We start from the raw sequence: 101,995 nt of genomic DNA on the forward strand, positions 1-101,995 counted from the left end.
GCATCCTAGCATTGCCCTCTCAAGGACTGAGGCACAAGGCAAAAGAGACCTCCCAGTMAGAAGCATCAGCCACCAGTCTGGCGGTTGCCTCACAGGGCCTGACGTAGAAGGCACCTCGCAAGGAAATGGAGCTGCCGGGCACCCGGCTAAGCCCTAAATGGCACTGCTGCGCAAGKGACCTCCAACGCTAAGAGAGCAGCCAGGGGCTGAGCACTGCCCTGTCACGCACTGCTGCACAACTCACCTCACAACCAAGGATAGCACACAAGTGTCTGGCACTGCTCTCCGAGGYATGCGGGTATAGGGCACCTCACAAGGCAAACTCTCAGCCACGGCCCTAGCAATGGCGCAGCAGGGCATCAGGGAGAAGGCCCCACCGAAGTACGAGGAGCAGTCAGCATGCTAGCAGTGCACTCTCAGGGACTGAGGCAGAAGGGACCGCACAGTTCTAGATATCAGCCATAAGCCTTGCAATTACCTTGCAGGGCCTCACACAGAAGGYACCTCACGAGGAAAAGGAGCAGTTAGGCACCGGGGTATGCCCTAAATGGCACTGCTACAGAACCATCCTCAAAGGCACAAAGAGCAGGCAGGGGCCTAGCAGTGCCCTACCAGGCACTGCAGCACAACTCACCTCACAACCAAGGACAGCACCCGAGGGCCTGGCACTGCTCTCCGAGGCATGCAGGCATAGGGCACCTCACAAGGCAAACTCTCAGCCATGGCCGTAGCAGTGGCGCAGCAGGGCATCAGGCAGAAGGCCCCCCCCCGAAGCACGAGGAGTAGTCAGCATCCTAGCATTGCTCTCTCAGGGACTGAGGCACGAGGCAAAAGGGACCTCCCAATCAGAAGCATCAGCCAGCAGCCTCGCAGTAGTCTCTCAGGGTCTCTTGCAAAAGGCACCTGACAACCATGAGGGGCAGGTACCCAGTTGTGCCCTAAATGGCACTGCTACAGAAGGGACGTTGCACTCTCAGGGACTGAAGCAGAAGGGACCGCACAGTTCTGGATATCAGCCACCAGCCTTGCAATTGCCTCGCTGGGCCCTCATGCAGAAGGCACTTCACAAGGTAAAGGAGCTGCTAGGCACCCGGCTAAGCCCTAAATGGCACTGCTGCACAAGGGACCTCCAACGCACCAAGAGTAGCTAGGGACCGAGCACTGCTCTGTCAGGCACTGCTGCACGACTCACTTCACAACCACTGACAGCACCAAAGAGCATGGCCCTGCTCGCTAAGGCATGCAGGCATAGGGCACCTCACAAGCCAAACTCTCAGCCATGGCCCTAGCAATGGCACCTCAGGGCGTTCAGGCAGAAGGTCCCTGCGAAGCATGAGGAGCAGTCAGCATCCTAATAGCGCTCTCAGGGATGGAGGCAGATGAGACCTCACAACCGCAAGGATCAGCCACCAGCCTTGCAGGTGCCTCGCAGAGCCTCATGCAGAAGGTGCTGTATAAGGAAAACGAGCTCCTAGGCACCCAGCTGTGCCCTAAATGGCACAGCTGCACTAGTGCCCTCCAAATCACAAAGAGCAGCAGGGGCCTAGCACTGCCCTGTSAGGCACTGTTGTCCAACTCACTTCACAACCACGGACAGCTCCCAAGGGAGTGGCACTGCCCAAATCGAGACATAGTGAGCAGGCTATGCAGCCTTACCACGGAAAGCTGTCTCGAATCCTGCTGAAGCCACTATCAAATGCTACGCCAACCCTCTCCCCCCACAGACAGACACACTTCCATTGGAATGTATTTGTGGTGGTGTCAGAATATAAAGTGGATGGGGGCGTAGGACTCGCAGTCAGCTTGAGCATTACACCAGACAGCCTTGGGTGGAAAGTCCAGTTGTGCGCCTCGGAAATTCTCAATGTCAGCTAGATTAGGACTCGAGAGAGTTTTGTGCAGTAGTTCCATGTGTCCACCTTTCGGGACAGTAAGTCTCGAGGTCAGCTTGGGTTGGACTCGAAGCAGGCTTGTGCAGTGTGTCCAGATATTCTTGTCTCTGTGTCTCGCTATCCGCAAGTGGAGCCCTCTCTGCTATGCCAACGTGTCCAGTTCRGTATGTCAGCGAGGTTAGGTCTCGAGGCCGTTTTGGGTGGTAGTTCCATGTGTCCACCATTCGGGGGAGGGGTGGGGGTAATTCTCGAGGTCACCTTGGGTTGGAGTCAAAACTGCTTTCTGTGTTAGGTCCAGAAGATCTTGTCAGCAGGGGTCGGTATGGGCTTGTGGAGGAGTTGGGAGAGCCCACTCTGGTATGGCCACGTGTCCACCTCACTTTATATGTTTGTCGGCTTGTGCAGGACTCGAGATAGCCTTGGCTGGTAGGACAGTATTTCCGCCTCGGTATGTCTCGTTGTCAGCGAGAGACTGGACGCTGACCTGGAGGACAGGTGCCAATATTGCCGCAAACGTCCTTTTCGGGTCGAGAATCAATGTCAGATTTGGGTGTTAGGAGGGGTGGGATTTCAGAATCGGTGTCGGCTTGAGCATGATTCAAGAGGTGGACAAAAGGAACTAGCACCCGAAAACTCTCTCGAGTGCTTACCTAGGTGACATCAAGACATACCGAGGAGGACATCTGTACTTACCATGCAAGGCTGTCTCCAATCATGCTGAAGCCGACACTTAGTCTGACCCCACCCCCGACCCCCATTTTCGACATCCATTCTTGACCCAAAAAGGACCTTCACGCCAACATCGGCACCTGTCCTCCAGGTCATGATCAAATCTCTCGCCGATAATGAGACATACCAAGGTGGACACATGGAACTACTACCCAGTGCTTCCTCATGTCCTACAAAAGTCGACATCGAGACATACCGAGATAATCGCTTGCCTTCCAGCCATGGCATTTTTGAGTCCTACGCAAGCTGAGAATGTTACATACTGAGTTGCATACATGGACATACTGGTGAAGGCTGTCTCGAGTCCTCCACAAGTCCACACAGAGACACACAGACATCAATGTGTGGACGTACGCTCTGACATGTTTTGCATGCATTTTTCATGCTCTTTCACATTCTTTCATGCTTTGCACACTGACACATTTTGCATGCATTTTCATGCTCTTTCACACTTTGCACGCTACTTCATACTTTGCACTGACATGTTTTGCATTTTCATGCTTTCACACTTTTTGCACGTTTCACACTTCGCATGCTCTGATACATTTCGCATGCATTTGCATGGTATAACACTTTATACACCCTTTCACACTTTGTATGCTCTGACACATTTTGCACACATTTTCATGCTCCTCACTTGGCATGCTCTTTGACACTGTGCACGCTTTCGCACTTTGCATGCTCTTGACATGTCCGTCACACTTTTACACTTTGCACACTTTCATATTTTGCATGCATTTTTATACTCTTTCACACTTGGCATGCTCTTTTGCACTTTGTATGCTCTTTCACGCTTTGCACGCCCTTTCACACTTGCCACACTCTGACATGTTTTGCATGCATTTGCACGCTCCTTCACACTTTGAATGCTCTGACCCATTTTGCATGCATTTTCACGCACATTCACGTTTTGCATGCTCTTTCACTCTTTCATACTTTGCATGCTTTTTCACACTTTGCATACTCTGACACATTTTGCACTAATTTTCACACTGACGCATCTTGCACACTCCTTCACACTTTGCACATTGTTTCATATTTTGCATGGATTTGTATGCTTTTTCACACTTTGCATGCTCTGATATGTTTTGCATGCATTTTCACGCTCTTTCACACTTGGCACGCTCTTTCACACTTAGCACACTGACATGTTTTGCATGGATTTTCACGCTCCTTCACACTGACACGTTTTGGATGAGCTCTCACGCTTTGTATGCTCKGACACATTTTGCACACATTTTCATCCTCTGGCATGTTTTGCATGCTCTTTCACAATTTTTATGCTGACACATTTTTCATGCTTTTTCACGGTTTTCATACTAATCACTTTTCGCACACATTTTCATGCTCTGACATGTTTTTTCACAATTTTCATCCTCTGACCCGTTTTGTACAGATTTTCACACACTGACATGTTTTTCATGCTCTGACACATTTTTCAGTTTTCATGCTCTGACATGTTTTGCACACATTTTTGTGCTCTCACACTTTTTCACTGTTTTTTCACAATTCTTCCTCCCCAGGAATAATTATTCCCCAGGGGAAGGACTTGGCATTTCTCCTTGGTGAATTTCATGAGATTCCTCTCTGGTTAGTTCTCCAACCTGTTGAGGTCCCTCTGAATAGCAGCATAAGCATCTGCTGCATCAGGCACTCCTTGCAGTTTAGTATCGTTTTGCAAATAATACAATCAAATGCTTTTCACTATTATAGAGTCATCATGAGATATAACCAAATCCTATGTAACTTAAAACTTGTCTCACAAGTGGTGTCATAGGTTTTTGAGGATTTTCTCTTACTTTTACTGAATTTTGGGGGGAATTTAAATCTTTTCATAGAATAAGTACTTCTCAGTTTTCAAAACTGAACTTTCAATGGTTTTCACCACAAAATAATTTTCAAAAATCTGCTTTAAAAGCATTACAATGAAAGTTCCTGATAGGGGCAGGGAGAGAGAAGATCTGATCTGATGAAGGTGTATTACTGTGTATCAACACACACAAATTTGCCAATCAAAATTCCATTTAGGCATAGCCACCAATTCTTTTCCCCCTAACAGGCTTGCATAAAGTTACTTATCATAAAACACAGGAAAAAAACAAGTACTGGTGTCTTCCCACATACCACTGGAGTCACAGTGAACAAAAACGTCTCACCATCCTTCTCCTGCAGAGCAGAAGTATGTATTTACTACTTCTTCATGCACATTGCTGAGTTCCAGAATATTCACCAGTCAAAACATACAAAATATTTCATATTTCCTGGAACCGCAGAACAAGAAAAGTACTTGACTAATAAAAAAGTTGCTTTAGTAAGTTATATTTCAGATGTCTTTCTTTACACAATAGAAAGATAAGAATTTAAAAATATGGTTAAACAGCTGAAATAAAATTATGTGAATTCATGCTGCTCAGACAGGTCTGTTGTCTCTGCTAAAAAGCAAATCTGTTGACATTGAATATCTTAACACAGCAATCAGCTCCACAACTTGCAAGCTGCAACCACTTGCTATTGTTCTCATCAGAATATCCAGCTCTGCCCTCCTGATGTCTCCAGCATAGACTTTTCACAGCAAGAGCATGACTTTGGCTGGAATAAAAACAAATCCATACATAACAAAACATCAAACAGGTGTGTAAACACGATCACTTATATAATACTCACCTTTCAACATTACTGACACAGAAAATCTGACTTGTGACAACCAGTAGGTATTAAATTCCTAAAATAAGTAGGGTAATTAACACTAAAACCACTTATCTTCCTGCTAATCARTAATTTAAATAGCTAGTGATTTCAAGTTTTACTGTATTAAGTTGCAGGTCTAGTTTCTCAGTTACTGAGATATAACAACTAGATTTCTGGCTTTTAGCCAGAGATTTTTCATCATTTGATGTCTCCTTCAAATTCCCTTCAAGCACATACAGGCAAAAGTTACCATTACCTTTCATTTCTGGTACTACCAATGTGAGGATTTAAGGCAAGCGTCTATGAAAACTGTTCTAAATGAAATATCCAAAATTCCTCTAGGAGAGTTTCTCTAGCTGCCTGCACAGCACCACTGCATTTAACTTGTCATTCATTCCCTTGGTTTTTGCTAGAAGCTGCTGGATGTCCAGATTTGCTGTTATCCAGTTCAAAATGCTTACTGGGCAGTCCTCATTTATTTACTGATGTATTTAGACAGTGACATTTTCACTCACTGATTTTTTACAATTTTTTACAGCTAAAGATAAAACTTTTTTCTTTTGAACAAGAACAACAACAAAGTTCTTTAATCCCCAAAAGGGAGTAACCTGTGAAAACATTTACATAGGATGAAGTATCTTAGGATTTCCCCCCCCAACAAGTCTTCTGTTTTTTTTCTTAGGGAGTGTAAATAACCAATATTTTTATTTCCACGTTTTGCTTAAAGGCAATCATTAAGACTTTCAGGGTTGACCTTTTCCAAAAAGGATGACAAATTATTAATATACAAATAAAACCTGCAAATCATTTTATATTGTAAAACACAATTCCAGAATTATCAGTCTCAAGATGGTGGTTTCCCTGCTTCTAACACCCTTCAAAAGAAATACCTGTTATTCATCTCAACACAGTTGGTCCAATCAGCTAATGCCGGCTCCTGGCCACTCTGCTTCCATGTGTGCAATTTAATCTTCCCACACTCTAAGCCTATTGCAATGATGTATCTGTCAAGAGAGCAACTGCAATAGTTGAAAAGGTCAACGCAAGTAATTTTAGTAAAGTAAGCTAGAAAGAACTAGTGATCAAAACATTTGTATTGCACCTTGCCTTCAAATCAACATTCACTTTGTCACCAAGAAGTACACTGCAATAGGAGTATAGGAAAGAAAAAAGGAGAGTAAACTCAATTAAAGGACGGTCAAAATATTTGACAAGTAAATTTTAAGAGCTACTTAGGCCAAAAAAGCTGACTAAAGTGGAAAAAATACTAATTTCTAACACAGAACTGCATTATGAAAAGACAGTAATACCTTCCATCAGGAGTAAGCACGTGGCTGATACTAACTGCCATAACAGAATCTCCAGCATCCAGCACTGTTGAACAAGGCTTGATTGAAGCCAACATATTCCATTCTGTAGTCCCAGATAAGTCACACTGGCCCCAAATAATAACCTAGTAGAAAAAGAATAACCTAGAAATTTTCACTTGAATCTTTTTGTAAGTGCACTTAATGAAAATGTCAGGAACAACTTAACTAAAACACTCCCAGAGCACAGAACAAAGCTGCTGACCCCTAAATGAGCCCCGAACTTCTCCCTACGGAAGTTCAGTTCTTTAAAAAGTCTGCCTCAGTATATTAAAGATACTGAGGAACACACACAGATTCCATTACAAAATCTAAAAAAAAAAAAAAAAAAGAAAAAAAAACCCTAAGAGACCCCTAAGAATTATGGGACATGTTTGTCATAAGAAGGGAGGGAGTCTACTTGATAGATCACAGTCTCGCACATACATATTCAAGCACTTTACATAGGAAAGTTTCATTGAGTTTTATGAAAATATACACAGTAGGCTTTTTATGTATTTACAGAACCTGTGCCCATGAGAACACAGCATCTGCTAATCTAAAATACATTTAAAAACAATTCTTACTTATTCTAGGCTTTGTTAATTACCTTTGTTAATTACCTTTTTGTCCCGACTGCCAGTAATAAAATACTTGCTATCTGGTGTCCAATCACAAGACCAAATGATTCGATTGTGAACAGCTGTATTTTTGTCAGTGTATGCACAGCAAGAGAAAACTGGCCCTGGAATAAAACATGTATAGGAAGACCCTTGCTTCAATCTCTTCACATACATTTACATATAGTACTCTATGTACCGACTGTAGGAATAGTCCAGCATTATTACAATAATCTTTAAAGAAGTTGGGAATACTTAGCAATGCACAATATTTTTTCAACGCTTACCACATGCTCATAATTATTACTTATTCAAGAACAAACCACTCAGCCTTTACAGCACTGAAACTATGGCAACAGTTTGTTCTTTTACATATACRTGTTTCAAAAGACACAAATGTCAAGCATAGGACATTAAGATTCTACTAAAGCTTTTAATAACGCTACTGGCTTCAAAAGCTTTAGTATAGTGCAACTTTTACTATACTTACATGTATCCCCACAGAACTCCACAAAATTTCCTATTTACTGTTTAAGTTTTCCAGTAAGGCTTTAAGAGCTCAAATCATAATGATCTAATCCTAAAGATTAAACTGTTCCTAAAGAAACAGACTACTGTTTCAATATGCACACAAACTGGCAATATATCTGATTAGCAGATCAACAGATGGGAATGATTTTCCTMGTCAGAAAAAGCTGTCATTTTTGACTGTGGACTTCGAATAACCATTTCTTGGGAAGCCTATACACACAGCTTTGCTTTATATTACTAATGATGCTCTTTGTAGACAGAAAGGTTATTGATGGGCAGATGAAACGAAGATTTATATATTTACTTTGTATCAGAACTCATACTCCTTAACTTGAAACATGATCTGCTGTTTGGTGTTTAACTACTGTGGACAATATACTAGAGTTTTTTTAGAACAGCAGTCAATCATGGATCTATGAAGGTGTGGTCCTGTAATCACAGTATGGTTGAGGTTGGAAGGGACCTTTGGAGATCATCTCATCCAACCTCCCCACTCAAGCAGGGAATAGAAGTCTTAAGGAAAACACTATCAAGCTTAGTAACCTTTTAGCAATCCTGTAGTATTTATAGTGCTATTAAACAATTGGTGCAATGATGATAATTTTCAACATAAGCATCTGTTTTAGCAATTCATTAAAGTGTTCAACAGCAACTCCTTCTTGATTTTACAAGGCTGAAAATTGTAATGAGAAAGTCAGCTGAGCCTTTACTATCTGCTCTTTTTCCGGACAGAGCCAGTCCTGGTCAAATCAACCACTTGTGAAGGATTAAAAAGCTATGCCAAAGATGCAGACTAATCCTCACAGAAGGCTCAAAGTGTCCGTGCCCTGTGAACAGAGAAACAGCAGCTCTATGCAGGACACCACACTAATAATGCAACTTCTCACTTGGTCAGAACACCAAGGTTTGTTTGGCTGAGTATCAGTTTAAAGTACAGACACTACACTCTGACATATATATTTGATTTCAGTAAATCTGAAACAGAATCATGAGCAGAAGAGTTTAATGACAAATGGAAGACTTCATTATATCCCCCATGTAAACAGTATTGAATACATGATTATCAACTTTTCTACTTTTTAATTCACTTTGTGGCTTTTCTATATGCCTTCATTGCACTTAAAGTCACAGGAACCTTAAGTATTATTTTTCTTGAAACATTTAACATTTTAAGGGAAACCATCCCTTAGATATTTTACCAATTCTCTCACAAATATTTTGAGGTCAAAAATACTGAAAAAGTCTAGAAGTCTTCAAATATGCATATCCATTTCACATATCCTACCTGACTCTGATGAGTCTTGTTTCTTCCACAGTGACCAATTTCTGTCTCTAGAAACAGCTAGTAAAAGTTTGTCATTAGGAGAAAATGCCAGCTGAGTAACAGTCAGATTGTGAAAAGACAAACTCTGCAGTTTCTTCCAAGAAGTAGTGCTCCACAAAATAATTGCTGCATGTTCTTTTTTGGAAGCCTGTATTGATGGAACAGTACTAGTGAGAATTAAAGAAAGCAAATTCCCAAAAAATCAAAAGTTCCAACAAGGCATTAAGGGCCTTGTGTGTGTGTTTGTTGTTTTAAAGTTTGCAGTGAAGTTAAGAGTGAGCTTTCCTTTGGGAAGTTTCAAGTTTGTTTCACACATTTTTAATAGCCTCCTATTAATACTGACAATATATCAGTAAGAAAAATGTTTTTTTTTTTTTTATCAATGTTTGTTAGACTTTACAATATAAAATTTTTCTTCCTAATATCTCCAAGTGAATTATATACCCTTTAGGAATACTAAGCTTTGTGTGTTCACTCTCACCTTTGCAAGGCAACTGTCATTTATACAAAATCTTTCATGTTAACTTCAAAACAGAATTCAGCCCGAACTGAATCCTGACTCCTGCTTTATCAATCCTAGGAATCTGACAGCACTTTTCACTAGATGGTGCTGGAATCTTCTCTTACCTTACATGCTGAGGCAATTATAGTGTTTGAATTATTGCAGGCAACACAAAAAACTTCATATCCATGTCCATATCTAAAATAAATTTAACATATCACAGTCATTTTTCTGATACTTATCGTGACTTTTACATTAGTTTCAACCCCTTCACAGAAATGAATTTTTCAGCACTGCTATTGCATAACATGCCAAATAATTCCTAATAATGTTTTGCAGTCAACTTAAACATCTTAAACAACTTAAACATTCTTTAGCATATGGAAACTGTCTACAGAGCAATCTCTCCAGCCTATTCAGGAGTCCTAAAGCATCAACACTGCAAAATCAACAGCAACAGCTCACAAAGCACACTAAGGCAGTATTTAAGATATTCTTAGTTCCTGTAGTTTTAACACCATCAGTAATAAAAATGAAGCCACATACTTGAGGATCACGAAAGAAATACACTACACTCAGCTAAAGGATGCTTGTTCTATGAAATACTGAGAAAACACTGCTGAACTAGAGGACAAGATTCAAGTCAGAAGAGGAAGACAACACTGTAACTTCCAGCTTCTTCCAGAAACACATTCATAATCTCTCTTTACACAAGCTCTGATGGAATTCATGTATTCCAACTGAGATTCAACTTATAAGCAGAAGCACCACACAGACTAACATAAATGACAACTACATAAAATAGATTAACGTAGAAGAAAATTGGAGATGCAGTCTGGAAACAGTGGGAAATTATCAAGCTAAAAGGAACAAACCAACACTCTGGGGAAAGGAAGAAGAGACCCAAMAATTAAATAACAGTAGGGAAGAAAAAGACTGATTTATAGACAAATATTTAATTTTCTGCTCTATGAAAAGCCGTAAGAATTCTAGGATRAAATTTACACCATGGAACTCACATTTCTAGAAAAGTATAGGAATGTTTAAGAAATATCCAAATCCCTATGAACTAAGTTGAATGACCTATAGATGATCTCAGCCTAATTCGGTTAGGCTTTTTTATCTTTCTGTTTTCTTTTCTAGTTCTTTCTTGAACAAAAAGACTGGACAAAAGACCCTGTTTCTAGTCTCATCAAATGCTGATATATCATAATCAGTTTATTTCTACTCATGACCATATACTCATAGATTATATACTATTTCTGTACGAGGAAAAATAAAATAGGCAGCTTGGAAAACATGACATGAGTAACAACATTTATCCATAAAAAACACAACTGGCATGGAAAGGGGTGGATGGGAAATCAAAACTTCCACTGTCTCCTCTCATACAAGAAATTAGCTTGATGGAAGGGATTCTTCACACAGGAGACAGTACACTTGCTAAATTCTTTGTAACAGGGTATCGAGGGAGTTCCAATTTCCAATAGTACATGATAGAGAAAAACAGTGAGTGTGGTTAAAACAAGCCAAAATTCATACCATGAATATACTGGGAAAACATTCAAGGGAACAGTGACAAATACTTTCCCTTTTCTCAAGCTCTCCTCCGGGTGTCTGCTTACACCCAGACTATTCTTCAGGCACAGTATAAATGCAGTCCCCCCCACTACCACAAATTATGCAGTGGAGTCTCCTGCACTGAAGGTAATTGCAAGGTTCAGCAACCCCAGTGTGCAAGGAGTGAGTCTCAGCCTAGGAAAACCATCATCTTAATCATGGTGTCTCCCTAGTCATTCACTGGTTTTGCAGTTGTTTATTTTTCCTTGGATGTTGATTAAGTAACAGAGGTCAGGCTTGTACATAAGCCTGCATAAACAGCATCTCCTATTGCCATTATCTTTATTGGAGACACTGCATTGGGCTAGATGGGCTCTTGGTCTGACCTAACATAAGTCCTGTTTCTGTCAATGTGGAAAAGATGGCATATTAGGTTTCATTTTCATTTAAAGAGAAAGATTGTATTTTAATGACTATTTAGCAAAAGCAAAGCTGTGCGCAGAAGCTGAAAATGACACAACAATTGGAGTCAGGACCTCTGGAAATCCTCAAGTCCAACCTCCCTGCTCAGACAGGTTCTGCTAGAGCAGGTTGCTCAGGACCATATACAGTTGGATTTTGAGGTCTCCAAAGACGGAGACCTCACAGCCTCTTTGGGCAACTTCTTCCAGTATTCAACCAACCTCACAGCGAGGAAGTGTTTTCTTATGCTCAAATGGAATTTCCTGTGTTTTCAGTTAGTATCCATTGCCTCTTGCCCTGTTGCAGGGCACCACTAAGAGGAGTATGGACCAGTCCTCTTTACCTCTCCCCCATCAGATACTGTGTAAACACTGGCAAGCTTCACCCGGGGCTCTCTCTTCTACAGGACAGTCAGCTCTCAGCCTCTCCTCATGAAAGAGCTGCTCCAACTCCTTAATCATCTTTGTGGCCCTTAACCCTAAGCCCTAACCCAACTCCAATCCTAACCTGTAACCCTAACCCCAAACTCTAACCTTAAACTCTAATCCCTGAACTCTGACCCTAACTCTAAACCAAAGCCATAAACCCTAACCCAAAACCCTAATGTAGTCCTCAGGCACCTCTCCTGATCGCCATGACCTTTCAAAGGCGATTGAAAGTGGCCTTGCAAAAAGTCAGCCAGCTCCCTCAGTACTTGCGGGTCTGTCACATCAGGGCCCACGGACTTGTTTGTGTSCAGTTTGCTTAAACCAAATCCTTCTCCACCAATGCAAAGTCCTCCTTTCTCCAGACCTTCTCCTTGATCTCCCTGGGTTTCCTGAGGGCTGATCTTACCAGTAGAGTTTGCTTCAAAGAAGGCATTCAGTATCCTTGTCTTTTCTGTATCCTTTGTCACCAGGATCCCCAGCTTCATTCAGCAGTGGTCCCACATATCCCCTATCTTCCCTGCATCTCTCTTTTGTTACTGATGAATTTAGAGACGCCTTTCTTGTTGTCCTTGAGATAAACCATACTCTCACAAAATGGTCATTTTTACTTTAAAGTTGCAAGATTCTATAAAAATTTCAGTGAGTTCTTTATACTAAAATCTGTTCAACCAAATAGTTATCAAAACCCAACACTAATCATTCACAATTTGGTCTTGACTTGGAGCTGGGAATACACAAATGTCAATGATAAACAAACTACTTTTAGCAAGCCAGTTCCTTGCACTGCTCTCTTGTTCCCATGGCAACATGAAATCTACATTATGTGATTTCATGCTACTACTTTCAAGATTATCCTCAGCAAAAAAAATCTGTAAATCCATGAATGCTTTATGTCTTGTTGTCTTTGCACAGAACCCTGATCATAAGCCATTTTTCTAAAAACAGAGGAAAAGTTGGTCAGATTATTCACCTGAAGGCCATCATAAAATACAATTATTTTAATGAATGAAGAATATAAAAGCTTATAGGCAATACTCCTGAAGCAAAATATCCAAGATAAATGTCTCTCTAGCCTTTTCACTAGCCTTTCAGAAACATCAAAAGACAAAGGGAAAAAATATTTTTGGTCTTGGCTTTTTTCACTGCTTAAAGGTTCCACCACCGAGCTACTTATGTAAGTGGATGCATTGGTAGCCATAGCATGAACTGGAAAATCATTTAACAGTAAGAGTTTGAAATTACAAGATGTTCAGATATGGTCCAATTCCCACTAGCTTGCCTCCTATGAAGCACTTCTGAGCACATAAAAGCAAAAGAGCTTAAAAAGTACTCAAAGAAGATTAACTGCACAGTTGAACAGAAAGATGAGCTCCCTCAAATGAAAACTACTTGCAAACTGTTTTTCCAAATGTTTCATTCCCTCCTCTCCAAAAGAAGTCATAAAAGATGGTAATATATAAAGGTGGAYGAAATCATCAGCAAAGGTTTGACATTCTTCTTGTTTCTGGCTGATGCCATTGTTTTGGGAAATTCAGATAAATGAACTCTCGTGAGCTTGAAAAAATCTGTGTGCGCACTATAGAATCAAGATCAGGAATGAGAACACTGCTCAACAGATTTAAGTGTTCACTTAAATATTCATGAAAGTGTACTTCATGTTCAATAGCCATGAGACAGCTGCATTTAAAAGGCCTGCTCCCTTTCTCCCTTCCAGTTCCTCTCAAGTCCATGGTACTGGCTTTTGCAGTCACGTTAAGTGGTTCAAAGAACTGATCTGATACTACTGAGGTTCTTAGGAAATACATTGGTTACAACCTTAACCTGTAAATTGTTGCGAAGTGAATACTTAAGGTGAATCTCACATAAAAAGGAACAAAACACACAGAATTCTAAAATGCTGTAACCTCATTATTGCCATGACCAGGTAATTCTATCATTTTTGTGATCTGTAACCCACTCTGTCAGCATACCATACTCAAACAGAATCTGTAACCATCTTACTCAATATTCATTACCTTGCCTCTACCACCAGACACATTGTATTTCAGTTCCTGCTTTTATCTATTTCATCTTACAGCTCTGTTCAGTTTTAGGAGAAAGTTCCTTATGAGATGCTTCAGCCTTTACTAGTAGCATTACTTCCATACTAGAAAGACTTGACCTGCAAGTCCGTACTATGAAGAGGAAAGAAGAAGGTCTCTCTGCATGAGGAGTTTTCTGCAATACAGGCAAAGTGTTAAGCAGACACACACAGACTGTAGCATGGAAAAAAAGGCCTATCATATTCCAGAGTACAACCGAATCCATGAAAGTATATAGTAATTCCTTAGAACAGACTTGAAAAGTTACTAATCTCTTGGAACAAGGAAGGAAAAGCAGGGATCTATGCCCTTAACAAACCTTCAAAAAATAATCAGAGCAGAAAAATGCTGGAACATACATATTTCATTGTTACAGCAAGAACCAGTGAGACAGATTATCAACAGAAATCAGTCCTAACTGCTATTTTCTGTAGTGTTTCCTATTTTCATAGATTATTTATTTTACAAGCAATGTGCTGCAAACAAGTTCAAATCAGTTAATAAAACAGAAAGAGTTACAAGACCAGATGTAGCATGTTGTAATAGCTTTCTGGAAACTTTGTAAATTAAAAAAAGAAAAATATAACTTACAGCTTTTGAATTTCAGGCCACAAGGTATTCTGCAGCAAGTGATCCTCTGGGGGAGGTTCTAAAAGACATATGTACAACATGTTCAAATTCGGGGCTAAATAGTCTAAAATCAGCAAAATTCTCTCCAAATTTATATTGACTGAATATCAATTGCTCTTTCATATAATAAAAATGAATCTGATACCTGTAAGGATCAAAGGTTGAAAGTGAATTTCAGGATACTGATTAGAAATGGTATTATATGTTTCTTCATCCTCAGCTGGTTGAACAGCCATATCACCTAATCAAACGAAGGACTTCATTAGCCAGATAGAAAATACTTGATAGGAGGAAAAGCATGATCAACTATTATCCAAGTAAAAACTACCTATTAGTTTCAAATTTTTTTTTCCTTTTATATTTTAAAACACTTAAGGTAAAAAAATCCCAAAAACAATGTATGAACTTCCAAACTTAAGTGACATTCTGCAAATAACAGGTCAAACTTGTTGAAGTTTGCAAATGTAGATAAATTTATGCAAAACTGTCACGTGCTCAGCCATTAACTTTAGACCAAGGTACAAAAATAACTAAAATAACTCAGTTAATTTTTAAGTTAAAATTCAGCTTTATCCTTTGTTTTGAAAGTATTCTTTAAGAAAAAGATACAGAGTTGGGGAAAAGTTACTGTCAAACAGAATCTACCTTTTAGTCAAATGTGTATTTTGAATAAAGCTGTAAGTAAAGAAAAAACAGAAAACAAAAAGTACAGAGAATTCAGCAGAACAGAAAGACTGTCTTCTCATCCATACTGCCTTCTCTTCTCTTGAAAAGAATTAGCAACATTTATTTAACTTAAGACCATTATCTGTGACCATAATTGACCATGAAAGTGTCTCCACAAAGTTAGAAAGGAGTTCTACAGGGCCCCATGTGTGAGGATGGAAGGGCCAACTACTGGATGGACTGTCTACCTAGTTCAAGGAGGTATCCATAGCATACGTGCCTGTGCATGTGTTGGTGTGCACATGGGTGTCTGCACCAGCAGCTGGAGTGGGGCTGCGAGTCTCAGGAGCTCGTATATCCAGATTATAGCAACTGAGGAGACCAGGGGCCCAGGGATCAGCTACTGAATAGACTGCATCTAAACCCAACTGCTGGAAGATCCACATTGTATACACATACGATTTCCTACCAACAGACCTTCAGCCTGATCAGTCAGAGAAGGGAATGAGACAAGGCCACTGGTGCAGTTTATGTGAGTGCTGAATGTTTCTGCCTGTATTGACCCATATGGCTGTCTGTGGATATATGTATATACGTATTGCATACATGTGTTTGTGTGTATGCCTACTAGGAATAAATGCTCAGCTTCACTACTGGCTGGATCTAGAGAAATGCAGCTGCAGCAGCCTCATCTCTATTATGCTAGCGGATTTAGCAATCCCTAACAAAGAATATTATTTAAAGTCTTGTCCTTCAGCACAAACAGAAACACCTAATATGCACATTTTGGAGAGAGATGGGGAGACAGAAGGAACTGCCAAAGTTCAGTCAAGAAACCAACATTTTGGGGCTTGAAGCAAGAACAACTTTCCTCTCTGAGTAAACAGAATTGGATTGAGCACCGTTTATCCTCCCCAAAGGTAATACACTAATTGCAGACCAAGTCTGCCTTCATCAAAAGCTATAGGAAGGAACAGGAACAAGTAGCCAACAGTTTACAGTGTTGACCTGCCAATGATGCAAGAGCCAATTACAAACCGATCAAATGACAGGTTACTTAAGAGATCCAGATAATTTCAGTGAAAGCCAAAAAATCCTCTGTGTTGTAGGTGTAAAATGAAGATAGCCATTAAAGACAACTTGTTGGGTCTGGTATTTCAATTCCAACAAATACTCTAGGCTCTCCCTAATAGGAGGGCAATCTAGCAACGTAACTGATCAAAAAAATGAAATAGTATCACCACACAAACACATACAGTATATATATAAATACTACAGAATTTTTTAAAAAGCTACTAAAACCTCTGAATTTACACTAGCTGAAAGCTAAGTCGGTCATCCATAGATACAGAAAAGCAGAAATGCTTCAGCATATCCACCACTAGTAAGTACAGATACTCAGAAAGAGGTGGAGAAAATGATGTGATTCAAGCATGAGGAAACACTGAAGGTGTTCCAACATATTAGGACTGTAACTTGAAGATAGTGGATATCTTAGCAGCAGAACTGTTCTGATTTTGCCAGTACCAGCAGATCATTTGTGCTTTCAATTTTTTCTTTTTAATGTCATATTCAGGTGCAATCAGACAATAAACATTTCGCACAAATTGGTTTCTAGATTATAAACTTGTGGTCAAGTGTACAATGACAGACCTAACAAAAAGACTTATGGTAAAACAACTATTTTAAAAAGTTCCCAGATGAAGCATCATCACCACTATTTCTTACCACCCATACCTTCAAAGACAGCTTTATTGGACAAACCCAAAGCTGGCACAGTTGCACCTTCTGGAAGGTCAGATGATTGCTGGATTAAAAAATAAAGATAAAAAGCAGTTAGGTATGAATTGTTGTGTAGAACTAGACTACAAATGGCATAATTCATGGAATCTCCATTATAGAGAAGGACTTTGGTAGRAAAAAAGGGAGGGAAGGAGCACTCTGGAAATCTCCCGACATGTCCAGAACATACCCCAGAGAAAACACATCAACCATACTCTTCCAGAAAAAGCCTTTTTAAGGCCTCAATTCTTCAAATCAAGAGTAGTTTCTTTACTGTAAAGCATGTATCCTCATTCCTACCACAATTGTGGCTTTCCACCACAATTGTTTTTTTTTATTCTGATGATTACTTAAGTGCACTGCAGTTTTTAGCACAACTGGCAAATAGTCTGCTCTGAGGTGAAATAAGAAGGATGCATTTTGAAAAGGGGAGAGAAAGTGAGAGTCTGTGCCCACTCTTCCAAAGACAATCCAGTACATAACAGGCATATGTTTGGAGCAGCACAGAGGAAAGATCTACAAACTATTTCCACAAAGGGACTATGGAAAAGACAAAAAATTAGAAGGGGGGCTGGTTGTGCAGAGATGGAAAAGGTTAGATCTAATAGCTATAACATCTCATTCTCAGAGTACCCGAAAAGTTCAAAAACTGCATTACTGAACTGGATTAATAATTTAGATGACAGCTTAAAATTGTCTGTTATTTAAATGCTCATAATTTCATGACAAAATGTATGACACACACATACCAGTCTAAGACCTCTAAAACAAAAACATCTATTTGTTATGAGCCACTGTATAATACAAGTCTATGCATCTGAACTGAATATAATCCTATTCAGTCCTTCTGGAATATAAAATAGTCTTTTTGATTTAAAATACGTTTTTGAGAAAGATGTTTGAGATAAATTATAGAAAAGTTTACATACTTAAAATGGAAAAAAAAAGCATTTACATCCGATAATTTCAACAAAACTATTTAACAGCAGCTGTATCATTAGTGCTTGTAAAGCCTTCCTTTTCAAACAAAGCCACTGTAAAATACTTTGGGATACAGAACAAAAAAATAGCTCTGGAGAGCTAAAAAACTACTTTTTTTAACATAAAAAGTATAATGATATCTGCCAGTATTATAAAAGCATGTTATTTGCACAGTGCCATTAATGCAAATGCTTACAAAGAGTCATGAAATTGAAGCAATAAATAGTAATAAATACATCTTCTTGCTATCAAAAATGAATAGCTCTTCAATTGTTAAATGAAGTGGAACAGCTAATCCTTGTCTGAGAAACTGCACAGAAAACATTGCTTTTGAGCCAGAAAAGCAAAGAATATGCAAGGCACTGTGCCCAGGTAACTATCCTGAAAGACTGCTCTATAAAAAAAGAGAGAAAGGCCGAATTAGACTCTGAAGTGAATGYGAAGCAAACAAAGAATAGTACTTCCGCAGTCTTATTTTTTCACAGAGTAGGAAAGCATACTTATCTACAGTAGCTATAGCTCTAAGAACTGGGACATAAAGGCTTTACAAGGAAATTTATATTGCCAACAGGAAACAAAGTATGAGCAAAGTACATGCTTATAAATATTTATACACAAAAATTAACAGTGCTAAAAGCTTAGTTATTTCAAACCATATAATTAAAAATAACATAACTACACAACAATAATTACATATAGGCAAGACTATTACAACCCTAAAACTAAGGAGAAGCTCATTCCCAGGCTTTGTTTGCTTTCAAATCATTGACTGTGTATGGCAGCTGATTTCTTACAACTTACCAAGATGCTTCGCAATCTCAGAGACCAGGTTTTGTTTTATTTCAAATACAACCTGTTTTATACGATGACACCATAAAAATACACACGAAACAAGACACATGGAAGCTAATAGCAGGGAAAGAAAAAATGAAGTGAAGGTTTCAGAAGTATTAAAGAATTTTCATAGAATTTAATGCAATCTGAAGTTCTCTAAAGTATAAATTTTATTGATGTGGAAGAGGACTGTCTTCATTTAGCATTTTTTTGAAACTTACATGATAGTGTAACATCCTCACTGGAATACCAGTGATACTGCTGAAATTTTCTACAAAATTCTTGGGAGCACGAAAGACTCTAAGCACTTTTTCATCTGCTGCAGATACAAACTGAAACCGGCCAAYCATTGCCAGACAACGTATATCATACCCATGTACTTGAGGCCTTGCAATTTCATGCCAGGTTACCTAAAAAAACAAAGCACAATTCTTAACTAGAGAGGCAGCAAGATTTTGAGAAACAAAACAAAAAAAAGTCATATTTACTTGCTGACTGCATGAACACAAAGTTAATAGCAACCTTCTACTGATGTTCATAAAACTGATGTATACTCACATGTATCAGTTTAATCCCCCTCTTTCACTAAACAATTAATGTTATTATTAAAGATAATCTAGGCAGGGACACAGGTTAAGGTATGTGCTTACTTTTGCTACATGGGCAAATTTTTACTCACTAGGGTTTCTTCATGTTAGACAGTAAGAAACAGGACACAAGTTACTCAAGGAAAAGGAAGATTGTATGCTTTCAAAACAGTAGCTCTGGAAAACTTAAGAGGGTAGTAGTAATTACCTCCATTTTCCAATTGTCTTTCAAGTATGAAAGCACTGTTGTCAGTAATTTTACAGATTCGTGCTTCCCCTCTTTCCCCACTCTTTACATGAGTGATCTTAGCAGAACCATTCTACAGAAACTTTGCAAAAACTGATAGTAATAATACAGAATCCTACAGGAAAACCATTTGAAAAACCTGATGCCTTTAGAAGTGTTTTCTTTCAAATATTACCTTTTTTCTAGTTCCTGAAATATTCATATTCACACTTCAAGTATTAACACAAGAAAATCATAACTAACAATTGACCAAACATTTAATAGACAAGTTTGCTTTATGAACATACTAAGCAAAGAGTACTTGCAAAAAAATACGAGGTTATTTAAATTGCTTTTCTAAAAATCTACTTTGTTCTACACGTGAACAAAATGGCTTCTTCAGGAAAGCTTGCTTTCCAGAAGCATCCTTTTATGAAAAGTTTATTTTTATGAACTGCAACCCTGTCTAACATGCTCTAGGTGACCCTGCTGAGCAGGGAGGTTGGACTAGATGATCTCCAGAGGTCCCTTCCAACCTTACTGATTCTATGATTCTATGATTTGTTACTACTCATCCACGATACCTTCGTTAGAAAAAAACATGGTGTGCATTTTCGACTTAATGGCTAGCAGAATCTTGTTCAGGTTACTTCAGTATTAGATAGCCTAGAAAGTTGCAGTTAGGTTGGAATTTATGTTGTAGTAGGTATTATACAAACATAAGGAAAGGCATTATCTTCACTACTACTAGCCAATACCACGCTAATAAACTTTAWTAATTTTGTATATCAACATTTTGCATAGAACGTGAATGGGATATTTGAGAGACACTATGAAATCTCATGTTTTCACAAGTGCTTGATTTTTTTCCAATAGAAAAGAACACAAAAAAGCAATAAACTCTTCTTACACTTATTGCATGTGTCTTTGTACACTTTATAGCATAACAGCAACACACAAGCAAACAACAACAAAAAAAAAAGCAGAAAGAGGTAGAGTTGCGTAAGTTGTGTGATGAGCTTCTTCCAGAAAAGTCAGCATGCAAGTTTGTGTGACAGATTGAAGCCAGTTGTTACCCCGTATTTCTGATATGTGTACCTAGCATAATATCAGAACTGGGATTTTAAGAAGGATAATTATTTGCATTTAATTCTTCATTCTCTTTTTAAAGATAAAAGACTGAGCAAGTTACTGTATTACTAGCTCTTCATAAACATCTGAATTGTCCTTTGTATCTCGTTAAGACAAACATCAGGTGTCATCCATTGTAATGCTAACCTCAGTAGGGTAAAGTAAGGTATTTTAAAAGCTTATGTTATCTAAGTTCATTTAGAGCAGAACTAATCATCTGAGGCACAAACTCTGAACATGCAGGAACACACCCCTCTAAATCATCCAGCTCCACCTAAACACTTCACCTCATCCCATCTACAGGATATTACAGCTTTCTCCCTGGAAGGAAAGCAAAAGCACGTTTTGATACTTCTTGGATTTTATGCATGGCCAAAYGACTACTCTTTATCAAAATGGAAAAGGGAAGTCCAACAGCTCAGTTCACATCAAACTTTGATATGAAAACTGCCATGACACTGTTAAATCAACTGATTATTAAAAAGTTCTAGACGTAGTAGGAAAGTTGTATAAATAGATCACATAAACCTCAGTTCCTTAGGAAAATAAGCAAAAAATATAGTAAACTATACTATATAACGAGAACTGGTACTTCAGTAGGTTACCTGGTATTGATATCTGTTTGGGGCACTGCTACGTAATAGCTTTGTCCTGAATTTAGTCTCCATATGTTATATACAACATACTATCTTTTCCATAGAGCTATCGCACCATCCAGATTGGAGATTAGGGAAAGAGGCAGGGAAGGAAATTGGAGATGCYCTTCCTACAACACAATGTGAAACTCAGCACTTGAGCTGGGATTGCCACCACCTCAATGTGGCCTGGAAGAAGGAAATCCAGAAACTGATGCCAGATTCACACTCCCAGAAACATGAGACATCTTGTGCTAGCTTACAGTACAGAAGCTTTGCTGAGAGATTTATAACAGCCACCCTTTATCTCCCCCAACTAATAGCACAGTTTGGACAGTGCCTCACGTAACTCCAATCAGTTTAGTTTCTGCTGGTTCCTGAATGGAACGACTACTTTTCTGCCAGAAAAAAAAAGTGTATCCATTGATTAGTAAAATGCATGAACAACTGGGAATTGAACCTTTCACATTCCTGAACAGGGTCTCCCACATCAAAACTTAGTGAGACTAAAAGTTTTGTTCTGGAACACATGAAATTGTTTCGGGAATACCTGTTCCTGAAAAGCTGCATGCACAAGTAAGGTCTAGTGCACCGATGCAGTTCTGTTAAAACAGTCACATTCATAACCAAAATAGTACAAAAAGACAGTGAAACTCTGCTTTAATCAGGCATGTGGAAAGAAAACAGAGAGCACAGCTAACAGAGGCAGCGAACAGACACAGCAGTTTGTGCAGCACTGCCTCGGCTCTGCCTAGAACTTTTGGAGTCCTTGTTGGACATTGTGGTCTGCTGACCCCTGTGGAACAAGAGGACTAGAGGGTGACTCTGCTAATGGTCTTAGTAGTGCCCACTTTCACAAACATGGTTATGACTCGCCACAAAGCACATTCACCTGTAGCTGTTGGAACTGCTAAATCAACTGTGTCGGAAGCTTTGACCCAGCCAAATCCTCTTACAGCAGATGCAGCCCTACAGGTCTCAGGCTGCAGGGAATGCTTGGGGCCTCTCCAGTAGGCCTGGACTGAGAGTCAGCTCTCCTGCAAGAGGTGTGCTGCTGTTGATGATTTGTGTCAAGTCAAGGAGTTGCAGGATGAAGTCAGCAGACTGCAAAGCATCCAACAAAGTGAGCAGGAGATAGGGCATTTCTGGAGACCGTACTGCTTCAGGAGTCCCAATCCCCTGCAGCAGGGGAGTTGCTGGAAGGCTCTGTGCAGAGTGAAATTGTACAGCACAGCACTGGAGAAGAAAGCTGGAAACTAGTTGCTTCTTGTACAAGAAGTAGTAAGGCCCTTAATCCTCCTGTAGACTTGTACTCACAGTCGAACAACTAATTTAGTGCCCTCCAGGATGAGGAGGACCTGGACCTGACTTCAAGGGAAGCAGCTGGGCTGGCAGACCCTGTGCCATGCATAAACACTTGGAAGTGCTGTGGGTGACTCCATGCTGTGGGGGACAGAGGCACCTATCTCCTGACCTGACATCTTGTCTAGAGAGGTTTGCTGCCTGCCAGGGGTGCAGACATGAAATGTCACTGAAAGGCTGCCAAGGCTTGTCTGCACATCAGACTACTAACCCTCTGCTGCTCTTTCATGTGGGTGCTAACGATATGGAGAGCAAACTGGAAACAATCAAACAGGACTTCAGAGCTCTGGGCATGGTGGTCAAGGGTCTGGGAGCCCCGTTGAACTTCTCCTTGGTCCTGCTGATGGGACGAGGATAGACAAATCATCCAAACCAACAACTGACTGTGCCACTGGTGTTGGCAACAGCATTTTGGTTTCTATGATCATGAGACATTGTTTGAACATCAGCAACTGCTGGGGAGAGATGCGATCCCCTTCACTAAGAGGGGCATGCATGTCTCTGCCAACAGGTTGGCCAGCCTGGTAAAGATGGCTTCTAAACTAGGTAGTATAGGGGAAGGGGAGAGTTATAGAGAGAAGGTAGTCACTAAAACACAGCTCAAGTTGGGGGGCTTCCAGCCATGCGCATGCAGCTGGGGATGTGCATTTGGGACATGGCTATGAGGGACCCCATTACACCCTTACCGGGAAACCTGCAGGCACGACCACCTCTCTGAAAAGCCGGTAYACCAATGCATGCAGCATGGGTAACAAACAGGAGGAACTGGAGATCTGCGTGCAGTTGCAGGGCCATGATCTCATTGCAATCACAGAGACGTTGTGGGACAGCACACATGGTTGGAATGCTGTTATGGATGGATTTTGTTTAGGAAAGACAGGCCAGGAAGGCAAGGTGGTGGAGTTGCTCTTTATGTGAGAGAGCAGCTGGAATGCATCGAGCTCTGCCTAGGTGGGGAGAAGGAGGCGGCAGTCGAGAGCTTATGAGTGAAGATCAAAGGGTGGGCTAACATGGGAGACACTGTTGTGGGTGTCTACTACAGGCCACCTGACAAGGAAGAGGATGTCAATGAGGCCTTCTACAGACAGCTGGAAGTAGCCTCATGATCACGGGCCCGGTTCCCATGGGGGACTTCAACCACCCTGATATCTGCTGGAAGAACAACACAGCTAGGCACAAACAGTCCAGAAGGCTCCTGCAGTGGGTTGATGATAACTTCTTGTCACAAATGGTGGAGGAGCCTACGAGGAAGGGTGTCCTGCTGGAACTTGTCCTAACCAACAAAGGAGGACTCATTGGAGATACGAAGGTTTGGGGCAGCCTTGGCYGCAATGACCTTGAGATGGTGGAGTTCAGGATCCTGTGTGGAGGAAGCAAGGCAATAAGCAGGACTGCAACCCTGGACTTCAGGAGAGTGGACTTTGGCCTCTTCAGAAACCTACCTGGAGGATTCCCATGGGTTAAGGCCATAGAAGGAAGAAGGGTGCAAGAGAGCTGGCTAGTATTCAAGCATCACTTCTTCCAAGCTCACGAGTGTTGCATGCCAAGGAGAAAGAGTTCAGCAGAGGGGGCAGGAGACCTGCATGGATGAGCACRGAGCTCTTGGCAAAACTCCAACAGAAGAGGCAAGTACACAGAATGTGGAAGAGGGGACAGGTTACTTGGGAGAATTATAGGAATGCTGTCAGAGTATGTAGAGATGTGTCGAGGAAGGCTATGGCCCATTTGGAATTGAGTCTGGCAAGGGATGTTAAGGACAACAGGAAGGGCTTCTTCAAATACATCAGTAGCAAGAGGAGGACTGGAGAAAATGTGGGCCCACTACAGAGAAGGCAGAATTACTGAATGCCTCCTTTGCTTCAGTCTTTACTGCTAAGGGCAGTCCTCAGGAATCCCAGAGCCAAGGAGACAAGGGAGAAAGTCTGGAGAAAGGACGACTTTCCTTTGGTTGAGGAGGAGAGGATTAGAGATCTTCTGGGCAAGCCTGACATCCACAAATCTGTGGGCCTGGATGGGATGCACCCATGGGTACTGAGGGAGCTGGCAGATGTTGTTGCCAGGCTGCTGTCCATCATCTTTGAAAGGTCCTGGAGAACGGGAGAGGTGCCTGAGGACTGGGAGAAAGCCAAGGTCACTCCAGCCTTCAAAAGGGGCAAGGAGGACAACCCAGGCAATGATAGGCCAGTCAGCCTCAGCTCCCTCCCTGGAAAGGTGATGGAACAGCTCATTCTGGATGTCATCTCCAAGCATATGGAGAAAAAGAAGCTGATCAGGAGGAGTCAGCGTGCATTTGCCAAAGGGAAATCCTGCTTAACCAATCTGATAGCCTTCTATGATGGAATGACTGGCTGGGTAGATGAGGGGTGGGTTAGACCTCAGGAAGTGTGAGTTAGACAAGTGGACTGTGAGATGGCTTGAGAACTGGCTGAAAGGCAGAGCTCAGAGGATTGTCATTAGTGGCACAGAGTCTAGCTGGAGACTTGTGGCTAGCGGAGTCCCCCAGGACTCAGTACTTATTCATCAGTGACCTGGATGAAGGGACAGAGTGCCTCCTCAGCAAGTTTGCTGATGATGCCAAGCTGGGAGGAGTGGCTGACACACCTGAGGGCTGTGCTGCCATTCACAGAGACCTGGACAGTCTGGAGAGCTGGTTGGTGAGGAACCTCATGAGGTTCAACAAGGGCAAGTGCAGAGTCCTGCACTTAGGGAGAAATAACCCCATGTGCCAGTACAGGCTGGGGGCTGACCTGCTGGAAAGCAGCTCTGCAGAGGACCTGGGAATGCTGGTGGATGACAAATTGATTATGAGCCAGCAATGTGCCCTTGTGTCCAGGAAGGCCAATGGTATCCTGGGCGCATTAGGAAGAGTGTTGCCAGCAGGTCAAGGGAGGTGATCCTGCCCCTTTACTCAGCCCTGGTGAGGTCTCATCTGGAGGACTGTGTCCAGTTCTGGGCTGCCCAGTACAAGAGAGACATGGAGTTACTGGAGAGAGTCCAGTGTAGGGCTATGAAGATGATCAAAGGACTGGAGTATCTGCCCTATGAGGAAAGGCTGCGAGAGCTGGGCCTCTTCAGCCTGGGGAAGAGAAGACTGAGGGGGGATCTTATCAATCTGTACAAGTACCTGAAGGGAGGGTGTCAAGAGGATGGGGCTAAACTCTTTTCAGTTGTCCCATGCGACAGGACAAGAGGAAACATGTAAAAACTGAACCACAGGAAGTTCCACCTGAATGAGAGGAAGAACTTCTTTCGTATGAGAGCGACAGAGCACTGGAACAGGTTGCCCAGAGAGGTTGTGGAGTCTCCTTCTCTGGAGATATTCAAAGCCTGCCTTGATGCAACCCTGCCTACCATGCTCTAGGTGACCATTCTTGAGCAGGGAGGTTGGACTAGATGATCTCCAGAGGTCCCTTCTAACCTTACCGATTCTTTCTGTGAAAGAAGAGTATCTTTGTGATTACCTACAGTAGTGCTTAAGAAATCATTGAACAAGGAGAATAGGTGGTTATTAAAACCAGCCATGTGTTCTTTCTGAATTACTGCAGTGTTTGGTTTTTAAGAGCCTGAGAGAATACTAACTGAGTAATCCAGAGGTGAATATAAGCTTAAACAGTCATGCCACATGATTGCTAAAACTCTGCTCATAGTATTCTGCATGTGAAAACAGCAAATATTGAATGACCAAACCAAATATTTATGTATACAATTCTGAACAGATCACAGCTTGGGAAATTTAAAATATGAGTAATATTCAGATATTTTTTTTCCAAACACAAACAGGTAAAGCTTTTCTTACCAAGCTTGCAAAAGTCTTTAAACGTACCTCTGTTTCGTGTTTTGTTTTCCAGGGAGCGAAGAGTCTAGTAGTTTGATCAGAACCAACACTTATAATAAATTCTCCTTCTGGATCCCACTTTACATCTTCTACACTGTTAAAATGTCCTGAAATCACCACCTCTGGAGTCCATTCTTTCTACAAAAATTTAAAAAAAAAATCACCAAAGAAGAATGAAGTCTTCAATTGAGTGACTGGTGTGTTCTAACCAAAATAGAAGTGACAAAGTCCTTATTAGGAAAACAAACAAACAAACAAAAAAAAGGCATTTGAAAACAGCATATTATTAGAAGCCACAGTGGCTAAATGGACACAAGTACTTCTAGAAGTTGATTTATTGCTCAAACCAAGAAGAAACTTGTGTTATTGTTTCATCTGCCATTTCTGAACAAAGCACAACCACAAGGGATTCCGGTCTACTCCGCTGACTGTGGGAACCATAAAGCCAACAGGCTTTAGAGTCTTGGAGATTCCAGCCTCCCTTCTAGGCAGGGGTGAGACTCCAGCAGAATATTACATTCAGAGAAGGTCCATTTCTACCATTTATTTTAAACTGACATGCTATACTTGATATTTGCTATGACCTTTACAACTTATCTCTAGTGACAGGTAAGTGTACTATTTCTTAAGTACAAATAAAAATAACCCCTTACCTTATCAACTGTAGCCTGTTTCCAAAGGTGTAGCGCTCCATGAAAAGCATGTGCAACGATCATTGAACCATCTGGGCTGAATTGGCAGTCAAAAAATCCAAGTGTGTTGCCACCTACTTCACCTATCCGCACCTGAGTTAATGACSAGAAGTAGATTTCGCTTCAAGGGCATTAAAATGCCCTTGCATTCTTATAAACTTATCATAATATCATAAAATGAAAGTTCACCTATAGACAAGAGTTTGTAACACACCAAAAATGTTTGAGGAATATCATAACTGCAAAGTTAAGCACCAAAATAAATGAAAAATAAATGAACACCTGAATTAAAGCCACATGCCCCTTTAATAGGGTCTCCTTTCATAAACATTTCAGAAAGGGATCTTCCTCAATCAACCAGGAGTAAGAAAGCACCAACAGTAGAGGAGATCAGAACTCAACTCATCTACACATCAGTCCAGCCTGTTTTGATGCAACAGTTTCTCATTATCTGTTGCTACCTATTGCTGTTGAACACATCGGCTGCAAGACTTACTTTAAGCTTACAAGACTCACTATCCTATTTCCTCTTCCCTCCTCCTCTATGAACCCCATGGTTCATATGGCTCTGCATTTTCCAGACACCTTCTGATACATATTTTAGCCTTTGTGCCTCACTTGAGCATGTCTGCATGTATGTATGTGTCCGTGTGCACATAMACCTCGCCATCCCCACATAGTTTCTTTAATGCTTTTCTAAGCTTTTGATTATATTAAAAGATTGTTAAAGTTGCACTTTCAAGGTTTAGAACATGATTTCTTTCACATTACAACAATTCTCCCAGTTTTGTACAAATGTTTTTAAGTTCACAATGAATTTAATCTGTACCTTAACTAGTTCACACTGCCTTTCTGTGTATGTCCAGCTAGTTATCATCATTTCCAAATAAGTCTCATCCACATCTGGAGTATTATTTGCCATGTTAGAAGCAGAATTCTAGTCCCACCTCTGAGCAATGAAATGATACTGTGAAGTTTCCCTGTTCATCACATTGAAATGGAAGAGAGCAGAGAATGGGACATCCTCCTTGCCTACTTCCTCCCAATATTGATTTAAAAAGAAAATGAAGGACAGATTATAGAATGTATTATTCCCCTTTCTTCTCCTGCAGYCTTCCAGCATCAGTCTCCTTCCTCAAAGGAAAAAGAATTATTGCAGTTAACATGTCTGATCTGAACTGTTTGTTGAGATCTAATCAATACAAAAGGACTATAAAAGGATGTTACAAACCTGCAACAAGTCTTACAGCACAACTGATTTTAGAGGCTTATAAAATTAATCTCAACTAGGTTGTTGGGTACCAACTGTCTGGGTACAGCAAGTGGCATCTCTAACAATGTACTGACCTTAAGGAAATGATTCCCAATTCTAGTAGAAAGGCCTGACAACTTTTCAGCAGAACAAGGGGAAAAAAATAATGAACTACTCTATTTCTCTTTTCCTGAAAGGATGATTTGATTTTTTTTTTTGTGATAGGAAAAAATCATAAACAATGACTGGCATAACCTAACACAAAATTTCTGCAGAATGTGGAAAAGCAAATCCACTAAAAAGCATTAGATAAATGTGACTGCACTACTTATTTGTTTAGGACGATCTATAGTGTAACACTATTCTAAATATAGTGAAATGTGAGTATTCGGCACAAATGGGAGAAAAATCTAATGATATAGCCTCAAAGAAGTTACTATGAATAAAACAAGGCTCTGCATTGTGCGTCAGCTGCTCTGTCATAACTGTTTGAGTACATGTTCCCCTAATAAGAAACCAATTTAGGGTGTTTTCTTCCTCTTCTTACTAGAATGCACACTGTGTTACTATGTGGCACCTGACTTGCTTGTCTATGAATGACATTTGAGCACAAATCTTATCAGCAACCCCTCAATACGGTAATAAGCAAGTTAAAAAGTAATAAAAATTATACTGCATTACAACGTCATCTTTTTGACAACTACAGTTCTACTTGCAACACAATGTCAAAATGAAATTTTTTGCTGGAAAATATTTTTGCCTCTCTCCCAGCATTTGATGAAGTATTCACTCCAATACATACATGATGCTGGAAAAAAAATACCAAAATACTATGTATTATGAGAAAGACTGACACTTGCCTGTTCTGTCCAGACTCCAGATTCCTCATCAGGTGCCCAGAGGATCACAGTTTTGTCCATTGATGCAGACAGTAGTCTCATTGGTTGTTGCATACTGCCATCTACAGCACAAGGGAGAAGATTATCCTACAACCTATAAGAATGCTTTCTAAAAGAATTTAGTTATACTGAAATCCAAACGTACCCCCCCCCCAAAAAAAAAAAAGAATTGTTCACTACTAGAGATTTAAACTGCAGCAGTTAAGTGCCAGATTAAATAAGTGCTGTGTTTTTACAAGGCATTTATTAGAAGGTATCATATTTTTCAATCATAATTTACCAAAGAAAATATAAAACATACACATAAAGACAATCACATTCTACTATTTAATTCTCTCCAAATTGATACTGAAAAAAAATTTAAATTTGGAGGAAAAGCTAGAGCTTCACACAGAGACTTGCACAGCAGTTTTCATTTGCTTCCTTGATTAAGATCTCTGTATTGAATATTTACCATAAGGTTACCATTTTAAAATAAAATAATCTCTATGCCAATATTCATTGTTCTTCAAATTAAATGTCAGATTTGATAATGGACTTCAACAGACTCTAGCACCTTGCAGTACGTACAGCAGTAAGTACTGCTCTCTGAAGTCCACTGCAGTGTTCCAGGCAATAGCCCAACACTGTTAGAACAGGAAGAGGGAGCTGGTTCATCAGCAAAGCAGGAAATTCCATGAAGAACTGCTGAGAAACCTTCCTTGGAGAATGGAAACACTGGTAKGCGTCTCCTGAGGCAATTATCTTACACTAGTACACGATCTCCTATCTTCATTGAGAAGCAGCAAGCAATGCTCTGAGTACACCTCTCTGATCAGTTTGCCTCTACTGAAGAGCAACAACTATTTTGGGAACTCAAGTTTGGACAGGCTATAGAACAGAAGCAGCTGCATAAATGCATGTATGTAGAACCAYGATAAGAGACACCTAGAAACTTCATGGTCTAACAGGACAGGGCTTTTTGGGTTACAGTGTAGGACTTGCATGCTTTTATTTTGTCTAACTCTTGCTTTAAAAGGAAAAATCTTTTGTTGGTGCTTTTAAATAGAAAGTAAGAGAACAGATAATTAAGCCAACATTTCTCAAGCAAGTCCATACCTTTCTTTACCATTTTTTTTACCATATTTTGCCATTCTTACTGCACTATACTGCTTAAATACTGCACATACACTAGTAAAACTGTGCTTTGTACTGACGAAGTCACCTGACACCAGTAACCCTTTGTCAATACAAATACATCAGATACTTATTTGTATTGCCTTCTGATACTACAAGCATGTCAAATCAAGAATCTCATTCCTCTAGGACTTGGGCAGACATGCACAAACAAATCAGTACTGCAAACAGTGCTGTTAGAATTTAAGGATTTAAGAAGACTAGATTTATGAAGACTAGAGCAAGATGCAGAATAAAAGAATCTGTAAAAAATTTCCAATAAAAGTCTAAGTTAATGTTTTAAAACTACATGTTAGCTAGCCAAAATCAATAATTAAGTAATCTCTGGCACATTGTATTAATACATCCAAGAATGAAGACGAAACTTCTGAATGTTACTATTTGCTCCTTTCTAGTTCAAGAAAAACAAGAGTGCTTTTGAGTTAATACTTACCTTCCAAGAAATAGACATTTCAAATAAATTTACAAAGACAAAATACTAGCACTATTAATACATACTGAACAAATTTGAATTTTATTCCATAAAAACATTGATTATAAAGGCTCAGTTACTGTATTTCATTCATAAAAGAAAACATGACAAAGACACAGTATCACGCAACACACAACCACAGAGAGATTCTCTGTTAGCAAGATGTGCTATTGTGGCACATGCAGCCAAAACATCAGTTTACTTAGAAAACAATTTGCAGAATTCTAACATTTTCATAGTCCTCAGTGACAAGTGAACAATGCATATATGATGTAAAGACTACTCAATGTATACAACCCCTAATACAACTGTTGTTTGGCATCTTTTTTACCTTTGAAAAATGAAGGTTGCCAGTGAACTGCATACACCCAGTTTTCATGACCAGCCAACACAGACTCCAAGGTAACTGCATATGTTTTAACAGTATCTACCACAAATTGGAGAGAAGAACAATTGTTTCTAAAAGTCAGATATGAAAAAAGACCATATCATTTCTGATATCTTTAGAGATACAATCAGCTTCTTTCATCATCCACCAATAGCCCATTAAAACTGAACAGCTCTTTGAAAACCTACTTGGATGCTGGCCTTGCATACCATATTGACAGCAACATGTCATCCTATTGCCTCGGAGTAGTACTAGAGAATTCCTGGAGAACTCTCAAGTAATTTTGAAATAAACACTCAAATTGCTTCTACCCACTCTTAAGCATACTTTTGCCTCCAAATGACTGTAAAAACAAGCATTAAGATACTTCAAACAACGAATCTGGATTTGCAGTAAGCAGCATGAGCACTTTTTACACATACAAAAAAAGTATATAATGTTCTGTTACCTACATTGCCAAATAACTCATCTCATGTCAGCTTTACAAGCCTTTAATGTTACAGTGCCTAAGCAGTATGTTAAATAATGACTCAGTAAGTCTACACATACTCATCCATTCTCTCATCTTTTTAAGGGTTAAGTAATACTAGTACTTCTTACTGCACTGAATTTGAAACAAAAATTAAAGGTATGTTAAACTGGAACAGAACTGTTTAACAGTTTACTTCCCACAGATAAACATATCTCAGAACAGTGTACTCACAGTTGGAATACATATAAAAACACATGAAGATACTACTCTGCTTTACTGTTTTTCATAGCACACCTTTAACTTCACATAGCCACTGCTTTAAATCCACTAAATTTTTTAATGAATGTATAAAAATAAGRCAGTCAAGTTGGTCTTAGCTTCTTCTAATACAAGAAAAATAAAACAAGCTAGATGGTAAGCACCTTGCCCTCAAAACACTAACACATACACTAGAAAGAATCTGTACAAGAGTATTTTACAGCTGTTACCTACTTTTAGCAGTAAAAACATTTCCTTTCAGTCTTATGGAATCATCTTCAGTTTCTGGAAATTGCTTCAATTTTGTACACACTTTCCAAATTCTTATCAAACAATCCTGAGCACAGCTTGCTAAGAAGAGATCGTCATCTATTTAGATTAAAGAAAAAAAAAATAGAGAGACATACTTTCACATATTTTTCATTGGAATCATTGCCATGATTAACTTACTATCTTTCTAAACACTCACTACAGCATTATCCTGATTTTCCACATTATATACAGCATCATAAACATTGCTGTTTTTATTTCAACATCAACTCATTCCCCCATTTCAAACTCTTAACTAATTTAGAACATACCGACTATGGACACTTCCCTGCTCTTAAGGCATGACGCTGCCTTATGGTAAATACCATACATTTGCTTCCCTATTATTTATGGCTCTGACACCYACAATGAGCTACTTAATACTTTTTAAGAACTCCTTTACTCCCTTTCATTCATCAGGATGGTTGCTCCCTCTAATTTTATTTTCTTTTTGCCATTACAAGAAATATTTGATTAGCTAACATCTGTTAAACTATTCCTATAAAAAAAGGACAGGGAGAAGATTATTCCCCTCTATTTCCCACTTCCTTCGAAAAAGGAGTCAGCTCTTTCTCACTCAACTACAGATATAAGCACAAGGACAAGTTGCTAAAAATCTTGTTTGTTTTCATCTACGTACCAGCCAAGTGAACACACCTGACGCAGGCAAACACAAGATATGAGTGTTTTGTATCAGTCTTACTGTAGTCATAATTCCTGTAACTAAAAATTAATTGCCATATAGGTTCAATAATTCTTATATTTTTAGTAGGACACAAAGTTTCACCTTTATTTTTAATAATCGGCTTGTCTTAGTTTGGAATTACCATAGACTTTATATCACGATCTCAGAAAAAAGATCCACAGCCCAAACTGCTTAAAAGCTATAGTACGTCAAAAAAATCAATTGGACGAATAAAACAGTATTATCATAAAACCATTATTCCACTTTATTCATCTTTCATACTGACCACAGACTGCCCACTCAATGCTTCTTATCCAATCTTCATGGCCAGGGAGTATTAGTGTTTTCTGAAACTGAACAAAAACTCCTGTTACATCACAGAAATACACTTAATTACCATATGCATATGGCCTTGCACAATTAGCTTTGGAGTTGCAAGTATTCTGTATTTACAGCTCCTATTATCTAGAACAGGAAATGTAAGATGTGAATTAAGATTATAATTTACTAATAGATGTTAAATAGGCCTTTCTGGCATTGTCACCATTGTGTAAAGGTGTGTCACATTATGGCACTTCCCATATGAGATTGGGAAAGCATGAGAATTAAAAGCGCTCACTCTGAAAAGACTTGAAAATTTTAAGTTAATCAGGCTTTCAGTGGTACTCAAAAAATAATGTAATATAGGCATGACATGGTAAATTTATGTATTACAGAGATGTGAAGTGGATGCAACTGCAGATTACGTAAAAAWGAATACAAGTAAGATCAGGTATAAAAAGAATAAAGTCTTCTAAATATTTTCAATTATCAATTTGTAATACAATACTATTAATAGATATTACTTACGTAGGTAGCTATCTTTTCTACATTTCCTAAGTTTAAAGACTAAAACTTTTGTAAGAAAGATACACATCAATAATTTTATCTGCAGATGAAAGTCTCTATGAACACAGGCTCAGGAACACACGAATGCAATCATGGTTAATATTTCCTTTTAAGAACTTTCAATAATTACAAATTTTATGAATAAAAATATACTATCTTGCCATTCTATTTTAATTCAAGTAAGGTAGCCATGTTTATTGCTTACTTGGCACTTTAAACATTTCTATTTTCCTTTGTCCATAGAAAGCTGTACTCTCATGTCATTTTCTATCTCCTAACTTCTGCTTTAGTTTGAGTAAACACTTGTTGGCATAAAATGCCTGAAATAGTCATTAGAGTTAGAATGTTAGTGTTAATATACATGAATAGCTGTCACATTATTTCTTGTATTATCTTCTGCTAAATCCCTTACCTAGGCCTATTAAGAGCTAAGACTAAATGGTAGACCTTGCCATCGGCACAACACCAGAACGTAGTTCTCTTCCCCTATCTGTACGCAAAGCAAAGCAACATAGTAAGAGAGAACAAAACCCACAGCAACAAGAAAGGCGTTCTCAAAACTTCTGTCTTCAACTCACGGGAATCTCGTCAGTAAGTGATTCACCCAGTTTTACAGCTAACTAAACACATTCAAAAATTTATACTTCTTTCTTTCTTCTACACCTTCCCGAGTAATCCCCAAGATCATCTTCTCCCATCAAGCAATGTTCCTCTGCTTTTCCCTGTTTCACACTTGCAGTTCTGATGTTACAGAACCATCTATGGTTGACCAGATGTATGACCAGAATGGTTTAACAGAATTTTTCAGATCAGAAAGTTTTGGTCTTGATTAAGAATCTATGTTTTATAGTTCATATAAGTTTTATTTGGCTAGTGACTTCTGCACTCACTGGCACTCTTGGATATGGGATTCCAGAAGAGATTTTTATTTTACATAGCCAACTGATTTTGCATATATAAGAGCAGGAACTGCCAAAGAAGCAAGTTCAAACAATGAACTAAAGGACTCTTTAAGACTTCTTGCTTCCTATAACATATTAAAAAGATATAAAATCGTTAAATTTCTAACTATTCACATCTCCAACAGTAGCTTGGAATATGCATTTATTCATTCATTTATATCAATTTGATATATTTTATGCCCTGCATTTTACATTCACTATGGGTGGTTTGCAATTTTATTCCCAACTGAAAAATTAAATTGAGGCTGAATTTGTGCTAACCTTCTTGTCTTCTATGATCCCTTTTATGATAAACAGTGTGCTTATCTCCCAAAATGGCACTTTAGCAGGATCTAACACACATCTAATAATTCTCATTCCTACATTTAATTTGAAAGTTTTTTTTTTTTTTTAAAAAAAAACTAGCTGCACCTTCTCTCAAAGAGGAAAATTAAGGAAAGTACGTATTTCTATTTTCTTTGAGTACTTTGAGGATACTAATTCCCCCTAGGGGTTCTAAGTCATTTCCTGAATAGGCTTTTATGCATTACTTAATACTAGGTCAAGCATGCAGTTGTCTATTGTGTTAAAGTACAAGCATTCACTCAAAATTTTCAAAAGATGGTTTAAAAAAAAATTTGTCCACCAAAACTGAGAAAGCAGTAGTGTCACTGTTACAGCCCTTTACCTTTTAGGGTTTTCATATTGTTGTTGCTCTTTTCCTTAATCTCTCTCCCTCTAAATATCGCACATTTAGTTTCCTTGGATGTATTCTGTTTTAAACTTCCATCAATTTAAAGCTTCTTACAGACACAAATGGTTAAACAAGTTTTTAGTATTGCCTAGATTCTATTTATAAGTATTTTCCTCTAGAACCCTCCTCATTTTATAGATTTTGCTTCTATATTCTCAGCCATCCCCTTCTCTATTTCAGTTTTTCCCTTGGTCCTTACTGAATACATGAGGATGTTAGATGTTACAGTAGTATTTAGTCAGTAGTATCTAGTAGTTGTATTTAACAAAAACTCATGGTTTCACCACCTACATTACAGCCTTTCCCCTGCCTCTTTTAATTAATTTCTTAACATTTGTTTAGCAACATTCTTGTATATTGTCTTTTAAGCAAAGAATAAAGGTGTTACAGAGGAAGCAGAACTAATGAAGCCTGGTTTTCTGAAGACATGTCCAGCACACTCAGCACAACTAACTCTACCTAYATGTTCTCTGAGTACATGTCCTTCGGGACCAGGCTGGCAGTATCGATTGGCAAACTGGCAACTATCACAAAAAGTAACAGAAGTCCAAGTCTTTTAATTTTCTTCGCTGTTGGACACTAGAGGGGATCTCTCTCCTCTATCTGTTGATAATCTTCACTGAATTAGGAGGAGTCTGAATTACCTTTAAGTTTCTGACTCCAATTTCCAATTTTGCTGAAATTTCACCAGATTATCCAGAGGAGGTACACTCAATCACACACACTAAAATCTTCACACAAATCATGTTCAACACAGAGCTCTTTTGTTTTAAGATCTTTTTTGATATTCTGCTTATCTCTGATCTCCCTTCATAGGCCTTTAATATCTCAAGCTAGAAGAGATATAATAGTTTTTGAAAGATTCTTCCCTAGGCATCATTATAAATCAATATCCTCTTTCAGTAATTCAGAAAAGCAAAGAGATTGTTTTCTCTCTACTGCTAATGCTTTAAGGGATCTCTGGGTAGATTTGAAAGATTTGAAGTCTGTCCACTCAATTTCAAAACCAAACAGCTTTTATGAATACATATATTTCAACCATAAAATTCATGAGTTTACCCAATAAGCAGGCTGAGCCAGCTAATGAAAAGAACCTGATGTCCCATCTTTCCTCAGAGTATAACAACGCCTTTTGCGTTTCCTTTGAATATTTCTTTATGAACCTTTACTCTGCATTTTGAGTTCATATGATTGTTTTTAGGACATTAACTATAGGAAGAGATTCCCAAGAGTCACAATCAACTAGAGGGAGCTACAGATCCTTACCAGTCAGGGAAGGATGCTGAACTTCAGGTTAATCACTCTTCTATAAACAAGTTCAAACGAAAAATGACAGGATAATACTAATACTTCCATCAAATACCTCCAAAAATAGAACTACAGAAGCCACAAAAGGTGTCAGCAGATCTGAAAGAACCTGAATAAAGAAGAGAACCTCCCCTCAGTAGCTAGGAAGGAATTTATGTCAGAAGGCTTACAGGATATTTTCATTTTGTTAATAGCTGCCATACACCCTACAGGGCATTTTCTATACATAATCAAATTTGGGCTCTTCCTTTTGATGTCTGTAGAATTTATTTAATTAACAGCAATGGTCTGGAAAAATCAAGATAGATATCAAGCAGAAATTCCACCATATGATACAGCCAATAGAGAAACAATCCACACACACACACACAAAAATTAAAAACAAAAAAAATTTTATATTAAAAAATCCCCACARAACTATGAAAGGACTCCAAATCCTCTGCCTGCTAAATAGCTGGTGAGAACACTTCCTAAAATTGACAATGTGAAAAAAAATGGAGAAGAAAAAAATCCTCACCTCTTCTATTAGCAAAGTCTCCTCCCTCCAAAAAGACAGCAGTACAAAACTTGCTGTAGAATATGGAGCTTATTTATTCCAGTTACCTTCCTTCATCCATCTGTGGAGGGATGAATCATTTGTGTTTAAGACTGGCTAAGCATGTTGGCATATTCAAAAAGCTGGCCAACAACTGCCAAAGTAAGTTATATATCTCTGAACACCTTGGTAGTCAAAACCATGTGTTAACTTCTTAATCTGAGCAATACAAGAAAACAAGTTCTGTATTTTAAATAAGGTAGRTGACCTGTGCAATCCTTGAGACAAAAGTCTTCCTTTAGCTCATGAGCTCAATAAGGCTCACGAGTGGCACTCTCATTCTCGGAAGACGTCACTAAACCAATTCAATTTATGCGCTACAAAAAGCTAAGAAAGTGACCCTTCTTTCCTGCTTAGTGGCCAAGACATCACTGAACATAGCAGATAAAGGGTGAAGTATTTATTTTATTTTTTTGAAAAAAAAAATCTGTTATATATAACAGCCTGAACACGCAAAATAATCTGTAAGAGCCTTTTGTTTTTCCCCAAAAGTAGAAAGGAGTATCTGTTATTCTGCCTTTAAGGGATGAAAAGAGAAGGGGATGAAGAGATTCAGAAAGTAAGTTCCCTATACACATCAGTTTCAGTGAGTTTCAATGGTTGGTTGAAGGTTTTTTACTTGTTTGTTTGTTTTAGTTTTCTTAAAGGGACTGACAGCAAGGGGGGGGGTGGGAAGGACACTTTTCACATGTTTTGGCTGACAATTATTCAATAATTCCTTTTAGAATCTAACAAAGCTTCTGAATAGAAGATTCAGGAGAGGACAGAATTTCTTTGCAGTGCTGCAAAGGAACATTTAACCGTATGAAAAACTAAACATTGTCAACTTCCAAATAATGTATAAAAAAAAAAATCTTGATTTTATTGAGAACTTACAGACTGAAAATATCATCGTTTCTATTTGAAGCACTTAATGAATAGATACGCATTAAAGAAAGAAAGGCATCGTTATTTCATGTCAGTGAGAATAGAAAGACAAGCTATCTTCACAAGAAAAAGAATGTAACAACTTTTACACGCTGATCCCAACTTTAGCATTCCATACATAATTACCTAGGAAAAGAATAGARCATTTGAACAAGAGCAGTTATAAGTGATGGCTACCTACAGAATGGTAACAGTTACCAGAAAACCTCAAAATATCAGCAGCAGCACACATGAAAAGAAATGAAGCAAAAGTCTCTTGTTCAGAACAGTGCAAAGTTCAAAAGCTATGATTACCTGACCATCCTGGTGTACAAACAAACTTATTTTGCAGTCGTCACCACCACAAGCCAATATTGGTACTGGAAAGGAAAAAATCTTCATTGCTACAGTTACAAAAATCTAATATTCTGTGACATTAAGGATTATAGAAATAAGGCAAACATAGTAATACAAAAATAAAAGATACAGATTACTTAAAGGGTGGCATGATACTAAGGCAGACATCTAATATTGTGCAAAATAAATGCGCAATTCAAGAATGCGAGACTCAAAATAAGAGTTATTTTGCCATGTTTGTAATATAATCTACAAATATTTAGGATGCTAATAGGAAGTTTTCTTACAGTCCACACACCTCCAGAAAATTCAGCATTAGAAACTTCTGTTTATTTACATTTATTTCACAGATTATTTCACGGATATCAACATTTAACTTGCTCTAAATATGAAAGAAGCAAGTAGTAAAACAAAATAACTCAAAACTAATATGAATCAAGTCCTTAATCAAGTGAAATAGATACATGGAGGGAGTACAATACAGCAAATAAAAAGCAAGACAGACTATGACCTATCACATACAAGGAAAAGAGAGCAGTTAACAGTGTTGTATGCCTACTCAAATATTAAAATAGCATCTTACTTCTACAATTTATTTAGGAAGTAAGCAAAAGACCCAAGTTCATTGAATCAAACTAGTCACTAACAGCTGAAGGAAAAAAACAAGAGAAGTTCTATTGTGACTTCTCAAGCAGTATATTACTAGCAAAAATGGACTTTCATATAGTTTTTGCATAAATACTCTAAATGATTATATTTGGATTTGATCAAGATAAGAGTCCTGAATAGGAACAGAAACATGAGCTGGAAACTGTGGACCACTCCTAATGGAGACAATATCATCTACAAAGCTTTTTCAAGTTTGCTTTCTTTTTCACCTGTTGCTACTCAGTTCTGAGGAGACAAATCTTATTTGTCACAGGCCAACCACAATTAACCATGAGGTAGCAAGAATCACAGGATATGACAAGAAAGCTGATGAAGATCTGCAAAATGGGAAATCCTATTTTCCTCATTTTAGAAGCAGAGTTGCCGCAAACATTGCAGAGGAAGAAAAAAAAAAGCATCAGGAAGCTTTCTCTTCAAGACTCAGAAAACAACTGTAAAGGAACTACTTAATTAAGAGGGAGTCAGTATGATGCTAAAGTTATACTGCAGCTGCAAAACATTGTTCAGGTTTTTTGAGCACTTTGTGGCTTTCCATCTTTGATTTCTTCATAAAAACAGTTCTCAAAAAAAAAAAAAAAAAAAAGGAAGATTCTGAGGGACAATCAAAGCTATGAAAAAGTTAAAATACTGGGCATCGTGAATTTCAGTGTATTCTGGAAGTTAACACACCAATTACATGTGAATCAATTTACAACATGAGCTTTAAATTTCTTTGCTTGGAAAAATCAGAAGTTACTGTAAATGCTTCTATATCAGTGGGAAGCTTACAACTTTCAGAAAATTAGTTCTGCATTTTTGACTACTTCTGCTTAGTTCTGACTTCAGAACTGCAGATTTTCCTCAGAGAAGCTTCTTTAAACTTTAATACAGTTGTCAGCATAGCCTTCATAAAAAGATTTCAGAGAGATTTCAGAGAAAAGTTACTACAGATCTTTTCCCCTGAGGTCCTTTAATCATTCAAACTGCCATTAGAGATGAACGTTTCTGACAAAATGATCAGCAACAAGATTTTTAATAACAATTTTCAGCTGCTGCATTTAGATTTAGAATTGTTCACCTGAACAAAAGCAGTTCAACAACACTGTTGTCAACTAGTTAGGTTGTCATGTCATGGTCAACTACATTATGTTTAAGGGAAAACACAGAGTATGATCATGCCCTATTAAAAGCTTCCCTATGGACTTCTAGAAGATGTATTTATGGTTTGAAACCTAAACTGTTTCTTGACAATCTTAGCAGCACAGATCATTCACACTGGAATTAGCATTCAAAATATAAGTGTATGGTGTATTTTTTTTTTWWAAAAAAAGATTTGTTAGTTTTCCCTTAGAAAACCTAAATAAGTAATTTCCCATTTGAAAAGAAATCCAGTTAAAGAACTCTTTTTCAGGCTATAAGCATTGTGTTATTTTGGATAAATAATTTAAGTTAGCAGGGGAAAGAGACTGTAACAAAGGATTAACTGCTTTAAATACAAGTTTAAGCAACACTAGGTTTTGAGGATTCTTGGAGTGAGGAGGGATTCTCAGCAAAGCAAAGCATTCGTTATTCCACTGTCTAAAGAAATTCAAGCCTTCTGTGCAACGCAGTTTTKGAAGCATCTAGTTTTAAGAATTAACTTAGGTATCAGATTTTTTTTGATCCGCAAAATGAATGAATAATCACTTCTCTTTCACCAACAATATGATTTCAATGTTTAATACTCTAGAGCACTGCTTCAACTTAAGTGAGACTTTCTTATATGTAAAGTATCACAAATGAAGGAATAATCTACTGCTTCACAGTGTGAATTTTATACTTATTTTTGTACTAGCAGTATAGGTAATTCACTTCAAATAAAAATTTGAACTGGAGACGATAAGATTTTAATTTACCCTCTAGCCTTTTAACTTCATCTCAACAACCACTTACTAGTGTATTTAGAGTAAAAATAGAGAAAAGGGGTTTAAAGGTATTTACTGGTAAATAACATCGCTTTTGGTATCAGACATGCTCTGGAAGTATCATTTCCAAACAGAAAAATGCATTTTGTTCACTGATATAGTTCTTACGAGAGAAGAAAGCTATCACAAGTCAAAGAATAAAGTAAGCTTCTATGCAACTGTATTGGAGGTATACACTCAAAGCACATACCACTGTGGAATTCTGAAGTGAACATGTGCAAAGAAACCTTTGTACTTTCTCCTCTTGGGAGCCAAATACTCCTCCATCAAGATGCAGGGCTCTAACGATATTTAAAAACAAACCAAACTGAACATACGCATCTGCCTTGTACGGTTTTATTAAAGGATAACATTTAGTTTGAAAAAAAGTTTCTAGATGTCTGTAACAGAAAAATGTCTGTGGCAGGCTACAAAAGCAGCTTGACTATGGAAAAGGTCTGAACATATGCATTAATAGAAAACTATACAAACCATACTGAACAGTCAGGTTGAACTTGTTCATCAATTCACCTTTTTGATATTTATTTAGGACTGAACAGTTGGTCAGTGCTGCTCTTCAGTCTGCAAATTTTGATGCAAGCATATAAACTTTTTCCTGCATCTTGCCATTCAATTCAAATGGCAGGAACAAACAGCAGTACCACAAGTGAGTGTGTGAAAGTAACAGACTCATTCTATCCCATTTGTTTACAGCTCCATTATGCCCTCTATCTTACAGTACAACTAAAGAACTCCATTTGAGCATTGTTTTGAAAAGAGCATAATCAGTGATTATTCCAACTGCTAAGAACATGGTCAACTGAAATCTTTAATTATAAGCAGCAGCTTAGAATGATTCCTTGAAATTAAAAATCAAAACAAAAAGTCACAAGGTTTTGGAGCTGGTCAAATGAAAACACTATTACAATGTTTATAAACACATTTGAGGGATTTTAAAGGTTTTATTTTTCCTGAGTTTCTATTCAAGATCTGCAGCTGTACTTACCACTGCTGCCAGGCAAGAAGGATAAGCAAACATCCATAACAAATCCATTTCCAAATTGCAAAATTTGAATGCATGTAACTGAAAAACGAGAACATAGTGTTGATCTCATTTATCGTGTAAGTATTACAGTTATGCTGTCATCTCCTGCATTATGTTGTTAAAATCTCCTACTCAATTTTATTTTAAAGAGCTTTAATACTTCTGTAGTTTTCAGGAGCCATTGATTTTTAGAGGAAAAATAACCTCAACATAAAGTTACCTTTTGTGGACCCATGGAAATCCATCCAAAGTTAGCCAAGTTGTAAGATAAGTCACTACTCGCCACCTAATATTAAGGTTACTATAATGAAACTGTACAACCTATCAGAAGCAATTAATATTGCAAATTACAAAAAAGATATCAGCCTTCCTCCAAATGCCCCCAAGATTCTGCAAGTGGTTGAACTGGTAAGCCATTAAGATCAGAGTAATGGCCAAGATAGCAAAATACCCTTCTTACAGAAATAGAATTAAAAATCTCAGGATTAAAAATGTCCTATCACACAACAGCAAGATAAAAGGGAAAGCCAGGACTTGAGGGTGTTCTTTCAGAGCACAGGGGAATGTTTTGTAGAACATGGGGCTAAAGGCTAGCAAGTCCAACCTATTTCTGCAATGTAGCCAAGGCAACGGAAAATCCTCAAATACAGTAGCTAATGCAGAAACTAGTTTGAGAGATGCTGTCAGTACAATTCAACTAAAAAATAAGTTTGCATCTAGATTATCCATATATTCTGTATGTATTTCAAAGAGCTGTTCTTCTTTATGTACATACACAAGGTGTAAGTCAATGGAAGTCATCATCTCACACTTCATTGCACTCAATTCAGTATTAACCAAACGGTGACTAATTTCACCTCGCATTTCTAAGGCCAATATTATGATTTTACTAAGTAATTTTACTTCAGACACACAGAGCTGTACCTTGCCCAATACTCCAGGGAAAATTAAGGTCTAAATTATCAGATTTTCAAAACACATTAAAAAGAATCTATCATCAGTAAGTTCAGCCAACATATTACTGAGGAAAAATCAGGGTTTATTTGACCCACAGCTATTAAACTAGCATAACCCCACACCTACAAAGCGTAATGCAGTTGCTTGATGGATCAAAGTTTAAAGAGAAACCAGTACAGTTGCTTTAGAGGATGTCAATCTTCAGTCAGGTAGAAGTACTTCAATACATATGCATTCATAATTTTTTTTAGGTAGGTATTAACCCAGTATGCTGTCCCTAACATTAACAAGTTTTACCTTCTGAACCTTGCCGAGACCAGATTCTCACAGTAGAGTCGGAAGCTGTAGAAGCTACTAGCAGATTTAAGTCAGATTCATGAGACTGGTACACTGCATCGACAGCGCAAACAGCTTCAGTATGGCCTTTGAGAGGAATGCTTTTCACAAGCTGAATACATCAGAAAAAGTTATACAAGTTAACAAAACTCAGTTCCAGCAAATTATCCAGGAGAATTTTTAAGAAACTTCCTTGTTTTAAAATAATAATGAAAACAAACTGTAAGTTCTTGACTGCAGAGCCTCTGTGAAGTCTATGCTTAAGCTACAACATATTCCAAGAGAAATACAGGGGAGGGATACAGCAGCAATGAATATTAACTTGAAAAGATTTTGTTCAAAGTTGAACAGAATTAAATGTTCCTGTATACTCCATACAAACCTCACAATCTCTTGAAAAAAGCCTTGCAAGCCTACAGATGTCACAACAACAACATAGGTGGAAATAGTACAGAACTTAGGAAGAGCTGCTGTCTTTCCATTTCCTCCTTCTCCTGCCCCTCATCTGAAAGGGCACCTCATAAAAGTTTGGAGAACCTTAGTGAAGGTGATGTGCAGCACAGAATACAGTGGAATAAACAACAACTACAGCACTCTGCGTAACGTATGTCCTCTGCAAATTAAAGCATCTTTTTACACCTCCAAAATACTTGAAAAACAAAAACCTCAAATCTGGACTTAAGTATCTACCTTATCAATGAATACAGGTGAGTCACCTTGTAATTTGTTCTTCATACACATAAATAGCAAAATGAAAAGTTTGTATTTCTGCAACTAGATAAAGTCTAGCATTTGTGCCAAAGTTTGGCACAAATATCATTGACATTTTTTTCAAACAATAGTCTTGTAGTCCACAGGAACAATTTTTGATTGAAACAGTATACAACTTTACCTTTGCACTAATCTAGAACCATTGTTAAAATATACACATTTACTCATATTCTTTTTCGAAGATTGCCATTAGACTATGCAGCACATCAGGGGAAAAAACAGAGGTTAAAGAAATCTCTAGATCTATTATTTTAAATAAATAAATAATCACAACAGATGGAAATCAGCCAGGAGTTTTTTTCGGGGGAGGGAGGGTTGTGTTCCCCCATCAAACAAGCCTAAGAACCATTAGCCTAGGTGCACCTCACCCTAGTACATTACTACTCTTTCAAAATGCCAAGATACGAAATGCCTTGAAGTATAAAATGGTTTTCCTATAGAGCTATTCGCAAGCCAGTTGCTAGTAAGTTAGATTTCAAAAGTTATGTAACAAATTAGACAAAATACCAAGCTTTCTTTTCTACTTAAAGTAGCTTTTCTTCTAAACTTCAGCTTATTCTGAAGGCTCATACTATGCCATACTTCATCTTTTCCATTATATTTTTTAAGCCATTACTAATAGATTAGCAAATCTCCTTACTTCTCTCCATTTCTCCTCACAAAATTCAATTGTTGCACACTTTTTAATTTCTTATTAAATACACACACCCTAACTTGTATATTTTTTCTAGTAAGAGTATCTATATATCAGTATTACATTTTTATGTGAATTGACCAGAAATCACTACAAATGGATATAAAGAAATCAGAAAGACATGCATAGGAAATTTCAACAAAAAAAACTCCCAGCATAAAGAACAAGGCATTAAAAAATAAAATAAAGAAGGCATTAGATGAAAAAACAAATCTCTAGACTCTAGAACAGAGAAGTAGGATCTTTGAGACATGCCAGACAAATCCCCACAATGACAGGTTAGCTAATTTCTTAATGGAGGGTTGATTTGAAAAAGATAGATGTGGATGAGAAGCAGCAACAATTAGAATTAAATATGGCATGATAAAGTACCAACATTCTGTTTGCAAAGAAATTTAAATTAGAAGTGATATATATGAGGTACAGTAATCAACAATGCAGAAATATGAGTGAAAAATACAAATAAAACAAATAATTTCACCTAACAGATAGCTTGGGGCACTTGAAAAACTAGAAAAAAAAAATCAGGTCTAAAACGATAATATTTCTGCATACCTGATTATTCCATGTTCCCATTCTGTTCCATTCCCAAAGAATAAGTTGCTTATCAGATCCACCAGAAATTAACTCTGTTTCAGTAGCTAAAAAAAGAAGAAAAAAAAATTTGTATTTAAGCCTTGTGAACTCTTACGTTGTATCAGCAGACAAAAAACATAAGCAGTTATATTGGTTACTCTCAAAGAGTATCATGTACATCACCTTTAAATGAAGTTTTCAACAAAGTAAAGTAGAGATAATATGAAAATATCATTTATTTCCACATTTATTATGAAAATAATATAATTTAAGACAATACTATGAGAAAAGCAAGAGAAATGCTTAGTTTCATATGAATATGTTAAAGAATATATCCTTTCAAACAGACTCTCAAAACCAAGAATATAATTTGATATTTTACTCTTTTCTTTGGTCTTTTTGCAGGATAGGAAGAAAAATGAAGAGAATGTAATCTAATCCAATAGTATTCAAAACCTCACAAGAAAATATAATTCCCAATAGTTCTCAAAAATATTTTTAATCCATTTTAAGACAAAATAACAAAAGCTCATGAGAGAAGAAAACATTTTAGTGCAATCATTTGAAAATTGTCATTAAAGAGGGCTCTTTTCCTCAGTTCCCCCTACACACATACACACACATAAAAAAATGCAAGCTATAAGCAGATTACACTAACTGTCCAATAAATACTCTTAATTCTCCTTGTCAGAGTGTTGTTGCGTAAGGGAAAGAATAAGTGCTTTTGAAAAACATGCACCAAGCTACCTTAGAAGCATAACTGCTATCAAGCAAAAGCCTCATAAGACTTCTATAAACATTTTTATTTCAGAGGTTTTTTTTCCCTGGACATGACCTCTGTGCAACTCACAGCTTTATAAGCCATAATTTCTTAAGAGGCATTACAAATCAATTCACAGTATCAAAACACTCCGAACTCTTCTTAAGAGCCTAGAGGCTGTACAAATATCATTGAATAAAGTCATGGTTCAAACACTGGTTTGTCAAATTCCCTACAGGCACAAAACACTGCCTCCCAGAGCTGACATAAACTGAAGATGCAGGAGCAGAGAGTTTGACAGGATCAACTCATTTAAAACAAAGCCCACCTGAGTTCAATATGTTCAATTCCTGCGGAGCCATTTATTAAAATCTCTACCGYGAAAATGAACTCAAGACTTAAACTATCAAGAGCTTGAAACGTTACAGCTGCCTCTGTTTTAAGCTCCCTAGACTCTGCTACTGAATCCATCCGCCTATCCTAGCAACGCCGAGTGTCCGGGGGAAACAGCCCCGACGCCTTCCCGGCCTGCCGTGACGGGCACAGATGCCGCCGCGGTTCGCCCCTACCTGGAGGGAGTCCCGAGCAAAGACTGCTGGGAGTCCCGAGCAAAGAGCGAGCCAGGCCGCAGCGCGCTACTCACCGCCGTCCCGCTGGCGGACCCAGCGCACGCAGTTTACCCTGTCCGTGTGGCCGCGGAAGGCGGCGACCACCCGCCTCGCCTGCGGGAGAATAAGAAAGGACTGAGAATGAGGCCTCGCAGCTTGTGGACAAAGGCACCATCCTGGCCACCCCAGACAGCCACGCCCCTCACCACCCCGCACGGCGGCCACTCACCGCCGGTTTGTATAGGATGACATCGCAGCAGCTGCCGAAGGCCAGGACACCTCTCTGCCCCCACGACACAACCCCGCCACCCGCCCGGTTGGCGCAACAGGCAACATGACACACTTCTACGGGCGCCGCCATTTTCTCCCCGCCTCGTGTGCTACCGCCGTTGACCTCATACGGTTTCCATAACAACCTCTCTCACTGTACGTACAACGTCTGAGAAAGAGCGCGGGCCGGAAGGGGTGGGGCTATGGAGATTCGTAGGAGGAGCGAAGACCCTGCCGGGGGCGGGACAGGCTCGAGGGGGCAGGGATTGTGACGCGAGTGGCGGACTCACCCCAGACTCGCGGGGCTGTTCCGGCTTCCCGCCCCGCACCGGACTGCGTGCCTTAAGCTGAGGGGGAAGTGCGCTCTCTACCTGCGCGGCAGTGTCCGAGTTGCGAAAGAGCAGGGGAAACATGCTCTGCCCTTGCAAAATATAGATGTGTCATTTTTTTAAATAAAAGCAATGTGTTTGATATAATGTCATAATCACCATACTCTTGTGTCACAAGAACTGATTGTATGTGTTCAAAGTCATAGACTTGGCACCCCAAAAACAGCAGATGAGGTTAAAACAGCAGACACAAAATTTTAAAAGGGGAAGTTATATTTATTTGGTGGATTTTTCATCTTTATTTTTAATACAAAAGCCACTGTACAATGGGAACATTAAAAACCGGGCCATTTATTTTTGGTTGGTTGGTTTTAAATAAAAGCCTAGATTCTCACCTAATTAGATAAATCCAAAAGCTGTAGCTGTCTGAACACCATCAGGTTGCCCAGAAAGATTGTGGAGTCTCCATTCTTAGAGATACTCAAAAGTCATCTGAACGGTGTCCTGGGCAACTGTTCTAAGTGACTGTGCTTGAGCAAGGGGGTTGGACTAGATGATCTCCAGAGGTCCTTTCCAACCTCAACCGTTTTGTGATTCTGTGAAATGGAAAAAAATTTGGCTGCACTGTAGCACCCTATAAATATGTACAGCTTCGACTAGGTTTGAAAGTTTTCATTCTATAAATGCATGATCAATATTATAAGAAACAAACTACGTGATATTAAGAAGAATGCAGGTGCAAAGAGGTGGAAAGTAGAGTCACATACCAGATCCAAAGTAATACAAAGCATCATCTGTCAGCCAGAGTAGCCAGATATTTTTTGTATAACAGTAGATTTCACATATGCTAGAAAAGACTTAGACTGAGCATGTGAGATCATATCTATGCCGTTATTACCATTTCTGACTTTTTTGTTGGCAGATTACTTAACAGCTTGCTCTGTCTTCATCTGCTTTTTCCCCCTTAAAACTATTTCAGATTTTTTGATTAATTTATCTTTCCTGCAGTATTTCACATTTGGGATTTTGATATCACTTCCTGCTACTCATACAAATTTGAAAGTTCCAGGTCTGTTAGTCCTTGGAGACAGCTGTTAACTTCTTTTCCATAGACTGAAYCTGTCACATGTGAAGCCTCCTGCTGATAAAGAATCATTTTAAAATTAAGTCACTGGGTACGGACTGCATTTAATAATATAGTTTATATTTAATATTATAGTTTATTATGATGTCCTAGAATAGCTGCCATAGAAATCACTGGATTTTGCAGCTGAGCAATGGCCAGAGGCAGTGGGGTGACCTGAGTATGTTTGAGTGTATCTGTTTTTTCAAAACAAAAGATGTGATCATAACAGATTGCAGAATTGCATCCATTACAGTTTTATTTCTTGATTTATTAATATATTTATTGCCTTTCCCTGCCCAAGAAATTGAAACAAAACTATATTTTACTGATCAAAATGTCTGTAATGTTGTTCTAACTTAATTGGATAGTAATTGACCTAAAATGATATCATTAGGGAATTACAGTACATGGGTGTATTAAATAGGCCTGTGCTATAGATTGTTCCAGTCATTTGGTTTCACAGACTCAAAAACTCTGTCAGTTCCCAAAGGCCTGATACCTACAAGCTACTACCCCATGAGCTGTGTAGAGCAGATACCAGGCTAAAGTATAAAGCAGGCACTGACTGAAATCATGTCCGTATGTTTAATCTTTTCCAAGATGGATTTGGCTGAGGGATTCCTCTGCAATGTGACAGATTTACTTTTCTGATAGATGCCCTGCCAGCAGCAGGGTAAATATCCTGTAAAGGTGAAGGCACTGAGTCCTGGCTTGTATCAGAGAATTTTGGAGGTGCACATTATTCCTGAGAGTGCAAGGGCACTAAGGGGCAATGCTGCAAGGTTTTGCAGGGCTGCTCCTAGTGGTCTGAGGCTGCTGCCATGTGGTGGTGGTAGTCTCCCAGACAGCCTGACGGAGCGTGCTGTGCGGGGCCGCTAGCACCAGGTAATCCTGAGTTGTTACACCCTAGCTACAACTCTCTGGTACTGCCCCCTCAAATGCCTTCCAACACCAAGACAGTGGCGTAATTCAATAGGGAATATGGACTTGAAAGTGCAATTGAGGATACTGTAAAACAAACATGAAGGTATGGCCAAAAAACACTTAAAGTTGTGATCATATTAGGATGTTAGGACAGATAAGCCTAGATAAGCCCTATTTCTTACATACTTCCCATAAGTACTGTTCTGACCAAGTCCTTGTTCATACAAGTTGCTGGACCTTAGGTCTAATCCAAGAAAGTTGGGGCGGAGGTTGTTTTGTTTTGTTTTTTGTGACTTTATATTAAAGGATCTTCTCCCATATTTAATAAAATGGAAAACTGAAATGTCTATAGAATAGTATATGAGAAACTTAAAATATCAGAAAATTATAGCAGAACTAATACACCTTTTAGGCATTCTAAAGAAGTAATCCTGGTGGTCAGTGATGTTACAAGATTTGAAAAAAAATCCAGGACTAGTAGCTCTTAAATGGGCCCAAAAGACAGTTCAACAACTAAACATGAAGTCACCAACTGCCAATCTTCATATCTAGTGTCACTACTGTCTTTGCTGTTTTCATTATCCTTCCCAGGAAATGACCGTTTCATTTTTCAATAATGCATGTAAAAATCTTTCCATCTTTGTGTAGCCTTTGAGGCAAAAGAAGCAACAGAGCATCAGAAAAGGTTATGATAGTGGCTAAACAGACTTCAGAGATGACTTTATAGCCTTGTTTACATTTTTAATGTGTCACAAATTAGATCTGCCAATGGGGCTACATTGATAAATTCCCATAACGGAGATACTACGTATACTGGCAAAAGATTTCTCTGGCTTACTATTCATCAGTAAGATATTGGAGTAAGTTCTTACTAGCAAAATAATCATTTCAGTGGTAAATTCTGTATACAAGTCAGCTTTTTTTACAGGCAGAGATGTCTTAGTGCTCTCTATTCAACAGAGTTATGTCTGCAAGAGACATAGCTCAAGAAGATAGATCAAGGAAATAAAACACCTGTGAAAAACTGAGCAATAGTGTTTGATATAGATATTTATATAATTTTCTCTAAACAATGATGTAAAAACAGAGTAGTGTTGCAAATATGTTTTCACTTCTTGCAGCGCCTATTCCTACCTATTACACAGCATATTTAGTTTTATCTTTCTTTTCTTGTTTTCTAAGGAAAATAGACAGTTGGACATATATTGTCTATATTGCTTATTGAATGCATATTGAGAAGAAATCTGATGTTTGATACATTAAATCAAAGTTCTATGCTTTCTTTAATCAGGTAGGGTGTTGCTGGTATAAAGGAGTATGTATTAACRGAAACACAGGTCATTCTGCATGATGCTATAAAAAGTAGTAATGATATCATAGGTTAAGTTTAAAGTTTAATTATATACAATTTAATTCTATTTAAAAGAGCTGATAAAAAATTGTCAAACTAGCAGAGCTATGTACTTAAAMGTTAGGGATCTTCTTGTGCATGCAGCTGTTGGATTTATCCTCTATTTGTCTCCCTTGTATACATACCTTATGCAAGGGTATCATTAATGAAGTTACCTTGTACTTGAAGTTACCACTTGTTATTTTTGCCTAGGATGCTTGCCTTCCATAGCAACATGGATGAATAGTGCCTAGTACATGAGACAACTATTCAATATTTCTATTTCTCCTCATCAGTTATGTTGTGGCTCTAAGCCTAATTTGCTGTAAGTTATTCTTAGCCAGCACAGAAGTATTCTTTTCCTCAGAGGCTTGTGTATGTGTGTGTTTATGTGTGTGTTAGAGAGAGAGAGAGAGATTTTCACTACCACAGTGCTTGAGTGTCACAGAAATATGAATTCTATTTTTCTTCATAATATCACTGCTAGGCAAAGAGGTATTGTTATATTCCTTTTCTAGGTGACAATTTCTTCTTAGGAAGATAATTCATCAGTACCATAGTTTTAAATGCTTCAGTGAAGTAACCAATGTGAAATATAGAGAATGATATTCAGAAGAGGTGCTAAACACCACAGCACACCCACAGCACCTGTTAACTTTGACTGTGACTGTTCAATACTTTTGGAAATCAAATTCCACAGCTGGAACTGTTCTGACAAGCTCTACAGGGCCAGGGTTTGACCTGAAGGCTTAGAGCAGTAGCACTGGAAAAATAAATAATACACAGCAGTGACCAAAAAAAAAAAAAAAAAAAAAAAAAAAAAAAAGGAGCTTAAATGATGTGCCAGCTTTACAGAAGATACTCATACAACAGCTAGGAACAACTCCATTCCCTTAGAGCATAGTATGCTTGAGAGCATTTATACTCTCAAGTATAAATCCAGCCTTTCCCTCTTTGGCAAATTCATGGTCTGCTCCTGTAGGAATATCATGCATGAGGAATACTAACTCTTGGGCTTGCTTACTTTTCTCCTTCCAAGGATTTCTTTCCCTTGAGCCTACCTGTACCAGATTTACAACAGAAAGGAACCATCAAGGGCAAATGTTATTTCTAAAATTACTGACTGGGTCCATTAAAATTCAGCATCAGATTTCATTTTCCTGGCACTAACTCTTTACTACCATTAACTGGAAAATACCACTATTTTCACAGAATCACAGAATGGAAGGTAAGGTTGGAAGGGATCTCTGGAGATCTTCTAGTCCCCTAACCCCTCAAGCAGGGTCACCTAGARCATGTCAGACAGGGTTGCATCCAGGCAGGCTTTGAATATCTCCAGAGAAGGAGACTCCACAACCTCTCTGGGCAACCTGTTCCAGTACTCCGTCACTCTCACAGGAAAGAAATTCTTCCTCACACTTCCCGTGGTTCAGTTTTTGCCTGTTTCCTCTTGTCCTGTCGCATGGGACAACTGAAAAGAGTTTAGGCCCATCCCCTTGACACCCTCCCTTCAGGTACTTGTACAGATTGATAAGATCCCCCCTCAGTCTTCTCTTCCCCAGGCTGAAGAGGCCCAGCTCTCACAGCTGTTCCTCATAGGGCAGATACTCCAGCCCTCTGATCACTTTCGTAGCCCTACACTGGACTCTCTCCAGTAGCTCCATGTCTCTCTTGTACTGGGCAGCCCAGAACTGGACGCAGTCCTCCAGATGAGGCCTCACCAGGGCTGAGTAAAGGGGCAGGATCACCTCCCTCGAACTGCTGGCAACACTCTTCCTAATGCACCCCAGAATACCATTGGCCTTCCTGGACACAAGAGCACATTGCTGGCTCATAATCAATTTGTCATCCACCAGCATTCCCAGGTCCTCTGCAGAGCTGCTTTCCAGCAGGTCAGCCCCCAGCCTGTACTGGCACATGGGGTTATTTCTCCCTAAGTGCAGGACTCTGCACTTGCCCTTGTTGAACCTCATGAGGTTCCTCACCAACCAGCTCTCCAGACTGTCCAGGTCTCTGTGAATGGCAGCACAGCCCTCAGGTGTGTCAGCCACTCCTCCCAGCTTGGCATCATCAGCAAACTTGCTGAGGAGGCACTCTGTCCCTTCATCCAGGTCACTGATGAATAAGTACTGAGTCCTGGGGGACTCCGCTAGCCACAAGTCTCCAGCTAGACTCTGTGCCACTAATGACAATCCTCTGAGCTCTGCCTTTCAGCCAGTTCTCAAGCCATCTCACAGTCCACTTGTCTAACTCACACTTCCTGAGGTCTAACCCACCCCTCATCTACCCAGCCAGTCATTCCATCATAGAAGGCTATCAGATTGGTTAAGCAGGATTTCCCTTTGGCAAATGCACGCTGACTCCTCCTGATCAGCTTCTTTTTCTCCATATGCTTGGAGATGACATCCAGAATGAGCTGTTCCATCACCTTTCCAGGGAGGGAGCTGAGGCTGACTGGCCTATCATTGCCTGGGTTGTCCTCCTTGCCCCTTTTGAAGGCTGGAGTGACCTTGGCTTTCTYCCAGTCCTCAGGCACCTCTCCCGTTCTCCAGGACCTTTCAAAGATGATGGASAGCRGCCTGGCAACAACATCTGCCAGCTCCYTCAGTACCCATGGGTGCATCCCATCCAGGCCCACRGATTTGTGGATGTCAGGCTTGCCCAGAAGATCTCTAATCCTCTCCTCCTCAACCAAAGGAAAGTCGTCCTTTCTCCAGACTTTCTCCCTTGTCTCCTTGGCTCTGGGATTCCTGAGTACTGCCCTTAGCAGTAAAGACTGAAGCAAAGGAGGCATTCAGTAACTCTGCCTTCTCTGTATCCTTTGTCACCTGGGCCTCTGCCCCATTCAGTAGTGGGCCCACATTTTCTCCAGTCCTCCTCTTGCTACTGATGTATTTGAAGAAGCCCTTCCTGTTGTCCTTAACATCCCTTGCCAGACTCAATTCCAAATGGGCCATAGCCTTCCTCATTGCATCTCTACATACTCTGACAGCATTCCTATAATTCTCCCAAATAAGATGCAATACTTCTTTTTAAAACAAATATGCCTTTGAGCCATCAAGTGTTATCAACTGCACAAAAGATGAAATCTGCAGCTCACATTCCACCAGGCAAACTCACAGATGCATAAATTAAAATTAAATTCCTTATATTTTTAATTTTGCATATTTCAATTTAATATATTAAGATATCATTATTTCCTTCACTCTCTGAGCTCTTTAGCTACACCTTCACAGTTTTACGTCTCTTATTTTTTGAGTACAGAGATGGAGTTTCACAACTTTTCTATACCTTGATTAAGACTTTGCCTGTATCAGTGCATGACAAACACTCTCTGTCCTCTAAATCTTATTGAGTTTGGTCATGTGCAGCACTTTCTTTATGAAGTCAGTGACAAATTAGTGATCAATAGCTTTCTTAAACCAAACTGTCTGTGTTGCTTAACACTCTAATATCTCATGGTGCTAGCATTAATTAGGTCTTCCTTTTCCAGATACCCTCCAGCTCCTACCAGTTCTCATATACAAGCTGATTTCTCTTTTTGCTATCCTGAGAGGCCAACATTTTTAATGGTGAAAAATTCTTCATATTACTTTTACCACCTTTTACCTGTTCCTGAAATCCCTAATTCTAAACCTTAGTTCTCAAGCGGTCCATATCAAGGGCCAGCTGTCTGTCCTGCACATCCTGATTTTCTCTGTAGAAACCAAAGCACAGTGAAAGATAATGCATTTCTTACTTYCACTTTTGCCGCAGCCCATTCTTGGCAAGTACGGGAAGGAACACACACACATCAATGTGATGCAAGWTCAATCCAACTTTATTCCTTTGTCTATCCAGCTTATATACCTTTTCCAGCAAGCTCATGCGTCCACGCGCCTCGCAAAGCATTTCTGTTGGTTGTCTAGCATTGTSCACGYGCATCTGCTCRGTTGAATGGCTTGTTGCTTACTTCAGCTCTTTATAATCCTGCAAGATAGCCAAGGCCCCAACACCTCCCCCTCTTTTTTCAAAAACAGAGTCAGCTATCCTCTGCATGGACTGCTGCAGACACTGCAATATACAAGATAGACATACAAGTAACATCAGAACAAYCAATCCCATAAGCATAAATTGATGAACGAGAGAAGCAAACCAAGAGCTTAAACCTAGCGATTTTAACCAACTTTCCAAGCCYCAACTCTCCTCCTTCAGTTTACTCATCCCATCTTTTAGGTCCTTTATWCTCTTATGGATCAATTCTGAATGATCAGACAAATTCATACAACACATTCCCGCAAATTCTTCGCACTCATGCCCATGTGCTAATAATAAAAATCTATAGCTGCTCTATTTTGCAATACTGCATGATTTACGCTGGCTAYGTCTTGAGATAATTGATCTAGAATGTCGGAAGTCATGTTAAGTTCATTTTTCGTCCAACAAGCTAACTGCTTCAATGCTGTCATTGCAAGCGCAGCTGTAGCCCCGGGGAAAACCATGCTCATTCTCAGGTCACTCCAAAATTTTGGGTCTCCCACCTCGCTACAGTCTAATTGGTGCAATTCTCTTTTCTTCTCCCGGCTCCTTTGACTATCCACCCACTGTACCACTGTCGACACGTTTGGGTGAAATAATGTTAATTTCCCCAAATAGCACGATCCCCCTTTCGGTCCTGCTGGTACTCCGTTCCATGCCCTATCTCCACAGATCAAAAAGATTCCGGGYGGCAATCGCCGCGCTGGCTTATCAGTTAGATTGCATTTGGAGTATGTTTGTCCCATTACTTTGTCTGACTTCAATCCCGACTCGACAGACGCCCATGTTTTACTGGGCATGTCAAGTTTTGTATTTAGGGGCTCAAATTGCACCCATCCTCCGTTTCTTGTGCCATTTGTGGCATTTACGCAACCTAATAAATCTAATTCTTCTGGGGGTGACCGCAATGTGTAGTTTAGTTGTTTTATAATCTCACATTGCCACCCACCATCTCTTTGTGCATCAGTCAAACCCGGAGTTTTCAACGTCTGGTTCACCGTAGTAAAGTTTAGACATGTTTCATTTCCAATAAACCCTTGAAATTCCCCCGGTTGCCACACGGGCACTCCCACTAAACAAACAAGTTCGAAATGGATCTCCTGGTCTCTGCAGGCTCAAGCAAAATGATTTCTGACCTATTGTATTAGCTACGGTTACCTATATGTTTTCTCTCCCATTGATATTCGTTAATGACCACACATGAATCAYGCCAGTTAATCCCAACCACCAAACCCACTGTGCCTTCATGTTTCTTTAGGCAACACTTCTGGGTTTGCTTCAGCACCCTGTAATGTATTTGTTGTTTCGGCTTTCTCCTTTGTCAGCCACGGCCGCACCCACTTGGCTGGTATCCACGTAGTTCTATCCCCTGCAACGATACAAGCATATCCCCTTCCCCAGGTTACTAATTCCCTGGGACCTTCCCATTGTTGCATCTGCGGATTGAAAACCCCCACCGGAACCTGTTTTCCCGAAAAATCAGCGGTATTTTCAGAAAAATGTGCAAAAATGTGTATTTTGTCATCTGTACGGGGGTTCRGCCAATTTAAGACATAACATGCTTTACAGGTTACATCRTAGGGGCTGAACTCCCCCTCCCTTTTCAAAACAGCCAAAAGGCGTTTTAAGTCCTGATGATGTCGTTCGATTATTGCTTGTCCGCCTGAATTGTACGGTATCCCGGTGATGTGGGCTATATCCCACTGTTGGAAAAATCTTTGGCATGCTACACTTTTATAACCGGGTGCATTATCTGTTTTGACCGTACTCGGTCGCCCTAATACGGCAATGGCCTGCGCCCAATGATGAATCGCGGCCTTAGAACTGGTTGAAGTGGCYGGGGTTGCCCAAATGGCTTTAGAGCATGTGTMTACTGTGACATGCAGAAACTTCAGCCGCCCGAAAGGCGAAAATTCGGTTACATCTGTCTGCCAAACCTGTCTGGGTTGAAGGCCTCGTGGGTTAACTCCCTCTGCCTGAAGGGGTACTAATTTTGCACAATCAGGACAAGCAGCAATGGTAGCCCTCGCTGTAGACCGGGGTAGCTTAAACTCCCTTTGTAGTGCACGTGCAGACTGATGAAAAAACTTGTGCGATTCCGCAGCCCTTTTTTCTAAAGAGGGGTTTGCCTCACAAACCGCCAATACTGCCCCATCGATAATAGCATTGCCCTCTGTTATTGGACCTGGTAGTGTGGTGTGACTTCGAATGTGCGTGCACCAGAATCGGTGTCTACGCTGCTGCACTAGATTCCACAGTTGGATGAAATATCCCTGCAGGGCCTCGTTTGTTATTTGGCCAATAATGGACCTCGAAATGCGCGTGACAACTCCCACGACATACATTGAGTCTGCCACRATGTTGATTTCCTGCTCGTCAAATTCCACAGATGCCCAGATCACCGCTTTCAATTCTAATAATTGTGCTGAGGCTTGTTCCTGTCTTATCTGGGTTTCCCACTGCTCTTTCTTCCTTATCGCATACCCGTATTTCGCCATTTTGCTACTAGCATCTGTAAAGACAGTCACTGCTCCTTTCAAAGGCTCCTGACTAATCAGGGTTCTTTCCTCCATTACCAGGGCTGTGTTAAACAGTGGATGTTTTGGATAATGATTATCCACAGGTATTCCTACTGTTGATAGTGCAAACACTACACTCTCTTGACACCATTCTTCTATTAGTTCTAAGGACTTCACTGGTAACACAATCCTATCCGGTTCCCTGCCTGCTATGGTGCGAAGACGCTTCCTGGCCTTAAGTAAGATAGTTCCTATAGCTTCAAACCTTTGTGTAATGGTGTTTCTCAGATGGTTTGCTAAAAATACCCATTCTAGAATCTGTAAGTGACCCTGATCATTCACCTGYGCTATAACAGCTGCGACCTCCCTATGCTTGTTGTAAATGACTATACTCACTGGCAAATTTTCTTGATACCGATAAGCYGCAGTGCTGGCTATCTTGTGTTCTATCCTCTTTATGGCCTTTTTCACTTCCGGAGTCACTAACCTCTCTTCTGTCGGCTCTATCGCACCTTTTAAGAGGCCAAATAGGGGTTGCATGTCCTCATTGGTAACACCACAGAAATTCCGAATCCACTGGATATCCCCTACTAATTTTTGCACGGAATTCACCGTTTTGATGTCGGCTATCTTTTCCTCTATCCCTTTTATTTATTTTTATATTTATTTATATATTATTATTATAAATTATAAATATATTTATAATCACAATTATAATATTATAATTATAAATATATTTTTATATATAATWATTATTATTATTATTATTATTGTTACTTATCTATTGGTTCCCATGTTGGTCCGTCCACTCTTTATATAACTGGCATGGCCATAGGAGTGAACAGAAACTCTCCCTCCAACTTAGCATTCTCTATAAGGCCCTTGTAACGCGTAACAGGGTTAAAATTCGGGTCATGAGGTGGCACTGCCTCATCTTTGCCTTCCTTCCCCGCAGAGCCGAACAGTTCCCTCTCCTTGCCATGCACCACCGATTGCAACCATGACAACATCCCGTCCGGATTGATCCCTTTTGTCCCGCGACCTGCCCCACAACCGACCGCCAAACCYGACTCAAATTTGTCGATCTGTCTCTCAATCTTCTCGACCCCTTCTACAATTAAGTTATGGGCAGCCTTATACGCTGCCTTTATGTCCCTTCGTCCCGATCCCTGATCGAGGTGTTTCATCTGGTCCAATAAGGCAGTCATCTTGTCRGCTTGGCCGCGGAGCTCTTGACAAATCTCTCTCAGCTGCTCTTGGTCCGCTGGCTCATCATCCGGCAGCRGGACCTTTACTGGATCAATGTCCATATTCRCCGGGGGAACGGTACACGCCAGACGGTCCTCCCCTTCCCAGGGTGGTAAATCATTGTCTATTCCCCCTCAAGCCTCCTTTTCGGCTATGGACACAGGACAGGCATGCAGGGGACACTTGCAATCATCATCGTCAGGCACCTCCTCGAACTGAGGTCCCGAGCCACTCACAGCTGTCCATTCTGAGTCTCCCGAGCCCTCCTGCTCCTTGCTAGTACTTTGTACGGCGCTGCGAATGGCAGCAGCAACAGCTGCTTCCCCGTGCAACTGTTCCAGCATCAGTCGGACCGGTCGGCAAATCTTTGCTAACGACCGCGCCTCCTTAGATCCCACTTGCACGCTCTCCCACCGTTCCTTTCTGACTCGTTCCCATACTTCCAGCTTGTATACTTGCGGAGCTTCCGCTATAAGCCCCTTTCTTCAGCACCACAGTAACAAATTAGTTAAGTCTGATTTCGTTATCTGTGTGTCCATTTTCTGAGCCAACTTCAACAGGCTCTCTAGTGTTGCTTGTTCTATCGCTGATGCAGTGAATCCCATCCTGCTTCCCTGACTCACCGGTCAGCCGTGGCCACAATCCGCCTTTCTTCGGGCGCCCAGCTACGGTCGCTGGCTATGCAGGATCCTTGCCCGCTTACGGCTCCACTCCTACCCCAGTTGGTCTCTGAGGATCACGTCGGGGTCACCAGATGCCGCAGCCCATTCTTGGCAAGTACGGGAAGGAACACACACACATCAATGTGATGCAAGTTCAATCCAACTTTATTCCTTTGTCTATCCAGCTTATATATCTTTTCCAGCAAGCTCATGCGTCCACGCGCCTCGCAAAACATTTCTATTGGTTGTCTAGCATTGTCCACGCCCATCTGCTCAGTTGAACGGCTTGTTGCTTACTTCAGCTCTTTATAATCCTGCAAGATAGCCAAGGTCCTGACACACCTTCCTCCATTGCATCAATTCTATCTTGATATGGAGTCAGGAATACACATTCAAACCCACAAACTAGAAAATGTTCTGAAGTCTGATAACAAAAGTGCAGCTTAAGATGGCGGGTTTTGCACTAAATGTGAGAGCATACTGTTCTCTTCTGTCAGTTCTGCTTTAGAAAGCTGTTACCTCTAGCTGCAGTACAGAGAGGACTGGTACATTTATTTATTTCTTAAATTGCTACAAAGAGTTTTGCCTTATTTTTTTTGCTCAGTCCCCTAAACCCCTAAAGCTAACATAACAATCAGACCAACATACACATTTATAAATAAGGAATCTCCTTATCTGTCAAAAATGTTATTTTCCTGTCTGTTTTCTTGTTTGACAGCCACATAATAAGATACAGATTTTCAGATCTCACATCTTTTATCAACAGATGTTATGATATTCCTACATCTAAAAAGCTAGAGGTAAATAACAGAATTCATTCAAGGCAAACAGTAGTTATGATCTTTATTAAAACAGAACATCATGCATTTGTTTCTTTTCTCCTTTCATTGACAGCTGTTATAAATAAAGACTATACACTGTAATTGGGCCAAATTTGTATTCAGTGGTCCAAGTATTTAAGCACCACTCTCAGAATGGTACTGCAGGACCAGTATATCTCAATGTTTATATAGCTCCTCATACATGACACAAATTTGCAGAAGCACACCTATCTCTCAAAGTATATCTATCCTTTCAATATCATTTGTTTTCAGGTACTCATTGATTTCTGTAATTCTACCTTATTTAGGTATATCTGTGACACCCATGTCCTCTTCTATTTCTAAGCATTGTAATCAGCTTGAACTTGAACAAGGCACTTCAGCTTGTGCCTTGCCACAAAAAGGCAAGTGAAAGATGCAGTTCTCACCTTCACTATCTGGAAACTTTTTTTTTCCCTAATATTTTCCCTAACATTTTGATCTCACTCCTGAGTCCGGCAAATATTTTCATACTTAATGTTAGCATCTCTAATAAAAACTATTGTATTTAGGTGACCCTGCTGAGCAGGAAGGTTGGACTAGATGATCTCCAGAGGTCCCTTCCAACCTTACTGATATGATACTGATAATTTTTAACGTACTTAAGAGATCTAAGGTACTTAGGCTTTTGTTTCATCTATGTTTGAATATAATTTGGTTTAAAATAAACTTGGTTTGTTTAGCTGAGCAGTATTTATATAGGACTAGAAGAAGGTAATAAAGATGTGTAAATGTGTGGTATTCTGATCCCTGCGTCTGATGATGCTTAATACGGCCACAACATAAGCTATATTGTGTACACTGTGGATGGTACCAGCTGGATAACCTTCAGTATGGCTTTTGCCACATTATACTTAGGTTATAACTTTGGTAATGGAAAGAAATTAACTCCATTTAATCTCTAAAGTAGGAGTTAAATCTTTTTTTTTGTTTAAATGTATAAATTCCAGGAATTCCCATCTTGTACTCCCAAGAGCCCTCAATTCAGCTAGCTATATAAAAAGCAAATCACTCAGTGCTTTGTGAGACATCCTAGACACTTTGTCCAGAACTGCTTTATAGTACAATCTCTACTGGCTGTATTTGGCCCAGCAATGAYAGATTGGTCAAAGCAGTATACAGTAGTTTTCTTAAAACATCACGTGTGGATCTCCTTATTTCTTCTTGTTAATGAGAAGAAATTCTACTGGTAGATTACTTTTTGGTGTACTATAAAGGCATACATGTTCTCTGCTAATGAAGTAGCTTTGTTTGTCTTTCCCCAAATTCCTGATTTTCTTCCAAAGTCTTCAGTTGAGGCAAGGATTTTCAAACCATTTCAACAAATTTTAATGAAAAAGACTATGAGTCACCCTCTCACCCACTCACAGTAATTGTTACCATTTTCTCCTGTTATTTCAGATAACCTTATTTCTAAGGATAGCAGATACATTATTTATTTGGAAAATATTACTTAGGAAAAGTTTTCTTCTCAAACTCCTATTTTGCAGTTTATCAGTGGGACCAGGTATGTGTATCCGTGCTATGTGATACTTGATGGGAATGGTCTGTGTTGCAACTTTTGTATCTGTACCACCTGCTATTTGGTGAGAATAGTCTAGTGCTGTAACTTTTTAGTGCCTAGAACAATACCGCTGTGTTAAGCGGGATACAAATAAGTAACTAACAAGGYCTTGGAAATCTGTGAGAAAGAACAGCGGTTGGTCACATACAATCACCATGAGAAGCAGTCAACATGAAGGACAGAGGCTGAACAGTAGTGAAATAGCGACCCCCAAAGTCAAATGTGGCCCCTGAAATAAGTCTGCATGCGTGCGCAGTATCATAGCCCGGTTATGCAACCGGGGCAGAGTTGGGCGAGATTCCCTGCACTTGTTGGCCCCAGGTGCCGGGACTCCCGCCTACCGCAAGTAATCATAAAAGACGGAGTTTTCCAAAGGAGGGAGAGGCTGCTACACAACAGAGGACCACGTTGCCTCCTCGGGGACGCCCGAAAAGATTGTGCCTGCTGACTCTCTCTCTCACCGTGCAGACGATCGGGACAAGCATTGAGGTGGTCCTTCTCGAGATTACCATCGGGTCGGTCTGTTTGTAAGTATCTACTAATAAACTGCTTGCTACTGAAGAGTGTTTGTGTGTGTGTGACAGAGTTTGTGCTGGCTTGCCAAACYKGATGTTTGGCCCCCGGGAATCTAACTAGAACAATATGAATGACTGATCCCATGTCCAGCTTACAGCATGTAAGCCACATTTGATATTCTGAGGTCACTACTTTGAAGTACAACACCAGCCATAGGAGGGATTGGATGACACAGAGAAATCTGAGTTAATATCAGGGAAAATTCTCTAATAAGAAACTTGGTCATCTGTAAACAATTAAACAAGGTTTTCCCCAAGTAGGGGTAAGGGAGAGGAAAGAACTATCAGTAGATCGAAACATTGAAAATGAGGTTGGATGTTACAGCCTGTAGAGGTAAAGATACTGTAGTGAAGAAGATTATGAGCAAAACAGCTTCAGAGTCCCTTTTGATGTCTTCTGTCTATGGAAAAGTAATTAGGTATGTGCATAATTACAGAGCAAATGGCATGCATAATGTTTTCCCTAGTCAGATTYGTTTTTCTGTTCTGCTTTGGTTTTAATACTAACACAAAATACTTTTTTTCTGAATATAAATACAGATATATACTAGGTTAAGGTTCTGAACCATGCCTGTGATTCATCTGGTAATTTCTATTAGTATCAAGGAGAAATATAGCATTTTTATTTGTGTGTGCAAATGGAACAAATGATACCCCGAGTACTGATAGTCATGCTTCCTTGCTTGTGTGAAATTTAGAACTGTAAATTAGCAATTGAAACAAGTGCACCCACATGAAGGATAATATTAAACAAATTGAGCTTTAAGTTCTAACCTTTCTACCAATAATTCCTGTCTGAAGGCTTTGAAGACTGACACTAAAAAGGCTGTAAAGCTTAGAAACTGAAAACATAATTTCACTGGTATTAGCATGATAATTAAGAGCCTGTTTTACACATAACTTTAATTTGAAAGTTAATAATCAACTTTTATTATAATTGCTTAATTTTATCAAGCCTATGACATGAAAGTAAATTAATGGCAAATTGATTTCTGCCATCTGCTACTATTAACACCGGGAAAATCAGAGGAACTTCAAACACCATACCTTTATTCTTTTTTAATATTATTACCTAAAATGAATTTCCCATTACTTTTGTTAGATTTGTCTTGTTGCATCTTTGTATAAAACAGTACAATGCACTTCCCAGATCTTTCTCAGATAAAGATAAAGCAGCCTAACAGGTTCTGTAGGGACCCAGGAGAAGTCTTTTCCAGTCTTGCTGGACTCTTGTTACCAGTGCTGTCATCAAATACTACTACTTCTTACAGATAACTCTGAGCAGAAGCAAGCAAACTAGCAAGTCTGTAGCACAATTACTGCCCACAAAATAGAAAATAAACTGAATTTTCAAAATGCTATGCACTCCAAACTTTGTGGAATATTTTGGGTGCAGCTATGAGGAGAGACAGAGAGACTCTCAGTACAAGCATTCAGTCCTCTATAAAATGGAGAGAACTGGAAACTAAGATCACATGTATTCAAGCTTATCATTATCTCTTATTGTTAATGAAGGTCTTATACATCCTAGCCTAAGAAAATTGTCGAATATTAGCATCCCTTAGTTTTATAATGCTTAGCCTTTTTTGTTGTTGTTTTCTTTAAATTTACAATGCAAATTATTAGGCAATTTAAATATAGCACTTATCACTCTAATATTTGTCTATGAAAAGTATGTAGTTGGAAATTGTTTCCTTTCCTTAATAGCAAGGCTTTATATATAAAGAATATAATTAATTTCTGGTAAAAAATAGTACAATGAGAATGAGTTACAGCAATAAAGCAATGAAGGTATTTTAAAGTGCTAATGTTTATTTGCTTTTACAAAATAATTTGAAAAAGCTGGACGAAGTCCAGAATATTTCAAAGGCAAGAACCATTTTATGTCTAAATCTAGTGCCTGTTATTGTTACGTCTGTCACACAATGGGTATGCTTAATTTAAAAACTCAAACTATATTGCATATAGCAAACACATTCTTCCCTGTAATCTAATAAAGGTCAAGAACAGATTGTGCTCACTTGGTTGAGAAGTGGCAGTTTTAAAATATTCCCATTGCACATAATGAAAGTTGTTCAGGTAACATTAGCACAAGGGTAAAATGGAACTACCGTGTTCTGTTTCTTCAGATTTTGAGAACAAGATTTAAAATAATGTGAGCAACCTATCAAAGTAGGTGTTGCTTCTCATTTTATGAAACAATATGCAGAACAACAACGCTTGTGCTGTTTTCTTCGTACTGTCTTTGGTTGGTTTTCAGATTATTTTAGAGAGCAGCAAGAAAACTGAACAAGAATTAGGCCCTGGAATGAATTAGCCCAAATGAAAAAGCACAGTAACAGCAGATCTACCAAGTGGAGAACAATCAAGTTGCACAAAAGCAGAGCTCAGTGTCCTGCAGCCAGCAATAAGCGAGGTACTGACTATGATCAACCTTTAGTGCTTTGTGTGATGCTTGCAGAATGGGCTTTGGCAATTTCTTGTTCTAAGCCTTCCTTCCAAAATTCCTGTCCTCATTTCTTAACATTTTTTGCTTTATCCAGAATTACTTTGAACAGCAAAAATAAATAAAATGAAGATATCTAAAAATAACGAAATGAAAAAGTAGAAGTTGAAAATAAAATAACATAAAGCATGAGAAATGTACCTCTTGGATCATATCAATGTAACACAATGCAGTACTAGCGAAATTTCTCTACACATAATTTCATTCCTGTAAATTGAGTAAAACTAATATAACAAAGCCTCAGTCCTTCTGGGGCTTTTAGATGACTATTTTTTTGACTTATTGCATTGTAAATAAAAGTGCTATTTTAATTACATTGTCTTCAAAAGGGACAGAATAGCTCCATTTACTTTCCAAAGTTGGATTTATATCAGCCCAGAAATAGCTGCTCCAAAAGACTATGTTTTTTATTTCATACTTTGCAAATGGTAGGTGTCCCTACAAAGGATGGTTTTCAAGTCTTCTATGGGAGAATTGCCTGTGATTCCCCCATACACTATGTTCTAACCATCTTCACTTTTTTTTACATTCTTAGGATCCTAGAACAAAGTGAAGTAGCCAATAAACTGTGACTATTTTAGTGGTTGAGGAGAAGTCAATTTCCCACATACTTCCAGTAGCAGATCGAGTAATCATAATGGTAGTGATCTCCAAAAGCAAATCTCCAAAAGCAACAAAAGAGTTGAGGAATTCTCATTCTTTTGCATCCTGAATGGGCTTCTGTTTGAGCCCCTAAGACAAGAAAAAACAGCTTTTTTGACTGGGCAATAAATAATACAGTAAAATTTAACTGCCCCTGCAAAGGGCATGCCAAAGGTGATGCACAGGTGCAGCAAACACCCAGTCAGGAGAACTTTTTCGTCTGGGCCACTAATGTGCCTGGTGGCATGAAGGGGAAATTAGTGCTGGAGGTTAGGGCTAGGGTTAGGGTTAGGGTTAGGGTTAGGAGATGGAGGAAGTTAGTAAATTAATAATTTAAGTTAGTAAAATAATACAGTATTACTGTATTATTATTTCTGGAGGCAGAAGCAAGGCCATTTCTCCAACCAACCTCTAAGACTCCAGAAACATTATAAAGACATCAACTTTTTGAAGGCATCAACAAGACTTGTGAGTTTTCTTGCTGATAGAACCCCCCCAAACACACACACGTGCACTCACACTCAACCTCCATCTCCTCCCCTGCCAATTGCTAACTCTTTTCCACCTGTTTTCTTTCTCATCAGTAGTCCCAGTGCCAGGTTCCTAAGTACAGTAGTTGGTTCTCTGCCTCACATCAAAACCAGGACTCAAAAATTCCTCTTCAGCTGCTGAATTCCTGCTTGAGATGCTCTGCTCTGTTCATTAGCCACCTTTTGGCCTGGTCTTACACCTCAGACATGTTGGCTCTTCTGACCATGGTATGAATAGGCTGGCATTTATAGGATGGAATAGAGATGAGATTTCCCTTAAACTTGTATATCTGCACTTTTATTCTCTCAGTAACTCTCTTTAAATGTAATAATAAAATACATGGTTTGAAAAAGTTTCTGGGCACCCTCTGTAGTGTGTACATTTACTCAAGCCCATTGYGTCTTGCTAATTACAAAGTTTTTGTAATTTTGTAATTACAAAATCTGTCTACTGTGTGAGCACAGACATTTAACACATATGCCATCCTCAAAGGAGATATATAAATGCCTTTGATTTATGCTGTAGTGACAACTGAAGGGGGGTTAAGTGGGTTGTAGTGTTGTTAAAAGAAAAATAATAACAACATTAGAAATTGATTAATATAATTCAAAAAAAATGTAGCTCACAAAACTCCAGTGCCAAAATTAAGGTTTTCTCTTTATCAGAAATAACATTAACATCCTATTTCATTTTCAGGTAGTATTTAGATAGCTTCTGAGCATGGCTGTTAAATTAAGACTGGTTTATCAATTATCACTTTCACAAAATAATAATTTTAAGTCCATTTTCCTTGGAACATCTCTCAGACCAGGTTGGGGAGAAGCTTCAGTGAAGGACTGGAAATTTCTCTCCCTCTCCCTCTCCCTCTCCCTCCTTTTTACATTTAAAGAAATGGATACTGTTGTACTTGGATAGAAAAATTAAAACCCTATTCATCAGCTAGATTTCCCTATTGTGGCCTCCTCATCTGACTTTACTACAAACCAAAAAAGATAGGATAATCTATAATTACTTTTCCCCTTAGCATTATTCAGTAACCCCTTCCAGTTTTCCCTGCTGCTCATGAGCACCACATTATACTATGTGATATATCACTACATTTCTCTTCTATACTCTCATGTACATGACAGGACGGAAAACTAGTTTCAGATGCTATGGTCAAAATTTCAGGCAGAAAAATCTTGCCTTCTAAAAGAGTTCTCAGGTTTATGTTTGCCATCAAGCACTGGAAAAAGGAACCCAGAAGGTAACCCATGTTTTTCCCTTTGTCTTTCTCTTATGACTCTATGTGTTACCAAATTAAGGAATCTTTTTATTAACTCTTTAACAGATAATCTTGTGTTTCCTATCTTAGTGGTGACTTCTCTGTGAAATTTCAGAGACAGAGAATCCAGGCATGCCTGCCGCAGCCCATTCTTGGCAAGTACGGGAAGGAACACACACACATCAATGTGATGCAAGTTCAATCCACTTTATTATTCTGCCTATCTAGCTTATATAACCTTTCCAGCAAGCTCATGCRTCCACGYRCCTCRYAAAGCATTTYTATTGRTTGTCTAGCATTGTCCACGCGCATCTGCTCAGTTTCGAATAGGCTGCTGTGTTGACTCCCTTCCCAGGTGCACATACTTCTGCTTATCTTGGTTTCTCACTCTTCTTGCCTTCAAGGACTTCTTCGGTAACCTTGAACAGCCTGTTGCTTATTTCAGCTCTTCATACTCCTGTAAAATACACAGGGCCCCGACACAGGGCCCGAACACATGCCTTTGTAATAACTACAACAATTTAAACTAGGTAAGTATGTGAGGAAAGGTGAATCATTACAGTATTGCCAGACTGTAAAGGCAAAAACCTGCTTGTATGTGAGGAAAGGTGAATCATGATAGTATAGTTAGACTGTAAAGGCAAAACCCTGCTTTTAATAGAAGATACAGATTTGCTGTGTTTGATTTCCCTGCCAAGATTAGAATGTTTCCATCCCAGAGTGGGGACAGTAGCAGCTGTGCATATACTGTACAGCTGCACAATCTGTGTGATGTTTGTGTGTGAGCTATGGGTTTTCCCTCTCGCATACACATAGTGTGTAATAAAAACTGAAGGGACAAGATTCAGAGACTGAGATTTTTACAGAATCTCTTTGGTGTGAAATTCTACAGGGACAGTATTTGCAAATGGTTTTAGAAGTGGGCAGAAATTATTAAGAGATTCTGCTTATCTATTTTGCATCTTTGGCATGAAAATACATTCTCTATCTTTCACTAAAATATGTAGTAAAAAACATGAAAAACGTAAGATGCTTGCAGCCCCTTTGATATACTTGAACCACAACAGCGTCTGAGTTTGTATAACTGGCTTTCCTGACCTCTACAATCAACACAAAAAAGCCAAAGAAAAAGAAAAATACATTACTTTCCTAAGTCTATCTGTACTGAGAATTTAAACGCTTGTTCTCTTGGACCACAAAACAGGCTTACCATTGACTTTAACACAGGAAATAAGGAAAAGACATACCTGATATTGAAGTAAGCCTGCAAAGTCTTGTTAAATTAGTGGTCATATAAAGAAACACAGATTCATTTCCTTGCTGGTGATCTTATGAATAAAGGATTATCTGCTTAACCAGTATTTTTGAAAGGTTATGGCTTTCACAGTTATGAAGGCCATCAAAGGCAAACTTGTCATTTATATTTACTGATTCTGATATCTAATTATGATGCTGTGACACTCAGTTGCAAATTCTTCAGGGAATACAAATACGAATTGCTAGAGAAATTTTAAAAACATAAGACCAACTGGAATGGGCAAAGGAGCCAGATTTTTCTAGAGGTTATACTAGTATGAATTCAAAATCAGAAGCAGAACTGTTTCTGTTAAACACGTTGTTTAACAAATGTGCTGTGAACACCAGAATTCATGAGGCCTGCTTGCTTTCAGTGATCTATATGAAGTTTTGCCTGAATTTACAGGAAATTCTGTGATCTCCCATTGAAGTGCAGTCGACAGAGGCACAGACGGAAGAATAGACTTCCTGGTATCTAACAGTGTATGAACTCTAGRTGAAGCTTTCCTGAAGCTGTGGCCCTTATACAACATCTAATAGACTGATGTCAGATAGGGTGTCCCTCTAGGGTATCTCTACATTGGCAAGCTATGCAGAGTAAAAGGACTGGGTCTGTAGAGAAAAATAGTCACAGTCTGTGCTATTTGCGTGTCAGACATCTTTGCCTGACCTTGCCTGGTTCAAAGGACTATATGCTCATATGTGATTTGAAGTGCATTAAGGACATTCCTGGTCCCGTCTCCTGGACATCATTCCCAATTTCACCTGAAAAGAATCCATTTCATACACATTGAGACCACTCCATGACATGAAGCTACACACACTGAGAACACGAAATTGGGAATTTTGCTTCAAAAGCGCAATGAAAATTCTACATATAAATATATAGTGTCTTTCCCTTCTTACTTGCTTACTTAAAACTTACTGCAAAGTTGTATCTTTGAAACATCCATCTTCCTTTCAACTTAAAATATACTGACAGGTTGAAATATACTGACAGGCACAGAGTCTCTGGATGTGATTGAGGTTCAAAAGTTGTTGGAGGGAAAATGAAACACACACAAAGCATAATTACATATCCTAAATATGTACTGGGAACATTGGAGTTACATTAGTTTTCCTGTCGCACAAATGCATACAAAAGTTAACTCCCTGGGCGAGGATGTCAACTTATTTAATTGTGCGCTGACCTGAAAGTAATGCAGTGTTTTACCCAAGTCAGGGGCTTGGACCATTGTGTTTACAAAGTGAAAACTCACTTAACTGATTTGATCTGACAAAAACTCCTGATTAAAAAGATTTTATTGGGGATAGTAATTTATTATGCATACCCACAGTTTCGCAGCTGTGAGTATGCATACCCAGAGCTTCCCATTCTCAATATCCTGCTGTGACAGATATTAGTTATTATGCAGTAAAACTCATGGCTGGGACCACATTTGCATTACTGAATAAGTTAGAGTATTACTTACGAGAAAGAAATCACATGGCTGTGGTCAGTCCAAAACTCAGGCTAATGCAGCAGGTAAGTGTTACAGGACACGTCTTACTGTTTAGAAAGAGATGCATTGTCTTTTTTCTGCCACAGTTAATCAGACATACACTGACGTCTATAAAATACAATATAACAGAGGCCTCAAGAGGAATTTTATATTAATAGGTAAGTACTTGCTAACAAGAGCAAGCTTTAGTAGATATTATTTATAAAATGTTACAGTAGTGACTTTTTAGTTTTCTTCTTCACTGCATGGTGTCCACAGCACCACTAGAACATGTCTGCATCACAGAGTTTTAACAGCTGGTGCCTGGTGCACTTCCTGACCCACTGCTGCTCTGACCAAATCTGACCAATCAGGTACTACCCAGTCAGGTAGGAGCAAATAACATTTGAGATGCAGTCTACAGACCCAAACACAGTAAGGTATAGATCCAAACTCCTTGAAAAGCAATTAAATCAATGGGAAGTTACATATCTAGCAAAGTACCAAGAGCCTCAATATTTTATCAAATAGGGGTCTAAATGCTTGAACTACAGCGACTCTGCTCTATTGCAAAGCTACTGTAGAATGTCAAGGGTCTAGTCACTTCAAATAGGATGACCAAGCAACTCAAGGTTACTAAAAGGAGCAGTCCTTCTCCCTTTCCTCCTCTTTCCTTCAGTCAGTGGTGTGCTTTCTTCTTGCTTTAACTGCAATGGTCCCAAGCCTTCCTCTGGTTAGCACTAACTCTGGTGGTTATGTGGCCCTTCAAGGAGCCAGTTGAGCTCATGCAAGTGACAGAAAACTAACCCACAAAAAAAGTGAACACTTTTTCAGAAACAGCAAACTGTGAAGTCATCTCAGTCATCTCATCTGATTGCACCTTCAGTCTTGCCACAAGTAGCACAAACAAACATTAGTAGTTCTTGCAAAAATTATGTTCAGTTTCACAGACAGCAATATATAGTAGGCAGAACTCTGCCTTTGTTTACTTTTGCAAGACTGTATGCAGGTGCAAGAAAGTAGTCTGGCTCAAAATTTCTACAGTTCCTTTGTGCTAATTAAAGCCAGCTTTTCCTTGCACCAGTTCTAAGATGCTGCCTGAATTTTCAAATGCTTTTGAAGACAGTTGCAATTCACTGCTTAAAATGAAGGATCAATAGCTTATTATTTAAGCTGTAGCTGTTGCCAACTATTTAACCTTGTTGAGACATCTCATTTCCTAATTCTCCTTTGCTAATAAAACTATAAAAATCTTAAAATGACCTTGTGTCAACTTCATGGTGAAAAATCACAGTACAGTAAAGCTACATTACTAATAATAGTGTTGACCTTTTATTCTTATCATCTAAATGTTAACATCTGACTAAAATTGCAGTTATGCAATCTAGGCACAAAGTGTAGTCAAATTAATATATATACTTAAATAAATCAAGGGAAAAAAAAGGAAATACAATGAGGATCACTGCATGGACACAGACAGGGCAAGCTAAACCCCATTTGTGGCAGGCCTGAGAAAAAATTGTTTTATCGTGTTGATTCTTAGCTTGTTATAGCATTTTTGTTATCAGAATAGACTTTTTTACTTGGACAAAGAGTGACTAAGCAGGGGTGATTTATTCACATTAACAATCAGTCACTACTTATTAGCATATGATCAGAGAAGGTTTATAACCCTATGGAACTGTGAACAGAGCTGAAGAAATTAATAGGACAAGAAATAGTGACGAGTTTGCCTTTGAAATTTATTTTTAAAAAGTAAGCCAGATAAGAAGGTTATAAGTAACTAAGAACCTAGACTGACTAGTGGATATTCCTATTGAAGGAATGAGTGTATTAAGACTAAAATTGCAATGTCTTTTAAGTCACATTAAATCTCAGACTACATTGCAAATCGAGAGGAAAGGCCCTTACACACAGTCTATGAAACAGTCTTCATCTCTTAATAGCCTGGAGATGGCAGTCTAGTTACCCAGGCATCCAAAAGTAATAGATGAGATTTTGTAAAATGCAGTCCAGTCCAACAAAATTTAACTATCTGTTCGTTGTGCCATTTCATCTGACTGTATTAGGGTGGGAACTACCTGATAAAACGCTGTAAAAGCTATAAGSAGTAATTTCTTTTTTAGACCATGGCTCTACTACAGTCTCACTTTAGTTTTTAACACAATCAGGGCCCTCTGGACCAGAAATCCATCTTCTCCCATCTCTCAGTCCAGCAGCTCTTTTGTTGCCACTGCTTTTCATTCAGTTGCACCCATGTGAAACCTTAGCTTCTCTAAAGAAAAAGCTGTACAGATCTCTACAGAGAAAACCTTACTGTCTTCAGACAGTCATCATAATTTTTTTTGTTTTGATACAAAATCATTCCTGAATGCACATAAACAGGTAGTGTTTAAAATTTTGGTATAGAATTTGTCCTTTGGGAAAGCTTGCTGGTTTTGGCATAACAACTTTGTTTTGAAATACTTACTTTCTTGGTACTTCTCTCTACTATTGGACTAGATTAAGTCCAAGTGAGTTCTTATCTTCCTTCTGATGTAACCAGGCAAGTCTCACATCCATTGCAACTGGAGCAATGGCTCTACATTTCAAAAGAAATGAAGCTAGCTTCCCCTCCTAGCTCTTACAACTGATAACTTTCGTAGCCTCTTCAAAAGTTTCTAACATCCAGAAGTAGGATCAGATTGAAAGTTTAATTCCCTCTTTATCACTAATTCTGGCAATAGATTGCTAAAGAAAACAATGGTTCACTCAGCACTTCTTGGCAGGAAATTCTGGCTTTAACTGAGGGCTATGCAAACTCTTGGAGGTCATAAACTACATGCCACTTTCAGCATGCCTTCACAGGCAGCCTCACTGTTTCTTACACTTATGAGAAAAAAAAGTGGTGGTGGCTCTGTTCATGCAGGCACAGTAGCAGAGATTCAAAAACACTAGGGGATGGCCTTATCCATTCCACAGACATGGTAAATAAACAGAAAATAATAGTTGAGAGTTTTCATATGAGTGCTAGAGCTTTAGTGTGGCCTAGTTTGATTTCAGTATGTCAGGATAACAGAGAATCTGTATGTTCATTCTTCAGATTTCAGAGCACCTACTGTAAACTTGAACTGACTGAATGGCCTGTCTGGCCAAAGACTGAAAACAATACAGCTCACAGATTCTGCTGAAAGGGATCTCTTCCATCTTTCTACTCACCCTTCTTAGGATGAGTCATTGACCTTAGTAAATTAATTTAAGATAGCTGTAGGCCTCTTTAATTTACACTTAGCTTCCTATAATCCAAAAGGATTGTTTCAGAAGACAAAAATATCTGATGTACTTACCCAGCCATCCCTTTATTTTTCCAGGACTGACCTCAATACTACTGGGGACAAAAAGATGCTGTGCTGTTTTTTGCTAAATGCCTGTATCCTATCCTACCCCATCCTCTCCTGAAGTATAAAATTTCCCTTGAGGCTCTTTACTGACTTCAAGGCTCCTTATGGCAATGGAGCACTGCAAAGGAATCACAGCTGAATAGAGAATCAAAATTTAAAGGACATCAGACTGATACTGAACTGTACTGTTTACTGAAAATTTGGCCAAAAGGCAGACAAAAACCTGCTAATTATAGTGATATTACAACCAAGAAGGCAGTTTTTATCCCATGCCTGGAAGATCAACTATGTTCTAGTTTCCAAGCAAGGGCAAAGTTTCACAGCAAAAGTCTTCAGCTGAAAACATTAGCCAGTAATGATCTCTCACTTCATTCAAGCTGGGTCCAATACAAATATTGCAGTATTTGTAGTATATGCTACAAAAAGTGGGAGACACTTTTTAAAGTGGGAGACAAAGTGACTTGTTTCTTTAATTAAAATTTTGATTTGCAGGTCTTCCACCAGTTCCCAAATTCCAATCTGAAAACATATGCCTGCAGACATCGTAATTTAGACCCAGATATATTAAAGATAAACTCAAACTGCTTGGTTTTCTTTGGCTACCTCAAAGCTGTAGAAAGTCACATTGTCCTCTCTATTCATTACATCCAAAACTCCCTTTTGGTTTCAAAAATCACTATCCAAATGCTGAAAACATGATTATTAGATTATTAGAAACATGATTGTTAGAACCTTGATCTCCAAACATAGAACTCTGTTGACCTAAAAACATTTTCTATGATCTCTGAAAACAAACGATTCCTCTGTTCTACCTGCCAGCTGTCTAAGGCTATGTATACCTTAGCAAATTGTGTGGTGCAGTCAGAATGAATCCATGGATGGAAAACAGTTGGTGTTGATGATCCAACATTGGCATTAGACATGCTTCAGCTTTCGCCTGTTCACCTGGACTGAATGTTCTGTAGTGGTAAAGCACATTTAGAATCGAGAACTCAGTCCCAAAGCACACTGTTTGGTTTAATTTTATCAAATCAGATTTTTGTTCATACACTCTGAGACCATTCTGTGATGCAATCTACAGCACAATAAGTGAGAAAAATCAGCAGAATCACTTCAAAAGAACACTTCTGATCTGAATGAGATCATTAATGTCAACACATCTTCAGTGAGCCTACATCTGTCTGGGCTTAGCCAGCTAGAGGTAGATTTTAAGGATAACATCAAAAAATGAGCAAATTCTGATGCACTCAAGTCAGAGGGCTGATGTAACTACAGTGTGTCTACATTGTATCTACAAYGTGTCACTGATGTGAGCACATGCATCAGCACTTCCAGCTAGCAGAATAATCACCTTGGATGAAAACTGGCTTTAAATTTCAGATGTCTTTTTTTAAAAAAGTTAATTTACTTGTCACAAGGATATGAAAAAAGATGGAATCAGTCAGTCAAACATTACTAGCATGAGTTGTACCAAGCAATACCAACCAAACTGGTGATTAAAACCTGTTTCAGGGTGGAGTTCAGCCCGTGAAAATGAAATCTTTTTAAAAAAATCTAAACATAAAGCCTAGGAAAAAAATATCCGTTTTGTTGTTCTGTGACTATCCTGAAATGCACACATGAAATATAAAATCATGGGAATGATGTTGCATTTGAGACTTTGCCTGTTAAAGACAGATGTTCCCCAGGCATTTATTTTTGCATTTGTAACCCAGTTCGGGAAATGGCATGCARAGAAGAAACCCTTCAAAAAGCCTCATGAATGGCTATATGAACAGAATATACTTACTGTATATGGAAACTAATATGTTTTATTGTAAACATTCAGCAAGTACTGCAAGCAAGGCAGAAACGTGAAACAACACAAGTCCTTCTGGCTTCTACATTTTTTTAAGTAGTGGCATTACCAGAGGCTTATGGAAAACTTTTAAGAGGCTTGGCAGTTTGTCAATAATGAAGAAATTCGTTTTGCTGCTGTTATTCTCCTCCAACGCTATCACACTATACAAAGATGACTTACGGCCTTTTGATGGAACTGGAAAGAGAAATGGGATTCTTCTGAGCTTAGGATAAAGGCCAAGTGAGAATTCCAGAGACAGCAGAGGTATAGCACATCCTACAAAAACACATGAAACGGGTATTTCTTCTGTTTTTGAAGACTGGGAACAGCTGAGAGAAATATGATACAGAGGCTTCTGAGTTATTGAATTAAATCCTGAACCCCAAACTTCCTAAATTTGCATGTAAACTTTATACAGAAAAGATTTCAGCTGCTGCTGAAATGTAAGACAATATATATCTCTAGAAGAAACTCAAATCTATCTCAAAGCTCTGCAGTTAAAACTACTCTGAACAAAGGTTATGCCATCCTTCTTCTTTATAATGTCATATATAGCCATATGTGATACCCATCTTTCTAAAGTACAGGCACTAAGTGATCATTAATTAAGGTTGGCTGTGTTTGTGTATTTTTATTTGGTTGAATTATAGACTGTATACATGATGATCATGACCTTAAAGATGATTAAAATATTTCATCGGCAAAACCCTTCACAGTGGAAGGATTCAGCATATACATCAAAAGAGATAACAATTGCCATGAGGATTACTGAAGTTTATGCAAGAGTTTTTCTGCTGTTCATGCTGTACTGTCAGATACAGGATACCATATTAAAAGAGAGAATCATAAAAAACAATCCCAGTATTTCTTCTAAGAAATAATTTATTTTGTTGGTAAGAAATAATAAAATGCAGACATGACTGCTACAAAGCAATATGAAGTGTGCCAATAAAAAAATTCTCATGATTGTGACAGTAGACTGTAACCTGTAATTTGGAGAATAAAGGTTTTATATATCTCATAAGAAATTAGCTCCTATTTTAACGGAGAAAATAGTTAAAGATTTTGATGAAACACACCATTTTTGTGGCTTCTGATATTTCTCATAATCGGAATGAAATATTCAGCATAGTCATGTTTATATAGATTTACAAGGGGAATATTCTAGTAGGTATTTGAATAAATTCAAGAATGTAATGAAATTGCAATAAGTGCATTTAAAAGATGTAAAATATGTATTCCAGTCAAGTGATTTAATTATATCAGGTTATCAGTATGTGAAATTGCTAACGTTAAATTTTTAAACCTTTTTTTTCTAAGGAGTTAATAAGAAAAAAATTTTTGCTTCCATCTGACTGTAATCACAAACTCCATAATACATCAAAGTATGTTACTGATAAAATAACTCTTGATTTTGAAAGTTATGTACCAAAATTTCTAATCACTTTCTTCTATGCCAAAAAGACCAGGAATTTCAAGATGTATTTCATTTTCAACAGAATATGCAAATATACTGAGATTTATTCACCAAAAATGGTTGTCTGTGTTCAATGCAATTGAAAGGAACCTTTTCCAGCTACTATTAATCACTTTTATAGGTTAGATGAGAACTTCTCAAATACAATTTTTAAATTGTTTAAAGATGATGAAGGTGTGGATGATGGCAAAGCACTTTTGGTAATAGAATACTACTTGTATTTCTTTTATAATTTGCTGAAATTCTTTTTACAGTATGATCTTAGAATAATTTCATCTTGTATTGTTGGTATTTCTGAAATGATTCTTTCTTTGCAGAGAGCATTATGACAAAGAATTGATGACAAATTCTTTTGTCATAATGGTAGCTTTTATCTAAAACACACATCACAACAAAGTATAGGACATAGAAAGGCATTAATTAAGTAGAACACCTTGGCTATCAAATACCTGACTCCACATTTTTGTATTTTATATTTTTCAGCCACCTTCTGTGGAAGAAGAATGATTTTCAAAGTATTGTAAGTATGACTGAAGCACTGAAATGTGACAAAGGGTTGGAAATATTTTGTTTCATGAGTAAGATAAAGTATTGAGAGATTAAGTGTAGAAATATATGTATGAGGGATCTGTGAATATACCCCTAAAGCCTACAGAATTCCCTCTTAAAACATCCTCCGATTTTTTAAATGTAATTAATCTTTTTCCTGCATCCAAAGGTGATCACATCATTCCAATTGCTCTTGAAAACGTCAGAGTTTGTTATACCTCACATGGCCATTCTACCCACATCTTCAAAGACCTGCTATGATGAGCTACTATTGCATTCTTGTGAATCACAGTATTTTTTTGATATTGGCCTTTTGGACTTTGTGAAGGGAAGCAGAAGTGACACATAGAAAGGACATATGGACTCTTTCAGTGCCTCACTGCTAAACTCAGAGATCCCAGTGGTCTGATTCGTAGGTTACCTAATCGCAGGTCTGAATCATGATGGTTACCTAATGAGATGTTACTTGGGAGGTGAGGATGAGAACTTTCTTAGTGGAGTTAAGGAGTTAGCAGCTTACTACTAGTATCTCATTGAAGATCATACATTTTCAGACACAGGACAGAGAATGGCTGCACTCAAGACTTCATTTATCCAACACAATGGGTAGTCTTCCACAGCAGTATCACCTAGCATGGGTCTTCCAAAGTGTAACTACTGTTTTCTGCACATATTTTCCACAGAAAAGTCACTGTTTTCTCTCAGCTCAATGGAACTACTCTCCTAGCAGTTCATCACAAAAAATCAGGGAGTAAGTATTCTTCTTCCTTGTTCTGGAGTGCTAAGGTGTGCTCATCCCACACCTCAGCCACAGAAATGGGATTTTGTTATGAAAGACTGTTCTCAAATACTGAAAAAAAGGAAAAGAATATAGGTTGACAAATAATTCTGCAGCTGTTGGTCTCAGTTTCCAGTTCTCTACCATTTCCCCTACATCACAACAGCTGCTATATAGATCTTGTGGCAGGTTTCCAAAATCCTCAACAGAAGCTGTTTTACCCCATGAGAAAATTTGAATTTCATTATTATCTCAATTTTCAGCAGAAAACAGCAGCAGCTCCTAGGGGATGTATAGGAATTTTTTATTAGAGACTTTAACCCACAGTTTCCTAAAACCTGAGGAGGCTTTTTAGAATCACCTAGAATTTGCCACTTAGAGAGCTGTACTGAGGTCAGTGCAACTGTAACAGCATAATGCAGAGCAGTGAGGACAACAGGTAAAAGTTAAGCTAAAACTGTTCAACTGTGACCTAAACATTGTTTTNTTTTTTTTTTTTTCTTTTCTTTTCTTCATACATGATGGAAGGTATCCCTTCAGACTACTCAAATCTATAGTAGAATAGTAGAATCTGGACTCTAGGATCCAAAAGCTGCATCTTTTCCTATTCTTAGATAGAGCTCACTGAACTGACTTCAGTCTGACCAGTCTGAATCATACATTTTTTTCCTAACAAACTTCTGTGTGTATGTGTATGTAAGCAACTGAAATTGTTACAGATATCAATGGTAAAAAACCTGAGAAGCAGGTTGCCCTAACAGGCACAAGCAGTTGCTTCTGATGATTCAGGTTAAGAGGTTGCTCTCTCTAGCTGCTCTATGCTATCTGATGTTACTGCCTGTTTTGTCATTGTAGCTGTTCACTTTGTTCTTCCTTAATGAGTTATACAAAAAGAAAAACAACCTTCATTTAACAAATCCAGATTCAGGAGTTATTAAAAAAAAAAAAAAAAGCCAAATAGGCAGAACTTAGCATCAATAAACTTACATCAGGTTCAAAAGCAGATGGATACAGGCCAACAACAACTAAAACAGAATGGAGAACTATTGAAATTATCCTTGCTGAGCACTTCCTGCAGGGAAGCTTAGCTTCACATATCTCAGCTGTATCATTATGGAACAAGAGCCGTTTGTCTCATGGGTGATAACTGATTTCTTATCAGCTTATTTTTCTTACTGCTTTGAATGGTTATGCTATCTATTTAATTAATCAGCAGTATCAGTCACCTGGGCAAGGGAGAATGATATGTAATTGAAAGTAATGCCCTGACTTGGAGAGTCCTGTTAGATCTTATCAATGTGCTATTGGAAGCCTGTTACAGGAAGATTGTTTATTTCTGTAAAATGAGAATGGTGGCAATATGAAACAAAAGAAAATTAGCAGAAAGGACTTTAAGGAAAAGATCCAATATTCTGAAGAACAGTGCTTAAAAAGATCATGTTATGAGAAACACTCAAATGCTGAGTGCACTGAACTGCCATACATATGGTATATTTTAATGATCCATCCACAAGATGAATAAGGAAGGAAAAGGATTTTTTTAAAGTCCACGATTAAAAGAGCAAGTTTCTTTCACTGAAACAATTTTTCCCCCCTACTCATGAAGTTAAATAATAAGATTTTGAGATATGGAGACGTTACCATTGATACCAGCTCTCTATTAAGACAACAGCAATGGAATGTTGCTGAAGGAGTTAATTCACTGATTATTGTTTTTTTTTTTTTTGTATCTAGGAATAGACAAAAAGGACGTAATGATGGAGCTAATTTCTAACATGCTTGGAAATATCTAGTCCAAACAAATAACAAAAGCACAAAACAGCACTGTCACCATATCTTTCAGTTAAAAAGTCTCTAACTTGAACATGCCAGTTGCAAGGCAGCACAATATATGAGAAAATACACTCTCATGAGAACAAATCACAGGCCAATTAGGGATTTATATATTTAAAGCAATACTTCTGAATCTCTAATCACAACCTGCAACCAGCCTCCGTAGAGCACAAAGCGCTACAGTAAAATACTCTGCTTAATGAAGTATATCTGTTTCACACTCTAAATGGATTACAAAACTAGTTACAACTAGATTGTTGCAGTAGTCTAGCTTTGAGATGCATAGGCATTATGTGGAAATTTGCAGGAGAGGATCGCTGTAAACATTTGATCTGTCTCCAGTTTAATTCAGTACATATGTCAGCAGGTATGACACAAGAAAGTTAGACCTTGCTCGTGAAGGAAAAGGGCAGAAGGAAAAGGGAGTGGAGAAGATAATCCTGGACAAAAAACTAGAGGACAGTCATGTTGTGTTTGAAGATAGTTTTGAAAACAGAATGGGGTTCCAAAAAACCATGGAATCTAGGTCTAATTTCAGTACTTTTCCCAGTGTTTCAAGCTTGAGGAAAACAGGAAGAAACAGATACAAYTTGCACAGGTAAAGGTCTAATCTAGGGAACTAAGGATCAAATAAAGAGACCTGCTATGAACCTAGATATAGTTTGTAGGAAGGCTGGCTAGCAGCCAGCATAAAGTGAAAATGACATAGATCTCTAAAGAATGAAAACATTGAACAATTTAAAAAACAACATTGAATAGGTAGACTTAGCTTTGTAAGTGGGACATAGAACTGGGCCATTCATTGATTCCTCTTGTTGACAGAAAGTATTTTGAAGAAACATCATGCTCTGAGTCAGGAGCTGATAGGTGATTATGGAGAACTGAAGAAGACATTATGCCACTACTACAATGGAGAGGAAACTTTAAAAATAACATTTTCATGATTCAAAATAAGTTTTTTCTTGTGCTTACGTGTATAAGAAGCATGTTTTCTTAGGACATTTTACTATCATTCTATTTCTTCCAACATATTCAGTTGCCTCTTTGGAGAAGCAGATCTCTTCCACACACAGAGAATCCATTCCTGATGTCTTTCTATCCTTTGATGCTTCTTGAATCAAAGCTTCTTTCCACTCTCAAAGCATATTTACCCATCAGGTTTGCTTCCTGCATTTTTCTTCCCTAGGCATCTAGCTTGAATTCCATAGATCCAACTTTCCTCGGGCTATTGTTAAAGCTTTGTCATTTAGCCAGCTATGTGTGGTTGTCCCACTGCATGACTCTCTATTTTTGATTTAATAATTGTAATGTATCTTCTAATTTTCTTTTCCAGTTCTCTTCTATTCCACATATTCTTTCAGGTGACAGTTACAACAAGTCTCCTAGCTCTTCTGCTGTATGTTTTCCTTTGTTCCAAGTGCCTATTCAACGGAATTTATATATTAGCCTATTCGAAAAGTCGCTATTGGCTTCTCTTTCAGGGCATCAATCTAAACTAAAGCTTTTTTTCCCCAACACATCAACATTTTCTTCTTCTATCTCACATAACTCATCCAAGAGCAGAAGTAGTTGCTACTATTATCCAACCTACTTCCAGTTAGAACAGAATATTTAGTTTTCTCTGTAGTACATAGCAGTGTTCTTAGAAGCACTGCAAGAATAGGGGAGAATGAAGAGCAACAGGAGGAGGCAGGAATATTAAGGGGCCTGTTATTCAAAGAAAGTATTTTAAAAGTTTCAGGAAACAAATCTGCTTCACAACAGCTGTATTCTCATTCCTCTCACCTCCAAAATCTACCAGCAGGTTAACAATATCCTGTTTTGAAGATAGATTTATCTATATACCCATTTATCATTATATTATTTCATGAAAAGTAGTTAACCACTGGCTATAAGTAACACTTTCTCATGGAAGTGATGTCATTGAAGTCAAGAGTCTATTTGCATAAGAGTAGGCAGCATTTAATAACAAAAGAGGTAGCCAAAATTCACTGATATTTAGTCCTGTGAAGGACCAGTATCAAATCAGTAGCTGAACTTATGATGATTTACTTGACATTTAAAATTAATTATGGCATAACTAATGAGAGTGCCTATACATGGGAGCAGTATAATTGCTCTCATGAATGGGCAAGAGAGATCAATAAAATCAGAACTGAAGGTCAGATCTGAGAGCTGGCATAAAATCTTATTCACGCATTCAGACTCAGCAATCATATCTGGTGCATTTAAGTGGTAAATACACATTTTTTTGCCCCCTGAGCAGAGTATATTTAAGGTAAACTGAGAAACAGACATTCTCATTGTATTAAAATTGTTGAAAATGTGCCAAGAAGTAACCGTTAATTCACTAAAATATCACTCAGATCAGTAACATTGTGATTTATGAAGTTAAAAACATCACACAGTATGTCAACATTTGCACAAATACTTAGTCAGTCGTGGGCCCTTTTGAAATCTGGCACAGAAGACGAAGGACTACCTCATGTCCTATATGAGACAGCAAGAAGATGTTGGTAGACTGATTTATATTTGCTTTGAGGTGGGCAGAGTGAGCAAAGAACCTTGGCCTTTTCAGGATGTCGGGTAGGCCGCATCTCAGAGCTGCAGAGACGGAAGTAAGTTTCCACCAGGAAAAAGGGTGGTGCAAACTGTTTCCCCTCTGGAATCAGGAGGATGTGAGATATTGTGAGTCAGAGTTCCCATGATGATACAGTTACATTTCTCCTTCACACGGGTCCAATTGCTTGGTGAAAAGCCAATGTTCTGTTTTTTTAGAGAGAATGCTGTAAAACCATTTGTTTAACCAGTGTTTAAAGGGTATTCTTCCATTTAGCAACATTATACAAACAATAGTCTGCTATTAAATTATTACTTTTACTATTGCTATTACTATTTCCTTGACAGCTAAAAATCCCTTAAATTCTATTCAGCCTTCTTTCATCACCATTATCTGTCTCAGCTGTGATCTCTCAGCTGTTTCACAATGTTACAATTATGAAATTTTATTAAATGTTATTGATGTTATTGATAGTCTCTCTCTCTCTTTTTTTTTTTTTTTTTTTTTATTTAGTTTCTCACTGCATTAATAGTAATAACCATCAGCATGAAAGAAAGCCTGAAGCATTGAAGCATCTTTGGGCTTTACTATAATACATATGCATATTAAGGAGCAATCTCCTGTACACACACTATCTTTGTATATATATAATATATCTAGAATATTCTTCCACAATATTTAAAACTATATTTTAGATATGAATGATCTCTAACTGCCTCTTACCTAGCTATTAGGTAACTTATTATTAGGTAACTTCTCTTAATTAGAATATCATAACAGATTTGCCTAAGTGGAGGAACGTACTGCACAGCAGCTTAAAAGTCCTCTCTGTACAGTCGAGTAGCTAGACTGATGTAGCTAGACTGATGSTTGATGCAGTGGATGGTTAGAAAAAGGTATAATCCAAAATGACCAGCTTCTACTTGGGCAGCTTCCTAATAATTCAAAATATTATCAAATGGAAAAATATGAGCTATCACCTAAATATTAACAAAACACACCGAGTAGGGGACCAAGAACCCAGGCTTCTACATCTGACTTGACTACAGATTTTTTGTCTAAGTTAATTAATTCTTTATGGCCCTGTACGCATCTATACACTAGAGACAGAAACAAGTAAATAGTTATTTTTTAAGATAAAAATCTTGCTTTTAGAGACTTAACAAATGTCTTGGAAGTTAGTCCCAAATCACTAGTCCTTTTGGCTTTCCCTGTAAGAAATGCCAAAAAGAATGTAATGTTCATTCTCTCCTAGAAATCTGATGCCTTTGAGAAGGAAGGGAAGAGAAAGGCACCAGCCAAATAAAGGCATTCACTGTAGAACTGCAAATTAGTCTGCACAGTGTTTTATACTTCACCTGTCCTCTTTGTCTCCTTTTCAGTGACTGCATTCTTGGTGATTGCATGAATTTATGAGACTATTTATTTTATTTTCACATTTTAACTGTGCAGGCTATTTTCACATTTTAATTGCAGCTTAAGAAATTCATTTGAAATGGATGGCAATTTTTTTTTTTTTGGTAAACAAGATGTGTGTTTCTCTCATAGCATTAGAAAAAAATGTATTATTTTGGCAGAATCAGAACAGAAAGATAACGGAACAAAAAAAGCTGAACAGTGTAAAGAATGGAATACTATCAAGTGGAGTTTAACTGCAAAGTATGGGATATAGCATCAATAATTAGTATTTGTGAATCTTAAAATTTACATAAATTATCTCATTTTTTACAGTAAATAAATATCTTTTTATAACTTGACAATAATTATAAATACATGTAGTACACCTGCTTTTAAAAAGTTGGGACAAATATTTAGAACTTGAGTTATGTTTTTATTAATAAAAAGTTAGAGCTAGAAAGTTGTACCTGGAAGAGAGTGAATACTGAAGCCATCCATCATTATGGACATAAAGGCCATAATATTTGTCTTCAAAAGTAATTTTCCTCCAGTTCTCTACTTCAAAATGTAGAAGTACAGTTCATTTACTAATAGTGATGAATCTGCTGGTTATCTAGAATAACTGGTATCTGACAGTGGCACGAGTGGAAAAGCCTGAGCAACAGGTCCTCAAGTTGTATTTTTGCACCAGCTGATATTTCAGTTATGCTGGAAAAACTTAATTCTATATAAAGAGTGAAAAAGAGTAGAACACTAGTCCTAACACAGATATTTCATCAGTAAGCTTTTGGTCATTGCAGACTGCAATATTGGATGGTAGGATCCATAAAACTGTATTTTAAATAATAAAAGAATAATTAGAATGATATTATTAAAATTATGTCAAAATAGAATCTACTCTCTTGAATCATTTAAATTCCCTTGAGATAAATGTTCCTCAAATAGAAAATAATTAGAAAAGAATGCAGGTTAGACACATTATCTGACCAAAGAAACTAAGTTAAGAAGTTTTAAAATTTTTAGGAAGATTTAATAAGGAAGGCAAGCTTAGGAGATATAGGTCTATTTTTCATGATGAAAAGATATGTTTCTTTAACAAAACCATTCCAAGAAATTCAACTGAGTATGTAATTCAGCAGAGTACAAGAAATTCAGTATTCACTAGAACACAAGAAAACAGTAGAGTACAAGAAATTCAAGAAAGTCTGGCTAAACATTTTCYGGTAAAAGATATGCTGGGGGAAAAAAAAAGAAAGAAAGAAGTGATATTCACTGTATTAGTTTGTATCAATCATTTGTTTATTTGTTAGGCTACCAGTAAACAAAGCTAATGCTCTATATAGTCTTTCCTAAGATATCACATGCATCTATGCCATATTATTCACACATGATTAGATGCTGCGGCACAAAGAAATTCCAGATTTGATGGAACCTGCTAGCTCAGGTTTCCCTTACCACAATTCTCATATAGGTCCTGAATTTCAGATAAAGAGGCATCTTCAGGAAACATGGGCTTTGTAAGTCTGTACCAGATCCTGTGAYTTATCCAATGCTTCTGTATTTTGTTGAACTAAGCTAATCATGATTCACATTCATATGATGTCTGGGACTTTATCCTTGTAGTAGAGTCCTGAAATCTTGTATGAATCTCAGATTTAGTGATTCACAGTTTTCTCCAAGTATTTAAGTCTTAGGATAGAAATAATGACAGCTGAAGGTTACTTTCTCTCTGTTATACTGGAGCAACAATCTTGTTGCTTGGCAAAATACGTTAGAGAAATTGCTCTAAAACGGAAGCTTTGTCCTGCTTAGTCTGTCTGTCTTGCATGTCTGTGTTTCAATGCTGTGGAACAGAGGACACTCAGCTATTTTTATTTGCCAGCAGGGTTATATTTTAAAGGTATCTCTGAGAACACAGAATTCTTCCATGAAAATAAAATTAAAACCTGCAGAATGCCTTTTCATATTGTATGGCTTAAGATGAATTGGTTAGCACTTAACAGCTGTGTGGTTTAGTAAAGTATGAAGAGTTTATAAATGTCCTTGTTGGATCACATTGATTTTTTTGGATGTAGAAGAAAAATAACTRAACTGCACGAATTAGCTCAAAGAATTGAGCTATTAACAATAAGACAATGATCTCAGACAAAAATCTGAAAGGGATGGAGCAAATTTAGCCCTTTTATCATTAATCATAGTTTCCTGTATTGTCCTGTACCAAGGCTGAAATCAATACCATCTAACCTTCTCAGCTAACAAACTCTTCTAGGTTTCCCTTCTATTACCAGTTCCAAAGCTCTGACTATCATTCACTGGAAAAGCATAAAATTGCACACAGCAGCATATCTCAACCAGAAATTGTTAAAATACCTACTCAGCTAAACCTTCTTGAGAAGTATAAAGTCATGCACAACAATCATGCCATTTCCCACTTTTGTCCCAGAATGCTCTCAAAGGTTGGGATCTATAAAAATTAAAAGATAGAGAATTCAAAATTCACATCAATTCTTTTGCCTGCCTCACAAAAATAATCCAGAAAAGGGAATACTAGCTATGGCTGAATCATTTTTCCATGCATTTCTCTGGATCAGAGGAAAAATTCTTAAACTCTCACTTCTCCAGAGAAGCTGCAGCTGATTCTTCTGGAGCAGAACTGCTGAAAGAGGACCAGAGGAAGCTATTGTTTCCTCTGTTGAGAACAGACCTATCTCCATTCTGCCAGAGTCATCACTGATCTTTGAGTAGGTGAGTCTGTATTTCTGAAAATCAGAGGCATAACTGATATTCCTCACTAAAAGGTGAAGTCAGTTTCTGTAACTTATGGCATACTTGGTGTTTAGCACTTTTTAGGGTGAGCAGCTGAACTGCATAATCAGCAGAGATTAGGGAAAATTTTGTTGTTGTTTTTCTCCTCAACATACATACATCTCATTAGAAAGGAAATAAAACATAGAAAAAACCAAGTATATATGAATGAAATGCATCTCATTATCAGCCAAAAAGTAGGCAAAAGTAGAGTCACAAAGACTGTAAATATTCTAAGATTCAGTAGATATATGTTCCCTGTGCTTAATTTCTTCCAAAATTCATATCACTTTAGCCTGACAAAAACCAAGAGATTTGGTAGTGCTGAACAGAGAGTAGCCTGATAAATAAGGTAGTCAATAAAACACAACTCGGGTTGGGTGGCCTCCAATGGGTGCATGCAGCTGGGGATGTGCATGTGGGACATGGCTATTTACACCCTTCCTGGGAAACCTGCAGGCATGACTACCTCTCTGAAATGCCTGTACACAATGCACACAGCATGGGGAATAAACAGGAGGAACTGGAGATCTAGGTGCAGTTGTAAGGCAATGATCTCACAGCAATCACAGAGACGTGGTGCGACAGCACACGTGGTTGGAATGCTGTTATGGATGGCTATGTGCTTTTTAGGAAAGACAGGCCAGGAAGGCAAGGTGGTGGAGTTGCTCTTTATGTGAGAGAACAACAGGAATGCATCGAGCTCTGCCTAGGCGGGGAGGAGGAGGCAGTTGAGAGCTTATGGGTGAAGATCAAAGGGTGGGCTAACTTGGGAGACACGGTTGTGGGTGTCTACTACAGGCTGCCTGACCAGGAAGTCGATGAGGCCTTACACAGACAGCTGGAAGTAGCCTCATGATCACAGGCCCTGGTTCCCATGGGGGACTTCAACCACCCTGATATCTGCTGGAAGAACAACACAGCTAGGCACAAACAGTCCAGAAGGCTCTTGCAGTGCATGTATCTGCACCAGGTGATACTTGATGGGAATGGTCCGTGTTGTAACTTTTTATATCTGTACTACCTGATACTTGGTGAGAATGGTCTGGTGGTGTAACTTTTTGGTGCCTAGAACAATACCGCCATGTTAAACGGAATACAAATAAGTAACTAACAAGGTCTTGGAAATCTGTGAGAAAGAACAGCGGTTGGTCACATACAGATTCACATACAGATGAGAAGCAGTCAACATGAAGGTCAGAAGTTGAAGAGTAATGAAATAGCAACCCCCAAAGTCAAATGTGGCCCCCGAAGTAAGTCTGCACGCGTGTGCAGTATCACAGCCTGGTCATGCAGCCGGGGCRGAGCTGGGCTAGACTCCCTGCACTTGTTGGCCCCAGGTGCCRGGACTCCCGCCTACCGCAAGTAATCATAAATGCCGGAGTTTTTCCAAAGGAGAGGGAGGCTGCTACACAACAGAGGACCACGTTGCCTCCTCGGGGACAGCTGAAAAGATTGCGCCTGCTGACGCTCTCTCATCATGCAGATGATCGGGAAAAGCATTGAGGTGGTCCTTCTCGAGATTACCATCAGGTCGGTCTGTTTGTAAGTATCTACTAATAAACTGCTTGCTACTGAACAGTGTTTGTGTGTGTGTGTGTGACAGAGTTTGTGCTGGCTTGCCAAACCAGATGTTTGGCCCCCAGGAATATAACTAGAACAAGTGCATTGATGATAACTTCTTGACACAGGTGGTGGAGGAGCCTATGAGGAAGGGTGTCCTGCTGGACCTTGTCCTAACCAACAAAGAAGGACTGGTTAGAGATGTGAAGGTTCGGGGCAGCCTTGGCTGCAATGACCTTGAGATGGTGGAATTCAGGATCCTGTGTGGAGGAAGCAAGGCAATAAGCAGGATTGCAACCCTGGACTTCAGGAGAGTGGACTTTGGCTTCTTCAGAGACCTACTTGTAGGGATCTCATGGGTTAAGGCCATAGAAGGAAGAAGGGTGCAAGAGAGCTGGCTAGAATTCTAGCATCACTTCCTCCAAGCTCAAGAGAGGTGCATCCCAAGAAGTTCAGCAAAGGGTGCAGGAGACCTGCATGGATGAGCACGGAGCTCTTGGCAAAACTCCAACAGAAGAGGCAAGTACACAGAATGTGGAAGAGGGGACAGGCTACTTGCCTATAAGAATGCTGTCAGAGTATGTAGAGATGTGTCGAGGAAGGCTATGGCCCATTTGGAATTGAGTCTGGCAAGGGATGTTAAGGACAACAGGAAGGGCTTCTTCAAATACATCAGTAGCAAGAGGAGGACTGGAGAAAATGTGGGCCCACTACTGAATGGGGCAGAGGCCCAGGTGACGAAGGATACAGAGAAGGCAGAGTTACTGAATGCCTTCTTTGCTTCAGTCTTTACTGCTAAGGGCAGTCCTCAGGAATCCCAGAGCCAAGGAGACAAGGGAGAAAGTCTGGAGAAAGGACGACTTTCCTTTGGTTGAGGAGGAGAGGATTAGAGATCTTCTGGGCAAGCCTGACATCCACAAATCCGTGGGCCTGGATGGGATGCACCCATGGGTACTGAGGGAGCTGGCRRATGTTGTTGCCAGGCYGCTSTCCATCATCTTTGAAAGGTCCTGGAGAACGGGAGAGGTGCCTGAGGACTGGAAGWAAGCCAAGGTCACTCCAGCCTTCAAAAGGGGCAAGGAGGACAACCCAGACAACGATAGGCCAGTCAGCCTCAGCTCCCTCCCTGGAAAGGTGATGGAACAGCTCATTCTGGATGTCATCTCCAAGCATATGGAGAAAAAGAAGCTGATCAGGARGAGTCAGCGTGCATTTGCCAAAGGGAAATCCTGCTTAACCAATCTGATAGCCTTCTATGATGGAATGACTGGCTAGGTAGATGAGGGGAGAGCAGTGGACGCTGTCTACCTTGACTTCAGAAAGGCTTTTGACACTCTCTCCCATAACATCCTCCTAGATAAGCTCAGGAAGTGTGGGTTAGAYGAGTGGGCAGTGAGGTGGATGGAGAACTGGCTGAAAGGCAGAGCTCAGAGGGTTGTCATTAGTGGCGCAGAGTCTAGCTGGAGACCTGTGGCTAGTGGAGTCCCCCAGGACTCAGTACTTATTCATCAGTGACCTGGATGAAGGGACAGAGTGCCTCCTCAGCAAGTTTGCTGATGATACCAAGCTGGGAGGAGTGGCTGAYACACCTGAGGGCTGTGCTGCCATTCACAGAGACCTGGACAGGCTGGAGAGTTGGGTGGAGAGGAACCTCATGAGGTTCAACAAAGGCAAGTGTGGAGTCCTGCACTTAGGGAGAAATAACTCCATGCGCCAGTACAGGCTGGGGGCTGACCTGCTGGAAAGCAGCTCTGCAGAGAAGGACTTGGGAATGCTGGTGGATGACAGTTTGATTATGAGCCAGCAATGTGCTCTTGTGTCCAGGAAGGCCAATGGTATTCTGGGGTGCATTAGGAAGAGTGTTGCCAGTAGGTCAAGGGAGGTGATCCTGCCCCTTTACTCAGCCCTGGTGAGGCCTCATCTGGAAGACTGCRTCCAGTTCTGGGCTGCCCAGTACAAGAGAGACATGGAGCTACTGGAGAGAGTCCAGCATAGGGCTACAAAGATGATCAGAGGGCTGGAGYATCTGSCCTATGAGGAACAGCTGTGAGAGCTGGGCCTCTTTAGCCTGGKGAAGAGAAGACTGAGGGGGGATCTTATCAATCTGTACAAGTACCTGAAGGGAGGGTGTCAAGGGGATGGGGCTAAACTCTTTTCAGTTGTCCCATGCGACAGGACAAGAGGCAATGGGCAAAAACCGAACCACAGGAAGTTCCACCTGAATGTGAGGAGGTTCTTCTTCACTGTTAGAGTGATGGAGTACTGGAACAGGTTGCCCAGAGAGGTTGTGGAGTCTCCTTCTCTGGAGATATTCAAAGCCCGCCTGGATGCAACCCTGTCTGACATGCTCTAGATGACCCTGCTTGAGCAGGAGGATTAGGGGACTAGATGATCTCCAGAGGTCCCTTCCAACCTTACCAATTCTGTGATTCTGTGATAAGAAAAGTTATCAGGCTATGGGAAGCCAGAATAGAGCACAGTCTCTGAAGAACAGGTCTGGAGATTACTAGAATGGGGGCTATAGGAACTGAGGATTAACAGAAGTGCCTTTTATTGGCCTGTACCTGATCCCAGAGAATTTAGGAAATTACAGCTGATTTACATGGGATGTTCTAGGCTGGGGTCTGAAGACCCACAGAATTCCATTCAATGGATTAATTCTTTTGGATGAAAAGAAAACCTACAGTAACATTCCTAAACATAGTATGAACTGCTTCAGCTCTGACTACATTGCTTTTTTTTTGTTTGTTTTACAAATTCTCCTTTGAAATCAAACAGAAAGTAAATTATAAAAACATGAATATAATGTTAAAGAGTGTAAATTTGCTATTGGATCTGTTAATTTTTCCTAGACTTGGGTAAGAATTAATTGTGAGGGAGCAAAGCTGTTTCTGTTTTGTATTGAGATGAAGCCACAGTCCTTCTTAGACTTTTTTGAAACAGACACCCACCCTGAAATATCTGTAGCTAAGCATTCACATATGAAGTGGAAATCTAGTTTCAAGACCATGATCTGAAATTAGCTGAGCAGATATTTTAATCTGATTCTGTATTCTACATATATGACATGAATACTGGTCTATGTGGATTTCTTTCACTTTCCTTCTTCTTTCAGCCTTGCCTATTTGTTTAAAAAAACAATAATTTAGTCTACTGTCTTTCAAAGTCAAGAGGGAGCTCTGCTAGAGCTAAAAAAACCCCATTATCTTGCTTGCTGAGTTCCCTCAGTACCTTGACCACCACTTTTGAAAAAGACACAGATTCAGATAACATACAGTTGTCACATGGTTCCTGCTGAAAGTGCTGAGATTCCCTAGCAAGATGTTTATCAGTATAGTAGTATAGTATATCAGGTGTAGTAGAGAGCAAATCTGTCAGGACGTAATCATTATATATATATATTACTCTGTTATATTTTTAACTTTCATAAATATACCATTTTAAAATAGAGTGGTTTTTTGGTTATGCTGCCATATTATGATATATAATATTGTAAGAAATYAAAATGGATACACATATATGTATGATTGAGGATTATTAGGGGACTGGAGCATTTCTCACACCAGGAGAGGTAGAGAGAGCTGATACCATTTAGCCCTGAGAAAAGAAGGCTCAGGGGGTTCTTATCAATGTGTATAAATATCTGACTGTAGGGAGTAAAGAGGATGAGAAGGCTCTCATCTCAGTGGTGCTCAGTGACAGGACAAGAAACAATCGGCACAATCTGAAATACAGAAAATTTCTTTTAAACATCAGAAAAAAATGTTTTACTGCGAGGGTGGATGAACATTGCAAGTGGTTTCCCAGGGAGGTTGTGGAGTCTCCGTCATTGGAGACATTCAAAACCTGCCTAGACATGGTCCTAGGCAACCTGCTCTAGCTGACTCAAGCAGAGTTGAACTAGACAATCTCCAGATGTTCCTTCCAACCCCAACTATTCTGTGATTCTCTGATTCGTTATAGTCACTGAATGAAGTCCTGAGAGACCAGAGCTGCCTGTGGGCTAAATAGTAGCTGGCAAAGAGCCTGAAACACTGAAAAAAGAATGTTTCCTATTGATTGATTTGTGCTGCTTTCAGATAAGTAGGACTTTTGGCATTCTTCATAAATAAACAGGATCAGAGAAACATTTGACTTGAAAATTATTTTCTCCTCAACCAAAATAGATTATTGTATTTCACATTCTGGTTAACTGCTAGAAAAGATGAAGTATAAAGCAAGAAAGCTTGGACTTCGAAGTTACTTCCATCTGTGGTTTGCAAACATATTCTTGTAACGAACATCCACAATGTCCTGAGCATATCCAAACATGCAATCCTCATTTGGAAATACGCCAACTTACATCAATGGAAGAGTTGCCAAATAAGGCCTACTATTAGTACAGACAACAAAATTAATCTGTCAACACACTCCTTACTCTTAAATACCTCCTCTTGCTGTGAAAATTTTTGCCTATTAGGATCTGTCTGGATTTTGATATTGATACTGCACCATCAATTCAGTACAAATGTCAAGTTTTTGAAATTTTTTTCTTTTACTTTGAATACAATGATTCAATGAATGATTCAAATGAATACAATGATTTAGAAAGATTTCTAAATCTTAAGTTAATTAGATTATCATCTTTTCTGATACTTTTAAATACCACGTATAAACTCCCTGAATGCACTTATTTCAAAAATGCCTGGGTTGTCTTGGCAATAGCTTGCTGCTTCCCTTTCCATTTCAGCTGCACTTACAATTTTCTGCTCCAGTTCTGATACACCAGCACACTCTCTTGCTGCCAGAAACAGAACTGAATCCTACCAGCTGCCTTTAAGGGACTAATGATTTCTCTAAATAGTGTAGCAGTCCGATTTAGGAAGAATATGTGGTCTATCTTGTAGCATTAAAAGTAGTTTGTTGGTAATGCTCATTAATAATCTCTTCACTGGGTTTGAGTTGTTAACAAAGAAACTATGGCCCATACTTTAAAAATGGTGTTTAGTGAAATCAAGTGTTTTTTAGTATGCTACTAGTATGGAATTTTAACTAATGTTATGATTATATATCTTGAGGCTGTCCAGTTTTTTTAGAACAGATACAAGTTATGGATTCTCAGTTCAACAACATGACACGGGTAAAATCCCTAACAAATATTAATAGTTCAAGATCTGGGAAACAAGTAGGATAACTGATATTCAATGAAATACATTCACAAGTGTTACAAAGACTTATGCACGAGAGTAGCCTAAACAGAATCAATAGGATGGTTCATGTACATTATGAGCATCTGTGCAATTTTTTCCTGCTATCTCATTAGTATCACAAAATGCAGACCAATGGGATATTGATAGTCAACCAGCTCAGGTGTGTTGAAATTACTCTTTCATATTATTCCCATACTTTCCTTACATACCCCTGCAAACTAACAAAGTATCTATGAATGATTTTAAAATCATTAATATTTATAAACATTCAATTTTAAAATAATATACCGACAATTCAAACTTCTCAAGGAATGTGGTATTTATTGCATAATTAAGCTAGTAAATGCAAATTTGAAAATAGCTTCTAATCTAAGTATTCACTTGCTGATGAATTAAAATCACCAAGTTATTCAGCACAATTCAAAAAAAAAAAAAAAAAAAAAAGCTGACATACCATTTATTGAAAAGGCCCTGCTATAACAGGAATGCCATTGTTTCCCTTTCTGCTGGTCTCACACATTCTTTTTAATCTTGATTATTGGTCACCTTGCTAAAGACTTCTTATGGTAATGAAATTTGCTTTTTAGTGATGTAACCTGAGATTTCTGCTGCATTTTTTTCTTCCTATATAACTTAAAATTGCAGTTATAAGCATTGTAGGGTATTTTTTTCTGAATCCCACAATTATTGATTGTTCTAAGGAAACACATGTTCCTAGCTGTTGCTAGGTGGCAAATGCTCTTAAAGATTTTGCAGGCTACAGATTTCTTCAAACCCTCAATCCTCCATACTTGCTTTATAACTCACCAGAACAGATAAAAAATATTCAAAAAATACTATTTCAAAATGTTGAAAAAGACAACATGTTTTGCTTCAAAGATTAGACCAATCTCTAACTACAAGTCAGTTTAAGACTTTCATAAGGGATGATTATCTCACATCCGCTTACTGTGAGATTGCTCATACCTTCTTCTAAAGACTCATGTGTTAACTACTGTTAGAACAGGATTCTAGATGGAGTAAGCTTCAGCCATAGAACTATGAAAAATATAAAAGTATGAAAGAGCAATCTAATGGAGTGCAAGGAAAAAAGCCCCTATTACTGCTTATTTTAAGCTTATCTAGGAACTAATTTTGCCTGCTATCTAACAGTAGCATTGACCGTTTTGAAGAGTATACAAACTCATTGATAAATCCATAATACAGTGTTAATTTGAAAAAGGTCCTATATTCTAAATCTTAGCTCCATGCAACCACCCAATGCTACCATTCCTAGCAATATGATTTTTTAAAACTGCACTTTCACTCCTACTAAAAGTTCTAGTGGAAACTTTATTTTTTCAGATATCCCTTTTGAAGTAAGTGCAAATTCAAAGTTGAATTTAACTGATGAGAGTTTTCACCTCCAAAAGCTGTCACACCAAAGTCAGTAGACTTTAGTCTCATATCCACATACCAGGAATATTTATTAAAAGAGAAGTCAAGGAAACAATGAATAAGAAGAAAAAAATCAGACTGATCAGTTGATAACAGAATAGTTAAAGCTTCTCCTGCAGTATCTCATCAGCACAGAAATCAAATCCCTAAATCTAACACAGGCAAGGCCTTAAGGAAGGTATTTATTGCAGCTGGAGAACACTGAAATGTCTGACTGGCACCATAGTTACTTCTTCTCATGTCTCTCCCTCACAGTCTCCCTTTTTCTCACATCACTTGTTGTGGCCTCCTTCAACTTGCTATTTTCTCATTTCTTCTCACTCTTCAGATTTGTCCCAGACACGAGGCTATCAAATACCTCTGTATTCAGATCAGACTGTCTCTTTTTTTTTTCGGGGGGGAGGGGGGTGGAGGGTGGTGGCTGATTATACCAGTTGAAGGAGCAGTAGGAAGGACAAGAAAGACAATCTTCCAACTTTCAGTTCCAGTGCCCAGTCCCCCACTAATCTCTAGCTACGGAAAGCAGCAACTTGGCACTTAAAGTCCTGCTCAGTCTTGATGCAGTTATCTCAAATAGTCCCGCTCAGTGCATCTGAAGACTTTAGAAAATTTAGCTATTAGACTACAGGGGCATTCTACAGAATGTATCCAAAAAGCAGTTTTCAGAAATTTATACTTCAGCCAAATTTAGACAAACTGTTACAGGGACTACAAAAGGCATTTCTGACTGTCCCATCCTATTTACATATCTGTCATTAAATTTCACTTTCTTGAGCCAGCCTGAGTCTTCTCAGCAAAACAACAGTAAGAATTATTCAATTCTGAAAAATGCATTTCTTCCCTAATCTCATTGTTCGGACAAAGCTATGTCATTTCTTCTGAAAGTTAAACAAATGAATCATTCTGAGACAAGTACCTGTCCAGGAGAACCACCTCAAAGTTTTGAAGCTCAACATACATACATGCAATTGAAAGCATGAGTCTTATAATGGAAGTCTTGGGTAACCTAAGGMGTATTCATTAGCTTATCTCTTTCCTTGCCAATAAAGTCTCATACTAGCACTACAAAAGAGGAATCTTCCAGGACCAAAAATTGTTCTGTTGTTCTCTCCTACATTAGAAACACAGCTGCTAGAGTCATGGGAGGCTTGGGGAAGAAACTTCAGTGAAAAAATGGGAAAATATTCTTCAGATACCAGTTTTAACTATCTTCCTTTAATTTTGAGTGGTCGACTTAAGATTTTATGCTCTTTGCCTTCAACGTGTCATAGTAAATTTACGCTTTATACCTAGATGTATTATCAAAAATAAGCTATCACGGAAGTCTGTTGATGATGCTAGGATTTCTGAACCATACTGGGTCAATATAATTCTTGGAGAACTAGCACAGGTAATGTATTCTTATGTGCTGTGTAACAGAAGTAGTCAAACCAAGATCAGTTGTCACTATCTGAAACCCAAACAAGGCCCCTCATTGCAGCAGTCATAAGAATTCAATCATTACATCACCACAGGAATGTTTTGGAGAGAAACTACATTTGGTAGAGTGGCCAAATAGTTGTTATTTGCTGAAGATCTTGACAGCTGCCACCTTTTAAGCTCAAAGGGGGCCACTGCCTGAAATCACCCTCTGCTTGCATAGTCTCACAGGTGTTCTGAATAACCATTCAGAATAAAAATGGATGCTAATTGTAGTCCTTTGAATACATATATACATTATGCTTACATTCCCCTCTTCATAATTTGTGTAACAACTGTTAAAATCATATTGTGAAACTAGTAATTCACAAAACATTTAGTCACTTCATAAAATACTCTCTGTTTAGAAAATAAATGTTAGCTTTGTAAAGTATTTTACTAAGGATTAGATGGTAAACATAAAAGATTATTTGCTTTTTAAAGAAGTGAAATAGAAAAATAGTTTTACATATCATTTGGAGATAATAATCACTAATAATCAAGATTAGATGTCCAAGCAAAATTTGCCTTCTATCTTGTGACATTTCTCAAAAACCTAAAAGTTTTAGTAGTCTAAAATTACTGATTTCACAATTTCATTGCAACACTGAAGCAAAAAGAAATAGGACTGTCAAGTTTTAGAGGAAACTGGAGGGAATCAAGGGATAAGTGTAATTTTAGAGTAGATTTCTAAATTTCATCTGAAAAGATGATTGATGTTCTTTCCTCTTCCACTCTACTCTAACTTTTAATGACCTGGAGTAGAGAGRGGGGGGGCTGAAGGAAAGCAATCTGATCCTTAGCCCACTGAGCTCTGTACTCTGGACCACAGGTGATAGATAAGGAGGCATTACTTCCTGTTATCCCTGGATATTTGGGAATGTTCTATATGGGAGGATAAAGAGCAATTACCAGCTTTTGGAATCTATCTTCAAAATTTTATTAATTTAGGTAATTCCTATGTCTTATCTGATTATTTAAAAGTATACATAAAATATATGTAAGACTGCTCAGTTACCAAATTTACTGAAAAGTCCTCTGATCTCATCAGCTGTTTTTTCCAGTATCTCCCTGTTCTCTCTGCTGTTTGTGTTTTCTAGACCATCTGCTTTGTGGACACAAACTTTTAGGCTCTTTGTCACAAGTTCAAACCTGTCTTGACTGATTTCATTGTTACAYGGTATCTGCTTTACAGTGAACATCTCAACAGGGAGCACATAACAGCTCTAACAACCTGTTTCCTAAGGGTTAGATACAAGGTTTTTCACAGTTGTAAAGGCTTCTGACCTCATTGCTGACCTTAYTCCAATTAAAATGACCAGATTAGCAAAAGCACAGTTTTACCATTTAAGCTTAACCCATCTCATTCTGCTTCAAGTAGGCCAAGGAACACACAAACACACACACATTTTAGCTGGAAGGCAAGAGGAGGTGCTAGTCCATCACCTGGGCAGCGGTAATTGGCTGGAAGATAAGCTGAGGCTAACTCTTCAGACAAGTCAAGGTGCAGGTGGAATGAGATGTGTTGACATATTCGTATATTTCATATCATTCTCATTACAACTAAGAGGACAGCATCCACTGCCTAGTTATGTGTAAAAGCTCAAAATAGCTTTCCTTCTTAGGAGTGTTGTCATTGTCAGGGGACATGGGATGTAAGAGAAGAGGTGGAGAGTTTTGGCTCAGCCATGTGCTGAGCTGTTTTCTCCTGCAAAAGGTACATAAGGAAAGAGAGGGAAACATGAAGAGCTAGACTAGGGAAAATGAGAAAAGCAGAGACTTAACAATGCTATAGTTTACCTTTTATATGGGAATCCAAGCTTTTGGGAGATCATGGACAAAGGAGCAGAAGACTGGATGAAGTCTGGGGAAGATATGAGGAAGAACAGATGGACATGCTGTGAGGATATGAATCACATCCTTCCTCTTGAAAACTGACAAAGTTATGAGGTTAGAAATATAGTTTATTAGGCATGACTCCTGTCCTCTACCATTGTACTTCAGATACCTTTCAAGTAATAGGTAGAGCTGAACAGTAGTAGCTATTCAGAAAATGCAATGGCCAGCGGTCCTTCTCCTGTATTACAGGAATGAAGGACATTCTCTTTGGGATGGTGGGCTACTTTCCTGAATTTGTCATATGGGCTGAGAATGATAGGAGGAAAATATTCTAACTCTGTGCATTGCAAACTTAAGACTGCTCCCTCTGAAGTGTGTGTTGGCATGCCAAAGGTGTGGTTGTAATCTTATCACATTGGCTCATTCCAAATGTCTTAACATAMTTAAAAAGCACAATTAACCTCCAGGCTATCATGTTTGAAGATCATCTCAAGACATCTTCAGAGATATTAGTCTGCTGCATACTAGAGCTTTTCAATTGTGTTAAATTAAAACCATCACAAAATGTATTGTTTGCCCATCACAGGACCTGGAAGCAGAGTGTGTGGTTTCCTTGTTTAAACTGGAAGAACATTAAGGGGGAGAATTAAACAATGTTGTCACTAGCTTGACTTACTAACGCTACTTCTCTAGTGAAGGCAAAAGAAAAGCAGAAGACAGTGGTAAATCGCAAACAGGACTTCTGGTTGCAGAAAGGAGTTACAAAATTCCTACTCACAAATCAGGACATTTGTCCAATCTGAGTAGAAAAGAATTTTAAAATGCTATTTTTGCTGTCCTTTTTTCAGGACAAATCTTACTTTCTTTTTCAGTATGAAGTTAAAACTTTTAAAATTCATAGGAGTTTTTTTACTTTTTTTTCACTCTTTTTTGCTTTGGATCACAAAATGTCATCTTTCAGGAATTCTGATCCTCTATTGCACTGAAGAAGTCTGTGAAGTTAAACAACCGTTCAATGAGTTTTTGAAAACTGAACAGTTTCATTTCAGAAACAGTTTTTGACAGTTCAATCTTTAAAATTACATAACATAATTTGGTGTGGTCAACCAGGTCTAAGTCATGTGTGCATCCAAGTGTATGTGTGCATCCCCTGGATCATTTCAGATGTGATTTGTAGATTCTGAGAGACTTTTATTACGGTAGCATTCAGAAAATAGTCAGTGAGTGGGAATTAACAATTGGTAATAAAAGGAGGCAGGGAAAACTACATCTTAAAGGAATGTAGTTCTCTCTCTCTCTCTCCCTCTTGCATTAGTGACACCTTGTCTGGTGTGTGCTTCAGCTCATACAATCCAGAAGTCCCCTGTATCAATGTGCAGCCTTGTCAAGTTTGCATCCAGGCTTGGCCTTGGTACCAAAACATAACAGAAGACAGTAATTGTTCTGGAAAGCTTAGAATCGAGGTATTGAGAAAGATATAAAGAGGAAACAAATGATGCAGAAAATAATGAAAGATATAAGTAAATGAATAGATTTTCAGAGAAACAGAAAAAAATAAGAAATCTCAAGTGTGTTCTAAACTGCTTTTATCAAACATGACTTGCATTTATTTCAAAGTCTACTCCACCATTCAAATGATTTTGTATCATAGCAGTCTTCAGTACTTCCCTGTAATACCTTGTAGAAAATATAATTTTAGAAAATATGAGACCATGATCCGAAAATAGGATGTGAAACTAATTTCCTGAGGAGCTACGAATAGGGTCATGGTTTTATCTGGGGTTATACTAGCAGTTCAGGCAATTTTCTTTTTTAATAAATATGGAAAACTCTGTAGGATGACAAATGCTGTCCTTTTTTTACCTTATGTCTAGGTTTCAACATTTTGCTAAAGATGTTGAAATCAAATATGTCAGAAATGTTTCTGAAGACAGAGAATGAGACAAAATCCTTGATGTACTGATGTAAAAAAGCCAGATGGCATGTTTACACAGTTGTTTTGTCTGAGSTCAGAGTAGTTAAACACGAATCAGTTCTGATTAGGAAATTAAATAACTATGTTAGTAGTTTATGAGCCCAGACCCTAGGTAGGGCTTAGGGTCTGCATAGTGCGGCAATGAAGTTATCCCCATTCTGGACTGGAGCTGCCTTGCACCTTGGTAGTTTGAGTCACAGCCATAAGAGCTGTTCCCACAAGTTTGTGCAGACAGGCCTGTAGAAGAATCAAGATTATCAATATAGTCAGATTAGAAGAGTAAGCAGTCATGTATTGATATTTCTAGAATATAGGTCATAAACTAATGTGGAGGTGAGTTTAGTCCTTTTCTAAAGCCAAAGAAAAATTTCATTCCTTTGAAAATATTTTTGCTTTCTTCTTGCTGTATCAACCATAGACGTTCTGCTTTAGCATCAAGACCGGGTACACATCAAAGTTGTTCTCTAAACCAGCCAATCTGCCATTGGCACAGGAAACAAATCACTGAAAGGTTGGAAGAGTTTTTCACTAAGAGGCTGCTAGAAGAGGATAAAGTTAAATTTAAGATAGCTAACCAGTCTTTCCAGAGGCCATAACCTAACCTTGACTTGAATAATCTTCATTAAGAAAGTGGTTCTGTAGCTAACTTCCTGGACTACCCTTCCCTCCAAATTTGCGCTGGCTGGGGGAGGAGGAGGGATGAAGTCTGGTTGTAGACCTGGACTCTTGTTTCCTTAAAGGCTATCCAAGCCCTGCAGCCACTGCAGAGTGTGGACCCTGCCCCAGCTGTGAGCATGCACAGGCAAGAAGAGCCTTCCCCACACAGGCAGGGACCCACGAACCCGGGTCTTTCGACCCTGGGACACTGCCATCCTGGGAGAGGCTGCCTCTCTACGGCAAGGGCCATGCAAACTCTAGGCCGGGGCGGCTGTAGAGGGGACAAGCCCCAGTCCTCCCCCCCAGCAGCTCCGAAGCTCGACGTAGAGCCCTATGTGGGCAGCATAGCGTAGCGAGCCGAATGCGGGACACTGGCGCCACGCACGCACCCAGCTCTCAGAGCAGGCGGACTCGGCCGCCGCGGGCCGCAATGTGCTTAGCCGCCGCGTGGGGGGAAGGGGAGGCCGGCAGGCTGCGCGCGTTCGGCTGCGCGGCGGGGAGAGCACAGAAAGTGGAGCTGTCGCTTTAAAT

At 38.9% G+C, this 101,995-nt stretch overlaps 2 protein-coding genes across 6 annotated transcripts; both read right to left on the bottom strand.

The window, feature by feature from the left end:
* Positions 1 to 4,924: 4,924 nt before the first annotated feature.
* Positions 4,925 to 75,038, bottom strand: ELP2 (elongator acetyltransferase complex subunit 2). Of its 5 annotated transcripts, XM_085310673.1 has the most exons (22): positions 47,752 to 47,950; positions 47,558 to 47,636; positions 46,134 to 46,219; positions 44,075 to 44,225; positions 42,782 to 42,859; positions 39,143 to 39,207; positions 33,722 to 33,788; positions 32,676 to 32,810; positions 31,655 to 31,750; positions 29,637 to 29,737; positions 27,486 to 27,617; positions 26,821 to 26,970; positions 19,278 to 19,466; positions 17,197 to 17,266; positions 14,939 to 15,034; positions 14,755 to 14,812; positions 9,758 to 9,830; positions 9,092 to 9,278; positions 7,279 to 7,400; positions 6,620 to 6,762; positions 6,200 to 6,313; positions 4,925 to 5,210 (listed from the first exon to the last, which is right to left on the bottom strand). In XM_085310673.1, exons 1-22 carry the CDS (start codon positions 47,881 to 47,883, stop codon positions 5,054 to 5,056), a joined length of 2,481 nt encoding a protein of 826 aa, XP_085166799.1. In that variant the 5' UTR covers positions 47,884 to 47,950; the 3' UTR covers positions 4,925 to 5,053. The 5 variants fall into 5 exon arrangements, with proteins under 5 accessions (XP_085166799.1, XP_085166802.1, XP_085166800.1 ...); XM_085310676.1 differs by lacking the exons at positions 47,558 to 47,636; positions 47,752 to 47,950 and adding an exon at positions 74,946 to 75,038; XM_085310674.1 differs by lacking the exon at positions 27,486 to 27,617.
* Positions 55,471 to 58,721, bottom strand: LOC146592620 (syncytin-A-like). The gene is given in 3 exon segments (XM_085310672.1): positions 55,471 to 55,874; positions 55,877 to 56,947; positions 58,494 to 58,721. Coding segments are annotated over 2 exon segments (867 nt in total). The 5' UTR covers positions 56,379 to 56,947; positions 58,494 to 58,721; the 3' UTR covers positions 55,471 to 55,509.
* Positions 75,039 to 101,995: the final 26,957 nt, after the last annotated feature.

The sequence above is a fragment of the Rhea americana genome, unplaced genomic scaffold (genome assembly GCF_003343005.1).
Source record: "Rhea americana isolate MKP2758 unplaced genomic scaffold, rheAme1 scaffold_323, whole genome shotgun sequence".
In the NCBI taxonomy this organism is placed as follows: domain Eukaryota; kingdom Metazoa; phylum Chordata; class Aves; order Rheiformes; family Rheidae; genus Rhea; species Rhea americana.